This window comes from Emys orbicularis, chromosome 9 (genome assembly GCF_028017835.1).
Source record: "Emys orbicularis isolate rEmyOrb1 chromosome 9, rEmyOrb1.hap1, whole genome shotgun sequence".
NCBI lineage: Eukaryota > Metazoa > Chordata > Testudines > Emydidae > Emys > Emys orbicularis.
Window position 1 is genome coordinate 90,555,624 of NC_088691.1, and position 121,896 is coordinate 90,677,519.

The 121,896-nt window shown below is 43.2% G+C and overlaps 5 protein-coding genes and 1 non-coding gene across 10 annotated transcripts; 3 read left to right on the plus strand and 3 right to left on the minus strand.

Annotated features, from left to right (window-relative positions):
* Positions 1 to 20,927: 20,927 nt before the first annotated feature.
* ACTRT3 (actin related protein T3) lies at positions 20,928 to 25,798 on the minus strand. 4 transcript variants are annotated; one of them, XM_065410606.1, is made up of 3 exons: positions 25,596 to 25,798; positions 21,798 to 21,846; positions 20,928 to 21,686 (listed from the first exon to the last, which is right to left on the minus strand). In XM_065410606.1, exons 1-3 carry the CDS (start codon positions 25,796 to 25,798, stop codon positions 20,928 to 20,930), a joined length of 1,011 nt encoding a protein of 336 aa, XP_065266678.1. The 4 variants fall into 4 exon arrangements, with proteins under 4 accessions (XP_065266678.1, XP_065266679.1, XP_065266676.1 ...); XM_065410607.1 differs by having other exon boundaries at positions 20,928 to 21,255; positions 21,442 to 21,846; XM_065410604.1 differs by having other exon boundaries at positions 20,928 to 21,833; positions 25,661 to 25,798.
* A 3,798-nt stretch (positions 25,799 to 29,596) lies between these two features.
* Positions 29,597 to 29,669, plus strand: TRNAV-AAC (transfer RNA valine (anticodon AAC)). The gene has a single exon. It is a non-coding gene; the product is annotated as a tRNA-Val (tRNA).
* Positions 29,670 to 34,563: 4,894 nt separating this feature from the next.
* Positions 34,564 to 47,466, plus strand: MYNN (myoneurin). Its single transcript, XM_065410747.1, has 8 exons — positions 34,564 to 34,623; positions 36,033 to 36,325; positions 39,880 to 40,682; positions 42,530 to 42,689; positions 43,422 to 43,600; positions 43,965 to 44,048; positions 44,749 to 44,835; positions 47,075 to 47,466. The coding sequence occupies exons 2-8, from the start codon at positions 36,060 to 36,062 to the stop codon at positions 47,341 to 47,343; spliced, it is 1,848 nt and encodes a 615-aa protein (XP_065266819.1). The 5' UTR covers positions 34,564 to 34,623; positions 36,033 to 36,059; the 3' UTR covers positions 47,344 to 47,466.
* Positions 47,467 to 55,891: 8,425 nt separating this feature from the next.
* Positions 55,892 to 80,822, minus strand: LRRC34 (leucine rich repeat containing 34). Its single transcript, XM_065411072.1, is given in 13 exon segments — positions 55,892 to 56,095; positions 56,417 to 56,543; positions 58,144 to 58,299; positions 59,472 to 59,626; positions 60,931 to 61,026; positions 64,556 to 64,684; positions 65,958 to 66,041; positions 67,133 to 67,197; positions 67,338 to 67,459; positions 74,150 to 74,270; positions 79,883 to 79,959; positions 80,684 to 80,705; positions 80,708 to 80,822. Coding segments are annotated over 13 exon segments (1,473 nt in total).
* A 3,965-nt stretch (positions 80,823 to 84,787) lies between these two features.
* Positions 84,788 to 93,057, plus strand: LRRIQ4 (leucine rich repeats and IQ motif containing 4). The gene is made up of 5 exons (XM_065410236.1): positions 84,788 to 85,891; positions 89,279 to 89,452; positions 90,337 to 90,475; positions 91,490 to 91,686; positions 92,917 to 93,057. The coding sequence occupies exons 1-5, from the start codon at positions 84,788 to 84,790 to the stop codon at positions 93,055 to 93,057; spliced, it is 1,755 nt and encodes a 584-aa protein (XP_065266308.1).
* Positions 93,058 to 103,581: 10,524 nt separating this feature from the next.
* On the minus strand, positions 103,582 to 117,959 carry LRRC31 (leucine rich repeat containing 31). 2 transcript variants are annotated; one of them, XM_065411269.1, is made up of 10 exons: positions 117,947 to 117,959; positions 116,705 to 116,962; positions 115,148 to 115,297; positions 114,586 to 114,753; positions 113,086 to 113,253; positions 111,622 to 111,789; positions 110,045 to 110,212; positions 107,945 to 108,112; positions 105,209 to 105,376; positions 103,582 to 103,901 (listed from the first exon to the last, which is right to left on the minus strand). In XM_065411269.1, the coding sequence occupies exons 1-10, from the start codon at positions 117,957 to 117,959 to the stop codon at positions 103,582 to 103,584; spliced, it is 1,749 nt and encodes a 582-aa protein (XP_065267341.1). The 2 variants fall into 2 exon arrangements, with proteins under 2 accessions (XP_065267341.1, XP_065267340.1); XM_065411268.1 differs by lacking the exon at positions 117,947 to 117,959 and having other exon boundaries at positions 116,705 to 117,008.
* Between the last annotated feature and the right edge of the window lie 3,937 nt (positions 117,960 to 121,896).

Genomic DNA, 121,896 nt, shown 5'->3' on the forward strand with positions numbered 1-121,896 from the left:
TATCCAACAATGATGTCCAAAGGGAAAAAACAACCACCCCGTTGGTAAATCACTGAGCTGACTACCAGATTCCAATGAGTAGTGTTTACTCTTCATGGTCAAACATGTCATTCAAGAATAATTTTTCAATGGCACAACCAGCTCCAATGTCTGTCCCATATTTTGATACTGATATGATGCACCAACATTAGTTTAGTCAAGCTAAGTAGTTGCAAAAGAAAAAGATTATGTGGACAGCAACGGCAGAGTGGTTTGTTTTTTTCCTAAGCACCTGTCTCTGTTTGCCTCAGCATCAAGATGGAAAAAACTTTAGGCCCTCTCTACATTTTGAAAAATCTACTGTGTTGCAAGAGCTGGTTACAAGGTAGAGCTTGACGTTGTTATAAAATCATTCCGTCTTGTAGTTATCCTGCTTTAACCGTGTTCCTGAACCAGGCAACACTCTGGGCAAGGCTGTATTATAATTCAGGAATATGATTAAAACATGGTTTGAACCCATCTATGCTGCAAGACTAAACCATATTTCAAACATGTTAGACATTACAGTTTTGTAACCAAGTCCTACAAAACAGAGTTTCATCGTGTAGGGGTGACCATCAATTCAACAGACAACTCTATGGCATTATATCACATATACAATGTTGGTACCACTGACTGATAAACTTGAGTGTGGTGGAAAAACATTTCAAAATATGTCAGTCCTGCAGTATGTTGTGAAGTCCTTTTAAGAGCCTGGAATACCCAGCAGTGTGTGTGCTTTGATATTTTCAGTGTTATGTACAATCGTGATGCATGAAATAAATATTTCCCAATAAGAATTTACTCTAAAATCAATAATTTGATCACTAGTTCATGTATCTGTTCTTGAAGAGGGTATGATGCTCATTGGCTTTATAGAGGTCATATGAGACTTTTGTCCATAAGATGCAGTTAGTAGATAATGTTTTCACCCCTCATCTCACAGAGAGCCGAGAAGCGATGGTGACGAATAGCCTTTCCCGAGGGCAAAGAAATTGGCTATTTTTAAAAGCTTATTAATGTGCATGTATTTTAATTTTATTTATTTCATTTTGTTAGGAATAACAATTTCCATTTAAGCAGAGATGTTAACTATATTTTTTCATCAAATTAATTTGTCATAAAATGTAATTTATGATTAATTGCAAGGCATATAATTAATTTTTCATCAATTACTTCCAATGAAAAATGGCTTGTACAGTGTGTTTTTGCACAATGAATCACTCATAGAAAGGCCAACAGAAAAAGCATTTTCATCAAAACGACTGTCCTTACACCCCAGCCAATTAGGCATGCAGTGCTTCAGTGGCTGAGCTATAAGAAAGGATCCTCTCTCAGAACATGCCCCCTGAATGTCAGAAAGTCTGCACAAGGGGAGTTGTTCTCCTCCAGACTTTGTAGGTGCACAAAATACCTACATTTTGCATCTCCTAATGCGAGCAAAACAGGATCTTCTCTCCAGGCAGCCCCTGGGAAAGGCCCCTTGCCCATTACTCTGGATACAATTTTGTCACGGTAAAATTAAGCAAAATTCACCGAACTGTCATGGTAAAAATGTACAAAATCAGGGTAGGGTCACGGCAGGGCTGACGCTCAAGCCCAACCACAGGTGGCTGATGCCAGAGCCCGAGCCCCGCTGCCCAGGGTTGACAGTCCGAGCCCAAACCCCACCGCCCAGGGCTGACAGCCCAAGCCTGACTCCCACTGCTCGGGACTGACAGCCCGAAACCCACTGCCTGGGGCTGACAGTCCAAGCCCGAGCCTCGCCACCTGCGGCTGACCCCGCTGCCCACAGCTGACTCCCCCAGCCCCAGTTTCCTCCCCACCCCTCCACCTCCCGCCTGCAGCTGACAGCCCTGGCACTTGAGGCTGAAGCCAAAGCAGTCACAGAGATCTGCTAAAGTCAAGGAATCCGTGACCTCCATGACCAAATTGTGTCTTTACCCATTACATTCTAACCAGTGGCCCTCGAGTCCAATGCTCCCCTACTGCTGCTTCCACATCCCCGTTACAGGACCCTCTCTACTACTGTGTAAAGTTTTCTACTTGTAAATTATAGGCACATGTGGTTTTGATATATACGTTTTATACAGTTATATATTTTCTATTATAATTTTATATGTCTAATCTTTGCAAGCAGTAGTTATGGCTGAAATTTTCAAAACCATCTAGGGATTTTAGGATGTACAATTCCCACTGAAATTAAAATGAGTTGTGCATCTAAATCCCCTAAGTGGTTTTGAATATCTTAGCCTATATATATATATATATATATATATATATATATATATATATATATATATATATATATATATATATATATATATATATATATATATATATATATATATAAAGTTAAGCATTTATAGTCTACCAGGGGAACACTGGGCAAGTCAGTAAATGGGGAGGAGAAAGTATCTGCCTAGGACTTAAAGCATGGGATGGAAACTGGCTGAGGGTCTTGGAAGCAGAACTGGCTAGAAAGCAGCATTAGGGGAAACAGGGGACCAGGGAAGCAGTAACATCTGCTCTGTTTAAAACTTTTCTCTCCCGGTGGAGACAGTTTTAAATGACATTAATTTTTTCTCTGCTCAGCACTCAAAGCTTTCAGCCTGCCAGGCTCCTGCAGCTTCATATGAAAGTGCCAGACCGAGGAACCTGTAGCATCAGTAAAGCTCTTTCCACCAAGCATGCAACGTTTTAAAGAGAGATGATATAATAATTTGACAAACTCTGCAGCACCCTCACACCCATCTAGACACTCTCACTAGCCGTTCAGCAAGTTTCCACTTCTGGGTCCCCAGCCTACATATGTATTATTTTAAACACTAGGAAATTCCACCATACAAAAACATCATTAACTTGGAGTTGAGGTTTCCCAAGCATTTTTCCTTACAACAGAAGCTCTGAAAAGGAAGGAAATCATAAGTTAAGGCAGCACTCACACCCAACACAGCACCAGTCTTCAGGCATTAGCCCACTACCATCATGACACTCAATCACCCCACCGCACTAACAACCTCTCTCATACATTCACTTTCAGATCACCAGTGTTATCATCCTCAATACACATATCAAAGATCTGAAAACATGTTCATGTCCTGTTTTTAGAGGAGTGAAATGTTTTTAACATTTAGCCCTCCTGGTTAAGTTTCTTTCTATAAAACAAAGATCCCAATTCAGTAAGCCAGTTTCAGGCTATTTTTCACTGAAGTGCATAGGCGTTTGCATGAATAAAGAATGCACGAGCAGGACCCCAGTTTGCATTTCCCAATATTTATCATTCATTCTGATGGCTCCAAATGTACAGAGATTGATTGTATTATGGGCCTCATCCTGCTCCCATTAAAGTCAATTAGAATTCTGCCACTGACCTCAACTGTAGAATTGAACTCCATAATTTAGGATAAAGGAAAGTAAGTCATATAAATGCAACTTTTCAAATGTTTTTAACTTTTACCATCATCATCACAGCAAATCCCAAAGGGACGTGGCCGTCTTGCAAATCAAGTACCACCCAGATCGATCTCTGGCAAGGTGCCTAAGGTGGTCTGGTTGTGTATTCAGTGTATTTATGCCCATCAATCACAATCTTGTCGCACCACTGAAGCTTTTGATGCCCATGTGATCAGCAGCCAGGTAGTAGCATTCCTTGGTACACACACTTCAGAATTCATTGGTCTTCCAGTCTAATATGTCCATACTAAGAACGCCACCGAAACAGAACTAGTGTTGATGGAGGTAGTTGCTCGGTTTGGCTTCAAATATCCTCATTTCTGATCTTGTCCTGCAACTTGGCATGGAGCAGCAGACAAAGACAACAAGAATCAAAAACATCAATCCAGCGTTCTTCAGCCTCTCTCAGCACCCAGATTTCAGTTCCATACAACAGAGTTGGTATAACCATGGTTCTATAGATCTGTGGCTTCATAGCAAGCTTGAAGCCAACGACATCCCCACAGAAGCCGTTGAAGGGCCCGAAACATGGCAGCAGCTGCTTACACACAAGCATCCACATCTTTCAAGTATCTTCCAGTACTGTCTATGACACTGCCCAAATATTTGACACTGCCAAATGCCTGATGTTCCACCCAAATTAGTTAATACTAAACTGGTTGCAATCTAGAGCTGGAGACTGTTTGATGGTAATGGTCAGGGACTTAGTTATAATACGATGAAATTGGCAGAAGCAGGCCGATTTAACTTTCACCAACTATTATGAAACATACTTATAAGAACACAGATGCCTAAAGCTAGTCTCATTTCAGCTGAATATTCTTGAATTTAAAAAACAAAACAAAAAAAACTTGACTACATGGGAGCTTCTTCCTTTATTCACAAATTTCCAGTTAACTAGGTTCACTGCAACATTATCCAAACATTGATGCTAAGCTTATATTCATTTCATATTTATTAAATGAATGGCCCAGCCTAGTGAGAGGCTGAATCCTTTCAGCTCCAATCCTAGACAACTCTGAGTACATTTTTATGCACCTCTTAATCCACACTGACAGTGATATACATGCTTCAGGGGGACAGCTACATTTAAATTGTAGACGAGAGCCAAAAGAATTTATCATAATAACAATCAATTCATCTTAGCTCTCATCTTAAGCTTAAACTTGCTACTATACCAACACAGATGTGTCAAACTTTCAGGGTAATTGCACCTGTACCCCTCCAGGTACCATTCCAGGAGTTCCCAGTCAGGTCTCCTGCCATCACTTGACTCCGGGCAGAGACCTTTGTCTCTTCTGATTGTGGATTTTAAAACTTCACAGCCCCCTGACATACACCGTGATATCTGCAGCAAACTAGTCTCCTGACAGTCAGTGCCTGTGTGTTGCTTTCTCTCCAAGTACTACGAACAGTTTGTTGCCACCAGTTACAGTTGCCACACAACTCTTTTTAAGCAAGCACATTTATTCTTAAGGTAAAAGCACTACATAGAAAACACACACAAATCAAACGTTCCTATATGCATGCTAAAAGCTGCCAGAGGTCACCCATCAGTTTTATGGGACCACTAGAAGGTAGGACTGGAGCGCTCCCTAGAACAGAAAGTCCTGTCCATTTGCTGGATACGAAAGAAGGCCCTGAGCCAGTTTAAACTCAGCCTGTTTTATATCAAAAGCCCTTTATTTCTCTGCTGATCTCTGGAAAACCTAGTTTGAACCAGCGCAAGCCTATCCATGAGGCAGTACCTCTCTGAATGTGTTTACAACCTATGATTCACCTTAATCACGCCCCACTGTTTTTGGTTCCTGGAGGCGCTGCACACAATCCCTGGCCCACAGTGATACATCAACTTAATACAATATGGTCCCCAAAGGCATTGCTTGTGGTTGCGGTATCTGTCACAAGATGGAAACTAAACATATTCTTGGTCACATCTAATGAAAGAGCAGAGTGTGTTTAAACAATGCTCTGTTTAACTACTAAATAACATTTTAGCACATAGAAGCCAATAAACCTCTGTCCTTCAATGAGTCTTATGATTGTCTCCACTGAAAAATGAGTTTTGTTATGCTTGTCAACTGTGTTGCATCACTGTCCTCTACAAATTGTAACAGCCACAAGAAACTGGGCAGCAAAACAACTACAAACTTTTCTGCTTAATCAGATCAAGGTCAGACATGTCCTAGTCTGCAGGTTTACCTTTTAGCTATAAATAAAAACACAGTAAGATCAACATAAGTACACAACAAAATTGCTATTCAATACAACAGTGAGTATCCCTGTTTGCCTGTAACGCCCCTATTGTAATCTCTGATAATTTCTTGGGAGCAGAATCAAAGGGCTGCAGTACGTGACTTCAACACTATAAAAAATCCAGACAGAATAAATGGAGAAAACTCAAAAACAGCAATTTTCTGGCACTCTGTTTAAAAGGAAGAGTTAAATTAATACATGAAAAGATCCTATCAGCCACAATTCGTCTGAGTTATTAATTGAACACCTTCTTGGAAACATGCAGATAAAGAGGTGTACCTTAGAGAATTTGAGATAAGAGTGAAAGGAAAGGGAGAGAAATCAGCAGACTTTTGCCAGTTCACTCCCTTAATTGTCATGCTAAGCTTGCGCAAAGTTTCTTAGAGAAGCATAATATGAAATTGTAACTAGAACGTAAGCTGATGGTGCAGAAGATAAAAACTTCAGAATTATACTTAAACATACTTATCTTTAGACACAGAAGAGGCCATAAAGACAGCTGAACAGCATAAAGCTATTCTAAAACAAGACAAATGTATACTCTGTGTTATAAGCAGTTCAAGCTGCTTCCTGTGATGAAAAACATGTACTGTATGGTGGACATACTTAGTTAAATATAGTAGATCCCATGATACAGTTGTTTAAAATAAAATAAAAGAATATTAGTGTGGTGAAAGGAGTGATATAATTCTGCTCTTTAGAAGGCTCTTAGGCTGTAGGAAACAGAATTTAGTGCAAATATGGTAGCCTGATGGGTTTGTACTGATCCTGAGAATTTGCTGTTAGAAGGTATGTTCACATTATGAAAGGCATGGCCTCTCAAAAAAATAATAAGGGTGTATCGAGTTTTTGCCCTGGGTCAGGGGAATTAAGAGAATAATATAATTAGCACTTTTCATCTGTAGATCTCAAAAGAAGGTAAGTATCATTATCCCCATTCTATGGATGGAGACACCAAGAAGTGAAGTACCTGAGGGCACAACAAGACTCAACAGAATAGCTGGGACTAAACCCTACATCTCCTAATTCCCTGTCTAATCCCCTATCCTCTGTACCATACTTTCCCCCTCACAGACCACAGCAAACCATTCAACTGTACAATTCACTTGACCCTGATATGCATCAAAAAGAAACAAAATCTTAAAGAAAAAATACGTTACCAATACAATAATATCATTTCTGTGAATGATCCATAATTCACTATATTATCACCACACAAGAGTCTGGTCATCTTCTTAATAAAACTGCAATTCTTGAGACCTATTGTCTGCTCAGAACATTAATTATTACAATAACTCATGAGAACTTTTGAAAATTTTATAACTGAAAACCAGTGCTGTGAAGTGGTTGTAATTTTGGGCAGACAGTTAGACCACTCGTTCTCACACCTGACATGACTGACATTCACACTTGGGGAGCAAACCAGATATTCCACAGAATCAAAGAGTGAAATTATTTAAACAGTAAAAGAAATTGAAACATATTATTATATATCTGCATTGGCTTAATTTTTCAATTTTTTTCATATTTAAGTACTAAATAAAGTGACCTGATTTTCAGAAGTGTTGAGCAATAAAAAAATCACTGAAGTCAATGAGAGCTGCAGGTACTCAGCACTTCTTAAAAATCAGGCTATTCATATTTAGGTACCTAAACAGAGATTTAGGAGCTTAACTTTAGGTACACAGATTCGAAAATTTTGGCCATTATCTATTTAGGTACATGGTATCCAAACAAATTATTAATCATAATGAGTGAAATCCTGGCCTCTTTGAAGTCAATGGGAGTTTTGCCATTAATTTCAACAGAGCCAGGATTTGAAACTCTTACTTCTCAAGGTAAATCCTAAAGTTAAAGGTATAGAAATCATATTCTCCATTTTGCACATTTTCTAAGCACAATGCAAACTATGAAGTGTAACTGATATCTGAGACAAAACTATTAACCATTTGCTTGCAATCAGGTGTAGATGCTCAACCAACACTCCTTAGTCTTTTACAAAGTTTAATGGAAGTATATATTAAAATATATGCTTATTCCATACTTTCATTGATTAGGAATGAGGTTTCACAGTGGTGTCCTGCTGCAAAGCTTAACAAACATCCATCTAATCGGTATAAGAACTAGGAATCTGCAACAACTGCAATTGCAGTTTGTAATTTCACTGTAACCCCTCCATGAGTTGGAAAACAAATAATCACAATCACAGCAGATCAGGGCTCATATCAATTGTTTCACTTTGAATCTACAACTGTAAATGATCCTTTTAAGAATGATTCTATTTCACACTGTTGATATTTTCAGACTTGTACATTAGGTTGTGTAATATGTTGAATATTTGTGTTGGGTTTTTGCTACAAGTGAATGGATGTTGCCATCTACTGTTCAAAAAATATATGATGGATCAGCCAAGATATATACATCTAGGACAAACTTGCTTCGGAGCATTGATTTAAAAAGCAAAAACAAAGACTTATAAAGTTATAGGAAGGAAACTCATTAAATATAAATCTGCATAACTGTACCATTCTCCTGGACAAAAGGAAGGAGAAAAAGGTAGTTCTGCTCCTAAACCATTATTATATTGAGGCAGATACAACTAGGAGCTGAATGTCTATGGTTGCTTTTTTTGTGCACATAAAACTGGGTACTCTTAATTACCATTGACTTCAAAAGCTGAAACCCCACTGAAGCAGATAATTAATTTTAAGATAACATGAGTCCTGATCCTGAACTTTTATTTTTATTATGTTTTTGTTAGCAGCAAACAGTAATCACATAGGAAACAATTCATCCCTGTGCTGTCTGTGCAAAGTTTATACACTACTGAAGTCTCATAAACATGCATAGACCTGGTTAGTACTCCGTAGAAGGATGAATTTCACCCATAGAGAGGCAACTTGGTCTACTGGCCTGGGCAACAGGAACTCCTGATTTCTAATACTGGGTCTGGGACTGCCTTATGTGGCATTAGGCAAGTCTATGAACTCTGGGGACAACATCCAGGCCCCATTGAATTCAATAGGAGGTTTGTGTTAAACTCAATGGAGCCAGGATTTTACTGAGTTTCAGTTTTCCCCTCAGTAGAGCAAGGACAATACTTATGTTTGTAGCGCACTTTGAAGACAGAAGTTGCTAGGTGTTATAAAGCTACAATAGTATTTTTATTTTACTTTACTTAATTTCAATTGGCTAGAGTAAAAGCATTTAAGTCATTTCATTACTTTTTGTTACAAATTCATATTTGTCCAAATAACATGTAGACAGTAAATATAGGATTAATGAAAAACAATGTAATTAGGTAATTCACGGACCAAAACAAAACAAACAAACAAAAAAACAGCAATCCACAGAAAGAAGATTAATTTGAACTGTGAGAACAACCTGTACAGCTGATAGCATGATGGACCTACCGGACATCCAGCCCTCTGGCTTCAATTTCCTGAATCAAGCATGTCAACTTGAAAATGCGGATCTTTGCAAAGCAAAAAGGGATATATAAATATGAAAAGCCAGCATGTGTTTTAGTTCCTATTTTTATTAGTTATGCAGATTTGATTGAATAACATTTTACATATAAAGATTATTTCCAAAAATCAATACAATGGTTAAAAAAGCTACGTCTCTCCCATTGCCTTTTTGCCGATTCATATCTGAATATATGACATCACACCTACATTTTAAAAATTTCCATATACCCTTAGATTAGTCTAGGAACAGGACTAGGTTAAGTTCTATTAATGTTTAGCCAGATTCGTCAGTAGTTAATCAATCTTTAAATAAAACAATTATTCATTCTTTGATAATTATTATTCCTCACCAGGACACTTTTTTGTTTGTTTGTTTCACAAGTAAGGTCAAGCTGTTTCGTTAGACGTTACACTGTAGTTCAGTTTAAACTCTACCTTCATTTTCTTACACAACCACATGAATATTAGTTTTTAAAAAGAAAATATTTTATTGGAATTTTCTTTAACTATAATAATAAATAATATGAATAAGTAGCCCTTATATAGTATTTTTAAAGCATAGATCTCACTGTTAGGCATGGTCTACACAAAAAGTTGTACCAATTTACCTACTAAAGGTGTGATTTTATACCGATTTACCTTAACTGGTACAACTTTGTGTGTGGACACCACTTTTATGAGTTAAACCTGGTTTATATTGGTTTAGCTTGCATCAGTAAATTTACAGGCACAAACTAAACCAATATAGCTAATTTTAAACCAATAGGAGAGTTCACACATGCACACACACAAGTTGCAGCAGCTTAATTGAATTTTAGGTGAACCTGTGCAGCTTCTGCATATAGATAAGCCCTTAGGGCTTAGCCCTTAGGTGGTTACGTATTATTATTCATATTTTACTGATGGGGAACTGAGATTCTATGACTTGACTGAAGTCACAAAGTCAGTGGCAGACCAGGCATAGAACATAGGTCCCCTGTCTCCAGCCCAGTGTTCTATCCACTGAACCACAGGCAAAACCAAAATACATATTGCAAAACATGCAGCCAAAAGAGCATATTAAAAATAGGGGGGGGGGGGAATGTACATACTTTTATGTCTCAAACTGAACAAACAGCACACACAAATTCTTCAGGGCCATCAAGATTCATTTTGTTATAGCATTTTCAGGTCTTCTACAGTATGAGACCTTCCTGCTGCTTTTACTGTTCTTTCTATATTATATATTTCTCCTACCTGATGCACTTCAGCAAATTTACCATTTTTATGCAGGCGAGCTGAGGGGCTACCTCTAAGAAATTAACTGGATTCATGTTTTTACCAGGCCCAACAAGGCCTTTGGGCAGTGTCTCCTCCAAACTCCCCTCTTTCTACCATTCCTTCCATACTAATCTATTTAAATAGTAAATTCAAGTTGTTGTTGTTTTTAAATTGAAAACAACAAAGGCCCAGTTTGTGCCTGCATGTGACAGAAACCCACAAAGGGAAAGAAATGCTACAGGGTGCCTATCACAGAGTTTTCTCCAAATTCTTGTACTGGGAACTGATGCCTCAATGCCTCAACCTGTGGCCCGTTCAAGAACCACACAGATCTTGGGGGATACATGGGAGGAGAGGGCCATCTATATAGCACTCTGCACTTGCAAATTAACTTTCTGGTCCCTTTCCTCCTCCAGCTCCTTGGCAGCACCACTGCCATTTCCACTATCCTGAAGGAGGAAAGGGGTGTCCTACCACATAGAAGGTCTTGAAGTAAATTTAACAACAGCCCCAGGCTGTACTTTTTCACAGATGCTCCACAGGGTTGGTGGAGCGATGGGGAACATTTCCTATAGCCTGCCTCTAGCCACAGCAGCTCCCTGCCACAATGGAGAACACGCCAAGGTAAAAAGAGGCACAATACCAAAGGCAGCTACCCATCTGCCTGAAGTGGAACCTCCATGCATAAATCACCAAGGCCCAGTGGGGCCATGTTTTAAAATTAAATCCTAACATGATGCAAACCTTATGAAAGCAACTTCATAACCTTATTGTATGTAAATCCTCCTTTTCCCTCCTTGAGTGATGTTCTCTCTCCTTGTATCACATCATGTCATACCTATCCTTGATTATGAGGTCCTCGAAGCAGTGATCATCTCTTTATTCTTTTTACACACAGCAAATGTACATATGGCACTGTACACAAGTGTTAAATAAGTTATGCTTTAAAAAAAGAATTTAAAACTTGAAACATGAAATGAAGCAAGGGACAACACGACTGCAGATCTGCTTCCCCAAGTTGCTCACTCTCACAGGGGCTGCTGCTTGGTACCAATTGAATTTCATCAAGGGGAGAACTTCAAGTGTGATTTTCTTCACTTTCTTTGGTGGCTGCCACTTACAAATAGTTTTAAGCTCTTAAGGGGAAAACTTGCTGAGAGCTTCAGTTATTTTCATTCCTGAAAAGCCACAGCAGTGCTCTTTTGAACCATTTCTGTGGTAAAGCACTAGTGCAGCTGGGAAGGCAGCACAACCGCAATAGCTAAATCTTCCTCCTGATTTTTTTGTAGAATCATCAGTAGTAACGCCCCAAGGCAGCCATCTCGCACAAAACTTTGCTTGCTGCCGTACAAACCAATAGAAGTAAAATTGGAGTAATATACTCCCCAGTTTCATAAAGACCTAAGTTCCCTAAAATTTGTAAACTCCACTAAAATGAGGTACACAAGGAATAGATTTGGCCCAGTGCTATTTTCACATGCTGGAATGAAGATCTGGAAAACCAAATTAAATATAGTAAGACTAGGAGCCTAAGAATTTAAAAAAAAAATTGTGGATAATGAACTATGTAATGAATTTCCAATTTTATTTAAAATTGTTGAAAACAGAATGTTATCCTCTTCTGTCAAGTATCGGGGGTAGCCGTGTCAGTCTGTATCTACAAAAACAACAAGGAGTCTGGTGGCACCTTAAAGACTAACAGATTTATTTGGGCATAAGCTTTCGTGGGTAAAAACCTCACTTCTTCAGATGCATAGAGTGAAAGTTACAGATGCAGGCATTATATACTGACACATGGAGAGAAGGGAGTTACTTCGCAAGTGGAGAACCAGTGTTGACAGGGCCAATTCAATCAGGGTGGATGTAGTCCACTCCCAATAATAGATGAGGAGGTGTCAATTCCAGGAGAGGAAAAACTGCTTCTGTAATGAGCCAGCCACTCCCAGTCCCTATTCAAGCCCAGATTAATGGTGTTAAATTTGCAAATGAATTTTAATTCTGCTGTTTCTCTTTGAAGTCTGTTTCTGAAGTTTTTTTGTTCAATGATAGTGACTTTTAAATCTGTAATAGAATGACCAGGGAGATTGAAGTGTTCACTTACTGGCTTATGTATGTTACCATTCCTGGTGTCCGATTTGTGTCCATTTATTCTTTTGCGGAGGGACTGTCCGGTTTGGCCAATGTACATGGCAGAGGGGCATTGCTGGCACATGATGGCATATATAACATTAGTGGATGTGCAGGTGAATGAGCCCTTGATGGTGTGGCTGATGTGGTTGGGTCCTCTGATGGTGTCGCCAGAGTAGATATGGGGACAGAGTAGGCAACGAGGTTTGCTACAGGGATTGGTTCCTGGGTTGGTGTTTCTGTGGTGTGGTGTGTAGTTGCTGGTGAGTATTTGCTTCAGGTTGGGGGGTTGTCTGTAAGCGAAGACTGGCCTGCCTCCCAACGTCTGTGAGAGTGAGGGATCATTTTCCAGGATAGGTTGTAGATCGTGGATAATGCGCTGGAGCGGTTTTAGCTGGGGACTGTATGTGATGGCCAGTGGTGTTCTGTTATTGTCCTTGTTGGGCCTGTCCTGTAGTAGGTGATTTCTGGGTACCCATCTTGCTCTGTCAATCTGTTTCCTCACTTCCCCAGGTGGGTATTGTAGTTTTACGAATGCTTGATAAAGATCTTGTAGGTGTTTGTCTCTGTCTGAGGGGTTGGAGCAAATTCGGTTGTATCTTAGGGCTTGGCTGTAGACAATGGATCGTGTGATGTGTCTTGGATGGAAGCTGGAGGCATATAGGTACGTATAGCGGTCAGTAGGTTTCCGGTATAGGGTGGTGTTTATGTGACCATCACTTATTTGCACTGTAGTGTCCAGGAAGTGGATCTATTGTGTGGACTGGTCCAGGCTGAGGTTGATGGTGGGGTGGAAATTGTTGAAGTCCAGCTGGAATTCTTCAAGGGCCTCCTTTCCGTGGGTCCATATGATGAAGATGTCATCAATGTAGCGCAAGTAGAGGAGGGGCACTAGGGGACGAGAGCTGAGGAAGCGTTGTTCTAAGTCAGCCATAAAAATGTTGGCATACTGTGGGGCCATGGGGGTATCCATAGCAGTGCCACTGACTTGAAGGTATAAGTTGTCCCCAAATCTGAAGTGGTTGTGGGTGAGGACAAAGTCACAAAGCTCAGCCACCAGGCATGCTGTGGCCTCATCAGGGATACTGTTCCTGACAGCTTGTAGTCCCTCCTCATGTGGAATATTGGTGTAAAGTGCTTCTACATCCATGGTGGCCAGGATGGTGTTTTCAGGAAGAACACCAATGCATTGTAGTTTCCTCAGGAAGTCGGTGGTGTCTCAAAGATAGCTGGGAGTGCTGGTAGCGTAGGGTCTGAGGAGAGAGTCCAAATAGCCAGATAATCCTGCTGTAAGAGTGCCAATGCCTGAGATGATGGGGCGTCCAGGGTTTCCGGGTTTATGGATCTTGGGTAGCAGATAGAATACCCCTGGTCGGGGTTCTGGGGGTGTGTCCATGTAGATTTGTTCCCGTACTGTAGCTGGGAATTTCTATTACAGATTTAAAAGTCATTATCATTGAACAAAAAAACTTCAGAAACAGACTTCAAAGAGAAACAGCAGAACTAAAATTCATTTGCAAATTTAACACCATTAATTTGGGCTTGAATAGGGACTGGGAGTGGCTGGCTCATTACAGAAGCAGCTTTTCCTCTCCTGGAATTGACACCTCCTCATCTATTATTGGGAGTGGACTACATCCACCCTGATTGAATTGGCCCTGTCAACACTGGTTCTCCACTTGCGAAGTAACTCCCTGCTCTCCATGTGTCAGTATATAATGCCTGCATCTGTAACTTTCACTCTATGCATCTGAAGAAGTGAGGTTTTTACCCACGAGAGCTTATGCCCAAATAAATCTGTAAGTCTTTAAGGTGCCACCAGACTCCTTGTTGTTATCCTCTTCTGTGGTCTTCAAGGCTCCTTTCTCTTTCCCTTGCTGACCAGAATGCCACAGGAGAAGATCATGTGGTGCTGGATTGTGGTATCAATATGCAGAGACACAATCCTAGATCTTTTTACTAGTCCATATGGACCATCTCTTCGCTATTAAACTGCCTAGCCAACATTTTTATGTTGATGAGACAGCTGACAAACTCAAACCAAGTACAACAGGTGATTTTCAGAGCAGAGTGGGAGTATTTTCAGGGATTCAGTGATTTTGAGAGTACTCAATTATTCAGGGAGCACACCCCTACTGGCCAGAGAGATGCAGAACCTGGAGAAAGGGAGAGAAGGAACATTTCTCCACCTGGAGAAAGGGTTGGTCTCCTGACTGCTCTCTAGAGATGTTGCAAAAGTAGTCAACTCCAGCACGTGCTTGAGGCTCACTCATTTCTCTTATACAAAGATCTCACCACTTACTGCCACTGCCATCCCCAGGCTAGCCAACAGCAATGCACACATCACTGAACTTTCCATGCAACTGATCTGGAGGCTGCGATCATTGCAGCACATGGCTGATTTCACTCCTTTGCATAGGAATTACATCTACCTCTGCAAGCTACAACTACCAACATAAAGCCGACCATCACCTAGGCCCCAAGTACTTGAACAATCATGTCTTGCCCTAAACATTTTAATTTATAAAACATCCAACCCAACCAGTAAATCAAACCAAGGGTTGTTTCTTAGGCATTAGGTCCTGGCCAGACTGGGACTTTTCCAGTCAAGCATATTTAATTGTGAACTTTTTTCTCCAATTTCACCTTAGGTGGTGCTAGGGCAGGGCTTCTCAAACTGGGGGTCAGGACCCCTCAGGGGGTCACAAGGTTATTACATGGGGGTCACAAGCTGTCAGCCTCCACCCCAAACCCCGCTTTGCATCCAGCATTTATAATAGTGTTAAATATATAAAAAAGTGTTTTTAATTTATAAGGGGGGGGTCGCACTCAGAGGCTTGCTATTTGAAAGGGGTCACCAGTACAAAAGTTTGAGAACCACTGTCCTAGGGCATTTGGCAGGATCCACTTGTTTCATCTAGACCCTTCTTTCCACCCAGTTTTGCATTTTTGCACTTGCCATCTCCCTTTCACCTACCTTGACCAATGGCATGTCTAGAGGTAATTATTTCATCTAGCGCCAGATTTGTTTGACAAAAAGACATGTTAAACATAAGACTAAACAGATGTATCTTGAGCTGTTCCCTGCTTACTTTTAACTTGCAGGAAATTTGAAAGGAGAAAAGAAGAGTGAGGTTTTTTTTGCAGAGGGGATTCCAACTATTCAGCGACATGGCCGAGAGACATGTTTAGTTTCCAGGAAAGTAAGTATCTTATAGCAATGAACATCGTCAAGCAAGGACTGACACTTGGGTAGTTTCAGGCAGGAACCCAATACAATTCTATTTAATTGCTGTCAAAGGAGGGGTGAGGGAGGGAGAGCTTTGAAGGAGAGAAAGGTAGGAACACTCACTTGAAAATATTTTACTTTAAGATATTTTGTTGAGTGTGAAGAAATCTTGCCTTCTCTTTGGTTAGCTGCAAGTCCCAAAAGCAATATTTGATAGATGTTAAACTAAAGTTTAGATGAGAAAACAAAAGAGATGATAGTCTGAACTTATCAAGTAAAAATTAGTAATGTGGTTACTTTGAGAAACTGGACCACAGGACAATGGTAAAGGGTTGTAGAGCTTTATATTTTTAGTAAGAACAAATTCATTAGACATGTTATACATAACCTCTATCAAATAGGAACATGTGTTTTCTTTTACCAATAAACAGGACACACACATAGCTTTCTTACTTTTCCTTTGGTGATGGAGCATGTATTTCCCCACTCACTCCACCCTGCCTTAGTCTACCCCCATTTTACATGTAAAGAAATAAAACAGCCACTAGGTGATGCTGGTCAAACATCAATTAAGTTACTAAACTGCAGCTATACATGCAGTTAGGCCTGCACCGAGTTTTAGGCCTGGTCTAAATTTAAAATATAGGTTGAGATAGCTATTCACTTAGGGAGGTCGGCGTAGGCTGCATCTACACTTTGGGATTATGCCAGCACAGTATAGTCCCATAGCATAAACATGAGATGTAGTTAAACCAATCTAAGCCCCAGTGCAGACATCGTGAGGCTGACAAAAGAATTCTTCCTTTGACATAGCTACCCCCTCTCAAGGGGATGGATTTACTAGAGCGACAGCAAAACTCCTTCTGTCACTGTAGTGTCTAAACTACAGCAGCACAGCTGCCACACTGCAAAACCCAGGCTCTGTAACAAAAAGAGGTAAATTAGAAGACAAGCCTGAACTTTCTCCTACACCCTCCTTATCACGCCTCCCATTGCACAACCCAGGACATTATTTGCAGACAATTTTCTTTTGTGCTTGTATAGTCAGGATTGTTGCGTTTCTCCCACAATTAGCCTCCATGTCAGTGATACTTAGACCTCAGTGATTCAGGAGCCAGATTAGCGATCAAAAGAGCCACAGTTGTGTGAATTCATTGTTTCATTTACAATAGTACTATATATTCATATTTATAGAGAGATTCTCACAGCAAAATGACTGACCAAGTATTATTTTATCATCAACCACAACTGATTAATAACATGGTAAAAGCATCCTGATAGATTAATAATTTAGATTGCTTAATAATTAAATCAGTGTTTTAATACCATGAGCCTCAGTCCGAGTATCACTGTGTGTATGTCTGAGTTGTAGCACTTAAAAATAATTAAAAATCTTGTTTAACTATACATGGCAAGATTGATAGGCAAGTGAACTGAAATCAACTCTGACTTTTTTATTCCCGGACAAAAGGAGGCTTCTCCTCTAAGAGACACTGAACATTCAAGGCCCCAGAATCCCTACTTTTGTTTCTACCTGCAGACCTCCTCTTGGATCCAGCAAGTCCACAGATAATGAAATTGGGTCTCTGTGAGTCTCCCTTCTCCGAACAACCTCTTTACTATGCTTTGACCCTGCTACTCACCCAACTCCCCCAACCACACACACAGAGCCAACCTGTGACCCTTCTTGCCATACTCACACACTACCAAGCATGGAGAGTCACAGAGTATAGCCCTGTGTGCCTGGGGGGAGGGGGCCAGAGGGGGAAGAGTAACAGATCATGGGTGTTTGGGGTAGGGTTACCATACGTCCGGATTTCCCCGGACACGTCCTGCTTTTTGGTCTTTAAATAGCCGTCCGGGATTTAGTAAACATCTAAAAATGTCCGGGATTTCCCCCCGGACGGCTATTTAAAGACTGAAAAGTGGCTGACAGGGGCCGGGCCGGACTGAGCCGCTCGGATTGGGGCCTCTCCGGCAGCCAAAGCCCCTCCCCCACTTCCCCCCTCCCCTGCAGCTTCAGATCACCTTGCCAGCAGCGCCGGGCGGGGCTGGGCGCTCAGCCAGACACGCTGCTCTAAGCTGAACATACAAGGGGAAGTCAACTGCATCCTTGCAAAGGTGAGGTAAATCACTCCCTTTCCCCCTCCCCTTGGAGCAAGAGGGGAGTGCATGCATGTGGGGGAATTGTGATTCGCTGAATCACACTTCCTCCCTGGGATAGTGCAGCTTTCTAATGCAAAGACCCTTATTCACAGCTATGCCTAAGGGCACAATCTATCTCTAATGAACAAGTGCTGTGATAAATGCAAAACACCAACCTAGACTTTGCTTTACAAATGAATGAATTCTAGCATAAAGGAGCTGAAGGAGCACTGTGATTGGCAGCATATAAGAGCACAGATAATGCAGTTTTGCCACTAATCACAATTTTATTGCCAGTCTTGCTATGTTTGGTGTTTTTCTCAAAGTCCCAGCTTCTGAAATTATGGGATTATGTGACAATCTCAGCTTTTTTTTTTTTTTTTTTAAAGGAAAGTTTTTAGCTTTCATAGTTGTAGGGGCCGGGGAGTTGGAGAAGGGGCATGGGATCCCGGGGGACAGTCAGGGGACAGGGAGCGGGGGGGGGGGGGGGATGGGTCGGGGCAGGGACCGGGGGAGGGGGTTAGATGGGTCAGGGGTTCTGGGGGGGCTTAGGGGGCAGGGGTGTGGAGAGGTGTTGGGGCGGTCAAGGGACAGGGAGCGGGGGGTTAGATAGGTTAGGGGGGCATTCAGGAACAGGGAGCAGTTGGATAGGTGTGGGAGTCCCGGGGATCTGGCGGGGGTGTGGATAGGAGTCAGAACAGTCAGGGGACAGGTAGGGAGTGGGATCCTAGGGGGGCAGTTAGGGTGGGGGGGGCAGTTAGGGTGGGGGGGTCTCAGGAGGGGGCAGTCAGGGACAAGAAGAAGGGAGGCTTAGATAGGGGCAGGGGGTCTCGGGGGGGGTGATCCAGGGACAAGGAGCGGGGGGGTTGGATGGGTTGGGGGTCCTGTGGGGGGCAGTCAGGGGGCAGGAAGTGGGAGGGAGTGGCTAGGGGGCAGGGCTACCCCCCCACACTCCCATGGAGTGTCCTCTTTTTTGAAAGTTCAAATATGGTAACCCTAGTTTGGGGGGGCCACAGAACAGGACCCTGTGCTCGTGTTGGGGTCCCAGAGCAGGACCCTGGGAGAGGTGGGGGGGTCACAGAACAGGACCCCAGAGGCAGGTTTAAGGGGGTTAGAGAGCAGGGCCCCGAGAGAGGTGGGGGGGGTCAGAGCAGGACACTGGGTGGCTACTGGTCACGGAGCAGCACCCCAGAGGCAGGTTTGGGGGGGTTAGAGTGCAGGGCCCCCAGCATGTTTGGGGGAGACACACGGGGTCCCGGACACGTGTATTTGGTGGGACAGGGTTACGGAGCAGGGCCCCCAGACGCGAGTGTTTGGGGGGGGTCACGGAGCAGGGCCCCCAGACGCGAGTGTTGGGGGGGGGTCACGGAGCAGGGCCCCGGGGGTAACAGAGCCGGGGGCTCAGGAACCCACTCGTTGGCTGCGCCCCAGCACCACTGCGGGGCAGCCTCCCCAGGGCGGACGGAGCCCGACGCAGATCCGCGCGGCCCCCTTAGGAGCGCAGCCAAACGGCGGCGGCTGCTGGGGACGGACCATCCTCGGCACTGGCCAGCCCCGCCTCCTCCGCCCCCGGCTCGGCGTGTCTGAGAGCAGCCCCGACCGCGGGCCCCACAGCTCAGGGGAGGGCGGTTGCGCAGGGGCCGCCACTCACGTTTGCTCTCCCGGCCGACCCGCCCGGGACCCGCCCTTCCACCCCGGCCGCCCCCGAGGCTGACAGAGACGAACTCTTCGCGGCAGCAGTGGCGCGAACCGGCTGACCGCGGCCTCACCAGGGCGGGGCGGCGGGGACTTCTCTGGCGGGCCCCACCACCGGCCCAGGTCGGCGTGGGAGGGGAGGGCCCCTCGCTGACGTTTTTTGGTTGGTGTCTCCGCCCGCTCCCCCCGTCCGCTGAAAGTCAGCGAGTAAAACAGCGGACGGCTGCGGCGGGGAGGGGCCACGTTCCGCTTAGGGTTAGAAAGACTGAGCCCCCCCTGCCGCCACAGCGTTCGAGCCCGCCTTGCCGGGCATCTTATATACCTTCCACCGTCCCGCCCCCGCGCATGGATTGGCTAGCGGGAGTCCCCTCTATTCCCATTGGCTCTGCGGGGCACGGAGGCGGAATGGAATCACTAGCGGGAGATTGGAGATGCCTGACTCCGCCCACAAACAAACCGCGGGGCCTAAGCGTCTCTTTTCTTTCTGTAGTCTATCCCAGTTCTAGCAGCAGTATATAAGGTGGCCAGCTTGTAATGTTGTTACCTCACCTGTGCCATAGGCACAAAAGTCACATGGCCAGGAAACCTGTTCTGTTCTCCCTCACAAAACCCACACACTCCAATGGCACCACATCCCTATGGCCAGAGAGGCTATTGTCTCTTCAACATGGGCATCAAATCCACATGGCCAGAGTTCTCTATCCTATTCTAGGGAGAATTTTCTGTAGTTCTACCCAAAGGAAAACAAAGTGGATCTCTTTATTTTGTGTTCATAACTCAAAAGAAAGGAGTTTCTGTTCTGTGAATATCTCCCTTCCAACTAGGTCACTAGAAAAATAATCTACCAAATATGTACATAATAACATTGCAATGGCCTGTGTCCCTCAATTATTTCCTGCTCAACATTACATTTTAGTAACAGAAATGTCTGTTAGAAAGTGTGGGGATATTACACTTACACATACATTCAGTAATAATGGGATAAGATTTCAAAAGCCATGTTGTCAAATTGTCAATTTCATCTACTTCACTTGTTTCCTGCACTGTTTTGTCCTTGTGTAAAGAACTCTCACTAGAAATCCAAAACATTTTACACATATTCATAAAGATATATTCTAGAACAAGCACACCCAGAGTTATGATTTTTATTAGTCTTTCACCAAACAAATACTACTGGCATAGGCCTCCTAGCGTTTTGGGGTTACTATAATTTGAGGTTCTTTTCTTTCCCACAACACTTTCAGGAAGATCCTTTTAAAAACAACTGGATTTCAGAAGCATTTTCTATGCACTATGTTAGGCCCAACTTCCCTGTACTCTGCCATGGTAATCCACATTTGCTGGAAGGCAGAGAGGGAGGCGAGGATGGAGCCCCCCATCCAAACAGAGAGCTTCCTGTCAGGGGGAGCCATGACCTTCACCTCAGTGTCACTGGGGACCATATGGATTATTTCTTTGGTGATGCGCTCAGCCATGCCAGGGAAGAGGCTGGAACCGCCAGACAGGATTATGTTGGCATAAAAATTGGTCCTCAGGTCAATGTCACACTTCATGATGGTGTTAAAGCAGAGCTTGTCAATCCCTGGGGCCTCCATGCCAATATTAGATGGGCAGAAAAGGGTCTCAGGGCAGCGGAACCTTTGATTCTGGACTTTAACAACCTGACCATCAGGCAGCCTGTAGGATTTCTCTACTTCACTTGGTTTCTTAGCCAACTCCTCCTCTGGATACAGACACACATAACACAAGGTCTCCTTCATGTCTCGTACAATCTCCCTTTCAGCTGTACTGACCAGGGAGATACCGCTCTCTTTAAGGATTCTCATCAGGTAGTCTGTAAGGTCACGGCCAGCCAGGTCAAGCCGGAGAACGGCATGGGACAAGCAGTAGCCCTCAAAGATAGGTACAGTGTGGGTAACGCCATCACCAGAGTCCATCACACAGCCCGTGGTAAGGCCTGATGCATAGAGTGCCAGTACGGCCTGGATGGCCACATAAAGGGCTGGTACCTCAAAGCGCTCAAAGAGAATCTTTGTCATATGTTCTCGATTGACCAGTGGGTTGAGCGGTGCCTCGGTGAACAGTGCTGGCCGCTCACTTGCCTTCATCTTCAGGTCATGCGCATAGACATTCTTCCACACAGCCTCCATGTCCGCCCAAGATGTGACAATCCCATGCTCCACTGGATACCTACACGGGGTTCAAGCAGACAAAAAAAAAAGACAGCATTCACCATTTACCAGGTTCACCTTGTCAGGTGTTTCCCAAGTATATCATTTCATGAAGTGTACTGCATATAAAACTCTATGTCACACGTGTTTCCTTGAAAAATAAAATTAATAATGGCCTGGGCTAAAGAAAGTTGGGGATTGCCTCCTGGAGCTGCTGAACATCCTTAACTCTCAGCACATCTAAGAAGGGATGTAGCACGTTGCAGGATTAGGACCTACATTTTAAAAAGTATCTAAACTTTTTTTTTTAAATATTACTGAAAAGTTCAATATGAATCATTTACAATTTATTAATTTCACTATTGATAATGTATGTTCATTAAACATTATTGTGGGAGTATTTCTTCTGCCAGCCCTCAAAAATTCATCCAGTAGATTAGTAGCTAGAAGATTTACCTTACTCTCTGGTAGCACTCAACAAGTATAGAGAGTGTAAAGGGTAGAGAAAGATGATTAAAGATTCTTGGAAGTCCCAGACATTGTCTACACTAGAGTAATCTTGCAAAAATTTACCATCAACGTTGGGAGCCTTAGCATACACTGGGTGCTGGCAGTGTTTTAAGCACCATGTCGATCAATTCTGATCTGGACAGGGCTAGATAACTAGGTGTTTAAAACACCACTGGTGGCAGTGGTCTATGGTAGGTCAAGTTCTCCCAACATTGCTAATACCAGTGGAGCTGAACTAGCATTAGCAGTGGTAGGCAGAAACTGAAGACCAGATTCTCTATTGGCCTGCATCTTGTGCAGTCATTTACACCAGAGCTTAGTGAACACAAAGTGGGTGCAAAATGTTACTTTTCTGATTTAGTAGAATGTTACATCTATTATGCACACCTTTTGAACTGGCACAAATTGCAGTGCATGGAGAATCTGGCCCTACACAGCCCTTGGTGTTAACACTGAAATGAAGCAGCTTGTAGTTCTCTAAAGTTGTTTCAGGCTGGCTGGCTGGAGACACAAGAAGGGCTGGTCTACTCAGAAATTTGCCTCATACTAATGTTATGCTCTGGGTGAAGCCTTGTTATGGGTTGAATTAAAATCTCATTGAGATTGATGAGTGTGAACACTCCCTTCACTTAAAGTAGTGGTAAGAGTCATTTAAGAGGCCGCACCTAAAACAAAGCCTAATAGAGTCTGCCAAGAAACTAGCACCATGTAGGCGAAGGGTTCAACTGGGTATTGTGTGTACTGCATGTGGTTGTGTGAGAGAACAAACAGATCATGTCTACATTACCGAGACTATAGAAGCATAACCCTGTAGTGTAGACTCAGTCTCCATCAATGTAAGGTTTTAATTCATATCTTTTGTTATTCCATGTAAAGTGTGTTTGCATGTGTGTGTGTGTGTGTGTATGTGAATTGCATGGAAATAACAAAAGGTATTAATTAAAACTAGTTTAATTATATCAGCGCAAGTTTCTGCATAGGTCACACCAAAGAGAGCCCAGTCTTCACATTCAGATTTTCCTTGCAGTCATAAAGTGCTAGTAACCTTTGTCTTTAAATTCCAATCCTGCCGAGGTTGTGGGTTTGTCTAGACTAGAGTTTGTAGTACTGTTTTCATTTGAGGGAATTGGTTGTTTGTGGTTTACCCTGGGCTAAGTCCTAAAGTAAAGTGTAAACATTTGTATCCAGAAAAAAATGTCTGTGGAGTATTTAGTTTAGCACTTTACACTCACATTTGCTAATTTGAACTAATTGTTAAGCTAGTCTAGACAAGCCCTGAGAGATCTATGTATTTGTCTTTCCTTTTTCTGTCTCCTTTTTTACTCTTCATTGTGTCCAATTTTCCAGTCTGTTCTTTCTTTTCATTCTCTCCAATTTTTCTTGTTCTTCTTTTAGTGCTTCCTTTTCTCCACCAGATCCCTTGAATTCTTCTTCTCCTAACCCAGAGCTTTTCCTATTCCCTCCTCTCATTCCTCTCCCTGCTACTGCTCCCTACACAACCTTCCCGCCTATTTGTAGGTGCATGGTCAATCAATAGCTTTATCTACATCAGAGAAAACTGCGGAACTGCTGTAAATTGTAATGGTGCAGTGTCCACAAACTAGCCATCTTGGCTAATAAAAAACTGTTCAGCATGTCACACCACTCCATCCAGTCATTGTACTTCTACTGTAAAATGGGTGCAATGTTTCCAGCACAGGCCCCTAAAGCAGTGTTTTGTAGGAGTTAACTGGAGAAGTGCTATACCATTTAAAAGAAAACTAGAACTGTATAAGTCAGTGTATTTCAATATACAAAGTAGCACATGCTCTATGGAAGCTTCTCTATTTTTTTAAACAAGAAAACCCTGAAAATTGCATGCATCGCACCTTATTAAACAGAAAACTCTAATGTGTAAAAATAATAGAAGCGTCAGTAATTTATCACAGGAATATAGTTTGAAATACAAGAAACACTGTTCATTGCAACTGCTAAAGAGATTACAAGAGCAGTAGCGTATTATTGTGTGTAGCTGCAGTCTAGGCCTATGAATAGGTGTTTGCAATGTCGCTTTCATACCCAAATGCACTAATGTAGCTACATATCAGAAGAGATTGTTTTGCACACTTCCCCATGCCTTTTGGAAACCTTCACACTGGCTGCAAAAGTGCATAAAGCTGCTGCAGTCGAACTGCACAGAATTTGAGATGCATCTTTCTCTGTCTCTACCCTCTCTCTCTTTGTTTCTGTGGCCCCCTTCCCTTCTTTTCCACACTTCCAGCCTCCTCTGTTAGTCTCTACTCTTTCTTCCTTGTTTTGCTCTCCCTCCCACTTTTTGACCTTGTTTGGCCTTGACTCGGGTTTACCTTTGGGATACCTGTATTAGGCCTGGTCTACACTAACCCCCAAATTCGAACTAAGGTACGCAACTTCAGCTACGTGAATAACGTAGCTGAAGTCGACATACCTTAGTTCGAACTTACCGCGGTTCAGACGCGGTCCACACGCGGCAGGCAGGCTCCCCGTCGACTCCGCGGTACTCCTCTCGCCGAGCTGGAGTACCGCAGTCGACGGCGAGCGCTTCCGGGATCGATTTATCGCGTCCAGACCAGACGCGATAAATCGAACCCGGAACTTCGATTGCCAGCTGTCGAACTACCGCGGTAGTGTAGGCCTGGCCATAGTCTGTGCAAAGCAAAAGCCAATAGCAACAGCCTTTCATTTGGAAAAGGCCCTGCAGATTCCTTGACAATTTCCTTCTGCAGCCCCTTCCATGATCAAACATTTAAGTGACTGGCACAGAGGAAAACTCTTCCTCCGTCCTGTACCAAACTCTTTCCATGAGGAGAGGCCTGCAAAGGAGACTGCTGTCTGGGGCAATGCTCCCTCCTTGTTCAGATGCCAGCTTTCCTGTCCCAGCTCACCCTGCATCCACTTAACTGCTGCTTCACAACCTTCCCTCCCACAAGGCTAATGGTACCTGATGGCAGGGCCTCCCCAACCCTGCTTGGCATGCTTCTCCTCTGTGAGCAGAGATGGCTCCTCCTCCCTCCTCAGTACCTGATGGACACATTCTTCACTAAACCAACCCACCTCTCCACCTTGGGCAGGGCCCCCATCATCTCCTTTCCTACCTGGTACCCAACAAAGAGGACCCCCCCACTTGACCTGCTCCCTACCCACTTTCCATGTCCCCCTCTTTAGACCAGGTGGAGAGGACCCGCTCCTTGGCCTGCTCTCCTCATTTCCCCAGGCCTAGCTCCCACCACTCTCTGATACCTGATGGAGAGGATCCCCCGCTTGGCCTGTGCCTCATCCCCAATGTAGAGGTCCTTCTGGCCTGCCCCCAGCATCACGGACTTGGCTTTAGGCCGGCCTGTTATGTTGCTGTAGATGAAACGTGGTTCCCTGTCCCCAGCTATGCCTGCCTTGATCAGACCTGAGCCATTGTCTATAACCACAGCCGGTAACAGATCCCCCATCCTAGGAGGTGGCTTTCCACCTGCCACTTCCCACTCAGGCCACTGGGGAGTGGTGGGGGCCAGCAACTTCCCCTTCATGTGATAATCCCCTCCTATTGTGACAAAGGCACATACAGGAGTAGTGCCTTTGTTGCTAAGACACCCCCTCAGCCCATATCAAGCTAAGAAAAGTCCAGCCTGTTCACTACCTGCATGGGAAACTCCCTGACTGTTGGAGGAGCTGGCTTAGAGCCCCATGATTTAACTTGCTACCTGTCACTGTAGTAGCTGAGTGCCTCATTGCATTCCACATGAAAACTAATAGCAATAACAACATGCCTGGGGCTCCCTCCTTTTTAAGGTAAAATATTTGATTGGGGTAGGGTTTTTATTTTTAAATTTTATTAATATACTTTAAAAATAATTAGAATAATCTGCTAGGGAGGCCCAGGATCTGAAAGTTGCCCCTGGGAATTGATGGTGTTGATTCTGGTGGTGGGACTTTTCCCTCTGCATCAGTAATGAAATCTTCTAACATGCCTCTAGGGCAGGCAGCACCTTGAAACTGGCAAGCCTGCCATCAGCATGTGGGCAGACCCAAACTTTGCTCTGGACAGTGGCGGGGAATCTCTCCTTATTCTGTTGCTTGAAAAGGTGGCTGGACAGATCCACAGAGTACTGAATTAGTTCTCTAGGTTCCCAATACACAAGTCTCAGTAGATGCCTATTTTGTTTTTGCCTAAGGCAGGTCCTAGCATCTTAATTTAATATATGGGATATGAGGTCTTGATGATTTGAGGTAATTAAAGAGTCTAAGACACTTTTTGTAAGAGTCAAGATGTTAACCATTGTGTCTGTGACGGGTTGGATCACAGAAACCCCCTTGGGAACTGCCATCCGATGTGCAAAGACTACCCCTGCTCCTGTTTTCCCTGCCAGCTCAGGACTCCAGCACCCTGTCTTGCTGAGCCAGACACTCCAGTCCGCTTCAACACAGACCCAGGGTCTGAATCACTTGCCCCAAAGCTGCAAGTTTACCTGAAAACAACTCCCAGAAGTGTGCTTGTCTTTAGCACTCAGATGCCCAACTCCCAATGGGGTCTATACTCAAATAAATCCGTTTTACCCTGCATAAAGCTTATGCAGGGCAAACTCATAAATTGTTCGCCCTCTATAACACTGATAGAGAGATATGCACAGTTGTTTGCTCCCCCAGGTATTAATACATACTCTGAGTAAATTACTAAATAAAAAGTGATTTTATTAAATACAGACAGTAGGATTTAAGTGGTTCCAAGTAGTAACAGACAGAACAAAGTAAGTCACCAAGCAAAATAAAATAAAATGCGCAAATCTATGTCTAATCAAACTAAATACAGATAATCTCACCCTCAGAGATGCTTCAGTAAGTTTTTCTCAGACTGGACACCTTCCAGGCCTGGGCACAATTCTTTCCCCTGGTACAGCTCTTGTTCCAGCTCAGGTGATAGCTAGGGGATTCTTCATGATGGCTTCTCTCTCCCTCTGTTCTCTTCCACCCCTTTATATATCTTTTGCATGAGGCGGGAACCCTTTGTCCCTCTGAGTTTCCACCCCCCCTCACTGGAAAAGCACCAGGTTAAAGATGGATTCCAGTTCAGGTGACATGATCACATGTCACTGCAAGACTTCATTACTCACTTGCCAGCACACACATATACAGGAAGACTCACAGGTAAACACAGCCATCTGCAGACAATGGGAGTCATCAAGATTCCAAACCATCATTAATGGCCCACACTTTACATAATTACAATAGGCCCTCAGAGTTATATTTTATATTTCTAGTTTTAGATACAAGAGTGGTACATTTATACAAATCGGATGATCACACTCAGTAGATTATAAGCTTTGTAATGATACCTTACAAGAGCCCTTTTGCACGAAGCATATCCCAGTTACGTTATATTCACTTTTTACCATATTTTTCTAAAACTATCCCAGTTACATTATATTCACTTATCATGTTTTTATAAAACCATATAGACTGCACAACGTCACAGTGTCCAAGACAAATTCCAACCCAGGCAATTGCATTTTGCAGTCTAGGTTCCCAATATAGTTTTAACTGGGCAGTCTTCTTTACTTCCTCTAAACTGAGTGGTATTGTTAAACAGTGGATGAATTTCATCCCAAAGATGGTTGCATTTCTGAGGTGAATTAAGTGATTCCTATATATAGTTTGCATATCAATTTGTTAAATTTGTAAAGGGATTTGTTATTCTTTGGGATTAAAGACACTGAAGGTATATGTTATTGCTAATATAAATACAACCTATTTATTTTTCTTCTTATAGCTCTTTTCAGCTTTTTATATGAGAAATTTTGCCCTCTTGTTGCTATAATATTGCTATAATGTTCTTTTTTTCTTGGACCTACAAATTAAGGCCAGGATTTTGTAACTGGGTCTATGTAGGTGGCTTTTGGGGCCCAGCCAGGTGCATCCAATTGCAGGATCAGAGCCATAACTTCCACTATTTACTAACACAATGCTGCATTGTTTAGACACAAACATCTTGGGGGGGGGGGGGACTGTTTGCTTTCTGATTTAACCCCTCCCCTCCCCTGCTTTTACTGTTCTTGTTTTTAAAATTAACAGCAATATTTGACTGATTTTTGGTTTTGTAAAAAGTTATTTTAACATTTAAATTTTAGTCCAAAACTGAGCTCCCTTTAATACTACAGTACTAAAAGAATATTGAGTCACTTAATCTACAGGAATAATATTTTATTAGAATTCAGATAGTAATTTTAATATACTCTGGTTGTTGAAGGAATATCTTCCACCAACCATCCAATCTTAAAACGAAAAATTAAACATAAATGGTGGTATGCCAAAGGGGGGGGGGAAGCATGTGTGTGACTCAAAAGAAAGTCAAACTATGTGTATCATGCTTAACTACTAAAGAACACCATGTTGATCACGAAATTAAAACTCCTCCCACCCGCACTATGAATCTGTTTCAATTAATTAGGTAGCCTTTGAAATGCCAAGGAAGGAACATGATGCCCTTGTTGAGCCCTGCCCCTGGTCTTTGCACCAAGCACCGGAGAGAGCAGATTGACGCTTGCGGCTGGGTAGGTGTCAAAAAGAGGAGACTGCTGCATAGCCACAGGTCCGCTGTGGAGATGTGAACGTTGTAGTTGTTCCTATGCAGTTCTGCGTAGGGAGGTATGGGGCACGCTGCGATGGGCGCACGCTGCAGGCCCGTTTAGGGAGGGGACCCGCGGTTATCCTACACACTCCCCAGGGGCAGTGCGTACTCGCGGGGGTGAGGGGGGAATGGAATACATACAGTACACATGCAATGATCTGTTGCAATCCTCACGAGAGGCCGGGTGCTGCCCCTGCTGGGCGCTAGGGTGCCATGCCTGATGGATGGGGGGTACAGTGCTTGGACCAGAGGGGCCAATCCATAGTCACAGGGGGGCCGTGCATGCCCCGGAAGCGCAGTGGAGTGGAGCCCTGTTGCGGTGGCCCGGGGAGCGCGATCATATCCCCCCCCCCACACAAAGTGTTTTCACTGTGGTGTTTCAGGCAATTTTTGCGTCAGTCTGACCCATATTTGTGTTAGGAGCTCCACTGAGTGCCTGGAGACCTGGTCATATGCACATGTCCTCCACGTGAATCTAGGCAGGGGTTGCTTCTCCAGTAAGTGTGCCAGTTTCAGGCGCTAACGTTGTAAATAAAGATCCCACATATTGCAACTCTTATTAGAACACGCAGGGTCCTCCAGCACATTAATAAAAGAGACAGTTTCAAAACTCTTTACCAGGCAAGTTTCCGTAGTGTAGTGGTTATCACGTTCGCCTAACACGCGAAAGGTCCCCGGTTCGAAACCGGGCGGAAACAGTTTTGTTTGTAAATACACCTCGTTGTAAATTTGTGTTTTAAAACTTCTTTTAAATACATTGAACTACAAAAGTGTACATTTCCAAAAGAGGCAGTTTAAAATCTCTTTGACTGGTACCATTTTAATCCTTTCATTTTGCCAGGATGAGATCTTCGAAAAAGTAAGTTAAATGCTTGATAGCATTGACCAGGCAGCTGTCTGTTTTTTGGTTTTTTTAATAATTAATACTTGAATGTACACTAGTGGAATCTGTTTCAAATTAATATTTTTTTAAGATTCTTTTTAAAATAGCAATTTAAATGAGTGCAAAAATACACAATTTGCAGTTGATTAAAAGTTTTAAGCACCATTTTATGTTTCAGTTATGTGTATTTTGTAATGAGATCATACCTCATATTTGAGAAGAGCCTAAGGGCGATATCAAAGCCCTGAAAGTAGTGAATAATGTTAAGCAGCTTATTATTTTGCTAGTCTTTCTTTGTTAACAATGAAATTTGTCTAACATTAAAGTTGACTCCTTCTGTACCATCCTGTGATCTCGATGGATAACATAAAATAAAAATTAGTATAGAGTACTAATTTTTATTAATGTGTTATTTTTATTATTCCGATATTGATTAATTATTCAAATAATTCCTTAAGAAACACTTCTTTTGCAAAGCCTTTCAATGTTCATTTATTCATTCAAGAAAGAAAGAAATAAAAAAAGCCGGTACATTCTTTGTTTCAATGTATTATTTGTCTAATGCATGCTCTGACTATGCAAACATTTACACACACACACACACACACACACACACACACACACACACACACACACACACACACACACAGCTTTATTCCTTAGAGTAATCCCATTGTGTTCAAGTAAAATTGCTCATGTACATAAACGCTTGCAGGATTGGAGCCTTAGCATGTATGCTCTTTTGGGCAGGGACCATATTTTCCTATGTGTAAAGGAAATGGTGCAAAACATTGAGCTATGAAGGTATCATAGAATATCAGGGTTAGAAGGGACCTCAGGAGGTCATCTAGTCCAACCCCCTAAACAACTCTAGTTGGAGTCATTGAGTTCTTTTGGTTCTCTGAGCCTCTGAAAGTCAGATCATAGAATAGAATATCAGGGTTGGAAGGGACCTCTCAGGAGGTCATCTAGTCCAACCCCACACAGATTTTTGCCCCATCCCTAAATGGCCCCCTCAAGGATTGAACTCACAACCCTGAGTTTAGCAGGTCAATGCGCATACTGATGGTCCTCAGTAAACAACAAATAATAACAGAGTAAGCAATAATAAAACTAATGTAGCAAATAGGTTACTTTGCAATGATAATAATGGAAACAATTGTTAAAACATATATATTGTGATAATACACTCGGCCGTTAGATTTTCAACAAGAAATTGTAATTGTGTGCATATATTTAGAGGGTAGATAGGGGGCTTACATGTCTTGCTATCTTTGTCAGACAATTAGCCTGAAATGCACTGTCTGAACCTTTGACAGGCAATATTAGTGCTGATAAATAACTATTGTAATATTGTCACTTTCATTCATATTATTGATATATGAAACGTAGGGACATTGGTAACAAAAGCAACAGAACCGAAGAGACATGCCAGGCAGCTCAAAAATTTTAACAGCAAATAAAACTGAATTTAATTTAGTTCACCTAGTAAAATGGAATCTTTAAAATAGAGTATTCTACTGGCTTAATTAAATATATAATTATCTGCATTAACTCTAGACTGTACCAATTAAGATTCCCTTAATGGATCTGTGAAAGTCTTTTCCTGTTTATGGGTCAGACACAGATGCACTTTAGTTATAGTTGCTGTGACAGCCTTACAAATACTATGTAATAAACTAAAGATACTGAGATGTAATAATTTTATAAACACTGTATGTGACCTAGTTAGTAAGATAAAGTTACTGTAGAATTATGGTGGGTTATTCAAATTTCCTGTTTGAATGTATTATTCTAACTTAATAAGGGGCTGTGGGAAAAACAAGCAGAAAGAAATACAATGGATCCAGATAAATAATTTCCCAGCAAACATGTGGGGGAAAGAGTGGGGAGGCAGTTACAACAGAATGGTGTAATTCCAGACTCCAGTTTGACAAGACACAGTTGTTTTTCCATGTTGGGAGCCTAGAGATCAAAAGAACACAAAGGGCTTGTCTACACGTAAAAAGCTACAGTAGTGCCACTGAGCATTTTAGTGTAGACACTATTTATGCGGATGGGAGTGGTTCTCCCGTTGGTGTAGGTCAGGCAGGGTCGGCAACCTTTCAGAAGTGGTGTGCCGAGTCTTCATTTATTCACTCTAATTTAAGGTTTCGCGTGCCAGTAATACATTTTAACATTTTTAGAAGGTCTCTTTCTATAAGTCTATAATATATAACTAAACTATTGTTGTATGTAAAGTAAATAAGATTTTAAAAATGTTTAAGAAGCTTCATTTAAAATTAAATTAAAATGCAGAGCCCCCCAGACCGGTGGCCAGGACCCGGGCAGTGTGAGTGCCACTGAAAATCAGCTCGCGTGCTGCCTTCAGCACACGTGCCATAGGTTGCCTACCCCTGGTGTAGGTAATCCACCTCCCTGAGAGGCAGTAGATAGGTCAATGGAAGAATTCTTCCCCCGTCTATACGGGGACTTAGATAGGATTTTTCATACTCCTGACTGATTTAGTTAAACTGCCCTAACTTGCTATGTAGACCAGGTCTAAACAGTTAAAAGGTGAGAGGAAAGGGGTCAGTTCCAGCAGCTGCCTAGGGAAACAAGGTGACATAGAGAGAGGGTCTGAAGAAGAGTCTGTAGGAAGTTTGACTTACTAGGTTCCCCATAGAGGAGATTGTTAGATGCCTGTTAAGCTAGACATGCATAGCATCTATAGTTTTAATAAATGTTTTTTCTGAAATGCTTTATCCTTAAATAATACTTTGCTTTAAGAAGGCTGTCTTGTCACTGGTTACCATGGTCATTGCTCCTAGAGGGAAGAAAACTGCAAGTGCTGATCATAAGTCAGACTTTTTGAGGTAATCACAATAACCAGGAACTGCAGCCAGGGCCTGACAGTAGAGTGGGAAAATCCCATGATTCCATCCCAAGAAAGGTGATGGCATGAGGCACAAGACCTAAGGGGGGGTGCACTCAATGAGTCTGAGGGGAGTCAGATGTGCATTTAGCACAGTAACTGTGACAGTTGCAATGTAGTTTTTGTTTAAAGCAGGACTTCGCAGCCTCCCTAAAATCCACATACATCATCATATCCGTTTGAAAATGATAGTGCCAGCCAATTAAGCAACCAGTCTAGTTTATGGTGCAAATTTAAACTCATTTGATCAAGAGGTTTCCAAGATACAGCTCTTCCCCTCCCTCCCTCCCTCCCGTGACCTGTTTTTTTTTAAAAAATAAGTCATAACTATAATGATTTTTGTGCAGACATATGGAAACGTGAGTGGAGAAGGGAGGGGGGGGAAGGAGTTAAGAATCCACATGAAACGTATCACTTGAATACCCCCAATTAAATGCAATGTGTCTGTACCAAGATCAAGCTCCTAGTCAATAGGAAGTTATTCACAACTGTACAGACTGGTCTATATTCCTGGCCACCTCTCTCAGGTAGAGATGAAAGAGGTAGAGATATGAGAGCACAAGTGCACATCTCCTGATAAAGTACTCTTTAGGGGAACGGGCACCTGGTTGACACCCAGGAGCTCGTCTCTTCATAAACTAACTGCATTTAATATTTCTGTGCACTTCACAACCTTAATTATTGACCATGGCCTCATATCCCCAGTGTGGAGAGAAGCAACCGCATTCCCATCATTTACAGATAAGATAGCTGAGAGGTAGCATAAAGTCAGAAATAAAGACCTACAATTTCCCTTTCTAGATGAGGCAAAGGAAACCAAGAAGGCTGCACAATCATCTGAGAAGATCTAACTAACTAATCTAACTAATCAGATTTTACTATCAAACCATAATAGTTATCTGTGAGTGTGTGTGCACGTGCTTCTATGTGCATGTTTCTCTATGCATGTCTGTGTGTTCTTGTTTGAATATATGTATGCATGTGACTGTGTGTCTCAGAGGACATATTTCACACTGGAATCTACATCCTGAAACTATGTTTAAAAAGTTCTGTATGTTTTTGCTAGAGAAAGGGTTAAGCCAACCATCTGGAACCAGACTCGCTGAATCATGACTTGAGATCTGGATCTTAAATTAAAGGTTGGCTCCTTGATTTAAGAGGCCATGTCTACACAGAGGCCCATGCTCCTGCACCAGTTTAAGGCAAGGTGTGAATTTTCCAGTGTTTCTTGGGAAGAAGTTTAAGCTAACCTGAAAAGCCACTCGGGCAGCAAAATAAGAGTACCCCTGCGGGGGTTATACTAGTATGGCTGCATTGTGTAACTGGTAAAGTATCCCACTTAGTCAAGGTCATCCGCAGCTTGTGCCCCTGCTCCTCTGTAAATCACACGTGGGACTCATGGGAAGGAGCTACCCAGACTTTGTAACACGAGCTGCCAGATCTCGGCGTTGGAGGCCCATTTCTGGCAGCCACATGACCCGTCACCCCCACTGAGTAGAGGGGCAGCCTTGCCGGGACTACATCTCCCACGATGCACTGCTCCACGCTGAATCGGGGCTCCCACTTGCGGTGCCGCGGTGCACGATGGGAATTGTTGTCCACGCCCTGCCCACCACCTCTATTCCACCCCCCCGCAGCCCCACAAGACCGAGACTGGAAGATGATGCTGTGCCACTGTGGGAGGCAGGTCCTGTTAGCTACGTAACGTGGAGCCTGGTTGGCTCCAATGTGGATGGAGGCAGAGACCTCCAAGGCTGAGACCGGAAGTGATAGTCCGGAAGCGGACAAGCGGTGCGTGTGCTGTCATCATAAAATGGCGGCCTGAGGCGAACGGACTCGGTCTCGCCTTCCTCAGGTGTGTGTATAGTACTCCCCCCCACCCCAGCTGTCTCCGCCGCTTGGGGGATAGGCAGGCGGGACCGAATCGACCCATCTTGGGGGCTGTGGGAGCGGACGGGACTAAATCGCCCGGCTCCGGAGGGGTGGTGGCAGCGGCAGATGGGACGGAACCAGCCACCCCGGGGTATATGTGGGTGTAGACAGAGCCGCGTCAGCCACTCCTTGGAGGTGACCGACTGGGCCGAGCCAGTCGGCTGGGAGTAGGGCGGGGGCTGACGTGGTGGGAGAGAATGGGGGGGGCGGGGACCGGACCGAACCAAGTAACTGTAGGGGTCCAGGTATTGGGCAAAGGAACCGCCCCAGGCAGCTAACTGAGGAGCGGGGGTAGAATGGAGTCGCCTGGGAGCGAGGGTGCCACGGGGCAGGTGCCCCCTTACTCCTTCCTACTGCCATAGAAGCAAACAGCAGCCGCCCTGGGCCCTTGCTACTTGGCGAAGCCTTGTCTGCGCTGGGCACTTTACTCTCCTTCCCCACCGCTGGGTCGGGGCAGGCCTGCCTAGTGCAGCCCAGGGCAAAGTGCTGCCCAGCTCCCCAGGGGAGGGGGCACGGTCTGCTTGAGATTGAGGCTGCTTGCAAGGAGTAATTAAAAGAGCGAGATGCAGACTCCTGGCACTTGTGCTGGCTTTATGCAGATATTTTCCTCTCGCTCTTGTTGCTGTGTTAATGACCCGCACTGTTTACAGTTGCTACTGACTGTAGCAAAGTAAAAAGAGGGCCTAGCCAGGGCACTCACGTATAGCCAGGTAAACTTTTAAAAAGTTGATAGGATCCTTGGTCTTCACAGCACGCCTGTGACATAGCTGTAAGTAAACATTATCCCCCTTGTATACCCGGAGAAAGTTATGCAGAGAGGTTGAGTCTTGCCAAGAGCCACACACTTGCAGATCTGGCACTAGAACGCAGTAGTTCATAGTAACCATTCCTATGATCTGTCCAATGGAAAAAAAAAGTCTGTTTCTGTAGGGAGATGCTCCACCAATTAGAAACTTTAACATTCATCTTACATGTTACAGGACCATTTCTGTAGAAGCATCAGGGTGATAGACTTGGACCAATGAATGATTCACCTAGTGTTCAGATTTCAGGGGCAGGGGAAAATTTGTATATATACACACACTAATGTGTCCTTTTCCCTCCCACACCTTGTCTCTGTATGCATTAAGACTAACTGGCCCACAACTGGCCCACAATTGAGAGGGATCCAATGCTCTGTTTCTGTTTTTTATATTTTGTACAAAGGACACAATATTAAAGTGAGGTGCATTGCAATGATCATGGGAACAGTATTGGACACTGTCCCACTTAACTTACTGTGTTTGAAAGACATGAAATTACAGTTGTAAAAAAGTTCCTTTGCTTCTTTAGGCCAAGACGCTCCATCCCTCTACCAAAATGCAGTATTCCCATCACTGTGAGCACCTTCTAGAGAGACTGAACAAGCAGCGAGAGACAGGCTTCCTTTGTGACTGCACGGTAGTTATTGGTGAATTCCAGTTCAAAGCTCACAGAAATGTGCTTGCCTCCTTCAGCGAGTACTTTGGTGCATTTTACAGGGATGCCTCTGACAATAATGTGATTTTGGATCAGACTCAAGTGAAGGCTGATGGATTTCAGAAACTCCTGGAGTTTATATACACGGGAAACTTAAACCTTGACAGGTAACAAGGGTTTTTTTTTAAGTTAAAGAGATCCAGTACTGATTTCTTTGTCATAATTTATGGCAGAACACATTTAATTTCAGATACAATACATACTAAAGAATAAAGCTGTCTACATGGCTTTTAAAATACTGCCATGCATATAAACCAACTAGGGTTCCTTTATTATTTTCTATTCAAAGTATGTGATAGTGTAAGCTTGTTAAAACTGAAATTGGTTTCCTATTTTCTCTCTTGCTAAAGGTATCTAAACTCATTATTAACCCTTACAATTGCTGTCACCTAATCATTTTTCAGATTGAGTTGCTGTAGTTCTCTCTGCCCCCTCTCCCATTCATCTACTCAATTTCTACACCAAAGCTTTTATGTGCATGCCAGACTCCCCTTGGTGACCCTGATCTCTCTCTCTTATAAATATAAAAAAATTAAAACTGAGTTTGTGTAAGCCATCCAGAAGCCATTTAGAGTGTGTCTGGTTTTCAGATAAATTCACATCCATATTCACATCTAACTACCTTGTCAGAGTAGTAACTAGAATCATCTTTCCATAGCATCTATATAAATCTTCTCCAAACTATATTTGGTCAAATGACTTGCTGGTAGGAGTTTTCATATTTGTGACTCTGGCTCTCTGGATTGAGATTAAAAAAATCCATACTACTTAATTTCTGGGAGGAGAAGGATAACCCCCACAGTAATGTTGGTTGTACAGGAGCCCATTTTCCCTCATATACATAGACAGACCTAGCTGCATAAGCAGGAAAGGCAAATACCAGTATTTGAGAGAAGATGTAACAGAACTCAGCACCACAAGAGCACCCTCCTGTAATCAACCATGATGGGTCAGGGCTAGTCCTCCCTCAATTTCTCCTACAATCTCCTGGGCTAGTGAGTTGCCCATCTTTTCCTCCATGGATCACCCTGAAGGTCACCTTTCCCCATCCAGGAAAGGACTGTTGTCCTTCTATGTCTAAGTGAAGCTCTTCTTCTAGGTATAACTTATTAATAGAATTTCAACCTTCAGCAAGTCCCTCTGAGTAATACAGTTCTCAAAAACCCCAAAATAAGGCAGGTTGAAATGCAGCAATCCTCCAGGTCTACACTCCTGGTTGCCCACCCAAGAGTAAATAGTCCCTCTTCTCCAATTCCTATGCCTAGGCTGCCACATCTCTGCCACATACTCTCCACAATGTTTCATTCTCCAGGCTCCTCTGCTTGCAAGTCCTACCCCTTCTTATGGGAACCCCCCTCTAGAATCAGTTCTCTAGTTCATGGGCTAGGCCTACTCTGAGCTAGTTCTTCCCCTTTACCTTGAGGCTTCTATATGAGTCTTCTATTTCTCAGGGTTTCCTCATCTGGCCAGTTCTTTCCAACAACTCCCATCTACTTCACTCTCCCAACAGTTTTCTACATATCTTTCTCTTCACAAGCAGCTCCCAACTATCACTGTTTTATGTAGCACTCTCCAAGTAACTCTGACATGCTCCCTTTTCTCAACTGCTGCCATGGTCTTTATAGAAGCAAGGTGTCTTCTGTCAGACCCTGTTGGGAGGCAGCTAACTAGTCACAGGTGAACTGGATCCATTTCCTCTTAAAGGGGACATTAACCCTGTGATTGATAGATTATGGACACCATCAATTCAAAAATTGCACTTCTGTATGAATTTGTTTTACCTCTTACTGTTAAAAGTAACGCCTCTTATAACTGTACCCAAAAGTGATTAGAGAACAAATATTTCTCCACATTTTAGTTATTAACTTTGTGCACTTTACATCACTTTGTGTGTAGTCAGTTTTTCCTGTTGTTCATGTGGGGAAAGAAAACAATTGCTTCCATGCAGAAGTAGTTAAAGGATTGGAGCCATAGACAATTTCACTCTGCAATCAGTGCTTGAGAGGAAAACTTGTATAATACAAGGTATTCTAATCACTACCTCTGAGTACCAAAAAAAGCAGTTTTTAGTTATTTAGGCTCTGATCCTGCAATTGGATCCACTCTGGCAGAAACTGAATGTAAAACTGTTAATACAGCATCTTGGTTGCACAAATAAAATGACAAAAAGTCAGGCAATGTAAGAGCATCATTAGTTCTGCCACACATTTAGTACAGTGGGCGTTATTAAAAAAATGGATTTTTTTACAGCACCACTGTATTTACTTTTTATACCATTGTATTTTTGGTAGTCCCTATTAGACCAGGATATATCTCATGCACCATGATAAATGTCTAGTTTTTAATAGTTGCCACGGTATTTTCTATTCTTTGTGTATCTTTAATATATATTTTTGTGGTAAAATCATGTACCTTACGTATAATAAAATTTAATGTTCCATCAGCAGTGCAGACAAGTTAATGCAATAGATGGAACCTTAGTTTTGTATTTCCTGGCTTGTTGTGATTTGAACTGTGCCACCCTACTGCTGAACTAACTTGGGGGGTTGTGTTCAAGATATTCTGTAGTTAATATTTATCTTTCAAAGCTATTAAAACCAATTACTGCAGTTTTTCTTTAAGAAAGTGCTTTTACAAACCACTGCAGCATCCTTAGAATACTTCTGTAACTGCTGGCCTTGCCCTTAATGAAGAGAGGTAAAGAGAGAGGAAGAGGAGGAGAAAATAGATGGACAAGAAGAAAGGCAGGAAAGAAAGACAGATAAGACAAGAAAGGAGAATGGGAAGGAGATAAGAAAAAAGGGGTTGAAAGAACACTTGTGGTAAATTCTGTTTTACTCACTTTAGTATTGCATATTATTTCACATGAAGGAATATTCAGAATATCAAAACTTGGGCTGATCTGCTGAACTTCACTGCTTTTCTTTTTTTTTAATCATCTTTTTTCCCTTTTGCATTTCTAATGAACCCATGTAAGCTTAGACCAAGGTGATCTGTATAATTCTTAGTCATTTTATTGTACGAAAGTAATTGCTTTGTATATTGTGTTGACAGAGAATAGCTTTATTTAAAACCTGTCCTTTGGGTAACCTATTACCATGCTAAAATCACGTTGTTTACCACTGATTTTGTATTTGAGCATTGTGAGCTCCAGAGGTAGTTATTTGTTAGAATACTGTATAACACATTTTTTTAAAATCAGTATAGGTTGACCTCTGTTCAGGTATAGCAAAAGTATAGTGGCCTAAAGCTCTACTTCCTGGGTTTTACTCCTGTCTTTGCCACTGATCCACGGTAACGATCATTTGAAAACAATTTTGTCTGTAAAATGGGGCTAATACCTACTTCACAGAGGTGTTGAGGTTTTATTCATTGTCTGTGAAGTGCTTTAAGATCCTTGAATGAAACCACTATAGAATTATTTTTGTCAGCTTGTATGTCTCCTATCCTATATCAGTGTTAATTAATCTCAAAATGTCAAAGATATAAAGTTAGATTTTGTTAGATTCTCCCCTGACAGTTGTTACATTTTTTTAACCATGAAACTATTTTTAAATAAGAGAACAGCCATGTAAAAACCTTCGTATTTATTTATATTGATTCTTAGAGACACAGGTTTTCTTTCTCCAGAATATTGTCATTTAGCCTTGTTTCCTTGCAGTTGGAATGTTAAAGAAATTCACCAGGCTGCTGACTATCTCAAAGTGGAGGAGGTGGTCACTAAATGTAAAATAAAGATGGAAGACTTTGCTTTTATTGCTAATCCCTCCTCTACAGAGATTTCTAGTATTACGGGAAACATCGAGCTGAACCAACAGACTTGCCTCCTCACTCTTCGAGATTACAATAATCGAGAGAAATCAGATGCCCCTTCTGCAGACTCAGTTCAGCCACAAGCAAAAAAAGTGGGTTTAGAAAAGAAATCTGCTCAGACCAGAAAGCGAAAAAAGACTTTTAACTCTCAGAAAAACATGAAGAATAAACCAGTGCAATATCAGAATGACATAATTGAGGACTCAGCAGTCGATATGTTTTTAGATGCAAATAAACTGGCCACACAGATAACGGAACAAGCTGCCCAAGGCAGCGATAACTCAGAGCTACAGCTAGCGTCTGTGGTGGAAAGTGAAACTTTTGCAGCACAAGATGTTTTGGTTCAGACTATTACAGTGAAACAAAAACGGGGGAAGCCACAGCAGAACTGTGCATTGAAAGAACATAGTATGTCTAATATAGCTAGTGAAAAGAACGCTTACCAACTGGAGAGCTCTGGAGAAGAACTCGATCAGAAATACTCCAAGGCCAAACCAGTGTGCAACACTTGTGGGAAAATATTTTCAGAAGCCAGTAGTCTACGACGACACATGAGAATACACAAAGGAGTAAAGCCTTATGTATGTCAACTCTGCGGGAAAGCATTTACACAGTGTAATCAGCTGAAAACACATGTCAGAACGCACACAGGTAAGCTGTGGTCTTGTTTATAAGGGCTTCTTCTGTTTTTAATGATAGCATGGGGAAGCATAACTAAAAAGGAGCCCTGTTTTCTTCTAATATGTTGTTTCAGAAGCTTTGAATCTTCATGCTGATGTACTGTATATTTGGATGGTAACTGCTGGTCAGTGCTAATTGCATTCCACCAGTCTGTAATATTTAAAAATAGAAACTATGAATGTGTCTAGAAAAATAGTATAGCTAGAAAAGGATAGCACTGCAGTCAAAGCACCCTGTAGGGAATACCTTGACTTCCTGAAGTCCCAGCAGATCTGATTCAGTCCTTTATCCTTGTAAGGTAAATAAGTGGAGTGCAATGCAGAAAATGTCTGACTGATATACAAGAGATCAGACTCTCCTTTCATGCTATGTCACATTAATGGCATTTATAATTTATTAGTTCACTGGCTTTCAGATTTCCATGATGTACACAATATAGTAATCTGTGCAGCTATTTATGTCTGTCAAGTCTTGATGTACCAGAATGAGTTTGATAACATCAGGGGTTGAAAAATCCAATCCCCAATGGCAAGTAGGAAACTTCGACAGTGATATCTTGTTTATAGTGCATTGCTAAGCCATAAATTATTACAGAATTTGAGCTTTCATTTAATTACATAAAGTTTCTAGCACATGGTTATGAGAATAACCTTCCAAATATGAATTGATGCTGTGCTGTCTGCAGAGAGCCCCAGTGCCTTTGCTGCTGCTGCTCATAGCCTTCTCAGTAGGTGACAGAGTAAAACTGTCTACACATGGGTGCCTTTTACTGCTGTTATTCAGGACTCTAGGGGAGTAGTGAAACTTCCTAAAATGATTTCAGTTTCATTATGCTCCTCTTTGGGCAGATTCAGGCAATGGAGCTATTTCCAGGAATCTCAGGAAGGAGTAGAGTAGGGGGAAATAAAAGGCTGTAAGGGTGGGCCGAGAGAAGAACTCCTTTCCCTTCCAGTAGTCAAGGGGGAGGGCTTCAAATATACCAGACGCTGACTAGCCACAGTCTAATATGAAAGTTGGAGCCCCTGAGCAGGGTTCAAGGACAGTGTTTTTGGTAGAAACATCAGCAGTGCATTTCCCTTTCCTGGTTCTTGCACCTGGACTTTGCATGGATGGTTGGGAAACTTTATCATTTGTATCAGCCACTGGATGGCAGGTTTAGTCCTCTGGAGAGCAGGTGTCTGGTAATTTATTTTTTTGGCAAGCCTTGATCTATGGCATTATGTATTAAATTTAAGGATCTCTGAAACCTCTGCCTACTAACAGATTCTGCACTACCATAGTAACATAAACTCATGTTCTCCTACTATACAGTCACATGAGACCTAGGAATAGTACTTAGCACATATTTATTAGAGAATGCCCTAATATCAATTTAAAAATAGTGAATGGTCATGGAACTGCTGTTAGCATGCTGCAGCAGACACTAAGGAAATATTAGCAAGAACTGAAGAACATACTAGTTGGACAGACCAGATAACTTAACAGGTCTTCTCCATCTCAAATAGCCAGGATTTTGCATAAGTTAAAATGATTCTCTGCCTACTGACAGTGCAGTGCTAGTATTAATTGTGAAGAATAGATTTTATTAAAACTAATAGTTAATTACCAGAGAATTTTCAAATGGTGATGCTTTAAAAAAATTATCTGCTGCAGTTCTCATAATGTGCAGGCTCAGCTGCTTGATTGTTGGATGCTATGTGGCATCACTAAACAAGAACTACTAGGGTCAACTCCTGAGTTTGGGTCGACTAACTTAATTGAAGGCTTTCTTACATAGACACCAAGACAGGGGAAGGGTAACAGTTTCTCTTTCCCAGGGGAGAAGCCATACAAATGTGAATTGTGCGACAAAGGCTTTGCCCAGAAATGCCAGCTAGTTTTCCACAGTCGCATGCATCATGGAGAAGAGAAACCATATAAATGTGATGTATGCAATCTGCAGTTTGCAACTTCAAGCAATCTGAAGATCCATGCCAGGTGAGTGAAAGTACTAACTAAAGCCCTGATCCTGCAAACACTTATGCACAAGCTTAGTTTCATGCATGTGAATAGTTGACTTAAACAACAACTTGCGCAGGAAGTTAAGTGTGTGTGTGCGCACTTGCAGGATCAGGCCTAAAGAAATGTTGTACTTGTTTTTGTCATTCCCAGTCCTTCCCTACTTTCAGCTCCAGGTCTTCATTGCAGACTAGTGTATGTACTCGGCATGCTTCTTCCACCCAAGGTAGTGATTTGGAACAGCAGTCCATGTGGAATCATTCATCCTAGCGCCCCTGTTGCATTTGGTAATTTCTTCCCTTTCTAACCATACTGAGAGAAGAGAACTTCTCTGCCATTATTGTTTTGGTGAAGGGATGAATCCATTTATATTCTCTGGCAGGGAAGAGTACAACATGTCTCTCTGCAGTGGCTGTCAGTGTTGTTGGTAGTCAGCTTTCATACTAGAGTGACACAAGTCTTGCTTACTTCTCAGGGTTGACCTATTGCCTGTGCAATGCCCTTAGCCTGATCCAACAGCCACTGAAGTCAGTGGGACTCTTTCCGTTGACTGAGGGTGAGAAACTTCCATCTGAAAACTAAACTCTAATCTTACTCCTGTTAGGCCACAAAATATCACCATAGTGAGGCCAGATATAAGATATTAACTGGTGTAATACAAAGTTCCTTTCATCTTGTGTGGGATTCTCTAAGGCATGTGTTTCTTACTAGGAAGCACAGTGGTGAGAAGCCCTACGTGTGTGATAGGTGTGGGCAGAGGTTTGCTCAGGCCAGCACGCTGACGTACCATGTTCGTCGCCATACAGGAGAGAAGCCGTATGTGTGTGACACCTGTGGGAAAGCATTTGCAGTGTCCAGTTCTCTGATCACTCATTCTCGAAAACATACAGGTGAGGAGAAATGGGCTGCTGAGTGAGCTGGCGTAAATTGGGGATCCGTCTTGGAGAGGGTTGGCTGCAGCGGAAGAGGTAAAGGGAGCAATTAGTGATATGGGAGTCTAAAGAGCTGGATTTGGGGAGGAGTGGAGTAATGGAGTCTGCATTAGTGGGTATGGAATCTGTATAGGAGAAAGTACCAGAGACAGGTCAGCTCGTTCCTTGGGCCTTTCCTTGAGGGTTGCTTAGTGTTGCAAATCTGAATTTTCATTGCGGTTTGGGGAGCTCTTCACACCATTGTACATTGACTCCGTTTAATATGTATTTTACATACACATGTCTGTATATTGAAATACTAACCACCTTGTGTACCCTTCAGGAGAGAAACCATATATATGTGGCATTTGTGGCAAAAGTTTTATTTCCTCAGGAGAGCTCAATAAACATTTTCGGTCTCATACAGGTCAGTTTCCAGATAGGCCACTTCCTGTGTTGTAAATTTTTTTCAGGATGCTCTTTTGCATTTAAAATATGATGTACTGTGCTATAGTTGAGACATAAATTAAGAGGACACACTGTGAATCTGTGTTAACTCATTTAAAAATTGATTAGATAGTTTTTCTTTAAATAAATCTAAAGTGTTGTAAATCTAAAATAACAAGACTTCAGCAGAACAGGGAATCAGGAACTCTGATGCTAAACTTCCTCTGTGCGAGTCAGCATGCCACTTAACCTCTTGGAGTCTCTGTTTCCTCAATTGTAAAATAGAGATTATACTTTTTTATCCATTCCTTGGATTATAAAGTGCGGTCTCTCTGTAAAGCATTGTAATATGGAGTAACATGGGAATTATTTAAATATTAAAGAAAATATTCACGTTGCAGTATTAGTTTTCAGATAAACATTTGTACAAAGACAAGTTGGGTGTATGATCTGCTTCAAATGAAGCAGTCAGTCCTGTATTCACCATTTTCATCTCGTCTTTCTTTGAATGTTTTCATTCTGGATACTGTTTTTAGATAGGTTTAGTTCATAAAGCTGTTAAAGTAATTTTCATTGCAGTTATTTTGCCTTTTGTCCTATAGACAGCTTAAGAAATAGTTTTTCTCTGTTGTCATTTTGCAATTATGTTCTGCAATTCTAACTGTCAAACCATTTTTCAGGTGAAAGACCATTTATCTGTGAACTGTGTGGAAATTCTTACACAGATATAAAAAATTTAAAAAAGCACAAAACAAAAGTTCACACAGGTAAGTGTTAGTCTTGTAAAAATGAATTTTTGGGGTCATAGAATAACAATTCTGCTTTAGTGCTGAATAAATGTTTTTAAATGTAACATAAAATTAGATAAGAAAAGAGGTCTGTCTAGTAGCTCTGTTTAATGCCTAGAATATCTGCTCTAATGGCACCCAAATCTTTCAGATGATAAGGATTGAAAAAAGCAGGCTTTAAAATGGAAGGTCCTAGTGCAATGTTAAAAAAGAAAATGCAGTGACTATAGTGTTAAGCCACTATTGTCAATAGGGAGTGGGGGGCTGCTGACAAGACTATTAATGTTTAAAAATCTGGTCTCATCTAATAAAACTGAAAGATTTCTGCTCTAAGACAGCTGTGAAAGTCATCTGGGTCACAAAAGACTTTTGTGAATCCTATTCAGTATGGCTCTACCCCACATTCTGATGGCTCTCACAGGTATAGATTTGAGGTGAATGAGACACACCAATTCCAGGAATTACTTTTCCTGATTCTTTGTAGGCCCAAATGTTCCTTTATGCAATGGTTAAAGATGCTGGGTTTGTTGGGTTTGGTTTTTTTTATATAGTCAAAGTTAATCCATGTCTGAGCTGGATTAACAGGCATGCAAACTCAGATAGACAGCTGGTGCAATGCTTACAATTAGGAATTCTATCCTAAAAAAGATTTCTCAGTTATACCTAGTCCTATTCTTCCTAGATTTACATGCAAGTGTTTGAATGGCAGTAACTTTGGTATACAGATAGCTTACAGTACTGAGCATGGAGGAGTTGTATGTGGGCAGTTCAGATGATAATGTAAACAACCTCCCTCCAGATTGGCATGCCTTCTTACAGTGGATCACATCTGTCCATACTTAAGTGCATTAATACCACAACCCCCTTGCCTCTAGTTGTATAAAAAAAGAAATCACAGGGGCTGGCCCAGACAGTACAGGGGAGAGACTAGCAGAATGAGGAGAAGTAACGTGCAGTCGCAGCTTTGAGGATCATGGACTAGTGAAATTGCATGTAGAAGATGGGTTGGGAGGATCTAGTAGATAAAGGAAGGGAGTATCAGGGAGAGACAAGCTGTAAGCTGCTGGGGAGGGTTTGGTGGAAGTGGAGCTGGAAGAATAGTGAAGAGACAGGTTGGGAGAGGGATGTAGAGGCTGCCAAGCAAAGGAGGGCCAGGCTGAAGGAGCTGGAGTGTGGTGCAGGCTGAGTATGTGGACACATGGACGATGAGGTGAGAAAGAAGCAAAAGTGGTGGCATGGAGAGAAGAGAGTTAAAGTAGCATCAACAGGAGAACTGCAAATCTTTGCTTAGTGTGTGGCCCTTGCATGCTACCATAATATTGTATTGGCATGGCACGATTAATTAATATCCTTATCTAGCCTCAGCAGGGCCTGACTCAAAGCCCTACAAGGATTCAGGGGCAGGGGAGACATGTGAAAGTTTAATGAAAGATCCATTGTCACCCATTTCAGCTGAGACCTGAACAAAACTGATTTTTCTAGTGCACTTGTACTCTAGACAGTGACTGTGTAAAAACAACCTTCTCCTGCAAAAGTTCTGTTCTTCCTAGCACTGTGTTAATTGAAAGAGGTGATGCCTGACATGCCCAAGGTTCTACAGCCCACTGCTAGAATATTTCAGGGAATCCCTGCTGATTTTCCCCATAGTAGAGTAACAAATCCTAACTGTGACATTAAGGATTTGTTACTCTAATATGGCCCATATAATGGAGGCTCTGTTGTGATGTATCATTTCTCGAGCCGTCACGGCCTGGACACAGGCACCAGGGACTTGATACTTAAAGCTCAGACTAAGCTCAGACTGGCTTGGTGGCTGAGTTTCAGGCAGTTTCAGACACCCCAAATGCTTACACTTAAAGAACTCTTTTTTAAGCCTACCAGCCAGTGTTTGTTCCCTAGAAGAGAATAGTTGTAACAAACTGTTTTAAGGGGACTGAAGTAGGTGTACTTGTTCCTGCTTCCGGGGTGGGGAGAGAGGGAGACTAGACTAGATGACTTCTCGAGTTTCCTTCCACTCCTGCATTTCTATGATTTTATCATTTGATGGTGGGGGAGTGTTGAGGTTTTTTTACGGATAAAAAAGATTCATATCTTAATTTACCTCACCCACTCAACTGTTTTTCCTGTCACTAGTGTACTTTTCCTTACATTAATTGCAGGCATTTTACTTTTTCCTCATGAATAAATGTGTTACAAATTTTGTTTGTTTTGTTTTGAGGATCTGAAACCACCCTTGATTCTAACACAGTTGATAATTCCTACAATGAGCAAGAATCCATTCAGAATCAGAAAAGCCCTTTGTCAGAGTCTGCAGATGTGAAGCCTTCTGAGATGACTTTACCACTTCCTCTTCCCATTGGGACGGAAGACCATCAGATGCTGCTGCCTATAACTGGTAATCAGTCTCCTTCCTCAGACACATTGCTGAGGTCTGCTGTGACTGGATATTCAGAACCTCAGTTTATTTTCCTGCAGCAGTTGTACTGACTCTGTGCGATATGGGAATCAACAAGACAATCCTGGTAGTGAACACACACATTATTGGTAAGGTGAACATCATCATCCAAGCTGTTGGACTTACTCTTACTCATTCATTTGAGTGAAGACATTTGGTAATGTATCTACACTGTGCAGTGCTGTTTCTCCCTTCTTGTTAAATTTTGCTAATCCAAAATCATATTTACCATTGTAATTGACCACTGACATTTCCTAGGAGGAAATACCTTTCCAGAGCACCTGCCTTAAGAATCGTCTGTTAAATAGATACATAACTGTACTCTGGAGATCTCCTCCAATGCTCATGCAGAACTAAAATGTTAGTGTCATTTGTGAGCAGACTTTCAAGCCATATTTTTGTTTGTTAGTTTACTTTAAATACTTTAACTCACAGGTGTGGTCCTTGTACACAGCCTTGTTTAAAAAAAAATTGCATGACAAATTTATTAAACACAGGCTCCCAAACTCCAGGCCAATGTCAGAGGAGTATATGATGGCAACTGGGCCAGTTCTCTGGTGAAATGTTTTTGAAGCATTATTGGATTATTGTAAGTAAGAAGGTGTGTTGAGTTAGCTGTGAGGAGCCATGGGTAGCACATGTCTGACTTTCATCATCATAGTTATTAATATTACAGTAGCACCTAGAACTCCCAGTCAGGATCAGAGCCCTTTTGGGTTAAGCACTGTACAGACACATCAGGGGAGACAGTTCCTGCCCTGATGAGCTTACAATATATGAGCAATAAATTTACTCTAAAAAAATTAAATGAAAGCTAAAGATGGGGGTGTTTTAGTAAAGAAGATTGACCAGAGGCCCTAAACTTTGGGGTTACCCACCATGGGCTCTTACTATTCCATGCCAGAATTCAGGAGGGCATAATAGAAAAACATTTCCTTAAAAAATAAATGCAGTGTTTATCTACTGCTTTATTTCCCATGCCAGTAGTGCAGTTTTAGGCAATTGCTGCGGTTTGTAACAAGACCCATGTGATAAAGGTTTGTTGTTTTTCTGGGTTTTTTTAAACAAACATTTTTGTGCCACGGTTGGCACACAGGGCAGATATTAGGCTCTTCAATTCCTCTGTCTTTTGCTGCTGCTTCTGTCTGCTCTATGGTGCTGAGACAAACTATTCTGCCCTCCCACTCTGCTAAAGGTTCTTCTTAAGGTTTCTCTTGGACTCCTTATTTCCTCACACCAGTTGGTTTCCACTGAACAGCTTCATGTGGAGTCTGTGTTGACATCCAGAGTACATGCCCCATATATGTTCAGGGCTTCCTTCTGAGTGTGGTGGAAATGAGTTGCTGATTGATTTCATGGATCTCTTCATTGGTAATGAAGTCTTTCTCACTCTCCAGAATCTTACATAGGCACTTATTTTCAATGGTGTCTAGTTTTCTGTCTGACCATTTGGTAGATCTCCATCTGTCACAGCCATATGTTAGCACTGAGATTACATTAGAATTGAAAATTCTCAGTTTTGGTCTGATTTTCCATATTAAGGTTAGTAATGCTGTGGGTGCCTTTCCTATTCTTGATGTCACTTCCTTCTTGTGATGTCCATTGGTCAATATGGTGCTGCCAAGGTAGATGAATGGGTTTACTTTCTTGATATTTTTGCCAGTAATATTAATATTACTGCTTGAAATCTAGGTTTCAAAGATGTTTGTTTTAGCATGACTAATTTTGAGCCCTGATTGGCCTGTTGTTGTTGGCGGCAAGGTTGTCTGTCTTTATTAGTAACTTTTCATGGGTGTCATTCAGCATGATATCATCAGCAAAGTCTAGGCCTTCTAGACATTTGCCAACTCCCCCACGCTATACCAGTGTTAGTGTTGCTAATACACTTCTTCAATATTCAGTCTATGGCAATGCTAAACAACAGCAGTGATAAAATGCAGCCCTGTTTCACATTAGTGTCCACACTGAACCATTCAGTTGTCTGGGTGTCCACCCTTGCAGAGCACTTCACATCTCTGTACGTGGCCTTGATGATGATTATGACTTTAGCTGGGATTCCATAGGAGTGAAGAATGAATAGTCCATAATGTATGTCTATCTTTGAGGGGGGGAAAAAAGCCTTTTGAAAAAAAAATCAGTGAAATTGTTGAGGAGAGCTTGCCATTCTATACTTTCTTCTGTGGTAGTCCTTAACCGAATATCTGGTCTACACAGAATCTCTTGGGCCTGAATCCAGCCTGTTTTCTCTGCTTTGCATCCACTGCCTCTTTCATCCTGTTTAGAATCACACTACAGAAGGCTTTCTCTGCAACAGAGTAGTGTAACTCCTCTCCAGTTGTTAGTCAATAAGATCACCCCTTTTGGACATTCTGACAACGATTCCATATTTCCATTGGTCAGGCGGCTTCTCTTTTTCCCAAACTTTATTGAACAGCTCTGTCAGTTTCATTAAGGTGATGGTATCAAATGTTTTTAGCATTTCTGCAGTGATTTGATCATCTGCTGCTGCTTTGTTATTTTTTTTCAGCTTTCTGATTGTGGCCTGTACTTCTGTCATCTCTCTTGGACTGGTGTTAACGTCAAGTTGGTCAGGTTTGCATGTTTAAATGAAAGTCTGGTGCTGAAGTCGACCTTGGTCTGTTGGGGACTTCTGTGAATGCTCTGCCCATTAATTTTTCTGTTCTACCTCAGTTGTAAGCATTTTTCCATCTTTGCTTTTTATTGGCCCATGTCCTATTCTGAAATTGACACACAGGATTTTAATCACTTGGTAAATAGCTCTGATATCCCATAATAGCAGCAGCTTCAGCTGCTAGATCTTCAGTGTATCTTCATTCTTCTGCCCTTGTGTTGCTTTTCACCGCTCTGTCTGCTTTCATGCACTCCTCTGCTTTTTCCAGTACTCTGGTTGGTTTTAGCATTCAGGATTTTTCCTTTCAATATCTATCCTTCCTCAAAAAGAACAGGAGTACTTGTGGCACAAGTACTCCTGTTCTTTTTGCGGATACAGACTAACACGGCTGCTACTCTGAAACCTTTCCTTCCTCAGTGAGACGTCATATCTCTTGAGTTATCCAGATCTTCTTCTACCTCTATTGATATCCAACTGTGGCTACTGCAGCTTGAACCACATTGTCTGTAAGCCTGGCCCAAGGAGTTTACATTAGCTTTTTCTTTTACAAGCAGTGTTTCTGGTGTCTGACAGCGTCACTGCTTAAGCTCCATTGTGATTAGTGGGAGTGTTTTTATGCCTCACCAAGTCAATCTTAGAACTGTCAAGAATCATCAAATAAAGAGCCACAAAGGCATGTTTTCTCCAGTCAGATAAACAGCACCTGTGATATTTTTAAGTGCATTCTTTGTTGGTTGGTTATTTGTTGATACCATTTTATCTGCATTGGTGCCTTGGGTCTAGGCCATGGTAAACAGAAGAGCATAGAAGATGCCTCTTAATATAATTCTTACTCTACTCCATATAACAACTCATCTTCACCTTAATTAAAAGGGCCTTGTGAAAAATTTCTTAGTGGATTTATCCTCTGCAAATGGATTCCTGAATCCTGGGCATGGCTCTGTCTTTTATTTGTTGCTTTCTTTATCCATGTGTCTGTTTTCCTTTGTCTGTACCTTTTAAATGAAATAGACCTTTCATCTTTTGTTGTTTATAATTTTAAATGTGACATGTGTAAAACTGTTTTTGATTGTTTAATGCTTAATTACATGTGGTCAATTTGCTGTTGAGGGTTACTGGACATTATGAAGTACAACCAAGTCTCCCAAGAGTCTTCTCACTGCACTGAAGCCAATCCTTGCCATTGCTTCCTGACCTTCACTTTGCACTTATCTCCATTACAGCAGTTGGCAGCATCTACTGGCCTTCAGCACATGAGTGTAGGACATTGGATGAATCATTTTGGGTTTTCAGTGGTGCGCAGTGTGGCTTTTTTCATTCTTTTGAAATCTTTGTTTTTTTCCCTCGTAATCTCTCAAGGATTCCGTGGCCAACTGGTAATTCTGTGACTGAAGAATCGCACCAAAAAGCAGGGCCTTGAATATAAGTGACAAAGGTCCACTCCATGTGACCAGATCTAAGGCTGCATTTTCTGACCAAAAATACAGCAAAGGTATAAGGATGAACGCAGTTTTAGTAATTAGTATTGCACAAAAGAAAAGCTGTCTTAAGCGCTCTGCCAACTCATATGGTTACACTGCTATTTGGCAAGTTCATCTTTAAATGTATTAAAGTACATCTCTTCTGATGTGCTATTACTTTAAAAAAAAAAAAAGTTTAACTTGTTCAGAATTACTGAGTAATGCATATATTACCAGAAGAGCAAACTAACTCTGAAAAACACATTCCTATGTAGAATATGCATTCCATAAGAATGTTTGTTTCAACTGTTTTTATATTTCTAAAATTTTAGATTACTACAGTATTCTTACATTTCAGACTTAAAAAAAAAAAAAAAAATCAGTGCTTAGATTTATACTGGATCCAGTTTAGATATTTATAGAGGTGACATTTGCTTTATATTACTCATTTAGTTTTCTTTATACACAGGAAGATCATCATTTTTACAAGACAACGGTTTTAAACCTCTCTTCACAGAATACACAGGTTCCAATAAAGTTGTTCTCTTGCAGCAATAATTTAATGATCTGTACTCTTGAGTACCAATTCTTATCCTCAACTTTGATGAAAATGACTCAGCTGCTGAGTTCATTTCCCTTAAATATATTAATTTAATATAGCATATAATGTAAAAAAATGTGTAAGAGTTCCAGCTGGGTGCTGTCGAACTTTGAGAGAGAGCTCTACTGCATATCTGTGACAATGCCTGGAGTACTTTCCATGCATCTCTTATGTGGAGGCTTACTGCTCTCAAGTTCAATTTGGAGCTGGAAGTTATATCAAGAGGATTGATGGTCCATGTAAAGAGTGAATAGGGGGAAAACGTGGACAGCTTAAATAGTCAAATGCCGTTAATAGTTAACCAAATTTCTCCTTTCTGAAAAATGAAAGCGGGAGCATTAAAATTTCTTTAAAATCTTGAAAAAGATTTCTAAAGAATATCTCTAGTGTGATCCAAATCTCAGCAAGTCCACTAACTTTAATGGAAGTTTTGCCTGAGGGCTTGACTACTCTTGGAAATTAGCTAGCTATTCCAGAATGGGGAGTTATACCAGAATAGCTACTCTGCAATAATTATTTTGGTAAGTTCCAAGTGTAGAAAAGCCCTGAATAAGGATTACAAGACTGGACTTTGTGAGAGGCTGTTGGTAAGACTTACAGAAATAGGTCTAGATAAGAACTAGTAATTGATTTGGGTTAAGTTATTATTGAAGTATTTTTCCTGTATATACAAAGTGTTTTTCCTTCTGTTATGTGTAGATAGTTCAATTCTTTTTTTTATAATCCCCTGTGGGGGTTTTGTACATACTTAGGTTGCAGTGTTTATGTTAGGCTTTAATAAACTTGTTTTGTAATTTTCCCTCAGCTTGTGTCTGGTGTTTGTAATTACAAAGGGTAGTAATTAAAGGAGGAGGGGAGACAGTCTAACATAACAACCATCACAACGCACTACGCTAGCATCATAGAGGGCTCAGAGATAGCCCTTAGCACCGTATACAGCTGTATAAGGGTTATTTGGGAACAGCATCATTCGTTACATTTTCCTTCCAACAGAAGAAAACACCTAAGTCCCTTGCTACAAGGTAATATTTTGGGTGTAAAGGAACAAAAACTTTGTTCTAAATACTACTTACTATAATTATTTTTGAGCAGTGAAAGATTCAAAGCAGTGTGCAAAACAATGCAAGTTTACACCCCCAAGTTTTAAAGCAGATATAAATTACTTTGCAGTGAATGTCTTCTACAGAGGTTATCTTAATTTTTTTTTTTAAATCACTTGTATTTTTTTTTATGGAGACAGTAGAGCCTGTTGGCTAAAGCACTGCCACTGACTTGCTGAGTGACTCTGGGCAAATCATATCTTGTCCCAGTGCCTCAGTTTCCCCTTGTAAAGTGCTTGGGGCTCCAAAGATGAGAACTATGTAGCATTTTAGCTATTACAGTTTATTCACAGGAATAAAGTAGTAGTTTCTTGCCTACAGTAATTTTTTAATTCAGAAGTATACAAGATACTTAGTCCTCGGACGGAATTTGTTATTTTGGCTATTTTAATTTGAAGAAACCTGCTGAAATAAGTACTGTAATAGATTTAGAAGTAATCATCTTATAGCACTCTCTCATAAAAAGTATGTGAAGGAATTAGTGGTGTTAGAGATGTGGACAACTTTTGGTGATAATGTCAATAGAACAGAATGCTGTCACAGGCCAAGGCTCTTACTGTTAAAATAAATGAGGTGCAGTGAAGGTGTTCTTTGAAAATACACATCACTTATTTTCAAAATGGATGCCATTTATCCTTTCGCATTTTGTTTGTGATGTTATTGCTCTCATCAAATCAATTAAAATTAAAACACTACTTTTGGCAGAGTCATGGTTACTTATCACAGCCTATTTTAAGCTTACATTACTTTTATGAATAAAATTATCCATCATTAGCATTAATAGTTAATTAACAATCCATAAGTTGTTAATTTAATCAGTGAAAGTAGTTTGAACATAAATGTGCAGCAAAAGGGGAGGATGATCTAAGATTTTGACAAAGAATATAAACATACTATCATACTTCTCAAATAAACCTACCACTAAGGGTATGTCTACACTAGAAACTTAAGTCGACCTATATTAGGTCTACTTACAGCCACCACGGTAATTACTGTGGTGGTGCATGTCCACACTACCCTGCTTGGGTTGGTGGCACAGCAGGAGCGCTTCCACTGACCTAAGAGGGGCAGTGTGGGGAGCCCAGTCTCTCAACTCTGCTGGCAGCTCCCTGCTGGGAGCCTGGCTGCCCCCCCAGCTCCTCGCTCCGGCTCCCAGTCAGGAGGGGGGTCCAGATGGCCAGCTCTCCCAGGGAATGGGGGCAGCTGGGCTCTAGCTATCCAACTTTCTTGTCAATTTCACGGCTCATGCCATGAAATTGACAAGACAGCCAACAGCCCATGTAAGTAACAGACACTGCATCACCCTAACTACACCGACATAAGCCCTACATCTTTCATGGAGGTGGCGTTATTATGTCAGTGTAGTAGGGCACTTAACATTGGCAGGAGCAAGGCTGTAGTGTAGACACTGACATAATTAGGTTGATGTAAGCTGCCTTATGTCAACCTAACTGTAGTGTAGACCAGGCCTACCTAACCATAGGAAAACAACGAGGGGTCCGGTGGCACCTTAAAGACTAATGGATTTATTTGGGCATAAGCTTTCATGGGTAAAAAACCCAGAAGTGGAGTTTTTAACCCACGAAAACTTATGCCCAAATAAATGTTAGTCTTTAAGGTGCCACCGCACTCCTCATTGTTTTTGTGGCTACAGACTAACACGGCTACCCCCTGATATTTAACAGTAAGAAGAAACTCTATCTGGAAGCAGGATATTCCATAACTGTCCGTTATGGGCCAATATGCATCTTTCTCATGGACACTGAGAGACAGGATACTGGAGCATATCAACCACTGGCCTAAGTCATTACAGTGATTCTGATCTGCATGGTATCTAAACAGGCACAAAAGCCCAATATCTCTCTCTCTCCACTTCCAGGGCTAAGGCTAACTTTGTGCACACACAATCAGTATCAATACCCTCTTGGATATTTCTGCCTGATACAGTGGGGCTCTAAGTAGTCCCATAGCGCTAGGATAGCAACGTTGTGGCACTGAGAATCAAACTTACAATAATACTTACCTAGTTGCTTTCTAAGTGCATTGCTGTAGCTACTTGACAATTTTGCTTTATTTTAGAAGCCTGATTTTCTTGCCAATGTACACACTATTTAAAGGCAGTATAATCTGTCACTTAAAAACCCCCCACAACTTTGTGCTGTACCTGTGGAAGATATCAGTGCAAAGTACTGCTGTCATAGTTGGTTGCTCTTCCACTGTTACTCTGTGGGAGGGTGGATCATATTGACTAAATGACTGGGCACAGAAAGAAGACAGAAGCTTGAGACAATAGTCTGTAACAGAGATCATCGTGTCTCCTTATATAAAAAATGACAGCAATTAAACCCATGCACTTTCATCATAAGAGTCCTTTAATCATAGTCTGGGCATCATTTAGCAAGCTTCTGTTTATCTACAGCAGTAGTCCTCAACCTGCAGCTCAATCAGCACACAGCTGTGGCCCATATGACATCCTCAGGGCTATATAGGTAGTATGTATATTGTATGGATGCGGCCCACATAACACAGAGAGAGCTGCACATGTGGCCCACAATGCTAAATAGGTTGGGAACCACTGCCTACAGCAACAACATATACTACTTCGTTAAAAAACTCATGTTGGACTCAGTTTAAGTTGGTTTTATCTCTAGTACTTTTCAAATGTATATTGGCGCACTCCAAAATAACTTCCTCAAGAAACTACATACTATCATTTTGATTTACAAAGAAATAAGCCAGAAAAACCCTCAAGCTGATAGATATAAATGCATCAAGTTGTTACCTTGTTCACAAATGTTCTGCAACTGCTCCTATTGCAAGACTGGCATTAGCATCTTTGTTATCAACCTCCCCATAACTTGGTGTCCAATAGTAATGCCTTTTAAGGCCATGAGAGAGTTCTGCAAGATATACATGCCCATCCACTTCATACGGATCCACGTCTGTACAATTTGGTTTCAAGCGGCCAGTTTTAATTAAGTCTGAAAATGCCTGAAATGAACAAATGCAAAGGATTTAAATTTAACATTCTTCTAACATGTTCTACCTGCCAGAGGCTTAGAAAGTCCAAAGCAGAACAGTAGAAGACGATGCAGACTGGGTCAGCACTCAATGGCATTTTAATCACTTGTATATTTTTACTGTCCCGTAATTGCTCGGTATGAGAAGACCATGCCACAACTACCATAATTTTACAATAAAATAAAATATAATGAACTACACATCAGTTTTACAAATAGTTGTAGTGAGCATACTAGTTGTATAAAACGAAGATAAGGTGTGGAAAAAGTCAGTGCTATAGAAAACACTTACGACACAGGTGTCCTCATCAAATTTGTTTCCCCAAATATAAATATAGGAAAGCACCATGTTTGTTTTCATTGAATCCGAAAGAGCAACAAGTCCTTTTCCACTTATATTGTTGCTCACTACTGCTAACCTAGTAAACAGAAGAAATAAAACAAAAACAAATTATATACGTAAATTCCAAAGCATTTGATTCCTACCTCATAAGTACGGTATTTGGAACAAATCAGCAACAAAAATGATTTTTATAGCTCAAATCTGTTATTAAGTCCTATATAATTCTAATATTCCTCAAGGCACTTCCTTGATTTGGGTGGCAAAGACTTAGACAATTCATTTCTTCAAAGCAGGTGACCCTATGCTTGGTGGCCAGCTCTCATATTTAGTCTGTTTTGAAGCATGGCCCTGGCTTCTAGCCAAGTTAAACTTTGATCCTGGAGCTGGGAGAGGTATTTTTGTATTGGTGAACCTGAAAGTTTTTCAGAGGCACCTAACAGACTCTTTGAACTTTACTCCCCAAAACTAATGGCTTCAGGCAACAGCTATGATCAGTGCTTACATCCAGCCAAAGGTATGGTTTTCTGCAAGACACAAAATATATCCTGTAGGAGAGATTAGACAATCTCTTGGTGAACCTGAAATAAACTAAAAAAAGGCTTCAAGAAAATCCTTGTTAAGACCTGAAACAACACACACAGACCCCTATTCTTGCAGTGTGTCACAGTGACTTAAACGGCACTCTGTGCAGCAATTAGGATTTTTGTTTGCAAATCCTTTTGCAGGAAAGGGCCTAGACAGTCAAGATACTAAAAAGAAGCGAGAACCAGATCTGACCGCCAAATGTTCGTTAGAGTGACTCGAGATGTGAACTGTGAACAAATATAATACAGAGGAAAATACTATCAAATTAATTTTAGATTCATCCATAAGGGGAAAAGAACTTGCTAAAATATCAAAAGTATGAGAACAAGCAGTAAAAACATTTCCAACAGAAACTACTGTTCTATAACAACGAATAACTTAAACCAAGGGGGGGGGGGGAACAAGTAAAATGGAAAAAAGTTTAAAGGGCTTTTAGTAGAATTGACCATAGGAAGGGTAAACCAGAAAATTTAGCAGCTTGGAATTGTGCCTGGTGGAGGGAGGAGAGAGTTTGGGACTTTTGCCATGAAGGGAAGTGCTTGGCAGCAGTAGTGTTCCAGGGTTTAGTCACTGAGGTGGTAAAGAGTTTGGCCTCCTTTTGTCAGGGGGATGATCAAATTTAGGGGTCAGAAGCTGGGTAGGGAAACTGCTAGGGCTTTGTCACTGGTGGGAAGGAAGCATCTTCATGTTTTCTCCCTCTCTTGCCTCTCTTCCCTCTGCCCCTAGCCTTTCTTGTTTCTAGCATCCCTCCTCCCAAGAGCGGAGAGTCCATGTGACTTCCCTCCCACAGATTGACCCAGCAGTTCAACCCAGCCAGTCCAGACACTCAGGTTTGCTTTGCTGAGTGGGGAGCATTCCTTGGATTGGTATTTCACTGGTTCTGCCAGAGTCCAGGTGAAGCCATGGGACTGTCATCATCAGTGACCCCAGCTGTCCCCATCCATGTGTGATTTTGGAAACTGTTTGACTTTGCAGTTTGGATCACTAGCGTAAAAAAATGATGTACCAACTCATATACTGCTGTGTCACGTTTTCCGATTTTCCACTAGTTACACCTGCAATCTCTTTTGGGGAGTTTTATCTATACTAACGCTTGAAGAGTCCTGTTGTACAAAGCCAGGGCTTCACTCAGATAGATGGCTCCATCATCTTCTATCCTGTTTGAATTAAGATCTAGGATTTCCAGAGTTTGGTTCCGTTTCAGCAGTTCTCCCAAAAATTTCACACCATCGCGAGTTATTTTATTACTGAAAGAGAAATGTGGTTGTTTTTTAAAGGGGGATACTATTGTGAAACCTGCAGTATTACTTCCTAGGCAAAAAATGCCTCATAGGCTGCTGAATAAACTGTTCTGAAACGTACAGCTGTGGAAGCGATGTACAATACATATACTCGAACCGGATTTTTACTCCAACTGGCAACTATTAACACAAGCTAATCGATTAATGGGATTTTTAGAACCCATTCTAGCAATCCATGTGCAGGCACTTCCAATAGTTGCTGGATAACCGGATCAGGTCCTAAATGTCTTATATTGTATTTTTCCAATTTTGATTTTTTACATCTTCTGTAGAGTGGCATAATTTCACACACTGTCTGATTAGTATGTACTGTAGAGTAAGTGCTCTTTCTTCACTCAAGTGTACAGTACTACAGAATTTAAGGCCACAAGGGACCATCAGATTATCTATAGTCTAACATCCTCTATATCACAGGCCACCAACACCACCCAGCTACCCTACCCCCACACCAAGCCCAACAACAAGAATTAGACGAAAGTATTAAAGCTCTCAGGAGACTAAACTATTGCGTGACAATGGGTAGAAAAGAAGGAGGGACTGAAATGCACTCAGGCCTGTGGCCCCTGCAAGGCAGGAAAATGATTTAATCAGGTATAGCTGACCACTTAGGTTGAAGCTTGTAAATTTAGGATTAGACTATGGCATAGCCCTTAAGCAGCAGGGGAGAGGAGAGAGGGAGACCTTTCTTCCCCTCCTTCTGTGGCCAGAGTCATAGCAGAGTTGACCAGTCAGGCTGGCGAGGGTGGAGGATGCTGCACCCCTTAAAGGGGTGTTGTTAATTGCTCCTCGATATACATAGGGGGCATTGCACCTCCCGGAGGCAGAATGTTTTCTGGTGCTCCTTCTGTGGTGGCATGTCTCCACCACCCTCACAGCTAAGGCTATGGCTAAATACTAGTTTATCCCTTAATAATGTTGCACTCCCTCCAACTATGGCTTCCACCTCAACTCTCCATCTCACCTAGAAAAATCACATTTTTTCTGGAGGGAACAGTAGCAATACCATATAATACCCCTCCTGCCTGCTACACTGATATTGCATTGTGCACAGTTTTCACCAGCAACAATATACTCTCTGTTTGTGTAATTTAAACAAAAACAGAGGGTGAATCTTTTACCAACTGAGGTCAAGATATCGCAGGCTGCGGTTTTCATACAATGCATCACACAGTCGCTCCACACCGAAGTTCTTCATTTCATGTTTGCACAAATGCAGTTCCATAAGACAAGAGTTATTTTTCATCATTAGAGCTGTGTGAACTGTGGTCTCTTCCTAAAAATAAAATCTCAGTTAAACTATAATTTTAACATCAGATCAGTTTTTAGGGTCAAACACCACTCTTTGGTGTTTGGCCCCAAGAACAAGTACAACCTTCCCTGCAGTCAACGGTAGATGTCAAAGAGCAGAATTTGGCCTTAACTCATCTTCCTTCTGATGTATTACAACTTGATATACAAAAAATCAGGAAACAATTTCTTATTGTGATCACTGGGAAAATAGTGAAAGTAACCAAAATGTGGCTGCAGATTTACAGAACTGTATACCCCTGTAGTGTAAATCTCAGGCAAGTCAATACTCTAACAACTACTAGTTCTCTCATCTACCTTGATCATTTCTTTTCCAAGATTCCATGACACAATGTTTTAGGACTTGATCCAATTCCTATTGACGTCAATGGTGTAACAGAAATAGGTATCAACAATTATTTTATGAAGAGCAGAAGTCTTTGAAAGAGGGATTAACTATAGAAAAAACATATATCCTGCCTCTATAAGAGGCAGCGAATTGGTTTCAAAGTTATCACCTTTGGTTAAGACAATAATTTATATGGGGCTTCAGTCAGGTAGACACAATGGAGAAGCCTACAGACCAGAGAGGAGTAACAAATGGGAGGACTCCCATAATCTTCACTGGGTGTTGGATTGGGCCCTTAGTATAGCGTGGAGTTTATTCTGGTCCAGATTTTTTCAAAAGCAGGAGCCTAAAATTAGGCTCCTAAATCCATGGTTAGGCACCTACGGTCTTGTCTACACAGGGAAGTTTTTTCAGTAAAAGCCAAGGTGTGAATTTAAACTGATGTAGTTATACTGTCAGAACCGCCAAATGGACACTTACCTCATTTTAAGAGTGACATTTCTTTGGTTCTGTTTATGTCACTTAGGAAAGAGTTTAAGCTAAACAAAAAAAGCCACTCTTACTCTGCAATTTCCATTTAGACAACCCCTAAATAAGGGCTGATCATCCAACTGCTTCTATTGAGGTTAAGAACTGAGCACTTTGAAAAGAAGGCTGTTTCTTCATGTGCCTAAATTATGATTCAGGAGCATAACCCTAGGCAAGGAGGTATGACAATCTTGGCTCCTGAGTCTGTCTACAATCTTTTTTCTTGGTGTTCTCTCTTCCTTGGGCAGAAAGACTTAAAAAACAACCCTGGCAGCTCTCACACAAGCATATAAAGAAGCCCCAGAGAGACATAGAGTCCAAGACCACTATAGGCCTCCATAAAGGTATCAGTATTGCTTCTCTGTATGCGTATATCTGTTTAATTGAACTGACCCTACAGTATATACACATACCTCTTGGCTGTACAGTATAGGACGGTTTAGGTTTAGTGCTTTCATTGCTTTGTTATGGCTCATAACTGTTGCTATTGCTATTAGACTTTGTGTACCCTGAAAACAAAAACAGATAAACTTTTTAGAGAAACCTGTTCAATATATAAATAAAGCAACATACCAAAGATACCATGCCTCCTTACAGGATGTATTTTTAGAAGATCATAAATATCAAATTGACATGAGTTAGAAATACTATTATTTTTAGCTCCATGTGTGTTGGAGATATTCAGTGGTCATCTGCCTCTGCAGTACTGCAATACATACAAACATTTCCTGAAAATACCAGCAGGCAAAGGATGTTAAGAGAATGGAACTGAAATAATTGGCATGAATTACTATGAGACCTGCTGAAAATAAACAGAATCTGATAAATGAGGAGAAGAATTTTTCGTAATGTATGGGGTAAAACTGTTAGTAATACCATGGGTATAGGGGGCAGAGCTCCCCGGGTTCGGGATAGGGTTGTGGAATGCAGGGCTATCAGGGCTAAGGTTAGGGTTCAGGTAGGTGGGCCTCACTGAGCTAGGGTGAGGGTTATGGAGGGGAGTGCTCTCTGGGCTAAGGTTAGGGTTGTGGAGGGCAGGGCTCTTCAGGTGAGGGTTAGGGTTCAGGTGGGTATGGTTCTCCAGGTTAGGGTTCAGGTGGGTAAGCCTTCTTCAGCTAGGACTATGACTGTGGAGGGTAGGCTTCCCAGAGCAAGAGTTAGTGTTCAGGTGCGTATGTCTAAAATGGGCTAGTATTAGGGATGTGGAGCAAAGGTTAGCTTTCAGGTCAGTGGCTCTAGCTGTGCTAGGGTTAGCGTTGTGGAGTGTAGGGTTCCCAGCTAAGTTTAGTGGTTAAGAACGTAGGACTCCTGAGGCTAGGGGTAGGGTTCTGGCAGGTAGGGCTCCAGAGGACAGGCTGTGGATAGGGCTGGGCAGGGCTCCCTAGGCTAGCGTTAGGACTGGGCTCCTTGGTCCAGGGTTAGTGTTCAAGTGAACAGGCCTCTCCGGGCTAAGGTTAGGGCTGTAGAGAGTGGGGCTCCCCGGCTTGGGTTAGGGTAGGTGTTGTGGAAGGTATAACCCTTAGGACAAGGATAGGATGGGTAGGAGGTCACTAAGATAAGGCTGGAATTCAGGTGGGTTGGCCTCTCTGGTTAGGGTTTTGGAGGGTAGAGTTCCCTGTGGTAAGGTGGGGATTGTGGTGTGCACGGCTCCCCAAGCCAAGGGTGAGGAGCAGGGTAGATGAGAACTCACTAAAGCTAACACACTTCTATTAATTATCTTCATATTAAGTGGATATGCATCCCATGAAAATTATGAAGTGTGTGAATCAGTGAAGTCAAACTAGTGAGGTTCTACTATAGATTCCAGTTCTGATTTTTTATTCCTGTCCCCTCAGTCATACATCTGTAACACGCTGAACTGTCAAAGGAACACTGTCTTTTGACAAGCCGGTTATGCTACTGTTTTTATAATCACATAGCAAAGCAGGAAATGTTCCCTTAAACTGATTTTACTCAAGCATAGAAGTACAATTATTCAAAGCTTCTAAGAGCTGTGTTTATCTGTGGTGACTATATCTTCCCAGTATACATGCTTGTAATATCTTTAATTTTTAAAGGCATTTTCACCTTCCAGTTTGGGAGCACCAGAAATATTAGTAAACTTAAAATGAAACCTCATTCTCCATAGGTTTCTTCACTCAGACAGTACCCTCCACTAGAAACTTTCATTACTTATATTAGCAGCCCTGTTCTCCAGGGAAGAACCCACTGCCGTATACGGATGGCCTGACAACTAGACTGGGTAGTCTGTGACTCCATCTAGGGGAAGCTGGTGGCATCCATGCGCATCCACACAATAGTGCTTTTGACACAATGTGGCTGATAATGAGAGAAGAGCACTTCTTGAAAGGGAGTGCACCTTTCAACGCTTGATACCCCCGCAGAAGCTGCTTTAGAATGAAAAGAGCCGTTAGGAAATAAGGAATCTCTTTCTTACATGAATTACATGAGCTCTGGATGATATGACATATATAACACAAACTGAATCTCTCAAAATATTAGAGAGTACAGTTCTGACACTCTGTACCTCGGGGAACCACCCAGCACCCCCAGGTTCACCCTTGTAAAATGATTGTGTGGTATCCAATGCAAAGTTTGTCATGTTGCGTGTCTTCAGAAGGCTCATGATGCACTGAGCATTGTTGTTACAGTTATGTTATAGTAATGTTATAGGTTATAATTTCATGTATGTAGTTATGAGGCTGAAAAATGTACCCTCATGTCTTAAAATAACCCCAGGCAAAAACTCTCCAAGAGCAGAGAGGCAGTTCACACTTCATCAGGGCAGGTATGGGACAAACCCAGCCCAGCCTCACAGGAACAAAGGACACTGGCCTAGGCAGCAACAAAAGGATCTGTTGGACTCTGGAGTGAGTCACCCCCCTTCCTTTGGCCAGTTTGGGACTGTGATGAGGTAATGCTCACCTGACTCTGAAGGGGTAGCGGGGGGCAAAGCCAAGAGGGAAGAAAGGACATGATAAAAGGGAGAGACGTTTGCCATGCTCTCTCTCTCTCTTCGACCTACATCTACAGACACCACACCAAGCGACTGAAGCGCCGATCAAAGGGGAGAGCCTGGCTGAAGAACAACCAGCCAGCCTGTGGTGAGAAGCATCTAAGTTTGTAAGGGCATTGAAAGTGTTAAGATCAGCTTAGAATGTGTTTTGCTTTTATTACATTTGACCAAATCTGACTTGTTATGCTTTGATTTATAATCACTTAAAATGTATCTTGGTAGTTAATAAATCTGTTTGTTTATTCTACCTGAAGCAGTGCATTTGGTTTGAAGCATGTCAGAGACTCTCCTTGGGATAACAAACCTGGTACATATCAATTTCTTTGTTAAATTGACAAACTCAAACAAGCTTGCAGCATCCAGCGGGCATAACTGGACACTGAAAGACAGAGGTTCCTAGGGTTGTGTTTGGGACCGGAGATATTGGCTAGTGTCATTCAGTTGCACAATCCAAGGGGCAGCTTATGTGCCAGAGGCTGTGCGTGAACAGCCCAGGAGTGGGGGATCTCACAGCAGAGCAGGGTAAGGCTGGCTCCCAGAGTCTAGGATTGGAGAGACCTAGCAGATCACTGGTCCAGATAACACAAGTGGGGAACGTCACAACAGAACAACAGTCAAACTCCTCTAATGGCTCTTTGGGAGTAAAGGAACTGACAGTTAGAGGTTATGATGTACTACATCACATACTCCTATAAACACACTATGCTACAGGCCCTTCCAAGTGCATCTTGCTAGTTGCAACAGGATATTTTGTGATAGTTGAAGATATCACAGTATATAAAACAAGTGGCAACAGATGGCATCTTCCACTAATTTAACCACAGGACCTTTATAATTAGGGTGACCTGATGTCCCATTTTTAAAGGGACAGTCTCGTTTTTGGGGACTTTTTCTTATACAGGCGCCTATTACCCCCCACCACCTGTCCCGTTTTTTCACAGTTGCTATCTGGTCTCCCTATTTATAATACACTTGAAAGGCTATTAGTTTGCAGTTTAAGTTGATAATTTTACTTTACTCACCAGATCACAGTCTCCAAGATCTAACTTCTCTAAGGTCGAATTAATTTGCAGCATTGAAGCAAAGTACATCCCACCTTTGTTTTCAATTTTGTTGCCAGTCATTCTCAGGTGTAGGAGCGTTTCATTCCTCTAGGCAAGAAAATTTAAAAGGATTTCCCTGAAATGATCTAAGCTGTGATATTATACATTTTACTACAGATTTTTTAATTGTGGCATAAAGACAAAATGTCATCTTCTGTAAGGAATACAGCCAATTGCTAACAGTAACTAAGTAGCTGCCTATCCTTTCACTGGGACTAGCTGCCTGAGTAAAGTCTACCAAGAGCATAAGGATTTGAAAGGGTGGGAGGGCTCTGAATTATTTATGGGTATCTGTGCTTCCACTATAATCTACCAATTTTCATATGTTTATTAAAGAATTCCAGACTGATATTTGTGTCTAAACTGCTTAAAAATAGAGTTAAATCCATTCATCATTATATTTTATTATAATGTCTGTAATTTCACATATTTAGCTAATAGCTGAATTTTTTAATTTAGAAAACTATAAGTTTGCAGGTCTTTCATCTGCCTTTATCACATGAGTAATCAAAGTGCAGACAGTTAAGCTTGTGCACAGATCTTTGCATGATTGGCCTCTTTTTTGGCAAACTAAGGACTTGATCCAAAGTCCACTGAAGTCAAGGAAAATATTCCTATTGACTTCAGTGGGCATTGGATCAGGCCCTAAGCATTTGCAGGATGAGGCCCTAGCTGTAGTGTATACACAATAATTTTCATTTTTTAATTCCTCAGTGCCACTGTAACAGAAATTGTGCTGAAAAATCTATTATGAGCAATTTAAATATGAAATTATAAAAAACACATTTTATAATGCTGATATGTGGGATTATACAGTGATGTCCTAGACAAACTGATGTCAAGGCAAATAATGTCACCATAAAAAAGGAAAATTTAAAAACAAAGACAAAAATAGGCATATAAAAGGCATCTGATAGCAAGTTTCAGAACATAATGGAAAATTAAAAAAAAAATACTTGGCCATGTATGGAATTGTGTGAAATTTTGTCCCATCAAATTTTGATGAAATACATGACATTTTGTTTTATTTTTCAGTTTCATGATTTTCACAAAGAGATATCCAGCTATTTTATAGTTGAAATCAATAAATATCAATGGCTGCAGAGGGCAGTTTTCTCTTCTTCTGAAAGATGATCTAAAAGTAGCAGAGATACAGTCTGTCTTGAGAAGACAAAGCAATCTCTTTGTTACAACAAATACTGGATATAAGGAAAGAAAAGGGGTTTTTCAGATTCACTTTGATGCTGATGTCCATCAGAAGATACAATATCAAATCAGATGCTATTGTCAAAATTACTATAGTATATCGATTAATACTTACATGCAATGCTTTAGCTATCAATTCTGCTCCATTGGTGCAAATATCATTAAACATCAGATTGAGGTAGTGCAGGGTTGAGTTTTCCTACAGTACACAAACAGGAAACCAACGCCAAACTCAGAAATATATTTTACAGAGCATTTTCTCATTTTAAAGAGCTGATGCCTCACACGGGTTTGAAAGACATTTTGTTTAGAAACTGTTTTCTCCATAATTAATATATTGAGCACCAACATTTAAAAACAACACAAAAATGAACACAGCAGCGATTAACCAAAAACTAACAAACATCCTTATTAACCAATGGCCCAGCTTCAAACTGCTACATTTGCATATTCAGTTTTCAACATGCCAAAGGTTTTTGTACCTACAACAAATAACCTCATCACAGAAGATGACAAGGGGCAAATCGGAGATTTAGGCAAGTGGGGAAGTATTTGTTTAGATAATTGGGGAGGTGTGGGAGGCAGCTTGGGACTGGGGGATACCAGTGCTAAAATGCTACTAAAATGATCATCAATAAAAAAGTTAATACTGTTGATATTTAAATGGTCATCCTTAGGTTTCAGTTCAAAGCCCCGGGAAAAGACTGCAATAGTAAATGCCTCAGAGGTACTGTTTCAGGCTGTCAGCAGGCTCAGGAAAGCAATACTGCACTGGTTTACACTGATCACATTTTCAAGATTTTCTACACAACTATTAGAGCTAGAAGCATAAATTTTCATTTTAAAGTGAAAGTTTAGGTTTGGAGCATGATTCTGAAGCAATGAGCTAACTCCATAGATGTGGAATTGCAGACTACAGGGATTCCTGTATATAGCTTGCTTCTGGCGGGCACTAGAAGCCTATGTTTTTAAGTTTCCATACATACTAAGGATATACATTATGTTTTTGTGCATTTCCGTTAATTTTGTCATGCACAATATACTACCAAAATGCTACACAAATGCCTCTTTTGCAGACTGTACTGTAATATTGAAACAACTGCAAAAAGTTTATGATGAATGCAATCTGATATTATAAATGGATGTATCTGGATATGCAAAGCCAAGATTTCTGGAATTTTTCCAAAACAACACATACTGTCACCAATATATTGCACATAAATGTTATCATGGCCAATGAAACCACAAACTTGAGGAAAAAATCAAATATTTTGGCCCAGAGAAAACTACCTGAAGGAATTTTGCAGCATGCTCTGCTCCAACATCAGTTAATACATTGTATCTAAGGTCCAGCCCTGAAAGGCAAAGAATACAGAAATAAATAAGACTAACAACACTTATTAATAACTAATTGATCTCCACAAGAAAGGTAAGAAGAAAGAACTGTTTCTTGTTTCCAATTTATAAATAGATATGAAGTAATGAGACGACATACCTGTAACAAATGTGTTATTGCTTAAGATGCAGGCAAGCATTCGAAAATCCTCATCTGTAACTTTCTGTACTGGCACCAAGCGGTTATTTCCAGCTATTTTTAATGTGATCCCTTTTGTCAATCTGTTGTAATGTAGAAATACTTTAAAACATAAGGATGGCAGGAGAAAGAAACACTATACAAAGTATTAGTTCTATATGTATCATGGGATGGAGATGCAATAGTGCTTCCCCCCCACTAGTATATTTATCGGGATTGTGACATCTGGATCAAAAAAATCCATGGAGAACAATGCTATACTAGCTGTAATTCATAATTGTTCATTTTGAAAGCCTGATACACTGTACTGCCACAAGAACCCACTTAGAATTTTAGCAACAAAATGATTCAGGAGATTATTCTGGAATGTTCATTCTCTCCTTTTTCCTTTGTTTTACTCTACCCCATCCTCAATAATTGAGCACAGAAGAAAGCAGCTCTCTTTCCATTTTCTCTACATCATCTTTCCTCAGACCACCCCAAACACACAAAGAAATCTGTCATCTATAGCCAGCACCCTACACTGGAACCTATACACAGTGCCATCAAACAACCACAACCCAGACTCAATCAGGACCCCCCCAACCTGAAAGAAATCTTTCCTGAACCTCCACTTCTGGCCTTCAAATTACCCCCCAACCTCTCCAAGCTCGTCGTCAGAAGCAAGATCTCCACAGACCCGGATACACCAACTCAAAGCAGCATCAGACCCTGCCAGAACAACAGATGCAAAACCTGCAGACGTATCTCCACTGCCACAATGATCAACATACCTTTCAAGATCCATGGGTCCTATACATGCCTATCACAACATGTGGTATATGTCATCCAGTGCACTAAATGCCCAAATAACAATTACGTGAAACCAGGCAATCACTATGCTCTCAAATGAACTCACTTAGGCCTGGTCTACACTAGGAGCTTATATCGAATTTAGCGCCGTTACATCGAATTAACCCTGCACCCGTCCACACCACGAAGCTACTTAGTTCGAAATAGAGCTCTTTTAAATTCGACTTCTGTAATCCTCGAAAACGAGAGGAGTAGCGCTAAATTAGAAATGGCAATATCGAATTAGGCTAGGTGTGGATGGAAATCGACGGTAATAGCTCCGGGAGCTATCCCACAGTGCACCACTCTGTTGACGCTCTGGACAGCACTTCGAGCTCGGATGCTCTGACCAGCCACACAGGAAAAGCCCCGGGAAAATTTGAATTCCTTTTCCTGTCTGGCCAGTTTGAATCTCATTTTCTGTTTGGACAGCGTGGAGAGCTCAGCAGCACTAGCAACGATGCAGAGCTCTCCAGCAGAGTTGGCCGTGCAATCTAATAGAAAGAGGGCCCCAGCATGGACTGATCGGGAGGTGTTGGATCTCATCGCTGTCTGGGGCGATGAGTCCGTGCTTTCAGAGCTGCGCTCCAAAAGAAGGAATGCAAAGATCTATGAGAAGATCTCTAAAGCCATGGCAGAGAGAGGATACAGCCGGGATGCAACGCAGTGCCGCGTGAAAATCAAGGAGCTGAGACAAGGCTACCAAAAAACCAAAGAGGCAAACCGACGCTCCGGATCCCAGCCCCACACATCACGTTTCTACGAGGCACTGCATTCCATCCTAGGTGCGGCCGCCACCACTACCCCACCAGTGACCGTGGACTCCGAGGATGGGATATTGTCCACGACCGGTTCCTCCTCGGAAATGTTAGGTGACGGGGAAGATGAGGAAGGAGATGAGGAGGACGAGGCAGTCGACAGCGCTTGCACCGCTGATTTCAACGACAGCCAGGAGCTCTTCATCACCCTTACCGAGATCCCCTACCAACCGTCCACAGCCCTTACCCCGGACACCGAATCAGGGGAAGGATCAAGCAGTGAGTGCTTTAAACATCTAAACATTTCATTTTAACATAAGTGGAATATTTATATTGTTAAGAATGGGCTTTTCAGTCACTCAGTTAAACATAGAAACTTTTATTTATAACAAAACAGGAATAATAACTATTTCAGTAATTTGTTGTTCATGATTTATTTGGCTTAGTAAACTTTTTACTACTAACTATGTATAGAAAATCAAGTACTGTCCGGATATTCATGATTAGTCCACAACACGGCCCCTCCACTCTGTAGTCCGTTATGCTCAACTTAAAGGAAAAGGCGGTCAATGTGCCCGGGAATGGACAGACAGTCCTCCTGGGATAGCTCCGCATAGCTCTCCTGGAGGTACCGCTCCAGCATGCGCACGAGGTTCAACGGCAGGGCAATCTTGTTTGGTCCCCCGTGGTAGCACACGTTCCCACGCCATGAGTCCATGAGGTAGTCGGGGATCAGTGCGCGGCACAGCATGGCGGCATATGGCCCAGGCCTCTGCATGCATTCACGCAGCATCCTTCCCCTCTCGGTCTCCGAGATCCTCATGAGGGTTATGTCACACATGACGCCCTGCTTTAAATTAGGGAGGGGAATGTTAGTATTTGGACTGCTTTACAGCCACGCGGTGGAGGCGGCAGAGGGGCAGCATACAGGGATCTTTCCCGGGGACAGCCGCGAGGTGGTGGGACAGGGGCAGAGCTCATGCTTCCCTGATTGCTGCCAGCAGAGAGTGGCCTTGCATTCAGTGCGAAAGGAGCCCAGTGCTACTATTACATGTTTAAGCTGCCACAAGTCTACGGCTTACCATGTTTGCCCGCAGCAGAAGTAGAGGTGTCCTGCAACGCTTCTCTGATCGCAACTGCAGGACCCCAGACACATAAGGCGAGGGCCGAAAATTCGACCTTGTCCTGAGTGCGCATGTGAAAGGTGCAGTGCATGGTGTTGTTCACAGAGAAAGACTATGCTCTTTGTTAGCAACTTCATTTATCTGGCTCAGGAATTTACTCCCTTTTTCCCATTCCCACAGACACATCTGCGACTGTCTCCCAACCCAGCCTGGCATCACACTCCCAGAGGCTAGCGCAGATTAGAAGAAGGAAGAGAAAAACTCGTGAAGACATGTTTTATGAACTTATGGAGTGCTCACGAGAGCAGGCAGCCCAGACGACACAGTGGAGGGAGAACTTGTCACAAATGCACAGAGCAGTCATGGAACGGGAGGAGAGGTGGCGCCAGGAGGACCAGCAGGCTACTCAAACCCTGCTTGGACTAATGAGGGAGCAAACGGAGACGCTCCGGCGCCTAGTGGATGTTCTGCAAGACCGGAGGCAGGAGGACAGAGCACTGCTGCTGTCTATCTCTAACCGCCCTCCCCCGCCACCAAGTCCCACACCCCCCTCACCAAAAGTACAAAGAAGGAGGGGCGGCAAGGGCCGTTAAAACTGTCAGTCGGCCACTGCACACTGCTGCAGCAATGGAAGGCTCTCGTTCCAAACTTTGAAAAGTCCTTTCCTACCCATCTCACACTAGCCCATGTCCAAGTTTTCTTCCCCCCCCCTTTTCATGTGCGGTTCGTAATAAAACATCTGTTTCTGTTAAGTACTGTTTCCGAGAGTGTCTTTTGGAGGGGATTCTGTCTGAAGGGGGGGAAGGGGTTTGTTACTTGGACAGGACAGTCACCTGTAGCAGGCTACAGAGGCGGGGGCAGGTCCAGCATCAGGACACATACACAGCACAGTCACCAGTTACCCTGGTCAGTCTGGGAGGCGGTTTTCTTGTTCTGGGGTGCGAGGGGGTTGATCTGTGACTTTGTGTCGGGGGAGGGCAGTTAGAGATCCTATGCCGCGGTCCTTATCCTGGATCACAGAGCCACGCAGCAGGGGATCTGTTACCCTCCGCCCCCTGCCAGAAAGTCACTTGGCCGACACATACATCCAGTCCCGCCCAGGACTGCTGGCAGGCTGCGTTGAAACAACCAATGCAGCACTGCGGAGCCTGTCATTCCCGGACTTTAGAAGCATCATTTGCATCAAAACAGTAAGCCCGCCCCCCGCCACAGTCTGCGTCCCCGGTTTAAAACATTCCCGCGAAAACAGTAAAAAAGAGAACCTTGTTCATTAACAGAACAGAACAGATTTTATTTGTTGGGAAGGTGGGGAAGGGGGTATGTAACTTGGAAGGATAGTCAACAGTAACTGGGTAAAGAAACGGGGGCAGGTTCAGCATCTGTGTCCACAAAGTAAAAAGTCACTGGAGACCCTGTTCAGTCAGGAACCTGGCTTTCAAAGCCTCCCTGATGCACAGTGCGTCCCGCTGTGATCTTCTAATCGCCCTGCTGTCTGGCTGGACGTAATCAGAAGCCAGGCTATTTGCCTCAACCTCCCACCCCGACATATAGGTCTCCCCCTTGCTCTCACACAAATTGTGGAGCACACAGCAAGCAGCTATCACAATGGGGATATTGGTCTCGCTGAGATCACAGCGAGTGAGTAGGCTTCTCCATCTGCCCTTGAGACGGCCAAAAGCACACTCCACCACCATTCTGCACTTGCTGAGCCGGTAGTTGAATAGTTCTTTCCCTGAGTCCAGTGCGCCAGTGTAGGGCTTCATGAGCCAGGGCATTAGCGGGTATGCAGGGTCCCCGAGGATGACTGTAGGCATCTCCACATCCCCAACAGTTACTTTGTGGTCCGGGAAGTAAATACCTTCCTGCAGCCGTCTACACAGACCAGAGTTCCTGAACACCCTAGCGTCATGAACCTTGCCAGGCCATCCAACGTAGATATTGGTAAAACGTCCCCGATGGTCCACCAGTGCTTGCAGCACCATGGAAAAGTAGCCCTTCCGGTTGATGTACTGGCTAGCCTGGTGCTCCGGTGCCAGGATAGGGATGTGAGTCCCATCTATAGCCCCACCGCAGTTTGGGAATCCCATCTCGGCAAAGCCATCTCTGATGAGCTCCACGTTTCCCAGGGTCACTACCTTAGATAGCAGTAGCTTGACGATTGCCCTGGCTACTTGCATAACAGCAACCCCCACGGTAGACTTGCCCACGCCAAACTGGTTAGCGACGGACCGGTAGCTGTCTGGCGTTGCGAGCTTCCAGAGGGCTATGGCCACTCGCTTCTGGACAGTCAGGGCTGCCTGCATCCGGGTGTCCTTTCGCTTCAGGGCAGGGGACAGCAACTCACACAGTTCGAGGAAAGTCCCCTTCCGCATGCGAAAGTTGCGCAGCCACTGGGATTCATCCCAGACCTGCAGCACTATGCGGTCCCACCATTCCGTGCTGGTTTCACGGGCCCAGAATCGCCGTTCAACAGTATCAACAAGACCCAGTGACAGCGAGATGTCCTGGGCGCTGGGTCTCATGTTCTCAGAGAGGTCGGAGCTAGTGTCCGACTTCATGCCGTCACGGTAGTGCCGTAGCCTCCTCTCATGATTGATCTGCAGCTGCCTCTGGTACAGGTGGAGGAGAAGCTGCGAGGCGTTGAGAACTGCCACAACTGCAGCGATGGTCGCAGCGGGATCCATGCTCGCACTGCTGTGGCGTCCGCGCTGTCAGTAATCAGAAAAGCGCGCGAAATTATTTCCCGCCGGCGCTTTCAGGGAGGGAGGGAGGGAGGGAGGGCTTGAGTGACGGACGGATGACGACAGGCGCCCAAAAGCACCCTCGACACATTTTTTTACCCAGAAGGCATTTGGGGCTCGACCCAGAATTCCAAAGGGCAGGGGGGACTGCGGGAACTGTGGGATAGCTGCCCACAGTGCACCGCTTCCAATGTCGACGCTTGCCCCGTTAGTGTGGACTCACAAAGTCTCACAAAGTCGAATTACTGTCCTTAGTGTGGACACACACGTTCGACTTAGTAATATCGATTCCACATAGTCGAATTAACTAAAATCGAAGTACTCTCGTAGTGTAGACAAGGCCTTAGAAAAATGATAAAGGACAAAAACACCCTATCACCTGTGGGTGAACACTTTTCACAAAGTGATCTATATCTGACATATCGGTCCTCATCCTCAAATGAAACCTACTTTCAAAAGATGAGCCTGGGAGCTTAAATTCAATACTCTGCTAGATACCAAAAATCATGGGCTGACCAGAGACAGTGGATTTATGGCTTATTACAACAATCTGTAACCCACTAACCCCTTCTTTTTATCCTATGACTGCAGAGGTGTTAACGGGTCACTTTACCTTGAATAAAGAACAGGAGTACTTGTGGCAGCTTCTAAAGGTTTTCAAACTGTGGGGTGCAAAGAAACGTTCTGAGGGGTGAGCGGCGACGCCAGGCCTGTCTGGGTTGGGGGGGCACATCCAAAAATTGTAACTCAAAGGGGGGGGGCTCAGCTCAAATTTGGGTGGCATGCTGAGATGAGTCAGGGTGGAGGTGGCGCTCCCCACCGCCCAAGCCCCGCTGCCTGGGGCTGGCCCAAGGTGAGACAGGCAGTGGAGGTGACACTCCCTCCCCAAGCCCTGCCAGTTGGGGCTGGCCTGAGCTGCCTGGCGTCGCCGCTCACACCTCCCTCTCCCCCCACACGAACATTCCTCCAGGGCATGCTCCAGTTTGAGAACCTCTGTACTAAATAAAATGCATTGTCCACCATTACAGGATTTTTCTCACGTACCTGTTGACGAGAGCTTGCGTAGTTTGGAAACTACTGCCCTATATGTTTTGTACTTTTTGAGTTTTCTGCCTGGAAGGAATATGCAGCTACAGATTTTTGCCAAGCTGTTGTCAACTTGAATTAAACCAGAACTCCTGCAATAAAATCTAAACCCAAAAAAGGTGATTTGTGTTTAAACCAGAGAACTGTCCTTTTTCATCATTCCATTCCTGGTCCTGTTACGCTGTCCAAAGCGTTCAGAAGTATTTAAAATATGCTATTTATTATTTCCTTACGTTATATCTGCTTTCTCAGCTTCTTCAAGCATGTGGGCTATGAAAGGGTTTTCTGGCTGGCTCGACTCTTGGCAGGCTTGCAAATACTGTTTATGGAGACTTAGACGAGTTGACATGACAGCTTAAAAATAAAAGCAATTTAGTAGACAGTTTTATGCATTTCTAACGTGCCCATCATATAGAATCTGGGGCCCCTACAAACTTGAGAGACAGCAGTAAGTCAAAGCACGCTATAGACTTTTAGTGTCCTGTAGGAGTTTCCATATGACTAGTTAGTACATGGCAGGCTAGAGCACTGTAGATTTACACTATTTCCCACGCACTAACTCTCCATACAGACAAGCCCAGAGTGATCTTTAGTGTTAACACCAGGTAAGAGTGTGTGTTGCAATAATGCAGTCTGGAGAATTCACATGCATGAATCTCTGTAATGAGGCCATAACAGAGGGGAATAGTTCAACCACTTAGCCATTTCTGGATGGAAAAAATGCATTTCAGGCTACTCCTTTTTGAGCATCTAGGACAAGTATTAGGATCTGGGACTATGAACCATCTAGACTTTTTGGCCATGTCTACACTACAAACTTTGGTCAACGCAAGCATAAAGCTGCCACGGTTAGTATTTTGGCTCCTTGCGTCAGTGCTCTGCATATTCACCAGGAGTGCTTGTGTTGATGCACAGCAATGCACCGTGCATAGGTATTCCAGTGTGCGACTCACCATCATCCAGCACACTGTCTTTTGGGAAATACTAGCAATGCCTGGTGGGGCAGGAATACCCTGGGAGAAAGGGGTCAAGTTCTCATCATGCATCTTTCTCTATCCCATAATGTCATCCATATCCCTTCATTTTGGTGCCTTTTTAAAAAAATCCTACAAAACTGCACAGTATTTCTCACTGTCTGCCATCTCTGAAGTATGGAGCCCACAAAGCTCTACACTTTTGTCACAAGCATTGTGAACACAAGGATGTATGATCCTCTGATATTTGCAGAGCTTCAAGAAGAACTGCAGCAGCAGAGGATATAAACATTTATCGGAGGACAGATTATTGTGGGACATAGCGAGAACCAATTCAATGTTGTTGGTGGAGTTTACGGAGCAGCTGCAGACGGTGGAATGCTGCTTCTGAGCCCGAGAAACAAGCACTGGCTGGTGGGATGATATCATAATGCAGATTTGGGAAGACAAGGCTTGGCTGCAGAATTTTCTGATGTGAAAGGCCACACTCCTGGATCTGTATGCTGAATCCCCAGCCCTCCAGCACAGAGACACCAGAATTAGAGCTGCATGGACAGTTGAGAAGTGAGTGGCAATCGCACTGTGGAAATTTGTAACACTAAATTGATTGCTACCAGTCAGTGGGAAATTATTTTGGAGTTGGAAAATCCACCGTGGGGGCAGCTGTCATGCAAGTGTCATGCTACGCAGGACTGGACTCTTGGTAATGTGCAAGACATAGAGGATGGATTTGCATCAGTGCAGTTCATGAACTGTCGTGGGGTGACAGATGGCAGGTATATCTCTATTTTGGCACCAGCCCATCTTGCCACAGACTACATCAACGAAAAGGCTTTTCTATGGTAATACAAGCATTGGGGGCTCACCGGAGACACTTCCCCATATCAGTACTGGCTGGTCAGGGAAGATGCATGACGCTTACATCTTTAAGAACAGAGGACTGTTCAGAAAGCTGCAACCAAGGACATTCTTTCCTGCCCAGCAGATTAGCACTGCCGATGCTGAAATGGCAATAGTGATCCCGGGGGACTCAGCCTACTGCTTGCTTATGAAGCCAGCCATCTCAACAGCACCAACGAAAGGTTCAGCTATCAGCTCAGAAGGTGCAGAATGACAGTTGAATGGGCTTGTGTTAGATTGAGGGGAATCTGGCCGTGTTTACTGTCATGATTGGATCTCAGTAAGAAAAACACTGCAAATGGTTGTAGCTGCCAGTCATATCCTGCAGAATATCTGTGAGGCAAAGGGGGAAAAGTTGCCACAAGGGTGGAGGTGGAGTGGCTGTCTGCTGAATCTGAACAGCCAGACACAAGAGCTATTAGAAGAGCTCAACATGGAGCTATGCAACTGAAGGAGGCCTTGAAAGAGCCCTTTAACAGTTAGCCACAGTACTGTAATGTGGTGTCGTGGACTGTGCTCTCTACCTGGTCCTGAAGTTTTGGGGGCTGCAGGGTACTGTGTGGTGGTTGATGTACATTTATGAATGTAACACTGTCTGTTAATGCACCTCTTAATATGCAGTGCTAGCTGTAAGTTTATAATTATTACACTGTTTGTCACTGATCCTATGAGTTCTGTCGTCCTGTACAATAACAAGTAGTGGGTGCTTTCAGTAGTTCTAGACATTCTGTAGCATATGTTGTGAAGTAATAAAAATGCCCCAAAATAGAATTTGATTGCATCCTGCAACTAGTGCAAAAAAACCTATGTGCAATTAAAAAACAAACACAATAAAAAATTCTGAAATAAATTAACAGAACTTACAAGGGGAAAGAATGTTCATGTCCATTTCAGTCAATTTTGCCTACACAAACCAGCAAACAGCAACCGGGTCAGTTTATGTTAAGCTGTTCTTACTGTTTTCTAGCATGGAGTGGGAGCCATAGATGCCACATGGAAAGTTGGGGGCCTAGGGAAGTGCTAACATGGAGTTCTCCATTGACTGCTGGGACTCCTGGGCCTTTCTCCATGCTGTCGGAAATATTCACCCGTCAGCCCCTCTGCTCACAGTCCGAAGCGGCACTGTCTTGAGAACATATTCTCCTGAGTCGTCTTCTTTTTCCTCCTTATCCAGGTCAGGCTTTCAACAGGTGTGGAGGGGGACCCCTCCAGGCCACAACCACAGAAGACACAGAAAAAATTCAGAGTGGTATCGTTGTATTTATAAAGTGAAAGTTAAGTTTCAGAACTCCCTTCCTTTGCTCTCCTAAAGTTTTAAACAAGACATGCTTATTGACACTTCAGCTCCAGAATGCCTGTGCACAGCACGGCTCTCCAGTTCCAGCCATGGTGAGTATGGCCCAGCAGGGGCACAGGGTAAATGAGGAGAGAATTGTTCTGTAGGATGAAACAATAAAATGTTGGCCCCCATCTCCATGGGTACGAATGTAGGGCAACGGTACTGAGTACTGGCACTATTTTCCACAGGCAGTGGTGATTTTAGCTGGTCTCTTGCTTCTGAGGGTAACAAAGGAACAGAGAGCACAGCTGCTGGGGACATCCCAAAGCCACTTGGAACCATATGCTGCTAGCCTATGTACTGCTATGGTGCCCGCCGAAGTCATTGCGGACTGGCATGGGAAAGTGTCCTATCGCAGAGGAAGAAATAAGACTGCCATCCCTAGAAAGCTTTGGGAGAGGATTGCGGAGTATGAAAGTTTCATTGAGATCTCTCAGGAGGGTTCAAGGGACATCCCTGTGTACATAAACAAACTGCTCTGCATGGCCTCCCTTGCCTGACTCTACAAATAAATGAAAACCAGATAACTCTACCTCTGTTTGATGTACCGCTACCTCTTCTATGAGTAAATTAATGTAAAGTCAATACCTGCTTCCTGATGCATTGGGTCAGGCACCATCTGTACATTTAATCACTGTAATGGGAACTGCATTCACACATTTACCCAAGGTTCCTTTCCCTACTCGCCCGAGCTCTGCTGATGGGGCTGACTAGACGGTGGTGGAGCCTCAAACAGGTCCTGGTTCGCAGCATAGTTGGACACCCCTGAGTGCATGCCCCCCATCCTCCTCCTCACTGTTCACAGCAGGGATCTGTCTCTCAGGCTCCTCGGCAAGTATGGCATGCAGCTCATTGTAACAGCAGCAGGTCCGCAGCTCAGCACTAGATCAACTGTTGGGCCCCCTGGCCTTCTGGTGTGCCTTCTGCAGTTCCTTAGCTTTCACACGTCATCGCTGCTGATTCCTATCGTACCCCTTCACCTGCATCCCCCATGTAATCTGTCACATTTTTATGGCTGTTCCATGCCTGCACAGTCTCTTTTCCCCACAGGCCAAGGAGATCTGATACCTCTTTGTCTATTCCACGCAGGAGTGTGTCTGGAGCATGTAGCCAGCACGGTCGGTTTGGCAGTTGCACACAACAATGTGCATGGTGTGTCCACAAGCTGGGCAATCAGGAAAAGGCATTTCAAAAACATGTGGTTTTTAGTGAGGGTGGGTGGGTAGCTTCGGATCTCTGTGACCCGTGGGCAGCAGAGTTCACACTACAGACCAAAGCAGTGAGTTTCAGGCATTGTGGGACAGCTGCTAGAGGACTGTTAGGGTCAGTATAGAACAGACGGTGTCTACACTGCACTCCATCACCACAGTACATTCACCATGGCTCAATGCCATTTGGGGAGATGGTGTTACTGCATCGCTGTATCAGCAGGAGACAAATTTGAGTGTAGACTCATGCAAAACTAGGTTGACGCAAGGCGAATTATGTCAACCTAACTTTGTAGTATAGACCAGGCCTGAGAGGCAGATACTCAGAGAGTGAAATCAAAATTCCTCAAAATGATTCCCCCTGCTGATATACATTATTTCAATCCTACCTGTAGTGAGTTTGAGATGTGAACTTTTAAAATAACAATTAAAAATAACGGCAACTCTTTTGACAAATAAACAACAGAGCAATTCTGCCCCTTTGGGCTGAGGTTCAACAGTCAGCAGTTCTGATTGGAGATGGAATCAATCTTTCTAACTTGGGGGAAAAAACAAAAAAATACCACCTTGGTAGAAAGACTCTAGACTTTGCACTTTTAATCAATATTCAAAATCAGACAAATGGCAGAGTAATACAGATGAAAGACAAAACAACCACTTAAGCATCCCTCATCCAGTTTAGGGTTATATTTTGTCCTTGCATATGTACATATGTATTCATACACTTCTCTAGCACTCCACACAGGTCCTTGTCTTCACCGGGGGAAAAAAAGATGTGTTCCTACCTCGAAGTAAAACCCTAGTGAAGACAAGGCAGTTTGGAGTTTTTACATAAGTTAACAGTTTGGCCTGTTAAAAGCTGTGTATCAGACCTTGAAGACAAGGCCCTAACTCACACAGGGGCAAATGCAGACAAGCCCATAGAATCAGGAACCACTCCTCTGCTCTGCTGCACTGAACAAATCTTGGATGCTTGAGAGAACATTCCCATAATGTTTACTATAGGATTCTATGTATAGGGTATGTCTACACTGCAGCTGGAAGCTACCCTCCCAGCCCAGGTAGACAAACTCATGCTAGTTGGGTTTGAACTAACATGTAAAAATAGCAGCGTGGATGGCCCTGGTGGAGACGCAGGCTAGCCACCCTAGCTCAGATCCAGGGGGTCGGGAGTGCTTGAGAGCCCAAGCCACAAGTTCCACACTGATATTTTTAGTGCAATAGCTCAAGCCTGACTAGCACAAGTCTGTCTGCCTGCTCCCAGCTGCCGTGTAGACATACCCCTATGTTCCTCCATGGCAAAATAACAAGCCCACGTCTGTGAGTACAGAATTTTTTACTAAGCAAAACCGAGAGATTTCACTGTTGCAATATACTTGATCATCTTTAATCTACTTTTAAATTAGAACTATAGTCTCAAAGGCCTGTATCTTATATTGATATTTCCTTAAATAATAAATAATGTGTGTCAATATGCAGCAGTGGAGAATTTCAACACAAATTAAATATTAACTTATGGTATAACTTTTCTAGCAATAAAGTTACCTTCAGAGGTGTGAGCTGTCATTTCACAAAAATCACACTGTATTCTAGGTGCTCTCACTGATAACTCTGATGTCACACTATGGGGGAAAAATAGCCTAATATTAAAAAAAAAAATCCCCTTACACACACACACACACACACACACACCCGTTTGGCAAACAAGCAACTCTTACTAGGCAATTACAAGTGGATATTTCAAACATTAACTATATTCCTCACAGGTTTTAGTTTCAAATAAGCTTTTTAAAATCAGGCACAGCAAAGCACGCCTTACCGGTTAGGAGCCCGATCCAGCCGAGCGTGCATCGAGGCACCTCCATTATACCCACTAGTAAGTGCTGCTGGCAGAATGGGGCTCTGGGCTAAGTTCCTTCCAAGCTTTGCCCCACATGGCCAGTCTCTCCCCCAGCACGGAATTGGGGGTCGGCAGATCTGATCACGCCGAGACACCATGTAGAATATCCCCCCCTTGCAGGGTCACCGGGGGGCAAGTGGGGCAATTTGCCCCAGGCCCCCAGGAGAATATAGCATTCTATGGTATTGCAACTTTTTTTTATGGAAGGGGCCCCTGAAATTGCTTTGCCCCAGGCCCCCCAATCCTCTGGGCGGCCCTGCCCGCGTGTGCACCCTACACGCCGGGGTCTCCCACAAAACGCGGCGGCGTCACCGTGCCTCCTGCCCCGCTCCAGTCTGGGGTCTCCATGGCCGGCGGGCCCCTGCGCTCTGAATGCCTGGGGCTCCCCGGGGCTGGGGGTCAGAGTCCGGGGGCCCAGGCGGCAGACCCCTCCCCGTGGCGGCTACCTGCGGCCGTTGCCATGGGGTTCCCGAGAGCTGCCCTGGCCGCGAGCTCAGGTCCCCGGCCGTGGTTGCCATGGAGACACTGACCGCACGCGCTTCTCTTGCCGCCCGTGGGTTCTCCAGTGCGCCTGCGTTCCCTCATCCCACTCAGCGAGCGCCTCGGGTAAGGGACGACCCTCGCCCCTCACGGGGCATTGCTAGGGAAGGAGCTGAGCTTGCACCTGGTCGAGAGTCACCCCCACGCAAGGGTGACTCCGAACCCCCGCGGTTGCTGGTGCGGAGCCCTCCTTATGCCAGCAAAGCCCCTCGCTTGCGAGACATGAAATGCATTGGCTTGGGTATCCCCTGAGAGCCAGAAAACTGGGGACCCCTCCCAGTGAATGCATTGAACAGGAGTGCTCTGCAACGGGGTGAAACCGGGGGAGCTCCCTCCCAGTGAATGCATTGAACAGGAGTGCTCTGCAACGGGGTGAAACCGGGGGAGGTCCCTCCCAGTGAATGCATTGAACTGGGGTGCTCTGCAATGCCGTGAGCCTGGGGATCCCTCCCCATGAAGAGCATATGGGAGCAGGGTCCCCCTACACAGCCATGAAAATACCTCTCCATACAGAGGAGTTCTATTCTGAAAAGCCATAAACTTGGGGATCCCTCCACAGGAGGATGTTTGATTGGGGTCCTCCCTGCAAAGCCATAAACTGTCCACCTCCCTCTCCCCCTCACACAAGCCTTGAAATTGGTTGTCTCTCATCCTGTGATGGCATCAATTTGTCAGAATTATGAAATTGGAGGTTGATGGGGTGCCCCTTACAGACTTCACTGGAAGAACTCCTTTTTCTGGTGCTCTGACCTGCTTTGTGTGTCCCTTTAATGGATGCCTTACATGTTACTTAATGGAGGAATTGTTAGGAGGCAGTGTCCCCCCTCCCCCGCTCCCACCCCTTGGCTGAAATAGCACCCTGCATAATTGCACTTTATTACTAGGCAATCTCTCTTGATGTGCCCAGGTTTGCTGGATCAGTAACATACCACCAGGACTTCTCCCCCTCAACAGAAATTCTCCAACACTGTGGAGCTGAACCCTTCTGAAACCCTACGTCTAGGGCTAGCTAGGATTCTGACCCCTTGAGAGCTTCCCCCAACCTCCCATTCTTGCTCTCCCCCATGGGACACTTCCACTCTGCTCAGGTCACTCCCTGGATGATGGCCAAAACCACTTTACCCAACGTTGGGCTCCCACAGGCAGGATCTACAAGAATGGGTCCAGAACCACCAGACAATAATAGTCTCCACAGAATTAGTCTCTGAGCACAACCAACAGGTAGCAAGGTCCTGTAACCAGTGCACCATCTTCTGCACCCAACTTCACCAACCTGTGTTCTCCACCACATGTAGGCCACTGGTCTGTCTCCCCCACCTGGGAAGGACTAATACCCAACACTCTCCAGGCCTCCAACTGAGCTTTCTCATCCCTTTATAGGGAGTTCTTACCCTTCCAGCACTGTGTCTGATAATTGAACAGGGCAGGTTGGTCCCAGGCCTCCGGACACCCTTAAAGGGGCAACTACCCTGTTACACATAGGTGTCTGTATCTGTCCCTCTCATTTAATACATTTTTCTACTGTCTGTCACTATCTTAATATTACCCTTGTATACAGGACATGTGCTGCTGCCTCTCACATGGCAGAAGCAGGGTGTATGACAGTGCACAAACTTTGTTTCTACATCAAAAATAGAAAACTGGGGACTCTCCCATTGTATTAGAAATTGGTAATCCCAACCTGGATGGTTATGATGGCTACTGCTTTGTCTCCAAATCTGAGCTTCTTTTCCTCACTCCCCATCTCTTTTTCCATTCATAGGAACACAAGAATCACCATACTGGATCAGATATGTGGTCCATCCAGTCCAATATCCTGCTGAGACAGTAGCCAGCACTAGATGCTTCAGAAGAAGGTGCAAGAAACCCTGCAGTAGGCAGATGAGGGATAATTTGCTCCCTAACAATTCTCCTCATAGCCCTTAATAGTCAGAGATTGGTTTAAATCCCAAGGCATGAGATTTTATATGCAGGGCCGGCTCCAGGCACCAGCTTGTCAAGCAGGTGCTTGGGGCGGCCGCTCAGGAGAGGGGCGGCACGTCCAGGTATTCGGCGGCAATTTGGCGGACGGTCCCTCACTCCGCCTGGGAGCGAAGGACCTCCCGCTGAATTGCCGCCGCAGATCGCGTTCGCGGCTTTTTTTTTGTTTTTGTTTTTGTTTGTTTTGGCTGCTTGGAGTGGCCAAAACCCTGGAGCCGGCCCTGTTTATATGCCTTCCAAAACTTTTTTTTTTTAGCATTTACTATTATAACTCTGGATATTCTTGTTATAAGTGCCCAATCTCTTTTTGAATCATGCTAATTTCTTGGCTTCAAGGGCATCCTGTGACAATAGTTCTGCAGTCTAATTTATGGCTTGTGTGAAAAAGTATTTCCTTTTATCAGCTTTGAATTTGCTGCCTTTCAATGTCATTGGTTGTTCCCTTGTTCTTGTTTTATGAGACGGGGCAACAGACATTCTGACTCCAATTTCTCTATACCACTTGTTATTTTGTATATTTTTCATTCCTCTCTCCCTTTCTGCTGGTGCTTGCAAACTGCTCATCGTTGGGATTATGACATCCTTTCAGGTGAGATTATGATGTAGAGGTAAATGAGTCAGCCACCAGCCTCTTGGTTTTTCCTCCCATTGCTTTCTCTGCTGCTGCTCTTTGAACATTGACTTGTGGGATTGTGACATCCACCCAGTAGGTTTGTGACATCGGATGCAAGTGAGCTAATCATCTCCTCTTCCTATTATTCCCCATTTTCCATTATTCAGTAACATTCTGCAATCCTAGGATTTTAACTGCATATATACATATGATTCAAATGACACTTAAGCTTGTCCATATTGGTCAGAAACTATAGAAGTAATACGTGTCATGTAAAATGGTGATATCATTTGTAAAACTCTGCTATTATTGAATTATTATGTAATACAGTAGTGGTCAGAGGCCTCAGCTGAGATCTGGGGGCCATTGTGCTAGGGGCAGTATAATCATAAAACTATATCCAACGTGATGCCTGTTACACAAAACCCATAGGACAATTCTATGGTCCTGATTCAGCAAAGCATTTAAACACGTCCTTAGCCTTAAATGTGAATAATCCTGTTCCTATTCAGCAAAGCGCATAGGCACATGCTTTAAGTTAAGTGTTTTGCTGCCTTTGAGCCTATAAAGGCATGATGCTATTTAGGTTCATCAACTCCCACTGAAATCAAGATCATGCCCCAGTTGAGCAAAAATTCCAAAGCAATAGCAGAATATGAAAATCGGGACACTTTAATGATAGAAAAGATCTAATTTCCAGGAGGTATCACTGTTTGGTGCTCCAGTAAACTGATAATTTTGAAAAAACACTGAATTTTGGGAGGAGAAATCCAAATTGATCTGTACTGAAAACATTTTAAGAATATGAGCACATCTCCTCTGCTGGTGTAAACTTTTATAGCTCAATGGAGCTACGCTGATTTACACCAAATGAGGATCTGGCCCATAAAACTTAAATTCAAGACCTCGCTTGAAGTATTTCAAAACACACTATATAAGAACTGTTTATTCAATTTAAAATCACTTGACAATATAGGGCCAAATTCTGCTCTTGGTTACACTTGTATAAATTGCAGTAACTGCTTTAGCTTCAATGGCATTACTCCAAATTTACACTGGTATAGCTGAGAACAAAATATAATTTTATACCTAGGATTTTCTGGCTCATTGGGCTAAATTCAGTCATGATGTAAGCAGATGCATCGCTGTTGACTTCAATAGCATTTCATCCACTGAATTTGTCCCTTTGTGCCTTTACCAATACACTAAGGGCCAAAAAATGCCTTTATTTACATTCTTTCAAGCTTTGGATGTCAGTGGGTAACATCAGTTTCAGTGGTATGGGTGCATCTGAAGTCAGAATCTGTCCCTAAATATTGAACTATTTCATCCTTTTATTGTTATTTAAGTGGGTTAAAGTTGGAGTACTGCTGATTCCTTATTTTTTTCTCTTTAGAGTTAAAAATAAGTAGCACAGATGGTTGAGTTTCAGCAGAGCCCTGATGCCAACGCAGTGAATGTTCATTTCTCAAGAGCAGATACCACAATTATTGAGAAGGATAGTTTGCAGATTTCACAGGAAACACAAGTGACGAAAGAACTAGAGGAGGACGCTCTACCTGTACACGTCACAGATCGGATATTTTTTATTGATTTAGCCAATAAGCAACAGACAACTATCCCTTTACAAATCTTTGAACTGGAAGATTTGGAAGAATTGCACTTGGAAAAAAACTTAATTGAAAGCATCCCAGGAGACATCCATCATCTTAAGAAGGTGAAAGTTCTCTATCTGAATGAGAACTATATACACGACATCTGTGAAGAACTTGGGGAGCTGACATATCTTCAGAACTTAGATTTAAGTAGCAATCCACTCTCTTACAGTTCGCTGCATATCATCAGCAAACTGCAGGCACTCCGTCAGCTCAGGCTCTATGATGTAAACTTGGATGAGCTCCCAGTGGAGATCTGTAAATGCCTCCATCATGTTGAGCTGCTTGGACTATCTGGCAATAATCTAAGGTATCTGCCTAAAGAAATAGTGAATCTGAGAAAACTTAAAGAGATCTACCTGCAAAAAAACAGATTTGAAAGCTTTCCCCTGGAGCTTTGTCATCTTCTTAATCTGGAAATAATAGATCTGGAACAAAATCTAGTGAGTTTTGTCCCTGAAGAGATTGTCTCTTTGACAAATTTAGTGAAACTATTTTTAGCTTTCAATAACCTGTTATCAGTCCCTGATACATTGCATCACTGCCGGAGACTGACTGTGCTTGATTTGTCTAATAACCTCCTGCGTAGGCTCCCTCCTAACTTCAAGCAGCTCACAGAAATGAATGAGCTTGGTCTGTCTGGTAACAACTTGGAAAAGTTTCCACGTCAGATTTGCCATTGGATGTCCCTTTGCCTCGTTTATTTGAAAAACACTGGCTTGCAAGTGCTACCTTCTTCCTTTACCAGATTAACCTGTATCAAGATATTAGATCTTAGTGAAAATTTCTTTGATGAATTCCCTAAAGAGATCTGTGCTATGGAAAATCTGGAAATATTGTCACTGGATGACAATCAAATATGTGAGGTATTGATTTCTTTATTTTTGGTGTGGGATTCTATATACACTTCAAATTCACTAGGCTAATATGCATCTCAAATGTAATAGTATGAGCCACTTAACTCTACAACATAGGGAGATAATAATATGTATGGTCTTTTGGGGTAGGATACATCTTTTTGTTCTGTGTTTGTACAGCACTTGGCACAATGGGGTCTTGGCCCATCACGGTTGTTCCTAGATTCTAAAATAATAAATAATATTAATAATAATACAAGCCTGACTCCAAGGATGTGAGACTCAAGAATATATAACCCTCTAAAGCGTGCAAACCCCAGCAATCCTTATGCCAGGCAGCACAGCCACATAGAGATGCCACTAGTTGGGACAGCAGGAAACAAAGGTATTCTAATTATTCATTGTTTTCCTTTAACATTAATGGGAGTCTTGAAACTATATCCCAAGGCATCAAGAATCCTTTCACCTCTAAGTACTCGATGACCCCAATTCGATATTTAGGTGGTTTAGGGGGGGAGGGATAGCGCAGTGGTTTAAGCATTGGCCTGCTAAACCCAGGGTTGTGAGTTCAATCCTTGAGGGGGCCACTTAAGGATCTGGGGCAAAAATCAGTACTTGGTCCTGCTAGTGAAGGCAGGGGGCTGGACTCAATGACCTTTCAAGGTCCCTTCCAGCTCTATGAGATAGGTAATAAGGTCCTTGCAGGTACTGGGGTGCAAAGCATGAACTTCACTGAGGATGGGAGCCTAGATTTCCCAAGAATTATATGATATGGAAGAATTGTACTTCAGTGCTTTACTTGGAGGATATTTTCTTTGATGCTTATGCAGTGTTCATTATAAGGCAGGGGTGGCCAAATTTACTGACCCTTCAAGCTGCAGACAATAATCTTCAGAAGTTTGAGAACCAGGGCCATCCCTAGCTATTCTGGGGCCCTACGCAGCCCCCAGGCCTCTGTGTGTGTGGGGGGGACGGACGGACTAGCCCCAGGCCTCCACCGGGGGGGGAAGGGGGGAGGGACTGGCTTGCGGGGAACCACTCCCAGCACTCACCAGCGGCGCGGCTGGGGCCAGGTCGCTGCACTTCCCACCACCGGTGAGTGCAGGCCCAGCCCTGCTGCAGTCCTCAGGGGAGTAGGGGCAGGGCTGGGACAGAGCAGGGCTGGGAAGAGGGGGGGCTGGGGCGGGGTGGGTGCCCCAAATTTCCTGGTGCCCTACACAGCTGCATACTTTATATATGGGTAGGCACAGCCCTGTTGAGAACCCAGTGGGCCTGCCAGGGATTGGGGCTTATGTCCTGTGGCGGGATGGTGGGGGTCTCAGGGCTTCTGCCCTGCAGGAGGTGCCTGTCCAGGCTTAGGGCTTCTGGCCCAGGGAGGTGCCTACCAAGGCTCAGGGCTTCTTCCCTGCTCCTGTTGAAGCCCTGGCAGGTACCTCCCACAGGGCTAAAGTCCCAAGACCCCTCTCCCCACTGGGTAGAAGCCCCTAAACCCAGCCGTGGGCAAACTACAGCCCGTGGGCCGGACCGTCCTGCCCGGCCGGGGAGCACAGCTGGCTCTGGCCAGGTATCGCGGCTGTGAGCTCCTGCTGCTGGTAAGGGGGCGGGGAGCAGGGGGGTTGGGTAAGGGAGTGGGAGGTTCCGGGGGCAGTCAGGGAGGAGGGGGCGGTTGGAGGGGGCAGAGGTTCTGGGGGGGTGGTCAGGGGATGGGGAACAGGGAGGGTTGGGAGTGGGAGTCCCGGGGGGCGGGGATGTGGATAGGGGTTGGGAGGGCAGTCAGGGGACAGGGAGCAGGGGGGGTTGCATAAGGGGGTGGGATCCTGGGGGGCAGTTGGGGTGGGGGGTCCCGGGAGGAGATGGTCAGGGGACGAGGAGCAGAGGGCAGTTGGATAGGGGGTGGGAGTCCTGGGGGGGCTGTCAGGGGGCGGGCGTGTGGATAGGGGTTGGGGCAGTCAGGGGACAGGGCGTGGGGGTCCTGGGAGGGGGCAGTCAGGGGACAAGGAGCAGGGGGGGTTGGATGGGTTGGAGGTTCTGAGGGGGGCAGTCAGGGGTCGGGAAGTGGGAGGGGGCAGGGGCCAGGCTGTTTGGGGAGGCACAGCCTTCCCTACCCGGCCCTCCATACAGTTGCGCAACCCCGATGTGGCCCTCGAGTCAAAAAGTTTGCCCACCCCTGCCCTAACCCCACAACCACACTGTGGGGCTGAAACTCTGAGCTCCCCCCACCCAGTGGAAAATGTGGGGGATGATATGGTGGGCTCCACGAGCTGCACTTTAACTATAAAAGAACCACATGTGGCTCGCAAGCCCCAGTTTGGCCACCCCTGTTATAAGGCATTAGTACAAGCTGTTTGTGATGTGAGACACTGTGATACGCTACCCAAAGGCAGCAAGGTGCTAGAATAACACATTCTTAAAGCCATTGGAGCAGATGAGTGACAGTAGCTTAATTAAACTTGCAGTTAATAAAACTGATAGTTATTATGTTTACAACGTTTGTTTCCTAATGCTGATGTGCATCACAGCCTCACTACCCCCTGTAATCAATTGCCACTGACAGGCAGATATTCAGCCAGGAAAAAAGGAACCAAAAACAAACCACTAAAAAGTGAAAAGCTAGACATGGTAACCTGCTTTGAATAGTAGAGATTAGATGCTAAAAGGGCCTGGTTCTATTTATACCTATCTTTTTCTGAAGTAACGGTCTGATAATTGCATTTGCCTAGGATCAATAAAAGTGACATACTATTTGAAACAGAGCAGGAGGCAAGTTTACAATGGATGTACAAGTTGTTAATGCTTTTAGAACCATTATCTTATGCTAGCCTAGGGGACAATTATACAGCTGAAACCTGTCAATATATGAACAGTAATGGGTATCTTCCTCTTAGGGCATCAAACACATTTCCCTTTTGTGATATAATGCAGTCCTCCCCATCTTCTGCCAGGAGATCGTGATTTGTTTTGTTTTTTTTCCCCTTGAAGGCTACATTTGTGGAAGTGGTAATATATGCAAATGACCCAATTTAACATTTTAATTTATGTAAATTATTTTATAATGCACAGATACTATCAGAGGGATTAGGAAGCACAGGAGCACCTGTTACATTTCATTCTCCAGGCAGCCACTTCTGGAAGGAACATATATGCTAAGAATTAGCCTAATTCAGATAAAGTTTACACAGAGACACCTTTCAGTAAGGGAATATAGCAGGGAAACGTTGCAAAAATTTCAATCATAATGTGGCAATATCATAGAATGTGGCCAGCATGATATTCTTCGTTGATCCGTAGTAATGTGACAGAGTATTTCCCAGAACAGCAAACAACAAATAACAAGACATAGCTATTTAACGGATATAAATGTATTTTTTTTAAATGTATGTTTTGGAACATGCCTAGATACCTCCAGAGGTGACGGGACTCTCTAACTTAAAATGCCTTGGTCTGACTGGAAACAGATTCAGTGTCTTTCCAGAGGAAGTCTTTCTCCTTCAGTCATTAGAGAAATTATATCTGGGACAAGATCAAGGGATCAAATTCATGACTCTTCCAAGAGACATCAGCAAACTGCAGGTAGGAAAAAGAGCAGGGAGAGGAGCTCAGTATAACTCTGCCTGGTACCACAAAGAAGCACAGAAGAATTAAGCTGTTTGAAAAGAATGAATCCCAATCCTGCAGGCCTTCCACAAATGCACCTTCCATGGACAATGGGATTTGGTGCACAGGGCCTGTCAACAGCAGGTGCTGAGCACGCTAAAGTCCCATTTAATTCAATGGGACACAACACCTTTCAGAATTGGACCCACTGAGGTCTGGCAGGATTGGGTAAAACATTTGTAACAAACAGGTCTTATTAAAGTTGATGGACCCAAAACTTAGATATCTCTATATTATATATAACCTATTTCACATAGAAATAATAGAGAGAATCTATCTCCCTATGTGGAATAGGTTATGTATGTATATCTTTCTGATCCCATAAAATGTGTTGGGCCTCTACACCAGGGCTGTAGCATTGTTAAACCCCTGTTTTACTGGGTGATCAATCACCACCAAGCCCTAGGCAATAAGCCACTTTACAATTGCTGATGGAATTCATGTTTTCCCTTCTCTCTGCCTGCCTACAGAGCAGCCGCTATACCTTTCAAGAGGTTGCTAGCACGCAGGAGTGACAGAAGGACCACATAGTGCATGTGCATGACTATGAACCAAGGCAAAGGAAGTAAATCCTCAAGCCTTGATAGGTCATGCTGCACTTTAAGGAGATGCTCAAACACTGCTGGATAAATTTATCCAGTTATATCACACTCATTACCATAGTATCTGAGCACCTAACAATGCTATCACCCCAATCGTATGTTTTGCATTTGCCAATGTTCAGTTGTGCATTGTTCAATGATCTACCTAAGGAAACAAATCCTTTTTTAAAATAGAAAATCATGCACATTTTTTTCCAGAATCTGAAAGAGCTGTACCTAGAGAACAATTGTCTGGAGTACCTGCCACCTTCCATAGGCTTGCTGAGCAACTTAGAAATAGTTGACTGTCACAACAACCTCCTTAAAGAACTCCCAGACTCCATATGTCAAGTACAAGGTGAAAAAACATCCTATGCATTTGTGTCTGTAAGGGCACAGGTTTAAGCAGGGATTTCAGAGTTCAAAAATCTTCCTCTTCTCACCCAGACACCTTTCCTGGTCCAAATGAGAGACTAGGTTGAGTAATCTGTATTATTAAAAATTCTTATTGTCTGATGATCTGTTGAAGACTTTCCCTACTGAATAGATTCAGATGCAATATACACCCCGGGAAAGTTAATGATCTGCAGATATAAGTGGCATTGTTTTTTAAAATTGGTCAATTGATGACAAAGTAGAACAATTAACAATGCTTGCGGCTTTCTTACCAAGATAGCATTTTGCTGCTTGACAAAACTCCCCTGAGTCCGAGGCACAGATGCAGTGTGTAGGTGGTGTTTATGTAACCCACACCCACTCAATGTGGCCTTCTCTCCTCCCCTAGTGGTGGTTGGGCCACAAATAGAGGTCAATAAGCCTGATTCAGCCTTGGCTAACAGACTGGTGTCTTTTAAGCTTAGAGGATCATACTTTAAGATCCCCAGCTCCCAAGTCTATTTCTCATTGCCAGCGACCCACCTCAGGGTGTGGCATATCATTTAGGAAATGAAGCTCTGTTGAGTGCTTCACCCTAGTTCCTATTTTGGGGGGGAAACAATTTTGTATTCTTCCACTTACCTTGAGCCTAAGCCTAAAAACTCATAACTCAGGGCTGTGGAAGTAGAAAGGCACAACAGCAGTAACACCCTTCTTGTTGATATTTTTGTAAAACAAACAAACAAACTTTGATCATGCCATTAAAACAAACATATTGGTGTTATTGAAATCCTGTGAAAAATCTCTCCAAGTTTGGGAACTAGGCCCTTTATACTATAGAATGAAACAACCTATTGATGTGCTGGGAAATATTTATATACACAGAGTAAATATTTCACACCCCAGCAATACATTGTTTTATTGTAAGCACACCCAGGGGAACACTCCAGATTATTATTAGTCTGTGCATTGCAGTTTTATGATTTTATTTGTTCAGGTTTGCAAAGATTGTTTGTTCAGAACAATCAGTTGTTCCAACTCCCAGAAAACTTGGACAATCTTCAGAAGCTGCAGCTTGTCTTGCTGGATGGGAACCCTATGACAGACCCTCCAATTGAGGTGTGCAGCCAGGGGAACTTGGCTATCTGGGAGTATTTACGGGAAAAGAGGCATCAAAAGGCCAAGGCTACAAAGGTACAAGGCATAAGAGATCTACTACACTGCACAAACCGCATTAATAATCCAGTGTTTTACACAACATTCTACAGGGCATGCTATGCAAGGTCCTGAAGTATCTTAAAAATTCTGTGTCAGCTCTGATGGGGCAGTAAAGCAGCAGATACCTCCTTGTGTGCTATGGAGTCTCTATCTCATTGCCAAATGGGGAATGTGGGCTTGGCAGGGGAATGGCCACTGCACAATGCAGATCCATTAAGCCAAATCCTTGCTTGGGGAAGAAGCTATAAACTGCATCCTTTAGTCCCAAGACTGTAGAACCTGGGGGCACAGGGATTCAGCCTGGAACGGCCCTAGATCAGTGATACTCAGACTGAGGTTCAGGAGTCGCAAGTGGCTCTTTAGTGTGTCTCCTGCAGCTCTTTGTAGCACATATTAAAACACTGATAATTAACAACCAATCAGGATGCTTTTACTATGTTATTAACCAATTGTAGAATACTTAGTTGTTTTGCTGTGAGATTCTAATTACATAATATAAAAGAGAAAAAGGAAACAATGAATTACTGTGGCTCTTTTGGGTAATAGTGATTGCTAATTTGGCTCCTGAACCACTGAGGTTTGAGTATCACTGCCCTAGATGGTTATTAGAAGCTGAATCTACAGCACCAGTAGGCAATAGAGTCATTTTGCTCAAAAGATGGGGATGAGGAACAAGGGGCAGGTCCTCAGTCCCTGAATCTCCTGCATTTCAAATTCTTCCCTTCCCCCAGTTATTGTCTTATTTCTACACATTGCTACCCAACATCTGAAAGGAAACAACTTCCCTTTCATTGGGCCCAACGTAGGACCATTAGCTAGGTCCAAATTGACTGTGGGTACATGGGCTAACGTAACAGCCAAATAGTGACATTTAAAGTTGGGAAGATGACTTCTCTTCACTTGAAGCCCTTGCCTTGACCAAAGAGTTGAGAGAACAACAATGAGAGTGTTCCCTCCCTTAAAGAAATTTTAGTTTAATTTTAAAATAGCTCATGGAAATAATCTGAAAAATATAATTTAGTTGGTTGGCAGGTCCTCTTACTTTAAATTAATTTAGTCTAATCATGAATTTAACCCCAGTTTACTCCAGCAGACCCCAATGCATTCAGCTTTTTGCATCAATACTAGCCGACAGTGCTCAAGTCAATTGTTTGAAGTCACCCTCTTCTCCTCTAGGTAACAATATTGTTCCATCCTCTCTTTCAGATCCAGGCTTGGTGGCGTGGGCAGATGGTGCGGAAGGGGCTTGGAATTTTTGCTGAGCTTCAAAAACTGTTAAAGAAAGGAAAGAAAGATAAGAAGGGGAAAGAAAAGCCTGGCAAAGGTGCAAAGGGCAAAAAGAAGTAATTCCGTATATGATTTGTACATCAAACTGTTTAGAACGCTTGTACATTGGGAGGGCAGATATTTTCTTGCTTCTCCCTGTAAGGGATAATCAATACTAAAATTTCCAGAACATTGAACATTACAATTAAAAAATAACTTAGGTGTTTTATGGCCAGTTTTGTGCATGTGTCAAAATTACTCTAGTTAAATGAGGTTAGATGGTAAAATAATTTATATGATTGCAAAGCACAAGGGCAATTGATTAACTGGAAGTGAATTGTATCTGTGGAACTCTGTGCTGACTACATTCTTTAGAATTTATGTCTTTTGTAATGAGAATGGCCTTACAGTGGTTTAGTGTTTTCATAACATCCCTACTGGGTCAGGCCAATGGTCCATCTAGCCCCGTATCCCATCTTCTGACAGTGGCCAATGCCAGGTTCTTCAGAGGGAATGAACAGAACAGGCAATCACAGTCTACTCCCAGCTTCTGGCAAACAGAGGCTAGGGAAACCCAGAGCATGGGGTTGCATCCCTGCCCATCTTGGCTAATAGCTATTGATGGACCTATCCTCCAGGAACTTATCTAGTTGCTGTTTTTTTGGGTTTTTTTAACCCTATTATAGTTTTGGCCTTCACAGCATCCCCTGGCAAAGAGTTCCACAGGTTGACTATGCGTTGTGTGAAGTAGGACTTCCTTTTGTTTTACACCTGCTATTAATTGTATTGGGTGACCCCTCATCCAGCTGCACTACTATAGTTTTTAATGTACGTATACCATTAGACAGCACTTTGCCTACCACTGAGGAGCAGCCACCTCTGGGGATAAATACAACAACTGTAGCACTAAACAGAGCAATACTACACAAGAATTTAATGAGAAGTGATGACTGCCTCACTCAGCAATACAAGAGGAATGTTAGGTGAAATATAATTATTCCCACCAGGACATCTTGATTACCATCCTATTCTTATAAAAAAAGTCCAAAATTTCTAGATTTTTGCAAAAATGTCCCTTTTTAATGGAAAATTATGAGTAGGTCTAGTCACAGCATTTAATAACTGCAAATTGTCAGGTCCTCAGATTTATGTCTAGTCCCAAAAACAATTCATGCAATGTCTTCATATAAAAGGCTTATTTGCAACATAGTGAATTTGCAAACTACAAAATGGTACTGTGATTTCTGGGTTTCACATATTAATGTGCCCCTGCTCATATAGAGCAATTTATGGATGTTTCTTGTGTGTTAGTATAACCTATTTACACAGCACTGCACATGTACAAAACAGCACTCCACAAACAGAGGGCCATACTCTGAATCGCTGCCTGATGTTGACTTTGTACTGCTCAAGCAATGCCTCCTTCCCTTGACTTCACTGAGAGATTTACCTCCAAACTGAGAGGCAGGCTGTGACTAGCCCATATGCTGCTTCACAGAGCATGAGTGGGTGGAAGCACTTGGGCAGTCTGTGAGAGGGGGAGGCAAAAATTGCAGTCCCGCTCCCTCCCTCCCAGCATGTACTAGAGGTGGGGAGAAGGTAGGGCGCTGGCCCTTCCCCATTGGCTCACACAACGGAGGGGTAGGATAGGGTCACCATATTTCAGGTTCCCAAAAATAGAACACTGCTAAGGGGGGAGCTGGAGGGATGTGTGAACTGGGGGTGCTGGACAGGGTACCTGGAGCCTCAGTCTCAAGGTGAGGGGCAGTGTCACTCCCTGTCACGGTGACAGAGCAGCTGGCACAGGCCCAGGAGGCAGTACCTCCCTGTGGGCCTCTCCCCCGAGCCAGAGCTGGGAGCCAGGGCTTGGGCAGGTAGGATCCAGCAGCTGTGGGAAGGGAAGGGACCAATTGGGGCCAAGAGACAGTGCTTTCTGAGTTGTAACAGCTGCGCCGCAAAAATCCTGGACATTGCCTCTTATTTGAAAAAATCTGCCCAGGCTGAGGATCAAAAAAAGAGTCCTGTCTGGGAAAACCCAGAAGTATGGTAACTCTAGATATGCAATACTCTCAGAAGGGATGTAGAAGCATGGGCAAATCAGATAGAATGCTTCCATCCTGGAGCTTTCTATGCAGGGCTGGGCCTACATTCAACAAATAAGGATTTGGTCAATAGATTGTTGACCTTCAAACCTCCCTGCAAAAGCCATCTATTTAATAGGTCTTCTGATGAAAGCAGGGGCCAGGGCACTTTGGGTGGAATGGGATGGAGTTTTGCTGCTGTTTGAGTTGGCATGCAAATACTTCCATTGTATTGGGTTACTAGATGATATTTTAATGGATTGGGGACATAATTGCTGTTAAGGCCCCTAGAGCTCATACAAAGGGGTTTTGGGGTAAGATTTTTTTTTTTTTAAACCAGAAGAGCAAATAAATAAGGCATGTTTCTGACCCTTGAAAACCTTGCAGACTAAATAAAACAAGACATGACACAAGACAATAATTCAAGTTAGGGAGGGTACAGGACTGATTGAAGAGGGTGTTGCTGGAAGCGGGGGGGGGGGGGATTTGAAGGAAATCTAGGACATTTGGCAGATGTGAATAGAGACAGGAGGTTACTGTAATCAAGGGAAGAGACAACCTGCATATGGACAAGGGTGTCCACATTGAGGACAATCATAAGAAGCTGGGGGTTTGGAGATATCAGAAAAAATATTCATCAGGTCTTGACTACTTGCTATGGGGTGTAGCAAAGGAGAGAGGTGTTTCAGTAGATCATTGTAATGTTATCTCAGTTTGGATGCCACATAAAGTGTGTGTTAAAACTAATGTTAGAATGTTTTCAGTGCCTCCATATTAGAAGTAAGATTCTCCTGGCGTGATATTTATTGCTAGAAGTGGACACATTGACAGCACAGGCTTCAAGTAGTAAGCGTTAGTCCTGAGTGGAACAGAAACTGATGCTCTTTGCTTCTTTTTAATGTTTGCATTATCAGAGTTCCGTGCTCACCTTTACAGAATTTCTCTTCTGAAAACAACTGATTACAAACTATAACTTTTTTATGCCACGTCTGACCAAACATACAATTTGATCTCGGTTTTGCCTCCTGGGGATAGTAAAGTGCATTTTTACAATCAAGCTGTGACTAGAACAAGGAAGTTCAGAGATGCCCAAATGAAATCATAGTAAACAGTGTAGTAATTCAGTATGGGAAGGGTAAACAAAGCAGCAGTATATTTGGCAGTTACACATATTGACCAGCCAGAAAAGAGGATTTTCCTCTACAGAAATTAATGCCCGCAGTATAGCTGGTGCTGAAAGCTGCCAAAGAATCTTCAAAATACTAAACTCCTGTACAGAAGAGATTTCCAGCAGAGGCTCCTTCCTGAGTTAAGTGACTTGGGCTGAGAATAAGCCTAGTGTGTCTTTGCCACTGGGAAAGGTTTCTGCATGGAGGCTCAGGGCTAATTGAGCAGTACTTTATTACTCAATCTGTCCCATGATTCCAATAGGACTCCTCACTTAGAGGGCAGCTTCTGATACTACCACTTAGTAAATGTACCTTACTTTACAAATAATCCCATTAAAATCAATGGGGCATCTCGTGGATTAAGACGCTATTCAACATGAGTACATGTTTTAGAATCTGGCCCTTTTTAAGGCAGCAATTAACATGAGCGAGGGTGGGTGAATCTGGCCCTATCAAACAAAACAACAGAAGGGTTACTGAACATTCTAGTCAGCTCCTTAGTTTAATGGGTCAGATGCGCTGAGCTCAAGACTGGGCACCAGGAAATCCTAAACTCTCTTTCTGATTATTCTGCCCTGTCTTGCTGTTTGGCCTAGAGTAAAGCACTCAACTTCTTTGTGTTGATTTTCTCCATCTGCAAAGCAGAAAGAATAATAATACTAACAGTACCTACTTCACAGGGACATTGTGAGAATGTGATGGGAGGCTTGTGCTGCATATCAAACATGGGCCTGAGCCAGGACCCAGAGGCAGGAGCAGCAGAAGCTCCCTAAAAGTGGGGGCCCACTGGCATCCTTCCCCCAAGCCCCGCACCACCACCCTTCCCCAGACGCCCCATCCCTCTTCACCCATCACTCACCTACCAGCCATGGCCCCCCATCCCAGCACCCCTGCTCAGAGGAGTCACTAGAAGGACTGTCACAGGGGGTGCTCTACTCACCACTGGATGGCACCTCCTGCTGGCAGTTAGCTCCAGCTGGTTCAGCAACCCCTTTCTTCTCTTCCCACGTGCCACTCTCCTTCCACTCCACAGACTTACAACACAGCTGCTTTGTGATTCAGCCCTCCAGCCAGATCACACTGTGGTTTCCCCTTCTAGGGGAGTCTCTTAAGGTCTCTCTTCCACCAGCAGCATCAGGCAGGCCTCAAACCTGCTGTCTTGACTAGCATACTCCCACAGTAACTCACGCAGTCTTCCCATTCACTGCTCCTAGCAGTACCACTCTGCAGTAGATGGTAGGGGAACCCAGGCCCACGCTCTACTCTAGGTTCCAGTTCAGGGTCCTGTAACAAGCCATTAAGGTCTGTGTTTACACGCACCTTATTGCTCTCCTCTCTGGACCCCTTCCTACCATGCTTCTTCTCCCTTACCCCAGGGAGAAGATCTTCAAACTCATCTCTGCTGCTAGCTTCCTGGCTTTATAGAGGCCCTGCCTCTTCCCTCACAGTTGAGCTTCTTCCTAATTAGTGCCCTCCAAGCAACCTAAACCTCCCCCATTTGGAGCTTAATTGATGGATTGGGCCCACCTGTCCTAATTCAACTCTCTCAGGGCTGGTGAGAGGAGCACACTGCATCATAGGGTATGTCTACACTACGAAATTAGGTCGAATTAATAGAAGCCGGTTTTATAGAAATCGGTTGTATACAGCCGATTGTGTGTGTCCCCACATAAAATGCACTAAGTGCTCTAGTCGGCGGACCGCGTCCACAGTACCGAGGCTAGCGTCGACTTCCGGAGCATTGCACTATGGGTAGCTATCCCAGAGTTCCCGAAGTCTCCGCCGCCCATTGGAATTCTGGGTTGAGATCCCAATGCCCGAATGATGCAAAACAGTGTCGCGGGGGGTTCTGGGTACATGTCGTCAGGCCCCTCCCCCTCCATCAGAGCAATGGCAGACAATAGATTCGCGCCTTTTTACCTGGGTTACCTGTGCAGACAACATACCACGGCAAGCATGGAGCCCGCTCAGCTCAGCTCACCGTCACCATATGTCATCTGGGTGCCGGCAGACGTGGGACTGCATTGCTACACAACAGCAGCAGCTAACTGCCTTTTGGCAGTAGATGGTGCAGCATGACTGGTAGCCTTCATCGGCGATCTGGGTGCTGGCAGCCGTAGGGCTGCATTGCAACAGCCCTTGCCTTTTGCCTTTTGGCAGTAGATGGTTTATTACGACTGGTAACCGTCATCGTCGTACAGCAGTGGCTGGAACTCCGTATGTCCCCCAGTCCCCCATCCCCCCAGTCATATTCTGCTGCCTTCACAATGACGATGATGGCTATCAGTCGTAGTATGCCATTTTCTGCCAAGCGCCCATCGCACATTAGCAGAGTCTTCCCTGAGCAGCAGATCGTGCAATAGGCCTGAAGGCCATTGTCATCATACAGGGAAAATGTGGCTATAACTGCCAAGCGCCCAGTATTTGCTGCCAAGCACCCAGAAGATGCCGAGGGCTATCAGTCATGCTGCACCGTCGTCTTAAGATGTAAAAAATAGATTTGTTCTGTATTCATTTGCTTCCCCCTCCCTCCGTCAAATCAACGGCCTGCTAAACCCAGGCTTTTGAGTTCAATCTTTGGGGGGGGGGCATTCTGTGTGACAGTTGTTTGTGTTTCTCCCTGATGCACAGCCACCTTTGTTGATTTTAATTCCCTGTACCTGTACGCCATGTCGTCACTCGCCCCTCCCTCCCTCCCTCCCTCCTTCCCCTGGTCCATCAGATACTAGTTTCGCGCCTTTTTTCAGACCAGACGCCATAGCTAGCACTGGGATCATGGAGCCCGCTCAGATCACCGCGGCAATTATGAGCACTATGAACAGCACACGCATTGTCCTGGAGTATATGCAGAGCCAGGACATACCAAAGCAAAACCAGGACCAGCCGAGGAGGCGATTGCAGCGCGGCCACGAGAGTGATGAGGAAATTGACATGGACATAGACCTCTCACAAGGCACAGGCCCCAGCAATGTGGAAATCATGGTGTTCCTGGGGCAGGTTCATGCCGTGGAACGCCGATTCTGGGCCCGGGAAACAAGCACAGACTGGTGGGACCGCATCGTGCTGCAGGTTTGGGACGATTCCCAGTGGCTGCGAAACTTTCGCATGCGTAAGGGCACTTTCATGGAACTTTGTGACTTGCTTTCCCCTGCCCTGAAGCGCCAGAATACCAGGATGAGAGCAGCCCTCACAGTTGAGAAGCGAGTGGCGATAGCCCTGTGGAAGCTTGCAATGCCAGACAGCTACCGGTCAGTCGGGAATCAATTTGGAGTGGGCAAATCTACTGTGGGGGCTGCTGTGATCCAAGTTGCCAGGGCAATGAAAGACCTGGTGATATCAAGGGTAGTGACTCTGGGAAACGTGCAGGCCATAGTGGATGGCTTTGCTGCAATGGGATTCCCAAACTGTGGTGGGGCGATAGACGGAACCCATATCCCTATCTTGTCACCGGAGCACCAAGCCACCGAGTACATAAACCGCAAGGGGTACTTTTCAATGCTGCTGCAAGCCCTGGTCGATCACAAGGGACGTTTCACCAACATCAACGTGAGATGGCCGGGAAAGGTACATGATGCTCGCGTCTTCAGGCACTCTGCTCTGTTTCGAAAGCTGGAGGAAGGGACTTTCTTCCCGGACCAGAAAATAACCGTTGGGGATGTTGAAATGCCTATCGTGATCCTTGGGGACCCAGCCTACCCCTTAATGCCATGGCTCATGAAGCCGTACACAGGCAGCCTGGACAGGAGTCAGGACCTGTTCAACTACAGGCTGAGCAAGTGCCGAATGGTGGTGGAATGTGCATTTGGACGTTTAAAAGCGCGCTGGCGCAGCTTACTGACTCGCTCAGACCTTAGCGAAAAGAATATCCCCATTGTTATTGCTGCTTGCTGTGCGCTCCACAATATCTGTGAGAGTAAGGGGGAGACATTTATGGCGGGGTGGGAGGTTGAGGCAAATCGCCTGGCCGCTGATTACGCGCAGCCAGACACCAGGGCGGTTAGAGGAGCACAGCAGGGCGCGGTGCGCATCAGAGAAGCTTTGAAAACGAGTTTTGTGACTGGCCAGGCTACGGTGTGAAACTTCTGTTTGTTTCTCCTTGATGAACCCTCCGCCCCCCCCCACCCGGTTAACTCTACTTCCCTGTAAACCAACCACCCCACCCTTCCCTACCCTCCCCCCTTCGAGCACCACTTGCAGAGGCAATAAAGTCATTGTTACTTCACATTCATGCATTCTTTATTAATTCATCACACAACTAGGGGGATAATTGCAAAGGTAGCCCGGGATGGGTCGGGGAGGAGGGAAGGAAAAGGACACACTGCAGTTTAAAACTTTAACTCTTATTGAAGGCCAGCCTTCTGATGCTAGGGCAATCATCTGGGGTGGAGTGACTGGGTGCCCGGAGTCCCCCCCACCGTGTTCTTGGGCATCTGGGTGAGGAGGCTATGGAACTTGGGGAGGAGGGCTGTTGGTTACACAGGGGCTGTAGCGGCGGTCTCTGCTCCTGCTGCCTTTCCTGCAGCTCAACCATACGCTGGAGCATATCAGTTTGATGCTCCAGCAGCCGGAGCATCGACTCTTGCCTTCTGTGTGCAAGCTGACGCCACCTATCATCTTCAGCCTGCAACTTGCTCTGTTCATCCCGCGATTCAGCACGCCACCTCTCCTCTCGTTCATATTGTGCTTTTCTGAAATCAGTCATTGACTGCCTCCACGCATTCTGCTGTGCTCTGTCAGCGTGGGAGGACATCTGTAGTTCTGTAAACATGTCATCACGCGTCCTACGCTTTCTCTTTCTAATCTTCACTAGCCTCTGTGAAGGAGAAACATTTGCAGCTGGTGGAGGAGAAGGGAGAGGTGGTTAAAAAAGACACATTTTAGAGAACAATGGGTACACTCTTTCACGTTAAATTTTGCTGTTCACATTACACAGCACATGTGCTTTCGTTACAAGGTCGCATTTTTCCTCTTATATTGAGGGCCTGCCGGTTTGGTGTGAGAGATCACTCACGCAGTGCCAGGCCACAGATTTCAGCTTGCAGGCAGCCATGGTAAGACACAGTCTTTTGGCTTTTTTAACCTTCTTAACATGTGGGAATGGTTTCAAACAGTAGTGCTCTCATTTCCCATACCAAGGACCCGTTGGGTTGGCCATTTAAAATGGGTTTGCAATGTAAAAGGAGGGGCTGCGGTTTCAGTGTTAACATGCAGCACAAACACAACTAACTCCCCTCCCCCACACACCCAATTCTCTGGGATGATCACTTCACCCCTCCCCCCCACCGCGTGGCTAACAGCGGGGAATATTTCTGTTCAGCAGAGCAGGAACGGGCACCTCTGAATGTCCCTTCCCCTTAATAAAATTGCCCCATTTCAACCAGGTGACCGTGAATGATATCACTCTCCTGAGGATAACAAAGAGCGATAAGGAATGGATGTTGTCTGCATGCCAGCAAACACCGGGACCATACGCTGCCATGCTTTGTTATGCAATGATTCCAGACTACGTGCTACTGGCCTGGCGTGGTAAAGTGTCCTACCATGGCGGACGGGATAAGGCAGCCCTCCCCAGAAACCTTTTGCAAAGGCTTTGGGAGTACATGAAGGAGAGCTTTCTGGAGATGTCCCTGGAGGATTTCCGCTCCATCCCCATACACGTTAACAGACTTTTCCAGTAGCTGTACTGGCTGCGATTGCCAGGGCAAATTAATCATTAATCATTAAACACGCTTGCTTTTAAACCATGTGTAATATTCACAAAGGTACACTCACCAGAGGTCCCCTGTGTGCCCTCAGGGTCTTCGGTGAGTTCGGGGGTTACTGGTTCCAGGTCCAGGGTGACAAACATATCCTGGCTGTTGGGGAAACCGGTTTCTCCGCTTCCTTGCGGCTGTGAGCTATCTACATTTTCTCCATCCTCCTCTTCCGAACCCTCTTCCCTGTGTGTTTCTCCAGTGAGGGAGTCATAGCACACGGTTGGGGTAGTGGTGGCTGCACCCCCTAGAATGGCATGCAGCTCCGCGTAGAAGCGGCATGTTTGCGGCTCAGCCCCGGACCTTCCGTTTGCTTCTCTGGCTTTGTGGTAGGCTTGCCTTAGCTCCTTAATTTTCACGCGGCACTGCTGTGCGTCTCTGTTATGGCCTCTGTCCTTCATGGCCTTGGAGACCTTTTCTAATATTTTGCCATTTCGTTTGCTGCTTCGGAGTTCAGCCAGCACTGATTCATCTCCCCATATGGCGAGCAGATCCCGTACCTCCCGTTCTGTCCATGCTGGAGCTCTTTTGCAATCCTGGGACTCCATCACGGTTACCTGTGCTGATGAGCTCTGCGTGGTCACCTGTGCTCTCCACGCTGAGCAAACAGGAAATGAAATTCAAACATTCGCGGGGCTTTTCCTGTCTACCTGGCCAGTGCATCTGAGTTGAGAGTGCTGTCCAGAGCGGTCACAATGAAGCACTGTGGGATAGCTCCCGGAGGCCAATAACGTCGAATTCCGTCCACACTACCCCAATTCCGACCCCCTAAGGCCGATTTTATCGCTAATCCCCTCGTCGGAGGTGGAGTAAAGAAACCGGTTTAAAGGGCCCTTTAAGTCGAAAGAAAGGGCTTCATCGTGTGAACGTGTCCAGGCTTAATTCGATTTAACGCGGCTAAAGTCGACCTAAACTCGTAGTGTAGACCAGGCCATAGACTCCCATTGCTTTCAAGGAGCAGTGGATCAGACCCTTAATGCTAATGGCTAGACTCCATGGCTGTACCTACTGAGAGAGGCAACACAGAGTAATCTGGGTAGAGGGCAATAAAGGTTGTTGCAGGGGCTGAAGCAGACCCTCACATAAGCAGGAAGAGCCCCAAGGAATCCTGTAATTTGTTGCAGTCGTACCCAGAATGCCTATGGCTTGCTCTGCAGCCCAGGATTGCCATGGTCCTTTTATGGCCCGCATATGTCATTGGAATAGCATACAGGGGCCAGATTGTGTGCAGTCCTGAATTATGAATAAGTGTTCCAACGTGCTCCAACCTTTCTATCAGCAAATATGCTTAAGGGCATTACCACAAATGAGGCAGAAGAGGCTCACATTTAGGTCCAAATGTAGCTTATTAAAAACAGTTAGATATGTATATAAGAAAGATAGACCTTCCTTACATACCCAGACATTTGGAGTTTATGTGATCAAATGGAGTTATCTGTGTATTTCACACGTTAAATAACGTTGTGTAGTTGGGAACTATTTCAAGAGACATGATGAAAACAGATTTACTAGTAAAAAATAGGCTATTTTCTCAGTCAGAATCACACAATACATAATGCATGTGCTACTTGGAAAGGTCTTTTCAGAAACCCAGGCCCTGCATCAATAGTCAAAGTGAACATTCCTTTTGGCGTCCTGATTAAAGCTTTCCAGTTGTCTCTGCTGTGATTCCGGAAGGGCCCACCTTTGCATCCCTATCTCTCTGAATGCAGGCAGCTTTGACAAATCTGTTAACAACTTGCTGAACCACATTCCACAGTCACGACAAGATGACGGCCGAAGACTGACGTCCAACTCTGAAAGTTCTTTGAGTGCAGTTAAGCCTTGAAAGAAAGTGGCCCATCCTTCATCAGAAACACTGTCATTATAACTCAGGTCTAGCTTCTGTAATTTGGCTAGATGACCAGCTTGGACCTCTAATGCTGAAAGAAATGGATATTGGAATACACATTGAATATATACTTACAAATATTGTTTAAAAAAGTGTATGACTAAGAATAGTGCTCTTTTAGTACCATGTTATTTAAGCTCCTTTAGCAATAAAACATGGCAATGATTGGTTACTAAGTGATATGAAACATGTTGCTCAAACTAATCAGAGATACTTGCTATTGGTCTCACAAAGCCTATTTTATCGCAAAAGACGTTGTGTAGTTTACAACATGCAATTCAAAGGGAACTAAAGGGATTACAAAGGTGTTAGGTTAAAAGTGTGTGGCAACCTCATGATGGATCAGTCAGATGGAGTTTAATGTCAAGCATAGGATGAAACCGGCAGGAAGATTTTACAGTGAGATTTGGAGAGAGAAAAATGTTGAAAGAGCCATGCCTAATTCTGGAAAGTTAATGGGAACGGGGGCCAGGGTAGAGGCTGAAGTCTTGTCTACCCTAAGAAAATTAGGACCTGTAATTTACCACTGATGCCATTTGGACAGTGGTAGCAATGGTGAAGGCTGTAGGGTCAACAGGGCTCAAGCATTTTTTACCATTGTGTGGTCTACAGGGACTCCAAAAGTTTTAAGGCAGCTGTTACTGTACTGTCAACTCCAAGCATTCAGAAGTCATGTGTCAGGCTCCCAAAAATCAACAGACTGACTTAAAAATCATGAGATTTTTAAACAAAAATTATGAGAATTTTTAATTTGATTTCTGGTGTTTGAAACTTCAGGGTTCACATTTTCCAGCGTTTCTCGCAACTAAGAGGGCTAAAAATTTACTTTTAAAAAAAGCTGATATTCTCCTCTAATAACATGACTGCAAGAGTTGGGGCTTTCACAAAAAAAACTAAAATCAAGAGATTTGGCACCACTGCAGTGACGTGTAATGCTGTTAAAATATAATTTAGCTGGAGTTACTGAGCCCAGAAATACTGGCTGTGCAATATAAAACCTCAGAAGTGGCTTTAAATCTAGTGTTTACATTGTACATTTATATTTTTCTAAGTGTTGCATTTGTGAAGTAATACAAATAGCTCAGCTAAAATGGGTCCCTGCATATTTTTCCATTATTGTCTACACTCTTTTCAGTTTTTGCCCCCTCACTGTGTAAAGTACTGAGTAAATATCCCTCATCAGCAAGATGAAAATTCCCTGGTGGAAAGATACTGCCGCATTCTGCCTCCTGTCATCTGATTTATGCATAAATCTGCTCTACCCAAGGAACAAGCCTCTGAATTGTGGTCTAAATGCAGCGGCTGCTTGCCTGCTAGTAAACATCACATTATACATACCTAAAAGAGTCAGATCCTCAGCCACCAAGTTACAGCTGCTCAGTCTCAACGTTCGAATCTCCGTTGCAAGCTTTAGTGCTTCCAAAAGCAGCTTTAGGTTCCCACCAACGCATTTATTCCAAGAAAGGTCTAATATCTCCAGTTCAGGGAGGTGAAGGGCAGTCTCAGCTGAAAAGATTAACACCAGCAACTTCTGCTTACTAACAGAAATCATCGTGGCCTTAGCAGACATTTCACCATGTATTCACCTGTAAATAGGTTTTAAGTATGTTGCCTACTTACTTGTGCTTAGAACATAGCTTTATTGGATCTCAGTAAAAGTTAGACAAAATAAAATCTCACGTACTCCCTAAAGAGTTCAACATTTGATTTTTCACATGTAGAATGGGTATTTAACATAGACAAGTCCTTGAGTTGTCTTTCTTAAAAGGGTTTGGGATGGTGTGACCCTATGGGCATCCCAGTGTCAGATGGCCTGGAGCTCCCTGATATGTAGCAGTGATGAGTATCAGCTGGCCTGACCAGCTCAGCGCATCCAGCTGTATTGGAAATATGGCACTAAAATGTATTTAAACCAAGCATGTCAGGGGTAGTTGATAAACAGGTTTTTCCTGACAAAGAAAAGGGGCTGACCCCTCAAGCCAGGTGTGCCCAAGGACAGTGGCCTATTCATTTGTATCACAGGTTGCAGGAAGATCATTTGCATTGTAAAAATCACAAGTGGGAGAAGCCAGGATGGCATTTACACCAGACAGCCTGGCATCTACACCCTCAGGGGAAAGGAACTTTATTTGGGGATACACTTCAGAAGAATACATTTCAGAGTTTTACTGGACTAAAAAGAGAGTGGGAGAGAATCCCTAAATTATCCTTTATCTGAGCAGACAAAGAAACTAAGTGCTGTGAACTTTGTATTTGGATCCTGGCTAAGGACTAGCCATACTGGAAGAATGACTATGATGAGAAAACTATGAACAAATGACTAGTTTGTTAAGTTGTGTTTCAGTCTAAGTAGAGTATTTTAACTTTTGTTTGTTTGTAACCATTTCTATCCTTATTCCTTCTACTTGATTGATATCACTTAAATCTATGTCCTTTTGTTAATAAATGTATTTTGGTTTTACTATTAACCAGCTTGGCACTGTGATTGAAGGGAAGGATATGTTAACCCCAGTTAAATTAACAGGCTGCTGTGTTTCGTCTCTTGATAGGAGCAGCAAAGCTGAAAAGGTTTTGTGAGTACTATGGTGCATGAGGCTGTGCACTGCAGAGTAGGGTTGCCAATTTTGGTTGTACGTATTCCCGGAGGACTCATCACACCACATAATCTTTAATTAAAGATTAATCTTTCATTCACGGAGGCTCCAGGCCAATCCTGGAGGGTTGGCAACCCTACTGCAGAGACATTTTTGGGGGGAGAACTTGGGGCTGGAAGGGTTGTTGAGACCCCCTGGCAGAGTAATAGGGAAGTGAAAGCCAAGGTGTGATCAGCAATCTTGAATGCGGGCTGTTTGTGTCAAGTCTGTGGGCATACGGGCTCATATGTCCCCTCACAGTTTCGCTGCTTGGCTTGTATTGAGCATGCTCACATGAACTGAGCATGCTCAGGAACACTGCTGAAGCCGACTGCCCTCACTCTGCCCCTCCCCACCCTCACTATCGGCAAGCACAGGTCATTTCTGTCTGTGGGCCGCACAGCAGCAGAGCATTTAGGCACCCAGAGCTGCAAGGCAGGTGTTAACTGAACCCCTCAGTGAAACACCCAGATGGGTGTTTTGTTTTACATTAGCAATATTGGCCTGATCCAGCCCCACTGAAGTCAATTTAATGTAAAAAGAGCAATTTTGACCATTTTATGACAATTTAAAGGGAGCAGTTCTTGCTGCAAACCCATTTATTAAAGGCAAGATTCATTACATTTTCTGACAATGCTGACTTCAAGATATCAAGAAATCACTATTCAATAATAATATTTTACGCTTCTTTAGCACATTGCCTGCAAAGACCTCAAACCAGTGCTAGCCTGATCCTGCTTCCTCTGAAGTCAGTGGAAATTTTGCTATTGACTTCAGTGGAGCAAGCAGTAATAAACAACAGGTTCTCTTTTCTGTATGCAACATTTACTCTAATCCCTTTTATAAGCTCTTGATTTGCACACATGCTGCTTACTTGGAGGCCAGAAAGTTTCTGTTGGTAACTAGAGATGAAAAAACTTTACTCAAACATATGCTCACGACTATAGGTCTCTATTATGGGCATGTGTCAGGATCCCTTTGCACTCAGGAGTGGTAAATATTAAGACATCAGTATTAAATGGATAATTATTACAAGGTCTGCCCACTAATGATTAAAATTCCAGCATAGTATGAGATCATATACTGTAGCTTTCTTTTCTAAAATTAGTAAATACATTATAGTTCTTTGGAAGATGAAGGATTAATAGAACTACATTAAAATCGGGCATAATGTGGTCAGAAGCCGTTACAATGCACCTAAGTCCTGACCTATAGTACTCCTGGTATTCCACTTTCAGACTTCCCTTTGCAGACAGACCAAATTATGTGATGGTTTTGTGATGTGGGCAGACAGAGCCAAGGGTGAGACTGAAAGATACATTTTTACTCATGACCAAAGCCAGAATTCAACCACAGATCTGCTGAGTCCCATCAAAGGACAATGCATTATCTCATCTTGCTGCATACAGAGAATATATAATAGTTTAAAAATCATTCCTACCTAGTGATGCAAAAGAATCTTCCCCTAAAGAGCATCTGCTTACGATCACAGATTTCAACTTTGGTAAAAATCTGAGCCTGCTAAAAAGGTAGTTGGAAGACACTCCAATGTTTTTATTGGATGATAAATTCAGCTCCTGAAGACTCGAGAGTAAAGGTATCACCTGTGCTTTAAAAATACACAATATTTATTAGTCACTGTGATCCTAAATTACTATATAGCTGTAGTTTTATTTGCTACAATTTCTTTTATTTATAACTCAACCAAAAACATATTGCCAGATTCGGACATCCTTGCTCATGCTGAGTAATACTTTACTCCATAAATAGTCCCATTGTTTTCAATAGGACTACTCAAGGAGTAGGTACTATTTAGCGTTGAGTAAGGGTGTCAGAGTCTGGCCTCCAATAGATAGAGTAGCTTAGATTTTCAAAGCCAACTAGGGGGTTTAAACATACAACTCCTATTAAAATTAATGGGGGAATCTATGTCCAAATCTCACAGCCTTTGCTAACCTCAAGTAGAATATGTTCACATAATATATACCAGTAGATAGTTATCAAAGTCCTATTACATGTGCATCAAATGAAAAATAAATCACTAGAACTAAAATTATTACTTAAATGATTAAGTTAACTCTTCTCCTTACTAGTATTACTTCATCAGTAGCTTTTCACATTATCTTCTCCATCAGGAAGACCAAGCTTGTACACTTCAAGTCATGGGATTTTTTTACTCTAAAGGTTAAAATCCATGTCAAAATACAATGGTAACAGAAAACAGAAACCAAACCATCTCCTTGGTGGGAGGTGAACTGTATATTTCCTGTAACATGAAGTGAAAATAGTGCTCTTGAGAGGGGTTTGTACAACGAGCCCTGGAGAATGAAGTCTTCAGTTTCTTCAAAGAACAGCAATACAAGCTTCCCTCACACCACCCTGCCACTGTACTTCTGCCTTGATATAGAGTTACCACTACGGGCCACAGGGGAGTTCAATTTTCATGTGCATTCATCTCTTGGAGACATGCCAATTTACACCAGCTGAGGATCTGGCCCTTGGTTTCTCCAGTGTGATCAATTAACAAAACAAGATTGCCTAGGGCCGGCTCCAGGCACCAGCGCAGGAAGCAGGTGCTTGGGGCAGCTAATGGAAAGGGGCGGCACGTCCAGGTCTTCAGTGGTAATTCGGTGGCGGGTCCCTCTCGGAGCGAAGGACCCGCCACTGAATTGCCGCTGAAGAATGAAGCGGCGCGGTAGAGCTGCCTCCGAAGTGCCACCGACCACGGCTTTATCTTTTTTTTTTTTCCCCGCTTCGCCGCTTGGGGCGGCAAAAAAGCTGGAGCCGGCCTTGGTGCTAGTGTCTATGATGTGGACATTTGTCCAAATGGGCCTATGTCGCTTGCATTGAGAAATGCCCCTTTAGTGTTGTGGCCTATCAAAAATAATATTCTAACAGTATTTTCTCTCCATTCAAGGATCTCAAAGTACTTTACAAACATTAATGAATTAAGCCTCACAAAATCTCTGTGAGGCAAGTAATTGTTACTAGCTCCATTTTACACAAGAGCCTATCTAAGGCCTAGTCTACACCAGAAAATTAAATGAGTTTAACTGTGTGAAAAATCCACGCCCCTGAGCGGTGTAGTGAAGCCGACCTAAGTCCCCGTGTAGACAGCGCTAGGTCAACAGAAGAATTCTTCCGTTAACCTCTTGTGGGGGGGTGGATTACCTCTGCCAATGGGAGAATCCCTCCTGTCAGCATAGGTAGTGTCTACTCTGATGTGCTACAATGCCTCAGCTGCAGTGGTGCCGCTGTAGTGTTTAAGTATAGGCAAGTCCTAAGGTGCTGAATAAGGGAAATTGCAGGTTCTTAGCACCTCTCAGGATCAGCCCCCATGTAACTAACCCATGACTCCCAGTCCTGTACCTTAACCAAAAGGCTAGTTGTTCTCCACAATCACTGCACTGCCAAATCTGTGTGGATAAACTAGTCCTGACTATTAAAATCTGATGGAGGTGAGGTCCATTTTCTGCCTGTGAGAAGTTTTCAAAGTTAAAAACATTTATATTCTTAATGAATTTTCTAACAATGTTCTTACTGAGAACCACCATGTCCTCTTCTGTTACACAGCACTGGTGGAGATCCAGGACTTCTAGGTCTTTAAAACTGGCCAAATGAGCTGCTGAGTCCTTAAACCCTCCACCAATTTCTTTATTGCACGATAGGTCTAATTTGTTTAGCTCTGGTAAGTACTGGAAAGCCCTGTCTAAAATGAAAAAGGCAGAATTCATAGTCACTGAATATTCTAACACATAAGGCAGACTGTGGACTTAACATTTGTTTACTCTAGTGTTAATATTTGTGAAAGGTGTTGGAATGACAGCTCTGGAGAATGAGGTTTTCTGTGTAGTTACAACAGAAGTAAGTCAACATTGCAAAGTTCTTCCCACCAATGTCACTCAACCTTACTCTAAAAGAACCACCCAAAAGTGAGAGAGCAGCTCACCCTTCATACCCATTAATACTACAGTCTATTTACTGAGAATACTGTCAAGGGTGCCAAATAGCACCAATTGTGATACTGAGTTTTGTGTGGTGAATAATTAGTCCACTAGGAACTAGACAAAGATAATCTGGACAGACTTCAGGTGATGACTTTTAGGTTATGTCTATACTGCAATGTAAGCTCATGCTTGAGCCTGGGCATCTACATTATACTACAATTGTGCTAACCCAGGGCTTGGACCCAGGGACCCAGAACCCTGCAGGGCTGGAGGGTCCAAGCTCAAGTCAAGCTGGGGCCCAGGATACGAGCCCTATTGCTTTACAGTGTAGTCACAGCCCTACTTGACTCAGGTCCCGGGAGTCATCCAGAAGTAACCCACAATTCCATGGGACAACTTACTTAGTCCTCTCTATCTCAACAATTTGCAATCCACTCTATTGAAAATGGAAGCCCCTCAAACCACCTCTCGTCCCTTCCCCCCGCTGCCTCTCCAGCAAATGGCAGCAGCTCAGGTCAGTGTTAACCCATTCTGTTCTGATCACCAATCTGCAAGCATACTATCAGAGAGCATCCTGGGTTTGCAAAGGAAAGCGAACTGGTCAAGCCTTTTACAAAGCGAGCTACTTCCTGGTAATGTGCAGGCCAGGCAGCAAAGTTTCCCCACAGTGCACTACATTCCTAGGGCTAGAGCAGCCAAATTACAGGAGGTGGGGGGGGGCGAAGCTCTAGGGACTCTGGGATATGATTATTTTGGCTTGGGTCTGTGCACTGCAGTGTGGATGCCAGAGCCCTAGGTTTGAGCATGGGTCACAAAAGTCTTAACCTAGGGTTAAAATACAGTGTAGATGCTCAAGTCTAGGGTTCCCTAACATGGGTCAGCTGACTCAAGTTCCACTAACCCTGGGCTTACATTGCAATGTAGACATACCCTGTGTTACTAGCCCCTTAAGATGACTTTGAACCAAGAAACTAGTGCTGAAAGTCTCTGTTTCCTTTACTAAACAACTTAGTCCCCAAACAGAAGAGAATATTTGTCTATCAATATTTTTGATATTCTTATGATTCTTATGATTTCTATCACACAAAATACTTATTTCATTGCCTTTAGCCTAGACATTTTCTTAGATGGGTTTTAGATTTAGATTTGGGATTCCAAAATCTAGACTAACCTAAATACTGGAGGCCATCTTGCTTTAATCCACACATGTGCAAATTTAATTCTTTCAAAACTGGCACATTTTTCAATTCCTGAGCAATACTTTTCAGACTGCAGCCAATGTTTCTGTTAATAGAAATATCTAATACTTCAAGGTCATGGATGACATTTAGAACCTGAGCTGAAAAAAAAGGAAAACAGAATTGATTAGTTACTAGATTTACTGGAAGGATATTGTAGAAAACACCACTATAAGCAGGAATGAGCCAACTTGTTTTGTCTACATTCAAACACATTCTAACAACATGGGTTCAAAAGTTTGATTTAGATTAATTGGGTCCATGGTCTGCTTAAGAAATGCAGTGAAAAAAGGAGTTAGGAGAGACCAGAGAAATAAAATCATTGAAACAGTAGGATGGGAAAAAATACAAAGAACTGTACAACAAGGAACAGTGAGGGGAAGAGAGAACATTCTAATGCAAAAGGATGAACTATATGTGTTGAATACAGACCATTCACTGGAGCTATTCTAGCTTTGGGGAGTGGGAAGAAGGTTTAATCTTGTATCTTTAGTTCATAGCACAAAAGTTTCCCTTTAGACAGAAAACCTTTTTCAAAATACAGAATCACTTCAAAAGAACACAGTATTAAGTTATGAGGTGGGTGTAGAGGGAAAAAAGAAGTGTCATAAACTCAACTAGTTTTGCAAACCCCATGAATCCCCCACCAAAAAACCCACAAGGTTCAGGAAATCTTGAACACTGCAAGGATCATAAATGCCAAACTATGGCATCTTTCCATTGACTTCCATGGCTTTGGATCAGGCCCTATAAGTGAATAAATAACATATTTCTAGTACCTTCTGTCCACACTAGCACACTTCTTGGTGAAACAGGTATTCTTACCCCATTTGGGGATGGTAAAAACCATGGTACAGATAGACTTAAATTTGGGCCCTATTCATGTAATGAGCTTCACAGTGTTGGGGCTTGGGTTCCCAAATTTAGTCACATAAATATAAATGGCCTGATTTTCAGAGAGGCTTAGCACTTGAAGCTCTCATTTAAGTCTCTGTTTGAAGAGTCTCCAGACCTCTGAAAATCAGGCCATTTTTATTCACATGCTTAAATACACATTTAATTGTCTAACTGTAGACTCTCAACTTTGAAAATTTTGGCTTAAGTGACTTGCCCAAGGTCACACAGGAAATCACTGGCAGCACTGAGATTCAAACCCAAATATCCTTCCTCCCAACCCCATGCTATAACCACAAAATCATCCTACCTCATACGGTTAGAAAAAAAGGGCTTCTTTGGAAACCAATACAGATACCGTTATAGTGGCCAGCCAGAAATTTAATAACTTTCAATCAATACTAAGCTTAATATTGATTCTTGTAAAATGCCAAAACTGAAACCAAAACAGTTGCAGTTCTGAGGAGCCAGTATTTCAACATAGGTATGTGAAATACACTTACCTAGAGATTCTCCATCTTTTGCTGTTAGACTGCAATCTGTAAATTTTAGGATTTTGATCTTGCAGCCTGTCTGGAAACTTTTGGTCAAGAGGGATAGTTTTCCACCTATGTTATTATTCCAGGATAAATCCAGTTCTTCAAGATGAGGAATGGTTTCAAGTGCCTCTCCTGTTACAAAGCACCCAGAAATCTAAGATGAATCATTCTAGATACTATTTTGAGTACAGGATAAAAATACAGTTTGACACAATAGGAAAGGATATCACTAGTCATTTCATTCTCATTTTAATTATGCAGTTTTGTTGGGTTTTCTTCTTTGAAAAAGAAAGTGCAAGTCAGGAGGTGATTTGCTGTTGCATAAAAACACATACCTTGTAACACACACACAACCCTCCTACTCTCCACCCCTGACACTTAGGCCTTATCTACACTGCCACTTTACAGCGCTGAAACTTTCTCGCTTGGGGGTGTGAAAAAACACACCCCTGAGCGCTGTAAAGTGGCAGTGTAGACAGTGCACCAGTAGCTAGTAGCTACTCCCCTCGTGGGGATGGTTTTTTTACAGCGCTGAGAGAGCTGGTGGAAAAAGGGGCAGAGACAGGCTAGAGAAAAAACATATCCACTGGAACAAATAAAATATAAAACACACAAGAAAGAAAAGAAAGGTAGAGAGTATAAAAAAAAAGCAGTGAGAAAAAAATCAAACAATAAATTAAAAGCAGACTCAAGCTCATGCCATAGTTTGTGAACCTCCAAAATAATCCATAAACTTGCAGAGCCCCAAACTCCACTAGGTTTGCCCTTCCTTTGTATGTACACAATGAACTCACTCATAGTAGTAAATTCTATGTTCAGTGGTAAGTGTTTGCAAGATCAGGGTCTCTTATACAAATACCATCTCTAAAATGGAACTTCACCCTTTGTTGGGTGGCCAGTTGCAGCCAATTACAGCAAAACAGTGAGAGGAAGGCAAATCTTGGCCAAATTTCTTACAAAAAATTCAGAGTGATCTTGAATGCTTGCACTGAACAGACAGCCTGTCTGTTTTTAAGGTCTCTTCCAAAAGATATCAGTACACCAATCATCTGCACGGAGCTCCCTATATCTGCTGCTGAAGGAAAAAGGCCTAAACTGATTGTGCTGTGATTTGATCTTCCAATTCTGAGCAGTCTACCAGCAGGCATTTCAAGCCGTTGCTTAAAATGTTAAGCCAGTTTGAGTAATTTTGTTGCACTTGCACAAATAGGCCCTGATTCTTCAACCATTCTGCATGTGAGTGACTTTTTGCCCATGAATAGCCCCATTGAACTCAATGGGACTAATCTTATGTATAAAGTTACTCACAAGTATAAGTGTTTTACACTTCTTTATAGCTGAGAGTTTACAGACACAGACTGAGATTTTGGCTGCTGTGGTGTGATGGAAGTACAGATTTAATAGCTCAAAATAGACCCTTGGTAATGAGCGGTTTGGAAAGTAAATGTAACTGCCATACTGTACCTAAAGAAGTAACATCCTCAGCTGTCAACTTGCAGTTGTTTAGTTGGAGGATTTTTAACTTGCTCACATGATGGAGCCGAAGAGCAAGGGATTTCAGAGCCCCTCCCACAAAATCATTCCAGGAAAGATTGAGCTCCTCCAGCTCTGGTAGAAAAGGTAACACAGCAACTAGAGGTAAAACAAACAACAGCAAAAATAACCAACTTAATTTGTGAATGTGTGTGTGTCAATGTGCCTTACTATAGAGGTGCTTTTCTAAACTAATATGGTAACATGATACAGAGTAATTTGTCTTCGGAATAAACTGTGCCTCAGTTTCCCTATCTGTAGAATGGGTATAAGGCTATCTACCTGATTTACAGCATTGCTGTGTGGCTTAAATTGTTACTTAATGTTTGCAAAATGCTTTGGGATCTTCAGATGAAAATGCTGAATAAGAAGAAAGTATCATTATCAGAGGGAGAGGGGAAAGGAGTGGGGTTGGACTATTTCATTGGCAAATGAGAATAGAAAACTCTGTTCCAGAAGCTGTCAGTATGTAGGTGGGAAAACTTGTGCTTACCCAGCTCCATTAAATCTGTTGCATCTAATGCACAATTATTTAGGTCCATATTCTTGCTGTTGGGCTTCTTACCCAGTTTCTGCATGAACTGCTTAACGCTCCACATACCAGATGTTGTGTTTGTTTTGGAAATGAGATGTGGAGGTTTGTCTGCATAACCAAAAAGACAGGATTGTGGTTACCTCTAACAGTAATCTTATTGATGAGATTTTGTCTTGTGTAACTACAACTGTCATCTTAAGACATAATGAAACATACTGACCCTGGCAGAATTTGTGGAATGGCTACATTCCCATTTTAGAGATTACTGGTGGAACCTCTGGACCATGTCAATTGTCCATTGTTACCCTGAGTAATGGGAACAGGTTCACCATGCCCTGGTTGATAGTACCTGATGCCTGATGCCCTGATGTTGATGGTACCTTATGGTACCTGATTCTGTTAATGTCAAAAGTCTCTAGTGAAGTCTTTGGGCTGGTCTACACTAGAGACTTTTGACATTTACAGCACCAGTTCAAGCACATGAAATGCTTGTAAATCACTAAGCGGATGTATTCTGTGTATCATTACCCCTGCACTAGTCCTGCACAAGTATTATAACCACCTCAGTTCAGCCTGACTATTACAGTGCTGGAATAGATTGGAAGCACAGGCAACGGAGCTTCACCAGTTCAATTAGTCCTTGCAGTGCAATCCCACAAGGCTTCTGCCCCATCCTTCAGCGACAGCTCTGACCACTGTCTCTACTATCTGTTAACCTTGTTTTATGGATGCCGAGTAGGTACTGAGGTGGCTCTTGGAGAGTCTTGGGTCTGCACAGCAACCCCTCTTTCATCTTATTTATTCATTCCAATTCGTACATAAAGTAACAGTGCACCTATCCTGGCCTTTAGGAACGCTTAGCAAATATGTAAAAATATTCCTCCAGCAATTTTACCTAATACCCCTGGCCAAAAATGAGCAGCCAAAAGCTGCACAAAAGACAGTAACCCCTTCTTTCTACATTTTGCCTCTCCACCCCATCTCCACCCCTTTTGTAAACCTCACCTTCCACCAGCCTTTCAATGATAGCTTTATTTCTTCCATGGCGCAGAGGTTAATAGCAACCTTGTATACACACAAAAATTAGAAGATTGATTTCCAGCCTCACAATATCAAGTGGTGAGAAATATCTGCTTTTGTTGTTGTCTTAAAATTGCTCTAGCAGCAGGGTGTGCAGAAGCTGACCTTGAACACAAGCAAACCAAGCTACCACTTGAGGTGCTGATGTCCCACATAAACTCTGAAACTAATGAGCTGACTCTGATATTGACTTCTGGCACTAGGAATCAAGAGTGAGGTAACTCAAAAGCTTTATCCCTCCAGCCTCAGCAACATGGGTCCCAGTTCTTGTTTTGTGTCCCTAAGGCACAGCATGATAGTGGCTTAATCAGGAGAAAACAACACATACAAAATAAACTACCAACAACAAATCAGAGGATTCTGGCTAGCAGTAAAACCAAGCACTCATTCATCAATACATTTCTAATGCACCCATCACTGTGGTATCAGCATTACCTGCTACACCGGAAGCTTGCTCCTCATTCTGATTATCTGGTCTAGAGTTATTGATTTCTGCTCCTTCACTTTCTCTTTTGCTTTCGCCATCAGATTTCCCAGCGTGTAAGCCCCTGAAGAATCTAGTGCCTGATGAGCACTGATGTTTTCCCTTTTCCACAGAGGATTTCTTCCTTTGGATTTGGTTCATAATCAACTGAAATGGGGATCTCTTCAAGATGCCCTCTTCACATCTATCCTGGGAACTCTGGTTTGCTCCTTTCAGAAGATTGACAAACATAGGTAGAACTGTTTTTAGCAACATTTATTAATTGGTTATCTGCCCCTCCCCCCGATAGTGGATATTATCAGGAATTTCTTAGCTACTTTCACACCATTCTCTCCATGTCAGTATCAATAGTATACGATTCAGTGGACCAGATTCTGAACTCATGGCAATTCCTGTTGCCTTCAAAGGGAGCTGAGGGTGTTTAGCACCACAGTGGAGGTGCTCAGTATTTTGCACAAGTGGACCTAATGATCCCAAGTCTCTGCTATACTGGTGCCATTTTATGTTAGTTCATTGGGCATAGTAGTCCTAAAAGCCAGCTTATCTCATCAATGGAGGGGGATACCTGGGTGGGTGGCTCCTATTTCACCTCCTGCCTAACAATCCACATGAAAATTATTTGCAGACATCTCAGTGCCAAGTGTTGGGGATGACATTCTGGAAAGGCTCCCACTGGCTTCAGTGGAGTTAGGATTTTACCCTCTGTAGTTACACCAGCCAGAAAAGCCTTGTGATTTGCTTTTACCAGCTAATTTCAGGTACAGGGCAAGCATTACTTCTCTCAAAAGAAAAACAAAATTGTAAAGTAACAGAAGAAACACTGGGTCCTTCATATATAGTTCTTATGCTATTTTACCAGCAATTAGGCTGAAGGAAGAAATGATAAAACAAAGTCTGTTGGCAAACATTCCTTTTATATGCAGCTAATTTTTATGCCACTTTGTTTTTAAATGTTTTATTTGGTTTTCATGTCTGTGCAGTGACAAGTGCTTAAGAGGTGGGAAAGGAGAACTTTTAAATACAATTTATTTATTAGTTGATTAGTCACAACTATGTTTCTCATGACCAATGTACAAAACAAATGATATAATATAAAGCAGAATTATATATACATGATGTAAAGCAATGTTGTTTACATTTGTAACTTTTCATGCACTGGGACTGTAATATTTTTAATAGACAAAGTTACGTACCTGTCTTTTCCATTTCTGGACTAAAGGATCCGTTGCACCTTTTAAAGCACTTTCATGGTTTGGAAAACAACTGTACCATGCTCTAGAAGTGAAGTTCTCTCTTCCTTAAATGTCAGATTTGTCTGGGTGTTTTCATTTGTTGTTGTTGTTGTCTGGCAGAGAGTTTCTGTCTTCACAAATTTGAAATCAGCTGCTCAGTACAAACCGGTTGATCAACTGCAATTTGTTGGGCTGTTTGTTCTGCTGATTTTGAGCTGTCAGGTCTCGCAAAATATTTAGCAAACACTCTTTTTGTAACCAGGTCCACGAATAATTCATTTGACTAGTCTTGTCAGTTTTCTTTTTAGCATAAATTAATAGTAAAAAAATGAGGAAGTCATTGCATGGACTTCGGTACTGAGCTTTCTACCTCCCACAGGTTGTTGGAAGCAGCTGATTTTAGAAGGGCTGAGTCAGTTTATAGATCAAATTACAAGACTATCTGAAGAAAAAGCTCTTTGTTTCCTCCACCTCTTCACTCACCCTCAGTACACTCCAAAAGAACTGCAGGAGTGTGAGCAAAGTAGAGCATTTAAATAGTTTGCATACTTTGGTTGGAAATGTTTTAGTAAGAGGGATAATAGAGGCTAGCTCATTTTCATTCACCTTAGGTAGTCGATTGTCTGGACTGTAAACTGATGCAATTCTATCATGGGCCAAACTTGAAATCCTTGCTCAGTCATAGCTCCAATTGAAGTCAGTTTTGACTGAGTAAAGTTTGCAGGAGCTGTCCCTGTGTGTTTAGCTGTACGGCAATATCAGTTCAGTTCCTAGTTGACAAGAGTCCACAAACCAAGACACACCACCATGACTACTACTAGCAGGGCCAGCCCTAGATCAAATGGCGCCCCAGCGGAGGAGTGTCTTTGGCACCCCCACCCCTCCATTTGTTAAACTTTTGAATACCTTACAGCACCCCGAGCCCAGCACCCCAGGCGGTCATCTGGCTCACTTGCCCCTAAATCCAGCCCTGACTACTGGTAAGCAATTGTGTCTACAGTCACAGAAGAAAGGTTAAGGACTGTATGGCTCATGGAGACTGAACAAGCCTCATCTGCAGAGGCAATTCTTCCGGGTCAAGGAGGAGGCATAGGGATAGGGCTATATATGGAAGCTTGCTCTGCAATGTCCTGCGTTGTATCTGCTTTGTGGGTAAACAGAGTACCTTCATCTCCAGGACTGTGAGAATGGCCCCCTGAGTGAGCATTAAATCAATTCAAATAATACATTAATAAAAATTAAGGAATATGAGTTACTAAATCCATCCTCAGAGGAGTCTGTGGCCCCAACACACAGAAAGCTGCTGTGATCACAAACAGAGGCCTACTGATAATAAATCATGAACCCAGCAAAACCTACCCAAACCACCCAAGATACTGGCAAACCAGAAGGCATTTGGCAAAGAACAACAAAATTGATCAGCGGGGCTGAAGGGACTGATTTAAAAGCAATTACATAGTTTGGCTAAAAGACAGGTGGTGTGGGTAAACATGATACCAGTCTGTAAATAGCTGCATGGTTTAAACACCAAGGAGAGGGAGGAATTATCTAGGGCGATGCACAGGGGTATAGCTAGGAGTAAACAGGATGAGATTAAGACAGGAAAAACCTGGAGTGAATATCAGGAAAATCTTCTTGACAGTATTAGATTGTGAAAGAGTCTCCCAGTTGTGCTTGGGGTGGGGTGTTTACACTAGACCGGAAAAAAGAATAGAAAACATACTGCAGTGAACTCACTACACTTCTCTGGCAGGGGGATGGAGGAGTTGGCCTAATAGGTCTTTTCCATTTCCAGCTACAATAATTCTCCAAGTAGGTCTCTACTGGCCTTTACCATTCTTTAGTATTATCCTACGCCAGGAATGGTAATGCTATCCTGACTCCCGATGCTAGTTTCTTTGCATGGGTGATGCTCATTCCGATTGGTCCCATTCTGTGAGCTACGCTTTTATCATCTCACTATGTTCCATCTCATGTCACGTCTCCGAGCACTTCATCTCATATTTGCTGCCACTGTCAGACCATCTCCAGTCTATCTGACCCAGTGCCTTGCCTTGCTCTTTTCCTTCCTGCTTGGGAATCGAGTGGTGGGGGTTGAAATGTGGACAAGCTGTTCCCTTCTTTGCTGCAATAAAGGCTCAGGTGCTGATGGAACAGAATGCTGCACTCTCACTGCAATGCCACAGAGCCTGTTAAATTGCCGTTTGTGACAATCTGTGCTCATGGCGTTTGGGGATTTTTTTAAAGACTCATTCAAGTTCTTTAGCTTAAAGCTAACATTAATGCTTTGACACTCACACTTTATGGGGCGTACTGTCCATTCAAAAATGCTTTCACTGCTACAGGTTTTTAAAGGATTATGCAGAAAATCTAGTGCCACAGCAACAGCATCTAGAAATGCTGTTTGGCAGTGACCTAATTTCCTCCTCCCTTAGGGTATATCGCTGGCCTTCCTTGCAGGAGCTCTGATGGGAAAGGGGGCAGCAGAGTGATTCCAGTGCAGAGCAGGATGATTCTGGTCAGACAGCTGCAGAGTGGTGGAGTAAACACTAATATTGCTTTGGAATGGCCCAGTTTGTACCCTGGATTAGCATGTGCTGCAGATTGCAGTGTATGGGCCTGGTCATGTCCTCCTTACCCAGCAGTGCAATGGTGGACTTTCCCTCCAATGTGCACTCTTGGGTACTTGCTCTACTGCTGCATGTTGAAAAGACTCTGTGTCTTCTTCCCCCCGTAGGGCACCCACACTGGACAGGGCAGGATTGGCGAATGAAAGATCAGCTGTATCTCCCAGTTGCTATGCAGGGAGGTGGTTTGTGCTCGCACCACTGTTTGAGTGCCCCACGTAAACACGCTTGCGTGTTCTTTCCACTGTATAATAACTGGGGTGAGGATAGGAACAGAACCTGCTCTAGAACAAGCTAGTTAAAAATGCATCCTGTTCAGCATCCACTATAGAGAGATTCATTTGGATTTTTGTACTTTGCCTCATCGTGACTCCTTAATCCAGCATATATTCCAAGGGAATAATGCCATTAGAAGATTAATGCCACAAATTGATTTGAAAAAAGGATTTGCAAACATTGAAATCCTATATTCCATGTACTTAATCACTGAGTATCATTTTGGGGATTTTCTCTTCAGTTTAGTAATGCCTCTTCTAACATAAATCCACCCTCCCAATTATTTATTTCATGCACCTATTTTAAAAAATACATCTAGTTAAAATAACACAGAACATGAGTATAGTGGGCCAAATTCACCCCTACTTTTATTCCAGTCCCTTCAATGGAGTTCCACAAGGATGAATTTGGCCCAAAGTCTATAGAAAATTTAAGGGACTTAAATATTTAATAACCAAGAATTTTAAAAAAGTTATTTTGAATTCAGACTATAGCATTTAATGGCCACGGAGTCCTTTTTCTAATGTGGGTAACTTCTTAAGACAGAGATCCTGTCTTGTGGCTTGCTCCTACATCCATTGAAGTCAAGATAGCAAAGCTCCCATTAACTTCAGTGGTGCCAGATCAGAAATCATCACTTCGTCTTACCAAACAACATCCCAAAACTGGTCCCACACCTTATTTACAGCAATTTCAAGTCCTGGTTATATTTAAATGTTATGCTACAACACTTTTGAGGCGACTGGATGAAAATAAACTTGTTTTAATGTGATTATTATGGCTGCCCATTCTCCTCTCCCCTTAATTTATATATCTGCTATTTTATTTCCTTTTCCTGGGACAATCTCATTGTCTGCAGCCTTCACTGCTATAACCTCTTCATGCCTCTTCCCAGTTTGGCTCAAATTTGTGTGTTGGTGTCATCCACTAATCTGTTGCTGGCTACATTTAAATCAAGGGAACTCCAGCCAAAGACAGATGTGCATCAACTGTGCAAAGTGAGCCAAA

What these genes read in the sequence shown, in the direction of transcription:
- LRRIQ4 (XM_065410236.1), top strand. Translation starts at nt 84,788, where the DNA reads ATGGTTGAGTTTCAGCAGAGCCCTGATGCCAACGCAGTGAATGTTCAT. An exon ending in GAGACATCAGCAAACTGCAG is followed by an intron (nt 89,453 to 90,336) that starts GTAGGAAAAAGA and finishes ATTTTTTTCCAG; the next exon opens with AATCTGAAAGAGCTGTACCT. An exon ending in AAAAGGCCAAGGCTACAAAG is followed by an intron (nt 91,687 to 92,916) that starts GTACAAGGCATA and finishes CCTCTCTTTCAG; the next exon opens with ATCCAGGCTTGGTGGCGTGG.
- MYNN (XM_065410747.1), top strand. Translation starts at nt 36,060, where the DNA reads ATGCAGTATTCCCATCACTGTGAGCACCTTCTAGAGAGACTGAACAAG. An exon ending in ACATGTCAGAACGCACACAG is followed by an intron (nt 40,683 to 42,529) that starts GTAAGCTGTGGT and finishes TCTCTTTCCCAG; the next exon opens with GGGAGAAGCCATACAAATGT. An exon ending in AATCTGAAGATCCATGCCAG is followed by an intron (nt 42,690 to 43,421) that starts GTGAGTGAAAGT and finishes GTTTCTTACTAG; the next exon opens with GAAGCACAGTGGTGAGAAGC.
- ACTRT3 (XM_065410603.1), bottom strand. Translation starts at nt 25,798, where the DNA reads ATGGGGGATCTGTTACCGGCTGTGGTTATAGACAATGGCTCAGGTCTG. An exon ending in CGGGGGATCCTCTCCATCAG is followed by an intron (nt 21,847 to 25,595) that starts GTATCAGAGAGT and finishes AACCCCGTGTAG; the next exon opens with GTATCCAGTGGAGCATGGGA.
- LRRC31 (XM_065411268.1), bottom strand. Translation starts at nt 117,008, where the DNA reads ATGTTGCTAAAAACAGTTCTACCTATGTTTGTCAATCTTCTGAAAGGA. An exon ending in GCAAGCTTCCGGTGTAGCAG is followed by an intron (nt 115,298 to 116,704) that starts GTAATGCTGATA and finishes TTGGTTATGCAG; the next exon opens with ACAAACCTCCACATCTCATT. An exon ending in AGAGGACATGGTGGTTCTCA is followed by an intron (nt 108,113 to 110,044) that starts GTAAGAACATTG and finishes GTATTTTTAAAG; the next exon opens with CACAGGTGATACCTTTACTC.